The sequence below is a fragment of the Mesoplodon bidens genome, assembly GCF_964165515.1.
Source record: "Mesoplodon bidens genome assembly, chromosome: 7".
Taxonomy (NCBI): domain Eukaryota; kingdom Metazoa; phylum Chordata; class Mammalia; order Artiodactyla; family Ziphiidae; genus Mesoplodon; species Mesoplodon bidens.
Window position 1 is genome coordinate 13,031,280 of NC_138164.1, and position 141,781 is coordinate 13,173,060.

General features: G+C 54.6%; 1 protein-coding gene across 1 annotated transcript; it reads left to right on the forward strand.

The window, feature by feature from the left end:
* Positions 1-3,752: 3,752 nt before the first annotated feature.
* On the forward strand, positions 3,753-72,253 carry NECTIN1 (nectin cell adhesion molecule 1). The gene is made up of 6 exons (XM_081239646.1): positions 3,753-4,557; positions 55,016-55,366; positions 55,904-56,206; positions 56,632-56,749; positions 58,232-58,383; positions 67,939-72,253. Exons 1-6 carry the CDS (start codon positions 4,479-4,481, stop codon positions 68,484-68,486), a joined length of 1,551 nt encoding a protein of 516 aa, XP_081095772.1. The 5' UTR covers positions 3,753-4,478; the 3' UTR covers positions 68,487-72,253.
* The last annotated feature ends 69,528 nt before the right edge of the window (positions 72,254-141,781 follow it).

The window sequence follows — 141,781 nt, forward strand, 5'->3', positions numbered from 1 at the left end:
CTGGGGAAGTGACACATGTAAACTGAGCCCTGAAGGATAGATAAGTAGCTGGTCAAAAGAAGTAGAAGGGCATTGAGGCAGATGGAACAGCTTCGGTGAAGCCCAAGGAAGCAAGTTTGGTAGCCGGAACCTCCGGAAGGCCCAGCGGCTCCTACTCAAAGCCCTGGAGCAGGCTGAGAAAGGGCTGCAGAAGCAGGCAGCCTCAATGGCCTTACTGAGAACTTGACACTGGCCTCAGAGGCTGGCTGGCCAAGGAAGGCTTCCCAGGCATTGGGACCTAATCATTTGCTTTGGAAGACAATCCATTGCTAAATCAATGGGGTATTGTGTATTGGATCCTGGAACATAAAGTAGACATTAGCAGAAGAAAAAGACATCTGAATAAATTCTGTAGTTGAGTTAATAGTATTATACCAATACTTATTTCTTAGGTTTAACAAAGGTACCATGGTTATGTAAAACATTAATATTAGGGGAAGCTGGATGAAGGACACATGAAAACTCTGTACCATTTTTACATCTCTTCTGTAAGCCCAAAACTATCTCAAAATAAAAAGTTTTAAAAATACATATATCCCTCTGGCACCGTGGCAGAGAGGAGCAAAACTGGAGGCAGGGAGAGAGATTACAGTAATAACGATGACTAACACTTAAACCGTTCTTCCTGTACACCAGGCATTGTTTCAAGTACTTAATGTGTTTAACTCATTCAATCCTTGCAAGTCCATGAGTAAGTATTTTATTCCCCCTCATTTTACACATGAGGAAGGTGAGGACAGAGAGGTTAAGTCAGTGGCCCAAGGACACACAGCTACTGACTGACAGAACTGGAGTTTGAGGATTCAAATCTAGGCAGTCTAGCTCCAGGGTCCTGTGTGCTTGAGCACTACATTGTACTCCCTCCCCTCAGTGTGCACTGGCTCTACTGCAAGGATATTGCAAGGATCAGGCAGAAATCATGAGCGCACGGACTAGGGTGATAACAGTAGAAATGGAGCCATGTCACTAGACTTAAGACATCTATTGGAGGCATACTCGACATTTGCTTTTGAATTGGAATATGATGGTCAAAGAAGAGGGAAGAAGCAAGAATGACTCCTGGGCTTCCTTCCGGCATAAGAGTAGGGACCAGAACTTAGTCTCCTGATGCTTGGTCCTATGTTTCTTCCCGTCACTGAGGGAAACATTCCAGACCTTTCACAATCTAGTTGCACCTACTTGACCCTTTCTCTTATGATGATCTTCAAAATGCAAAACAAGCTGGACCACCTGCTGCTCCCAAACAGGCCCCAACCTCTCCAACTTTCATGTCCTTGTACAAGTGTTTCCCTCCTCTGAAAGTGTCCCCTCCATCTCCCTTGGTCCAAATCTGATCAACACTTCAAGGCCACCTCTTCCAGAAGCCTTCCCTGCTCTCCACAATGAGAAGCACTCAGTCTCTCCTCTGGACGCCAGTATTTTGTTGGCTCTCTTTGGCAGCAAACAACTTCCATCCTATAATATAGTTATTTGAGTAAGGTCTCGGCTCTTGCTCACTTTGGTGACCTCAGTACATAGCATAGTAGATGCTCAAAAAGATATTTGTTCAGTGAATCATCTATCTGAGTAAACAAGCTCCATCTTATTTCTCTTTGTCCCTTCCTGGCTCCCTTTTCTGTCTACTGCAACCCACCGCACACGCGCACACGCACACACACACACTCACACGCACACACACAACACATACAAGCTGGCACCCATGTTGGTGCTTTGCGTGTTTCAGGGACTGGTTTAATTCGCCTCCATCTTCTCCACCCAACGCATCCCCAGGCAGCCATGCCAACCCCCAGGCACATTCTCAGTGGAAGCCCATTTAATAGCAGAAGATCAAAGAAGCCTTACCCAAGGGTGGAGAGATGGGAGAACATAAGCGGGGAACTAGCAGGCATTGGTGCATCTGGAATTGCCCCTTCAATCTATCCAGTACAGCTCCTACAAGTAAGTGGTCCTGTCCTGGAGGAGATATTGAGAAGCAGAGTCTGAGCCCACTGCAGTGAACTCAGTCCAGCACTGGTCCTTAAAGTATAGGGCCAGACTGGACTACCACAAACCAAATTGATAAGGCATTCTCCAGGTAAAACCCTCCTGGTGGCTACCTGGTATTCACTGCAGGTCTCTCCTTTCCCCAAGTCTTAGGCTCAGGTACAGCTTAATGCCTCTCTCCTCCAGCACTTGCCTCTGTCTGATAGATAACTCACTCAGCCCCTGTGTGCCTTCCCCACAGAAGCCTTCCCTGATCCCCACCCCGCCCCAGACTGAACTGGACACTTTCTCTGAGACCCATTATATCATGTGTGCACATCTCCGGGACACACCACACACATTAAATGCTTGTTGATAACATCTGTTTCTGTTTGTCTTCCCCCTCTGCCCCCTAACTAGACTGAGTGCGCTTAGGGCAATGACGATGTCTCTGTATCCCCAAGCCTGGTATGGTGTTTGGTACAAAGAAAGCCCAATTACATTTGTTAAATGTAAAAGATGGATGTATGAGTGTGAATGTTTAAGTGAGCGCTTTAGTCTACAGGCTTCAGCAGGAAACCAAGAGACACTCCAGGGCCAGATCCCAAATAGTGGGAAAGCGGTGTCCTCCTTGCCCATCCTCTTTCTGCTCCGCCTACTCGCAGGAACTAGAATTTACGTTTTATCAGGAATGGGCCACTTCCCATCTGCTCCTGCCTGCTGGGCAAAGGGCAGCAATGGGCAAAGGGAGCATTGTCCGGTCAGGCGTCCGGGAAGAACTTGCTTCTCCTTAGTGGGAAACTCTGTCTGTCTCCTCTTGAGGGAGAGGATGGGGTCCAGAGGGAAGGAACAGAGAGCAGGCGCCGGGCTGCCAAGGGTCCAGAGGGCCCAGCCGCCTTGGCAGGAAGCCAACCACACCCGGATGTGGTGGGTGGTGAATGGGATGGGGCGGAGAATCCCTGCCTTGCCGCGGACACTGGATGGGTCCCTTTCGCGGGTATCCTGCAAATCGCTCAAAACAGAGGTTCCGCAAACGGTGCAGAGCAAGATTTCTTGCTCTATTTCGGGAGGGGAGGGGGCTTCAGTGTTTGGAAAAGGAACTCCTGAAGGGAGCGTGTATTAGAAAAGACCAGAAACCTCAGTGGCCCCATCTCACCCACGAATGCCCACCACCGACTTCCCTGGCAGCTTCCGGAGGATACCCCCGCATAGCTGCCTCTCCATTTAGCGTTCAGGTGATGAGAGAAGCAGGAGCTACTGGGTTCTAATCCGAACCCTGCCACTTTCTGCTCATGCCCCTGGGCGAGCCGCCTTGCCCTTCTTTGGGCCTTTGTCTCCTCGTCTGTAAAGTGGGGCCAGGGTTGGAGGAGAGGGCCTGGAGAAGACCTTTCGCCTCGGACACTGCTGGATCCTGGGTTCTCCGTACTGCACGCCCGCTCCTCCACAGCCCCGCCTCCACCCCGTCCTAACTCCGCCCCCACCGAGCGGCTTCTCCCCTGACGCCGGCCGCTAGGGGTCACTGCCGCCCTTTGTCAGCGACGGAGGAGGGCGGCTAGCCCTTCGGCCCTCTCCCCGGCGGAAAGGCGACCGAAGGGGCATCTCCCGAGCAGTGGGCCCGAGCGCGACCCCACGGCCCTTGCTAGGGATCCGCCTCTGCCTGGGACCGGAAGGTGTGCGCGGCGGGGCGGAGGCCGGGGCCGAGCGCGGGCCGCGCGTGGGAGCCAGGAGGGGGTTAACGCTAACCCCTCCCCCTCGGGCTGACATCACGGGGAGAGCGGCTGAGAGGCTGGAGCTCGGCGAGTGAGAGAAAGAGAGGGAGAGGAGCGAGCGCGGCTCGACTCGGTGCCCGGGCAGCTCCACATTGTTGCGGATCGCCGGGACCCGGCAGAGCGAGCAGCTGCGGCGCTGCGGGGACGCGGCGCCCCGGGTCGCTCTCCTCGCCTGGAGCCGCACCGCCCGATCGGCTGGGCCGCCGAGCCGCGCGCCCTCCGCCTGGGCCCCGAGCCCACCGCGCCGCCCGCCCGCCGCCCTCGCTCGTCCCGCCGCCCTCGGAGGACGGCCGCCCATGGACGCCTTCAAGTTGGAGCCGAGCGGGAGGGTGTGAGCGCGCCGGGGGCCGGGAGCCCGCGCCGGGCAGCCGGGCGCGCCGGGGGTGGGTCCCTCTCCCCAGCCCGGCTCTGCGTGGAAGAAGAGGGCGGGGACCGGCGCGGGGAGGAGAGCGGAGGAGGAGAAGGGGGCATGACTCGTGCAACTTGCGGCGGGCATCTGCCGAGCCTCTGAGCCGGCGGCCGCCCGGGGCCCGGATTGCGTCCGCGCCGATCCCACCCAGCCCACCCCTCCCCGGCCGACGGCTGAGGTTGACCTGGATCTTCAGAGCGCCCGCCGGCCTGCAGGGATCGCCTTCGTCTTCCGGGCTGCTTTCTGGAGCGCGAGGAGCGCTCTCCTCGCGGCCCCTCTCGCCGGACCCCCGGACCCCGATGGCTCGGATGGGGCTTGCGGGCGCCGCTGGACGCTGGTGGGGACTCGCTCTCGGCTTGACCGCCTTCTTCCTCCCAGGTAAGCGCGTTCCGCCTCTGCCTTCCCCCCCCCACACACACACACCACACACATACCCCCATCCAGTGCCTCCCCCGGGGCTGGGAGCTGGATGGCAGGCACGTCTGGGTTGTAGGGAGTGAAAGGAGCCAGAAAAGTTGGGTCACGGCTTAGGTAAGGGGGTACCGGGTGGCACGGCGGAGAAAGAGAGGTTGAGCAGCCGAACAGCCTGCCCTGCAGGGAAGCAGTAGGATGCACGTCTCTGTGTAGCAAGAAAGCACTTTCTCCGCGCAGTTTTTCACACAAAAATAATAATATGTAATAACGTTCTATTTATTTAATAATCGGCTCCGGAAGCCGTTTGCAAACACTTCATGTTACATAAATGCAAAATAATCACCGTAATCACCGTCTCGGGGTACGAGACAACAGCCCCAGGGGGAGGGCGTCAGTCTCGGATCTGGTGGGCTGCAGGGCTTGGCGGATAGCAGGGGGGCTTCGTTTCTTCTACCAGCCCCTTTGCCAGATGGTTTCGGGCGCTGCCGCACCGCGTCGCCCCACCACCGACGCGGAGGGCCCGCTCCTGCGGCAGGGCTCACCTGCGGCTCCTTTACCCGGAGGGTGAGGCCCCGGCGGCGCGAGATCGCAACCTCCCCGCCTTGCGCAGGGCTGGGCTTCGCCTCGGAACTGCAATCGCAGTTTGGGGGGCTCTCCCCGCAGGAGGCACCGCGGGCTTCTTGCCAGCCAGGTAGCTGCATGACCCACTTTTCCGAGGGTGCCCCGCGTGTCCTTCCTTGAGATGCTGGCGGCCGAGGGGTTAACGCGACGCCCGACCCCGGGGGTGGCCCGCGGTGGCCCCTCTGACGGATGGGGTGGGGGCGGAGGCTGGGACTGGCCCGGGCGTTTTGTGCTGGGGAATGAACTGGAAAATGCGTTTAGGAGGCAAATCCGACCGAGTCCCCTCGCCTGGATTTAACCCTTTGTGTCCCTGGGGAAGCTGCCTGGCTCCCACGGTGGCTCGGGACACCGCGCGCCAGTCGGGGCTGGCGGGTGGAGTGGGGGAGGGGTTTGGGGGAGTTCCTCCAGCCTTCGTGAAGGAAACCTGAGACTACCTCCCGCACTAGCTAGATGGGGGGCTTGGGGAGGAGGCTGGGCAGGGTGGGGGCTTGGCTGGAGCACGTGGCCCCGGCCTTAGGTGGCAAAATAGGGGGTCGAAGTACAGAGAGACCGGCTCCGCGTGGGGCGAGAATGTTGGGTCTCGGCTGTGCCGGCCGCTCCGCGGAGGAGGTACGTGCGATGTTGCAGACTCGGAGGGCTGTCTGTTATCTGCGGGCCAGCCACGTTGTGTGTTTTGCGGGGCTGGCCTGCACTTCTGGAAGGGAGGAACCTGGCCGCATTCACTTTTGTACCCCGTCCACCACCAGCTCACTGCCAGGGCTCCGAAAATGCCTCGGAGTGGCCGATGGCGGAGAAAGTGGTTTGTGAAAGCCCGCACCACGGTGCCCCCGGCCCTGCAGCCTGGGGGGCGCTGCCCTGCTAGGTGTGCGGGGTGAGGGTAAGTTCCTGGGCACACAGGTGTCACTGCCCGTTTCAAAGAGGCATGGTTGAGTCCCTCCTCGAAGCAGGGTGGTGGTGAGAATGAGAGGTCTTCATCTTTCCCTGGACCTCCTGGGAAGCCAGCAGGAGATGCTAGAAGCTCAGGCTCTAGCACTTGTCCGACACCGGGGTTTGGGCTTCTGGGAACCCTTCAATCCCATATTGCCCACACCCAGAACCCAGCAAAAGGACAGCTTTCCTGAGGCCTGTGTGGACCAGCATACTAGGGGTTAACCTAATCCTGGGTCAGACAAAGAGCGGGAAGGTTTGGGGAGGGGAAGTTCACTCCCCCCCCCATTCTCCCCTCCTTTTGTTACTCTCTTCCCCAGCTGTGTGGTGCTGTGCTTGGTAGTTCGTTCCTTCTTTGGGGGCTGGAGGCCTGCCCTGCTTCCTCCCACTCAGGAAGTGGGGGCAGGGAGGTGACACTGTCACCTGGCTCAAGTGTAGACACTCCTCCCCACCAAAAATCCAGATTGAGGGGGTGGGACGCAGAGAAGGAACCACACAGCTCAGACAGGCAGTTAATAAGCCTCCTTGATTGATCGTAATTGTCCTGGCTGGGTAGCGTCAGTCAGCGGGGCAGCCAGAGTTCCCCGACCCGCCAGCCTCCTCTACCCGGTGCCTGTGGCCCTGGTGCCTCTGTGAAGGGAGGGAGGTGGATGTGGTAGTGCCCACATGACACTTGGACAGAGGCTGGTGGGCCCAGAAGTCACCCTCCCACACCCCATTTACCAGCACCCTCAGGCACCCTTCTGATTGCCCGCTGTGCTTCTCTCTGGGGACTTGGCAGCCTGATGCTCCTTTCTGGGTTCTCCTAGGCTATGGCAGGGGGCGTGGAGGGTGGGGGAGGGGAGCCCCCCCAGGCTGTGTGTGGTGGCCCACGGACTTCAAAACACTCCAAATCCGGCTATTGATGTGTAAGCACAGAAGTATGTTTTCAACAACACAGACTTTACCAGGCAGGGTGGTGAAGCCCCACAAGCCTCTGAGATGAATCTGTTCACTCAGAGGACAGGGCCAGTGGGGCACGGGGGCTGCATCCCAGAGGGACAGGAGGAGCCCGGGAGAGGAGGCAGAGAACCTGTCTTAGAAGCAGGTGCGCTGAGCTGGTGTCCCACCTACACCACACCCTCCCTAATTGGCTTCCCCAAACCTTTTGTCTGGAAAGAGAACACACGCCCCAGGTGTCGAGCGCACACCCTCGGAAGACCTGTTGGGCCGCAGCACCCCCTTCTCTGCAGCCTGTGCAGAGCTCGCTGTCATGGTGGCGTCCTTCGAAACCTGGGGTGTCAGGACTGTTGGGTCATTCTCCTCTCTCCCCATTGCTCACAGACAGTGGTGTGCTCTGGCTTGCTGGGCAGGACGTTATGGCAAAAGCAATCCTGCTGGCCTGGGGTTTTCAGCGCGGGTAAGCAGGCATCCCAGTGCCCATTTGGGAGGCAGTGCTGTGGAATGTCTCAGACTCAGCTTCAAGGCCGAATAGTCAAGGTTGGAAGGGAGGAGGAGATATGGCAGAGCCTGGGCCCAGCACCCTGGGCTGAGTGGTCTAGAAAGTATGTCTGAGCCTGACTCTCTGTGTTTATGGGACAGGCCGCCCCTCGTCGCCTGATACTGGCCTAGACTCTGATATCCATTCCCTTCTCGGCTGCTCAGCTTTGCACAATGAATCCACCTCGATGGCCTGACCCGGGACCCAGTTGTACACTGCCAGGATGGTCTCCAGCCAGAACCCTAGTGCTGACGGATGAGCGAGTGGGCCAGGCTGGGGAGGGTGGGGGGCAGGGGGGCAGCCCCAGTTACTGTGCCTATGATGCTGCCATTGTTTAGCAGCTGACTAATGTTCATTGTTCAGCACAAACAGAAAATACCCAAGGGAGGTGTGAATATACCTTCAATTTTCCTGATTGTGTCTTTCCTGGTTAACCTGGTAAAGTGAATGGCTCCTACCTGCTGGGGGAGACAGTGAGGGTGTCTGTATAGTCACCTGTTTTGCTGATTTTTTTTTTTTTTTTTTTAACTTTGAATGTTAGCCAGTGGGCCAGGCTAGAATGGACATTAGCCAGCTACGGGACTTAGGCTATAACATTTTTGACAATCTGCATATGGCCTCACCTTCGGTATAGAGTGGGTGCACACACACGTGTGCAAGACTGTGTGTGCATGTGTTGGGCATCTACAATTTACTGTGCACATGCAGACCCATGGGGACTAGGACAAGGAGGTGTGTGCGCTGGGATCTGTGGGTCACCATGGTGCAGGGGCCATCAATATACATCAAATGTATATTCACATGCAATTGATTTCTTATGGCTCTCCAACTAGGATTTTGTGAGTGGCTGTGAGCCTTGGTAACACCTGTGTTTATGTCAGAGTGTCAGTGAGGGTGACTTTGGAGGAGACCTAGGATTTGCCCTTAGCCAGCTCCTTCCAAGATGCGCTGCCATTTCCTTTGGGGTTGGGAAGCCTGGACACTGCCTTATTTTTCTGCTCCGCCCTTGGCCTTAGACTGGCCTCTGCATCCTCACAGGGAGATGCTCACCTGGAGAGACTTTTCCGCTGCTTCTCAGGATTCCTGAACGGCTGGGAGGGGCCACAAGAAATAGAGTTTCAGCTACTATTTTGGCATCTTTGCTTCCTGCGTGAATATTTGGGGAAAAGGACCAGCTGGAGAAAGGTGATGTACTCTGGGCATTTAAAAAGGAGCTCTCGAGTCGTGGGCTGTGAAGAGCCCTGCTGAACCATATGTGTGCCCAGACTGGCAACATACATGTACCTGGAAGCATCCCAGTTCACTCAGCAGAAAGCAGGAGCCCCCTTGTTGAAAAGACAAGTGGGGATGAGGGGCAAGGAGTGGGGAAGAGGGCAGTCCCGGGATCCCAGGACCCTGTGCCCGAGTCCAGCTGGCAAATGTTTCTGCCCCATGATGCCCGCCCCTCTCCATAGAGACCAGGTCCGCAGAGCCAGCAGCAGATGTGCTGGCTGGGGAAGGAGGTAACTTAAGATCTGAGCAGGGATCACCTTGCACAGGGAAAGCCCTGAGCTGGAGATAACACCCCTTAGTCCGGTTAACCCTTTAAGCTCTGGATTCTCTTGTGCTGTTTGGAACTGGGAAATGGGGAGAGGGAAAAGATAGGAGAAAACACATCAAACGTAATATCTGAACACTGACAAGGAGAGATGAACTCAGTGCAACAGGAGAGACAAGAAGGACACAAAGAAAGTCTTCCTGACAGCAGACTGTTGGCTCTTCAGGGCAATGGATAATCCCAAGGTTTATTCTGGGGTAGGGGAGGGGCAGTGCTTATGTATTCTCAGGAACTCGTGGGATCTGTGCCTTTCACAGTCTTCTGGGGCAGAGTAGCCGTGGTCCCAGGCCCCGGTCAACAGGGAGCTGCAGATAGCTCAGTTCCTCTTCCCGCAACCTGGAGATCACCCCATCTTGGCCACCCAGCAGAGTGAGAGAGCAAAGCAAGGCCAGCTGGACTGGATTTGAATCCCATCTCCACCAATTGCCAGCTGAGTGGACTTGGTTAAGTTGCTTTGTAGGCCTCAGTTTTCCCGTCTGTAAAATGGGTTTCTTCTAATACAGCTTTCAAAGGAGGTTTGTGAAGATTAGATCGACAGTAATGTATGGAAAGCGCTTAGTGCATTACCAGGCATGTGATAAATGTTCAGTAGTGGTAGCTGCTTTTATTCCCTACACCTTTCCTCTGAGTGGTCCTGGCCCCCACTGTGTCTGCCAGCTGGGCAGTGCCAACTTCACAATCCCTTAAGAAAGAACCACTCAGCTGCCTGCCCACTGCTGGCCTCTCTTCCCCACCTGGAAATGATGGCAAAGGCTGCAGCAGCCCTGGGGGACTCAGGTGGCCTGGTTGGCTGCAGGCACCTACCTGAGCCCAGCCCTGGTCATCATGTATGGCACGAGCAGCAGGTGCTGTGCACCTTTGTTCTGCAGCCTGTCACCGAGCGCTCTCCCCTGCACCTGCCTCACTCCCTGGCTGGGGCCCAGCTGGGCACCATGGCCCGTCTGGAGTGCTGGCTAGGGCAGCAGCCTGAGGCTGGCATGGAGGGCCTGGGACTCAGCCCCTGCAAACTTCCACACTTGGGAGAAGGGTGGGCCACAGGACCCTTTCCCAGCAGTCCACGGTACCGGCACTTCAGGCGAGATGGTACAGTCCGAGAGGTAGAGAATCTGTCCTGGGGTCATGCCCTTCTCACTGGCAGAAAGTCCTTTTGGTTTCTCCAGCTGAAGGCTCAGTCCTTTCACCAATAATAATAAAGATGTTTGTGACAGTCTTTTCAGTTCATAGTTTCAGCTGATCCTCTCAGTGAGCCCATGTGAAGGGTATCAGTAGTTCTCCCATTTTACAGATGAGAAAAGTGAGGTGTAGGTTTAGTACCTTGCTGACCATTTCATGCCAGTGTAGCCAAATTAGATTTCAGGTCTTTTGACTCCAAATTCAGTAGATGAGGAAGATGAGATGGGCTGGGCTGGACAGATGCAGAAGAGGATGAGCCAGGCCACGAGAGAATGTGTCCGGTGAGGCGGTCATTCACTTTGCCAGCAACCACCAGCTTACACTCTCCCCCACAACAAGCAGAGCACGGCGGCTCCCTGGAGAAGTGAGGGATAAGTTAAGGATATAGGTTGGAGGGTGGCCCAGCTGGAGCTGACCACAGAGCCCAGGTTGGCACAGAGTACAAGATGTCCAACAACAGAACAGCTTGGGGGAGGGGGCGTGTCAAGGGGACCATGTCCTTTCAGATGCTAGAGCACCACTCCCAGGGATCTGACCTGAGACGTGGGCACGGCCCCTGAGGTGTGAGCACAGAGCCTCCGGGCACAGGCAGGCACACAGCCAGCGTGTGGGCCTGGCCCAGGGCAGAGCGGTGCTCAGACAGCATTGTGGACTTAACTGGAACAGCGGAGGGGGGCGCGGGGATTTGGTAGGCAGAGTCGATTCCCTCTCCTAGGCTATCCCCCACCCCTCTCTGGTCCACGCAGACCCCAGTTTCATTCCCAGTTTATGAGGAGTCTCATTACCAAGCCACAGACAATAAAACCCGCCTAGCCACTCTGGCCCGGATCTCATTAGAGGACATTAGTTCCGCTGGCTTGGTGGCTCCGTTGGGACACAGCTGCAGGCGTGGCCCAGGCAGCAAAACAGGCCAATGGCCATGGGCACAAGCATGTCCCGTTGGGAGTTCGAGTTTGATCTGTGGGCCTAAGCAGGGTCCTCCTTCCCCACCCGCACCCGCACATTCCTGGAATGCATGTTCCCCAAAGCTGGAAACATGGAGTCCCTCCTGCCCACTTGGACCCTCAGTTCTGCTCCCCACCTTAAGGAGGCAAGGACACAGCTCCCTCCAGGGCTACGCACAGGAGTCCGCCTTCTCTGAGAAGCTCAGCAGATCATTGTCATTCCATAGAAGAGGGCACAGGGGACAGCACGCCCACCGCCACACACAGATCTGAGAGACACGTCCTAGCAGCAGAGGTAGAGTCTGGAGCCTTCCACACGGCCTTGGCCTGAATCTTAGCCCATCTTTCTGTCCAAAAGGTGGGGGTAGAACCTGGAGACCCCATGTGAGAAGCATTTTTCATTCCCTATAGATGCAGTTTCACCAGCTGGCAGCCTCCACAGGGGCTTCCTGGCCCCTCTCCTCTCCCCAAGGTGGAGTGACTTGCCCACAGTCGCTGTGATGGAGCCCTGGTTCCATCTTGGGGTTCTGCCCACCAAAGACGGGATTATTTCTTTCTTAGCAGATTCTGGTGTCTGTTGATAGGCAGCCCGTCTGCCTGTGCCCTCCCCCTCTGCTTTATCTTTCTTCCCCCGCAGACCAGCCAGTCACCACCGTACCACCAGGGCTCAGTGGATGTAGCCATGAAAAACAAGACAAGGGCAAAGAAAACCTTGCCCCTTCTTGGAGCCTCGGTCTTGTAGAAGAAAGAGAGTGCCAGGCCGGAGTAATTGGTTCTTAGCGCACACGGGCTCACTTGGTGTGCTCCACGCGGGGGTCACACAGGCCAGCCCACACTTCAGCACGTGAGAGCCCACCAAATCAGTCAGCGGAGGTGGGAGCGCCAAGCTGTTTGGGAAGACATCGGCAAGTCAGCCCTGCTCTGGAGAAACGGGGGCTGGAGATCTATGCCAGCCCCAGATGTTCCCCTGTAAGGCCCTGCAGCTTGTCTGGAATTCGAGCCCCAAGTGGGATTGGTGGGCTGACTCCGTGGGCTCCATTCCCTGACCCCTGAGCAGCGCCCCAGGTATCCCCTCTGTCACTCCTAGTCTCTCCTGGGCAAATGCTGTCAGCCGCTGGGACAAAGGAAGTAGACGAGGTGCCTCAGAGCCGAGCCAGCCTTGCCGCCACTTGACCCACTTGACGTGGATCCCACTGCAGGAGGGGCTGGTAGCAGTGTCCTCATTCGGGGACTCCTGCAGCAGCCCCTGGCTCGCCTCCATCCCCAACTCCTGGCTCTGGCTCCAAACTGCCTACACTGCTTCTTGGATGAATATACCTAAAGCGCTCCTGAGAAGGATACTCACAAGCCCAGAAGCATTTGATGGCTGCCCCCTCCCTGGCTCAGCTCCCACCACCCCTCCCTGCATGGCAGGCCCAGCCAGCCACACACCCCATGCTTTCCCACCTCAGTGCCTTTGCACGTGCCGTTCCCCCCAAATCGCCCTTATTTCCCATATCCAAAAACTGAGGTTGAGAGCTACTTTTATCATGAAGCCCCCAGCTGGAGATAACCTGTCTCACTCAAAGCCCCCACCTCCCATTCCCAGCACCTCACCCATGCCACCCATGGCAATAACCACTGTGCATCTTGCTATAGTTATTTGGGCCTGGGATTTATCTTCATAAGACTGAGAGCTCCAAAAGGACAGGGTCCATTGTTGACAGAGCTTGGAATCCGTAGGGCCTTGCACAGGGTTGGCCACACCACAGGCTGATAGCAGTGTAGTAGGTGGATACATCATTGCATAGTACATGCTAAGTGGATATGTCGTTGCTTGTTTGGACAGTCATGATGATAACAATAACAGCAAACTGTTATCAAGAGTTTTTAGACACTCAGACACTGTTGTAAACATCTTACATGTAATAACTTATTCGGTCTTCATAACAATACCTCCTTCTTGTGGAGGATCCTTCCCCCACCGTCTTTAACATATGAACAAAGGAGACCTGAGCAGAGGTTAGGTAACTCGCCTCTGGTCACATAGCTAGTAAGTGGCGGAGGCAGGATTCAGATCCAGGGAATCAGGTCCAGTGTCCATGATCCTACCACTTGGCTAAGCTGCCTCTCTTCTGGGTGATGGAAGAAGACAGCTTACTAAGCCTGGAGTAACACAGGACCTTGCCTCAAGAATGCACATCCCCCCTGCATAGCATCTTATAGCCTACCCTCCTGCTCCCTTTGACGGTGCAGGAATGACCTGGGGCCTCCCTGGAGCATTGGGGGGTTATTAGTCCTTAGCATCAGGGAGTTTCAGTAGTTGTTACTACTTATCCTTTGGATACCTTACAAGTACTAAAAGTACAGTTGTTACATTCCTGGTATATCCTGCCACCATCACCGTTGTGTCTTGGGAGTATTAATGTGCCTGTGCTACAGGGAAATGTCTTGACATTATTGCTCTTTCATCCCCTGAGCCTTTGAGCATCACTGATGCCGTTTGGGGGCCTCCCACCATGTTTCACTGTGGGACTAGAGGCAGGTATAATAGCTCCTCTCAGAGAATCTGCCTGGAACTGCCCCCAGAAGGTGTTCCCAGGCTGGCCCCAGATCCTGGGTGGGTCCACAGCTCAGCAAACTGATCCTATGCCAGGGCCTGTCCTAAGCTTCTGGAAGGTTCCCGTCCCTCTTGCCCTCACCCAGAGATCCCAAAAGATGGCAAGGGAGGTGGCCCCTACCTGGGGAGAGGGGCAGGGAGAGGATTTAGGGTGTTCACATGTGCCAGCTGCTTTGATCTCCTGGGATGAACGGGCCTGGTGCTTCCTGTACCACAGGCAGGTTCAAGACAGAGAGCCACAGACCGAGGCATTGGCCGCCTTGCAGCTGAGGTATCGAACTGTCCCAAGAGGGAGGATCGTGGGAGCAGAAAGATCAAAACCCTTTCCCAGTGTTGTGGTCAAGGACCAAGAGTGGACTCCAGATGGCCCACGTGTGATTGTCCTCTCGAGGGTCACCTGGGGCCAGTGTTCCTCCAGCACTCCCTGACCCTGCAGATTACCACGTGTGCTCAGGCCTCACAAACTCCCTTGCTTAATTAGGAAGGTAACTCAGCTGCAGAACAGTCATCTGATATGTTTCGACGCCAAAGAGAAATTCCTCTTAGACCCTCTGCTGTTCTAGATTATCCATGCTCCGTTAGTTTGAATTACGGTGCGACTTCTGTGGCCCAGACACAGGCCAGAGCTATGCGATCGGTTCCTGGAGCTGGAATCCTCCCGGCACCCGGGAAGTACTTGGAAGCATAGGAGGAAGGAGGGCTTAAGACCCATCTGACCTCCATGCAAACCTAAGGATTGCCTTGTCAGCACAAAGGAGCCAACTCTGCCCAGAGCCTGCCTGCCCCAGGGCCTGCGATGCCCATGGGTGCTTTTGAGTCAAGCCACTTTCGTGCCCTCTGGGCCAGGCCTCCTTTGAGGGTTTTAAGTCAATGGCAGAAGCCTCTACAGCGGCTCCTGGGTAAAACTTGGAGCAGAGGCAGGGACGGGCTTCTCCTTGAGTATGAATAAGATCCGGAGTGGAGCAGCCACACTGCACTGGATAATTTTATGATGATTGCCCACCTCCCCCATCCCCAAACCATCCTGATCTCATTGGCCTAGATTGCTGCATATCTCAGAATGATGGATGGGCTGCCTCTCCCTTCCCAGGCAGGGTGGCCGGCCCTGCTACCGAGACACCTCCTCCCCAGCCCCTTCCCAGATTTATTCCCTGTGTTTACAGGGCCCAGAGAGTAATCAGTGTCCTGGGCCGGCTGCGCACTCTGATTATCTCCGCTCAGTTGATGGATGAACCTTTGGGGAACTTAGATGACAACCCCCTGCCCCTGCTCCCCTGTGCCCGCCCCTGCCTGGGCCTCAGCACCCTTCCCAACCTTCGACGCCTCCCAGGAGTCAGATAATGGGCCTCTGGGCTGGAACCGAAGGAGGGGGTAGTCGTGGAGGAGGAGAGGGACAGTCTTTGGCCCCCACCTCTCAGCACTGCTGTGGGGTAACTGGAAAGGGTCTCTGTGGCTCCCCCTTCCCTCCAGGGAGCCTGGGACAGCGGGCAGACAGTGCCACCAGCTAGCTTCTCTGCAAGTCACCCCCCCCGCACACACACACACACAGCCCAGCTCTGCTCAGAAGCCCCCTTGCCAGGAAACAGCTCCATTATCCTCTCCCATCTCCCATCACTCCATTACTCCTACCCCCTCGGCACTTGTGTACACAGTTTACACTGTAATGATAATTTGTGCTGGTTTATGTGTTTCTTTACAAATGTTTTTATGTCCTCTGTGTGTGTATGAGAGAGGTTTATGGTTTGTGTGTGTATGTGTGTGCCCACACGTGAGGTCACGTGCTCTGTGTGTGTGTGTCTGCTCCTGATCAGACTCTGATTGCCATCTTCTCCCCCACGGAGGCGGGGGGCTCTCACCCAGCTCCCTGTGGGGAGGGTAGAGTCTGGATCCTGGGGGGTGAGGGGAAGAGTAGGGAGAGGTAGGCAATCAAAAATGATGGCTGTCGAGGCAGGGTCTGCACTGTCCCCCAGCCACCAGTTAGAGAATGCAGAAGGTCAATCTTGGATAACTGTTTTGTCTATAGGATCACAAACAACTGGTGTGACTATATTTTTCCCAGCAAATTGACTGAACCCACTGGTTGTTTTGGAGCCAAGCGGTCTCTGCCTTTTATTACTTACATGTGGCCGTGTATATATCTATGTCTTGTCTTCTCCAGACTTGAGTTCCCGTCACTGGAAAATGGGGATGTGATACTGGGAGGTTTAGAAGTGGTAAAGAATGCATGTGGCCACGTGGTGTGATTAGCACGGTGCCTGGTACAGAGCGAGTCTTCACACCACTTGGCTATTAGCTACTGCCTGCCTAGAGACCCCGGGTCTAGAGGAAGGTCACTTCCCAGGGGCTGGGAAGCCAGGCCCAGGAGCCCTCCCAGCAGTTCATGACCCGCTGGGTGGGGTATCCCTCAGCAGGGCTCCTGTGACCTCTCCATGGTGATCAACTCAGGAAGAGTCAGGCACTCAGGCCCCTGGGCTCCTGGAAAACCACACCCTGCCCAGATGGTCACCTGGAAAGGTGCCTGGTGACCCTTGGAACCATCCTGTGCTCCCTTCTTGAAGGGTAGTTAGAAGCAAGAGTTACGCGCCCTCGACCAAGGTACCCCAGGTGCAGGAGTCCGGCTGCCCCCAGAGCCCGATGCCAGCACTTATGGGACTCCCACTGCCCTGGGTGTGTGGTGGGAGAGGGGTGGCAGGCCCATTCCTGCACCCACTCAACCCCGTGTGCACTGATGCCTCTAGTACAGCATGGGACAGCACCAGCCCTCTGACCTCACACACAGCAGGTGACACCTCAGAGTGCCACCTCTGCATGCCTGTAGGACAGTGGCCTGGCTGGGAGACGGAGAGGAGGAGCTGGGGCCTCACGATCCTGGGGGGTGTCACTCTCCCTAAACCCTCCCTGCTGGGACATGGAGGGGCGGGGGTGACTAGGCAGGGGCTGCGTGCTCCTTCATCCGTAAAGGCGGGTTATCCATCTGAGCCCACCTGTCCCCTCCCAGCCCCAGGTCTGGGAAGAGCCTCCCAGCTGGGCCCTCAGCTGAGGATACCTCCTGCCCTGCAGGTGAAGGTGGGGAGAAGAGTAAGTCACAGAACCCTAGAGTCTCAGGGTTGGAAGGGGAGTCAAATAATGTAACATCCATTCACTTCTTAAAACCCCCCAACCACATCCCTACCTGTTGGTTGATCATGCAGCTTCAGCATGAATACCTGCAGTGATGGTACCCTACATGGAAGCCCATACAGCTCTGACTGCCCCAAATTCTTCCTTGTACTGAGCTGAAGTCTGTATCCCTGAAGCCCCCACCACTTAGTCCTGTTTCTACCCCCTTGGAATCCTGTAGAACACATCTGATTCTGCACATGGGGGTCCTCCAGGCATTTAAAGATGGCCTCTGGCACCTGGAGTCTTCTCTCCCATGAGCTCAGCCAGCCAAGTCTGATACCCCCTCCGTCTCAGATGCTTTCCTGGGAACCAAGTTGTCTAGATCCCCGGTAACAGGTGTGATGCTCCAAACGCCGGCGAACTGGCCCAGGGATTTCAGCCTAGGCGTCCTCAGCTGCAACCACTGTCCCAGGGGCCAGGAGGAGGGAGTGGGTTAGCTGCCTTCACCCTTCCCCACCTCCACCTCACCCCTTCCCAACCCCTGTTTTCCTTTGGATTAACAATAAATTGCAGTGAAAGATCCGTTTATCTCCAGTGGGAATTAAGGAATTAAGCTGGTGAGGGGCCTGAGAGAGGGAGCATATTGCAGAGATTCAGGACATAGAGAGGACAGTGGGGAGGGCGGGGGACCCTCTGCCTGCAGCCACCTCACTGTGAGGCGCTGGGAGCAGCCCCCTAGTTCTCCCAGCAGCCTGTGCCCTAATTGGCATGGGTGGGGACCGGTTGGAATGGGTGTGGTCACCGGTGGGAGGCGGTGCCCACAGGGATCCCTGGGGGGGGGGTCTCCTGGCAGCCTCTCCTGTCGCCCGTTGGTGCCTCACGCCATGGTGCAGCGGCTCTGTGGCACGTCACAGCACTGGGAGAGCGAGCCACGGCATGTGGTGGGGTGAGGCACCTCACCATCTGACCTTGTGATACACAGACTGTGATACAGATTCTGCAGCCTCATGTCCATCCCCCCCGCCCCGGACCACCACCGCCGCAGGCAGTTTATCAGTACCGTCCAGGCACTAAAAGCGCGTCCCCTCCCCGCCCCAGAAGACCCTTGCCGTCTTCTTAGCCGTGGATTCCCATGGCCATTGGTGAAATGAGTCTTTGGCCCCTGGAGAGTCTGGCCTTCTCTTTATCCTGAGGGTAAACCAGAAGCCTCCTTCCTGAACCCGAGAGGAGGTTAGACAGGCTCCGCCCCCCAACACGTCTCCACCCTCCTGAGCCCCAGCACCCCGCCCCCAAAACCCAGGAGGCGTGGCTTGGAGCCCCTTATGCCCTGTCCCGCAGGCTCGCTGCTCCTTGCCAACTCCCCACCCCACCCCGCCTTAGACGGTGGTCCTTTTGCCAAACCTGCCAAACCCTGAGGCTGAGCAGGGAGAGATAAGGAGCTGAGCTGTGCTCAGAGGGAGGAGGCGGCGAGGGGAGCAGTGAAGAGGGGATGGCTCCTCCCTTGGCCGCCTCTGGCTCACCCAGACACGCCTCCAAATAATATTTTCTATCGCTGTCATCCCTCTGTCTCCTGACACCCCACCAGGGTGGGGAGAAGGGGTCGATATTCAACGGTAGCAGCCACCGGGAAGGGCGGAGCAAGATAAAGATCGAGGCGGGGCTGGGGACAGTCTGTGGTGGGTGGGGTGGGGGTGGGGCAGCCTCCAGAGCGGGGCTGGGGAGTTCCAGAGGTGCTCCGGATTCAACACTGGTGTAGGGGTGAAGGCGCCAAGTGGGCCCTCAAGTCCAGGAGTCTAGCTGGTTAATAATTAGTAACTCTGGTTAGTCAATCATTAGTGTTTTCTCCCCAATTTCAGCTCCCCCACCTCCAGCCCTGGAGATCCTTCTAGGCTCTGCCCACCCTCTCTCCCAGCTGCTTTCTGGTCTCTAGAGCCAGCATGGTGTTTAATCTCCAAGAGTAATTAGCGACCTGCAGGCCTGCTCCCACGGGCTCTTTGGATGCACCTAGATATTGCCTGCTGGGAGGGCAGGCCCTTTGACCAGCCCAGAGAGCATCTCAGTACTCACTCTCCTTGGCCCCCATTGACTGACTTGGTCGGGCCCTTTCTGCTGGCCAGATGGGGTCCTGGGGTGATCCTGTGGGTGACTCTTCCCTAATCCTTTAGGTGAGGTCAGTTAGTCTACAGATGTTCTTTGAGCATCTGTTAAGTGCCAGGTACCGTATGTCAAGAAAAAGTACTTTAAGCCATTCAAGTTGACATTAAAGGCTTTATTCAAAGGCTCATGGGGGGGGGGGGTGCGGCACATGTCCTTGAGGTTTGGCCTTTGGGTGGCATTTTTCATCTGTAACTACTGGAACACTTCCCATTGGCAGTTGTCCTGGTTGTCATGCCTTTTCCTGGCTCCTTGGTGCAATCCCATCCTGGTGGCTATCAGAACAGTTCTTTCTAGAACTGTTTTTGTAAGCCGTGTGGTCAGGGGACGGGGAGGTGGCAAAGGAAGGGCAGAAAAGGGAAAAGGGAAAGGAGACAAGGGCTGAAGCGAGGGCCCTGGGAGCCTCTCCTGCCTGTTTCAGTCCTTGGCAAGAGCTGGGGCTGAGCCCAGTTGTGATGTACCGTCTGAAAACAGGTGTCCTCCCGCTCTGGGCTCTGGGATGGCACACAGATCCGGTCTAGGGAATTACTCGAGTGATTAAAGTCTGCACAGTGCTGCACTGGGCTGCGAAGGAGACACCTGGGCCCTAACTTGGGGGAGGCTTCCCGCGGGGAAGTGACCTTGATGCTGAGACCTGGAGTCTGAGTAGGAGTGGCTGGGGGAAGCGGCAGAGGAGAATGACCGGGGCAGTCTGAGGGAGGCCAGATGCAGACACACATGAAAGAAGACTAGAGTCTTCTGGAATGTCTTCAGGATGGGGGAGCCGAGAGCTTGTAGCCATGGAGGGGGCTGGGAAGGCCATGTGGAGGATTTTGGCCCTCAGAGAACGATCCTCTCTATCTGCTCTGTCCAGTTTCAGCCTGACCTGCACCCCAGACCAGCTGGTCTGACTGCCAGATGGACAGTCCCGCTTCAGGCCCCATGTACAATCCTCCTCTTCCCAGGACACAGCCCTCGCTGGACTCTCCCCATTTCTGTGCTTGGAACCCCAGTTTTGCATTCAGTGGAGCTCTGACCAATTCTTCTCCATCCTCTGCATCTGATTTGTTGCCAGTTCTTATTGGTCCCATTTCTGTCAGACCCCCACCCCGTGCCAGTCCCGACACCATGACCCTCTGAGCCATCCGGGGGCCTCTCCCCATTCCTGTGTGGCCTGCGCACACTGAGAGCAAGGAGAAGTTGGGGTATGTCATGCTCCTGCTCTGCCTGAAGCCCTCCTGGGCTCCCTGGTGCTGCTGTCTTAAACACAGTCTCCGTGATCGAGGCCAGGGCTCTCACCTCCCCAACTAGCACTGCTGACATCCTGAGCCAAGTAATTCTGTGCACTGTAGGGTGCTTAGCACCCTCCCTGGCCTCTATCAGGTGGATGCCAGTAGCATCCTCCCACCCCACCCCCCACCATGTGACAAGAAAAAATGTCTTTACACATTGCTGAACATCCCCTGGGGGCCAAGTTACCCCCACTTGGGAACCACTGGTCTAGGCTCTTGCTGTAGCCAGAACCTACTTTTCCAAAGATATCTCCCCCTGCCTGACTTGGGCACATTCAAGTTTGCAGCCAGAGTTAACTGCTCCTGGCTCCTGCACTCCTGCCCCTGGGCCTTGGCTTCTGCTGCTGGCTGAGCCCAAAGCCCCAACATGTGAAAATACCTGTGAAATACCTGGTTCCCAAATGGCCCCTTCCCCAGTCTCCTGGTACTACGTTGTCTGGTACTGTCTTTCTTTCTTCCCCTCACCCTAGACGCTGAGGTCTTTGCAGGAGAGGTCTCAGCCTTACAATCTCTGCAGGCTCTAGCTCAGTGCCCTGTACACAGTAGGTGCCCCGTAAATGTACAGTACACCAACGGGAGCTGCTGGCTTGCCCTCCTTCTCAAGCCCAGTAAGCTCTGAGGTTTCCTTCCCACCCCCGCACACCTCCCTGTTTTCCTGGCACTTCGTTTAACCCCATAGCCAAGATGTGAAAACTGCCCTGCTTCCCTCTCTCCTGACGCCTCCCATACTCACGTCGTGTTGTTTGTGGCAAACAAAAGCATCTTTTTGCCATTTAGTCAACATTTACTAAGTATCTACCTCCCATGCCTTGACCCCTAGGGAGCAGGGGGCTCTGTAGTCGCGCATGTGTGAAGGTGTGTGTGGATGTGTGGTTTCCCAGGGTGTGTGTTGGTGCATTGCTAAGTGCAGGTGTTTGTGTCTGACTTAGAACTTGTGCCATCCACGCCAGGGTTTGTTGGGCGTTTGCTCCTCCACTAGCTCCTCCACTGGCCAGGCACCCTGTGCTTGTCCCCTCTACACGCCCTCCCTCACTTTTCATTCCTTTGCTCGCGCTGTCCCCTCTGCTTGGTGAGCCCGATTTCACTGCCCGGTAAAGTCCCGGTCATCCTGCAAGGCCCTTTCTTCTCTAACCCCTCTCCCCAAGTTCATCATTTTCTCCCTGGAACCGTCATGGCACTTGTGAACATTCCTACCATAGCACATGATCACAGTATTAGTTCATGGATTCCGTGTCCTTAAGCCCGGGACGATATCATTCGTGTGTGTGTGTGTGTGTGTGAGTGAGTGTGTGTGTTTATAATCCTTATTTTCAGGCACTTGATAGATTCTTTTTTTTTTTTTTTTTTTGCTGTACGCAGACGTCTCACTGTTGTGGCCTCTCCCGTTGCGGAGCACAGGCTCCGGACGCGCAGGCTCAGCGCCCATGGCTCACGGGCCCAGCCACTCCGCGGCATGTGGGATCTTCCCAGACCGGGACACGATCCCGTGTCACCTGCATGGGCAGGCGGACTCTCAACCACTGCGCCACCAGGGAAGCCCTTGATAGATTCTTAATATATGTTTATTAAGTAAATTGAAGTAAATTGCTTATTTCCCTAAAGCATTTTCTTTGTACTGTTCTAAGAATGTGTCTCTGATTAATGACTTTGCTTAATCATTCTGCACGTGCCCCCATGTGTTTCTGTGCCTGCAACCGTGCACATACGTACACGTCTATATGTATACAGCACTATTTAACGGCACACGTGTGCTTGGTTGGACGTGCATGCGTGCGTGGGTCTCTGTTTCAGTGTTTCTGTAGATTTAAATGTGGCTCCCCCCCAGTGCAGCCCCTCTGCAAGCCCCTCACCTTTGAGAATTGAAGGAGTGAGGGTGAGGGGGACTGGGTAGTGACTCCCCCCAGGCAGCTTTCTCCAGCCACCTGAGATCTTCCTCCCAGAATTTCCTTCTGACCCCAGCCCATGGTCTGTTGGAAGTGACCAGGGGCTTCCTGTCCATCCTGGGGCAGCCTAGGGTAGGCAGGTTAGGTTGGAGGGCAGAGCCTTCTGTGGCCTAGTCACATCATACCCCCTTCCCGATCCATCTCTGCCCTGTTTAATTGGAATTTGTCTAGTGGAGACCATCTGTTCCATTCCGTCCTGTTTCCATGACAACCAAGTGGCTTGAGACTGAGGTTTGTGGTGAGAGAAGTGGCCTGGGGGATGCTGGGAAAAATCAGTGATGTCCTCCCCCTCAGACTAGCTCCGCCTTGCCCTTTCCTTTCTGCCCTGCCCTCACCCCCAAGCTCAGAGCAAAAATAAAGCTATTGCCTGCCAGGGCATGAAGTCCCCCAGCACCCCCTCTCCCAGCTCAGCCCAGCCCTGCTCTCTCCCAGGCTTCTTTGGGTTTCCTATACACGGCTCCCTCCGGCTTCCATTCATAAGCTCTTGCCACCAGCAGACTGGGGAGCTAGCCCTGTCCTTCTACCCACACCTGGGACTAGAAGGGAAATCTGGGGGCACAAAGCCCTGCAGTTTCTGCCTGCACTTTTGAGCCTCAGCCACCCGTGCCTCCAAACCACTTCCTCGCCCCATCCAGGCACCTTAAGATCTCCTTCAGCCAGGGATGACACACATGCACACCCCTCACTTTACAAGCATCAGAACTTTCAACCCACTTTGATGGTTGATGCATTTCCCCTCCCTAGCCAGTGTCCAGGGAACCTCAGTCCCCACAGACCTTCCACATGACAGGACTTTGAGAGTGGGGTCCCTTACTTCCCTCCCAAGTTTGTGAGCGCTCCCTGAGCCGCCTTAGAAACACTCAGGACCCCCTGTACCCAGGGCTCTCCCACCCACCCCACCCCCTGGCCCTAGTGAGCAGGGTGGCCCCGGCAAGTGCGTGGCAGATAGAAGAACTCTGAGCCTGGTGGGTGGTGGGCAGCTCTGCAGCTGGATGGTCCCTGGATTCCCGGGGGCTCAGACAGACTCGGACACACTGGGATGAGTGTGAGGCTTTTTCTCTCCTATTTCTGGACAGGCAGCTCTGTTTTCATAGTGTTATTTTCTGCCCTAATTTCCCCATCTATGGCAAAGCCTCTTCTGTGCCTGCTCTATTACCAGGGGACCTGCCTGTCTTCAAAAATAAGTGGTGTGGCTTGTCAGGTGACCCGTCTGTCGCTCTGGTCCCAGGCATAAGGTGCCACCACACCTCCTGGATGTGGGGCGGGGAGCCTGCCCAGAGGTGGGGGTCCCAGGATCTCCCCAGTGCCCCCCACCCCAGCAGAATCAGTCCGGGGCAGAGGAGGGAAGAAGACCTCAGAACGTCGATGCTCAGAGCAGCTGTGCTGAGCAGGGGACACCCAAATCTGGGGGCTCCGCAACCTTGCAGCGGTCTCCTAGTGGCCGGCCTGCCTGTGTCGGGGTGGGATCTAGCTCCCTGCCACCCATCCTTCTTCATGTGCCTCTTCTTTTATTATTGAGAAATAATTCACCTACCATAAAATTCACCCTCTTCAAGTGGACAACGCAGTGGGGTTTAGTATATTCACAAAGTTGTGCTGCCATCACCACTCCCTCATATGGAACATTTTCGTCACCCCAAAAAGAAACCCTGTACCCATTTGCCATCATTCGCCATTATCCCACCCCCTCCAACTCCTGGCAGACACTGTCTACTTCTGTGTCTCTGGATTTGCCGGTTCTGCACAGTTCATATAAGTGGAATCATACCCGGAGTGGCCTTTTGTGGCTGGTGTCTTTCACTGAGCGTCCCATGTGCCTCTTTCCATGTCACCACCCTGATTCAACAGCACCAGTGGCTCCCAGTTGCCAGCAGGGGGAAGGGGGTGAAGTGCAGACCCTTGTCTGGTACAGAGCCCTCTTTAAACTGGCAGCCAGTTCCCTTTCGTGTCACCTCCGCACCACGCAGCCAGCACGTTAGCCACAGCCAGGCTTTTAAAGACCGTCTTCCCTCTTCCTGTTCCCTCTTCTGCCTCTGAGGGACGCCTGCCTATCCTGCAAGACCCAGCTAAAAATCTCACCTCTTCTGTGCTCCTCCATCACCCTCAGAATCACTCCTCATCTGAACTCCCATGGATCTTGGTTCATCCTTTAAAAAACAAACAAACAAAACACAGCACTTATCACTCAGTAATTATTTGTTTTCATGTGTGGTCCTCTGCTAGACTGAGCTTGCACAGAGAAAGAAAATGTCTTATTCTCTTATTCCTCTACCTTCCTACCTCTTGCCACTTTCACCATCGCCTCTACCCAAATGAACTAGCACTGTGCTTGGCGCACAGTCTGTGTTCAGTAATGCTTCACAGACTCGAAAGAGCCAGTGTCCAAAATACCCTGGAGGAGAGAGCCCCGTGCAGGGGACGGCGAGGGAGGCTTGAGGCTTAGGCCGGTGAGGTGAGCAGGAGCCCCGTTGCCCAGGGAGCTTTATGACAAGGTAAGGGTGGTGGCCTTTACACCTGTGTCTGATGCAAACCTCCCCGTCCTTCAAGGGTCCCTTCAGGATGAATGGACTCTCCCTGACCACCCCAGCCTGCAGGGATATCAGGGGTCCTAGTGTCCTTGCCAGATGGAAACTACTAGAAGGCAAACAATGGATTCTAAAACCCTCTCCCTCTTCACCCAGCCCCATGGGGAAGAATGGAGGGTCCTCTGTGACCCTCTCTCCTCCTATAGACATTGGCCAACTGAGTATAAAAGCGGGATGATAATACCACGTACTTTGGGATTTCCTTGAGGAGTAAATGAGAGGGCCCCACAAATGCTCTGAAAGGGCCGGGAGGGCACTTCTTCTCACATGTGCTATCAGCACAGATTAACTGAGGGAAGGAAGTGGAGGCCCGGGGTCTCTGGCTTGAAGGAATCACTCCTTCTCTTTTCTTGTCTTTTATGTCATTTCCAAGAGATTAGAAACGCTGATGGGGCAATTCCATACTGTTTATTTGAAATAGGCTGGAAAGCAAACAGAATTGTATTTTCCTGGGAGGACGGTGATGAGGGGGACCAATGAAGCCCCCACGCCTACTCTGAGGGCTGGGGATGTGGAAAAAAGAGAGTGGTGCTGGGTTGGGGGCGTCGGGAGGTCCCTCCCTCTTCACAGATACCAGCAGTTCTGGAGCAGTGGGAATCGGGTCCTTCCTGCTGCCGGCGGAGCAGTGAGGGGCTGGTGGCCAGGGTGGGGCAGGACCAAGTGAGGCCGGCAGCCTTCTCCACGGGGAGTCACCGGAGCCACTGGCCCTCCCCACGGTGCGATCCGGTTCCCAAGGAGGGTGCCTGGCAGACCTTCTGCCCTGCAGAAACAAAGCTGCCTAATTGCCTTTTAATCTGGGGATGTCAGTCCGATGGTGTTGGTGCTGAATTGTAAGGGGAGATAATATCTTTCCCTTTGAGTGAAACGTTATTTGATCTCTGTGTGTCAGAGGAAGGCCTGTGCAGCCCAGGGAAGAGGTGGGACGGAAGGAAAGGTGGAAGGAGAGGAGCGAGGGCCTGGCTCCTGGCTGAGCTGAGGCTTTATTTCTCCCCATAACAATCATAAATAAAGGGGAACAAGCATCGTGCTTGTCTTGGCTCAAGGCCATTGTTTGGTGCAGGCTTCCTCCTCACCCCCGCCCCTCCCAACCTCCCTTTCAGGCCCAGGATGGGGAAGACAGATTGTCTGCAGGGAGAGGGAGGGGGCTGCCAGCTGTCTTACCTGGAGAGGTGGGAGAGGTGGGCTCCCAAGACCTGAGTGTCTGCTCCCGCCCTGCTCTACCTCTGGCCTCGGCTCTCCTTCCCCATCTTTGCAGAGGCTGCTGAGATGTCCCAGGTGATTACAAGAGCCTCCTGACCAGTGCCTCTGCCTCCACTCCCCACTGTGTCGGCAGTCTTGTCCAAACCTAACCTGTGCTCCCTGCTTGCTCACACTCCCCAGCGGCTCCCATCTCGCTCAGAGGGGAAGCCTGGGCCCTCCATCACCTGGCCCCTGCACCTCTCCCCTCCAGCCACACCCACCAAACTTACCAGGCACACGCCCACCTCAGGGCCTTTGCACCTGTGCTCCTTCTGCCTGCCATGCCCTTGTCCCAGGCGGCGCTCGCGTCCTCGGTCCTTTCCTCAAATGTCCTTCTCTCAGTGAGGCCTTGTCTGGTGACCCTTGGTCTGAAGTTAAGCAGCCCTCGCACATACCCACACAGACACAACCACACAGTCCCCTTGAAAGTCCTGCTCGCCACACCCTGCTCCAGGAGCTGTCCCTGACCTGTGCATCCCAATCCCTCCGACGGTGCCCCGCTTCCTGCAGGGTTTTATAGCGTCTACAGGTTGTCTCGCCTCATCCTCCTAGCATCCTCGGCAGGTCAGGGTGGGCATCCCTGATTTACACTTGAGGAAGGTTCTGAGAGGTCCAGGACTTGCTGGAGAATTCCACATGTGAGCAGCAGGCTCTTAGCCGGAGCCATGCACATTTTTTCTAGAAGCTTCTGCAGGCCTGAGTGGAAGAATGTCCGAGTCCTCCGCCAGCCTTGGGTCTGTCACCGTGGCCTGGGATGCAGGCTGTCCTGTCCTGGGAGCGGCTCACCACCTGCTGCCCCGTGTCCCAGCTCATCTAGGTCCCCTCCCCGCTCCTCCCCTCACTTCCTGGCGTGCCCACAGGCCCAGCTGATCTTTCAGCCCTTTTTCTGCATCTGTCCACCTGGCTGGAGAGACCCTCCTGGGAGGGGGCAGGGTGGCCTGTCTTTACCCCAGCGAGGAGAGTCAGACCCCCTCTGAGCCCTTGCAACGCTTAGTACTCCAAGTTACAGGTGGAGAGGTGGACACTGGGAGGGCCCGGGAGGACCCCTCCGATGCTTGGGTCGGCTCTCTGCCTCCGGAAGCCCTTCTCTCGCAGCTCTGGGCTTTCTCCATCTCAAGAAACTCTAGGGTAGCCCCTGGAAAGACCCAGAGGGAGAAGGAAGACAGCCCTGCCCTCGGTGCACCAGCAGAAACACAGTGGCAACCAGGGACACCAGCTACGTGGCCTTGGGTGAGGCGCTCCTTCCACCCCAGGTCCACGTCCCTGGTGCTAAGGTGGGGTCCCCAAGCCTGGAGCTGGAGGGGCTCACGGGAGCAGGTTTCTGAAGGAGCTGAGCCCAGTGGGTTGGGAAGAGTGGTGACTGGTCCTGGAGAAGAGGCGTGATGCGGGGGAGTAGATAATCGGGAAGGGCCGAGCACGCGTTCAATTAACCTGGCAGTGAGCTACCTTGCGTCGTATGTGATTGACCCTTTGGGGATCTCACTTGGAGCGTGGAAGTTGGGTGGAGTCACCTTAGCAGTAATGCAGGGTGACAGGAATCACATGTGGAAGTCACACAGGAAGCGGGATTGCTGACGTGGGCCAAGTGTGCTTTCGGGGAAAGAGCACCAGCCTCGGGGTTAGGAGTCCTGCTCAGCCACTTGTCGCTGAGTCACCCTGGGCACTCTCTGGCCCCGGTTTTCGCATCTGTACAGCAAGAGTGTTAGACTAGTTGTCCCTGTGCAGTGCCTGCCGACCCATCCTCGGTGTACAGTGATGTGCGTGGGACCAGTGACTAGACTTCACCACTCGGGAAAGTCCAGGGCGCTCAGAGACCAAGAAGGGCACAGGAGAGTGTGGTGCTGGGACTTGGCAGGGGCCAGCTGGTCCCTGAGCCCTGGGGATGTCCAAATGCCTTTGCTGTCAGCCATCTCTCTGTCCCTTTGGCAGCCAGCGTGAAGGCCCTTCCTGACTACCTTTGGGCCTCAGAGCGGAGCCAGGCAGGACCTGGCCCCCTCTGTCTCTGCCAGGATCGATTCTCAAACCCGCCAGGGTCCCAGGCCCTTTCCACTGGGGTGGGGGATGCTCAGCACCTTGGCCCCTCCAGTCGTGCCAGGCATCAATCAGTTCTCGGTGACTGATCCCTAAGGCCTGCGTGCAGGCCCTGGCAGGGTGCTGGGATCTAGCCTTGAGCAGGTGGGCGCCATCTGTGTTCTCATGGAGCTTATGGTCTAGCAGGGAACAGTGAACAGGTTACTACAGGTGTGGCAGTAACCAAAGAGATGGCCTGGCGGGAGCACACAGCAAGGAGGCTTAACCCGGTCTGGAGGGACCTAAAGGATGAAGGAACACTGGAGAAAGAGGAGAAGGAAAAGGGAAGAGCACACGTGGGGGCCCTGCATCTGCAGAAGGCGTGGTACTCCTGGGTGCTGGTAGGCGTGATGGACAGCAGCACCTTGAGCTAACGTTTACTGCGCCAGGCTCCACTCTCAGTGCTTCGCTTGTAGAAATTCACTTAATCTTCCCAACAACCTATAAGGAGTTTACTGGCATTTTCTCCATTTTTATAGATGAGGAAACAAGTACAATACAGAAAGTGTATAGTCACACAGCTAGCCAGTGGCAGAGCTGGGATTTGAACCCAGGAGCCTGATGCCAGAGCCTCTCTGCTGTCCAACTCGAGAGAACTGGGATCTCCAGCAGACGCCCCTGATGAGGTAGGACCAGGACAGGAGCAAGTGGCAGGGCCAGGCCTGGCCCAGCCAAAATCAAAAGGGAAGACACGCTTTCTTGCAGCACAGAGCTGGCTTGGCAGTATACAGACAGCCTCTTTCCCCAATCTGGGCCTGGCCTGGATGGCATCTGGTGGTGGCTGACCCTCTCCCGGGCTCTGAATCAAAAGGCATGGGGAAATGCACTTGCTTTTCAGTGAAAGGGATCAAGATGAAACAGCAGGAAGAACTTCCCAGCTGTCATGAGCATACGCTATTAAAACAGGCAGCCGAGGGAGGTGGAGGCCCCTCATGGAGAAGGTCAATGTCATGGTTGCTCAGAGCTGCAGAAGAGGGGAGTGGAGGCTGGGGAGGTATGGGATGACCCCTCAGCTCAGCTCCGAAGGTGAGATACAGTCAGACAGATCGCAGGGCACTGTCCCACAGAAAGAGACATCCGCTGTCCCCAAGCTGGTGCCACCCTTTTCCTGGGACCCTGTCTGCCCCAGCCCTGCCATCGGACTTCATTAAATTGCATTTTCCCAGAGCAGAGCAGGCCAATGACAGAAGGAGTCAACGCCAGCTTGCTACAACTGTCGCCCCTGGAGCCGGCAGGCATGGAGGGAGATAATTGGGAGTGGTTTGACAGCTTAATGTCTGGGGTTGGCTTCCCAGAGCAGTGGAGGGGTGGGGCAGGGTGGCCGCAGGCAGCCAGCACGGAGGAGGCAGGGTGACGGGGCTGCGTCCATCCAGATTGACCCCACCCCCAACACCTTTCCCTTCATTTCCTTATCAGCAGCTTGTTGGGCAGGAAAATAAACACGGGGAAGGAAATTAGATCTGGAGAATAAATGAGGCTTTCTTTATTAATTTGTCAGAACTAATTAACATCTCTACCAAATTCATCTCCTCTCCAGCTGCCCCCCTGAGCAGGAGGAAGGGAGGAGTCTGGAAGAGGCCGGATCTGGGCTTCGGGGTCCCATTCTAGGGACTGCAGGCTGAGAGGGACCCCACCAAGTTCTCTTGTCCACTTACCTGGGGTGCTGAGTCCCGTTGTGGGTGACACAGCTCAGGGGTAAAGCCCCAGAAAACCCCAGCACCAGGTCTCAGCTACTTCACCTCTCTGAGCTTCTACCGAGAAACCGAGTCAGGGTCTGCCTCTCCACCAGGGGTGTTGGGAGAATGTGAAGCAGCAAGTATTGATACCTTCAGGGTGCAAACTCAGCTCTTGATGTTACTCTGGGAGATGGAACATAAGTAAACCACTGGAAAGATCTCACAGTACCTTCGTATTCACAAGGTCATTTTGGTTTGACCCTAGCAGTAACCTCAGGAGGTATTAAGAAACAGTCATTGGTGTTCCCATTTCACAGATGACCCAAAGGGAGCACAGAGTGGTCAAGGACCTTATGGAAACCACACAGCAAATCGCTGTAGAGGCAAGACCAGAACTCAGCTGGGCAAATGCTCTGCTCCCCGGCCCGGCCCATCCCACCCCCACCCCTGGGCTCTGCAGAGACCTGACTCATGGCCAGAGTCTCACTTACTAACAGATGCCTCACTTCCTGGGTTTGAGCTCAAGGTCTTCAGCCCAGGAGCCTGCCCGCGCTACCGGGTACTCTTTCAGGCTGGCCCTTGACGTGGGCGAGAGTGCAGATTCGTCGTGCAGAGTGGGTGCCTTCCCTCGCCACCCGCCCCCTTCCCAGAACCGGGCCCAGCCCCGCCATTTTGGAGAATAACCAGCTCTGAGAAACGCCTCTCCACGCCAGGCAGAGGAGAAGCCCTTGAGAACCAGCCACGCCTTGGTTGCAAAATCCAGTCTGTTCTCTTGCCTGCCGTGCTGTGGTAGCATCCTAGAGGTTCCATTCCTACCAACTGGCTGCTCCCGGGGGACCCTGGGAACACGTGGAGGTGAACACTGCCCAGCCGGTAGCATCAGCCCGAGAGCTTATTGCCTTCTGCTTGTGGAGCCGGTTGGGGGCTGCCTGCAGAGCAGAGACTCCCGGACTGGCCAGGCCGGGGGGAACCTGAAGGAAGCGTGGACTGTCCAGCTCCTGTATTTGAAACGAGGAAACTGAGGCCTCAAAAGAGAAAGTCACGTGTTTTGCTGGCTCATGGCACCACCAGGGTCAGCACCTGGGTCTCCTGACTCCCAGCCCCGGCCCTTTCATGAACTAGGTGTTAGCACTTGGCGAATGGCATCACAAGATGAATGTGTTACATCAGGGGCCCTCAGAGCCAAGAACAGGCTGAGGGCTGGTGGCAGCCGGACAGGGCAGCGTCCCTGCTAGGGGAGGGGAGGTGGGACATCTGCCTAGTGGGGCCAGACCACAAGGCCCAGGTCCAGGGGCAAGATAACTACCCCCATGCCCTCTGGACCTCCTGGCAGAGCTCTCAGGAGGGGCCTCACCCCTACAGGGCACACGGCCCTGCTCCATGCCCTCAAATCATGGACCGGTAGTAGCCAGGCACCTCATCGGCAGCAGCACCGTTCTCTTCAGAGCTTGCCTCATTTGCAAATGCCCTCAGCAGACCCACTAGTGCCGGCGGGGTGGGGGTTAGAATTCCCATTGTACCCATGGGGAACGGAGACCGGGAGAGGCTCTGAGTTTCCCCATCTTCGTGGGCCTGAAAAGCAGTGTCCTCGTTCTGGAGGCCTTAGAGAGGAGAGGGTTTTCGTCCATGCTCCTCCGCTCACGGACTGTGGTGGTCCGAGCACCTCTGAGCCACGGTTTCCTCAGCTGTCTCCTAACGCCTGCTCTGGAAGGCAGTGCCCATGCCCAGTGAGTCCACCAGTGTCTTTCAAAAGGCCACACCCCAGGCTCCTGCCGCCGTCCCTCACACGTCTGTGAGCGATGAGGGGACCGGGAGAGAGGTCAGGAAGGAGCCCTCCCCGCCGTCCTGTGACTCCAGCCAGGCCCAGAAGCCCGAGGTGCCAGAGCGCAGGGGTGTGGCAGGCAGCTGGGATGGGGGCCTCTGCTGTCCAGGACTCGGGGCCGGGCCCTGACAGCGCTGGATGTGGCCGGCTGGGGTGGTGGGAGAAGGACCCAGGGAGAGGGTGGAGCTGGCCGACTTGGCGTCAGCTGGCTGGATGTGGGACAGTCCCAGAGTTCCCGCGAGGACACTCAGAACTTCCTTAGAGGCACTGGGAAAGGAGGTCGGGAGAAGCCCCTCCGCCCTCGTCACCCCTCCGGCCCCTCTGGTCCTTCTTTCTTCTGCTTCTTCAGGGCCCACAGTATGAATACAGGGCTGTGCTGGCACCCACCCCGGAGGCCCCTTACCCTCTGCGGGGAGCACACTTCAAGCTCTCCTGGGTCCCCAACCACTTACCATAGGACTCCAGGACCAGGCCACGCACCAGATTGAGGATGCTGATTTGGGGGGAAAACGATTGAGCTGTCTGAGATCTATCATGGAGCTTTGAGGCTGTCCATTCTTCTGCACAGGGCCGCTTCTAGAATCCAGACAAGTGGGGGTAGCCTTAGTCTTTGGGGAGGGTCCGGAGCCTACTTTGGGATGCTAGGAAGGGCCTACTCCAGCCCTGAGGGATGGTCTCAGCTTATTGGCTCTGTCCATGACCCCAAAGGACCTACATACCAGCTGCCACCTCCTGAGCAATTACTCTGTGTCACACTATCCATGAACATACGTTATTTTATTGAATCCTTATAGCCATATAGTGATCAAACATGAAGTCCATTTTACAGATAAGGAAACTTATCTCATGAGCACTCACTGCCAGTGAGTGGAAGAGCTCAGCCCAGGTCTGTCTGTTACCACCCGCGTCCCCTCCCTACCTCTCCCGTTCTCTCCTTTAGAGGAGGACCTGCCTGATCTCCAGCTCTGGCACCTGCTCCAACAGGCCCCAGCACACCACAGGATAGAGTGTGCTTCCACTGCAGTAAGAGGAATTGAGAACAGACTTTAGGAGGGACTTGTCTGTCAATAAAGTGTCTAGAACATTTTAGCAGTTTCCCAGGGAAAATGGTAGGATCTCCTACTATGAAGACCTTGAAAGAAGGGGAAGAGATTTATTCCGTCACCTAGGTAGAGTTTTGGGGGGTAAAGCCTTGTCAGAGGCAGAGGGTAGTATATGACAGCCCCTCTCTCTAACCTCTGGTTGGGCAGTTCAGAGGCTCCACCTCTGGCTGGGCATGACCGCCCTCTGCTGCTGCTACCTGGCCCAGAGGGTCAGGTATGGATGTCGCCTTTCTAAGGACATGCTTTCTTGCCCAAGTCCACTTGGAGCCCTCGCCAACTGATGCCTGGGGCGGCATGTGGGGCAAGGCAGGGCCTGGGTAGGTGTGGTGCCCAGCTACCTGTCCGGGCACCAGTTGGCCCTGTGGGGAGAGCTCAGCCACTCCAAAGCCCCAGACTCTGTTCCTTCTCCCTCCCTTGCTCCCAGAACTGGGCTGGGAGGAGACCCAGACTGGGCAGGTCACCGAGGGCTTCAGCCTCTGATGCCCGCCCTGTCCTTTGGGGAAGTCCATCTTATTCACTTGAGCAAATCCGCAGAGAACCTACGAATGTCAGCCAATGAGTTGGGCACTGCCTGCCTAGAAAGCTGAAATCTGGTCTTAGGTTCTAACTGAACAGACAGAAAAACAGAGGGCAGTCTCATTCTGAAAGTGCACAGAAGCCAGACTCACCACTTTTTAGCATTGCAAGTTGGCATATTTCTCAACCACTGGGCCTCGGTTTCCTCCTCTGTAAAGTGGGAACGTCAGTACCTGCTCCAAAAGATGGAAGTGAGAATGAGGTGAGATCCTAAATGGGAAGCACTTCCCAGTGCCTGGAACGTAGGAGTGGTTCGGTCAGTACTGGAGGAAATAAAACAGCTTGCTGTTAGAATTCTGGGAGGTAGGAAGCACAAATACCAGTACTTACTTTTAGGGGTGAGGGAGCCCACACAGGAGGGAGGACTGAGCCTCATATAAAACAGGGACACACACACTCTGTCTAATCACTTTGAAAATGAAAAGTTGCTGGGAAATGCCAACCTGTCTCATGGGAACAGGGCTGGAGCAAAGATGAAGAGACACACAGGGCAGATTGTGTAAACTAAAGTGCATATTTTTAATTACTTGAGTTCACATCTCATAAAAGGAAAAAAACTAAAGCACAAGCCTTGGCCATCCCCCCCTTTCTCTGCCATGAGCCAAGAACCAGTTCCCACCGGCCTGTCTTGGGTTCAAAGCGTCTGCCTGCCCTAGTCCTCACCCCGACCTGCCCACCCCCTACATCCACTGTGGGTGAGAGGGGCCTTCCCCTGAGCAACGGGGGCACTGCCCCTCCCCAGGCCAGCCCCTGCCTGCTGTGGTGGGCAGCACCTAGAGTTGTCAGGCCTGATGGGAGATGGGGAGATGGGGGGGGGCGGTATGGGAGATAGGAGTTAAAGGCAGCTCCCCCCACCTCTGCCTGCCGGGCCTCCTGTTGATGGTAGCTTATTGTCAGGGTGAAATGGCACAGCTAGGTCACTATTATTAGGCCTCGCAGGACTTTTCCCCAGACAATGGAGGCTAGGTGCTGCTTCCTACCTTGCCCTATGTACAGCCAGCAGTCCTACTCCCAGGGCGTGTCTGAGCCTGTAACCTGGGAAGCCAGGGCCTTGGGCCAAAGCCCGCTGAGCCAACTCTGCTTCCTTCCCACCCTGGGAACCCACCCTTTCCCTGGTTCCTGCCAGCCCTGGTCCCCACGTCCTCTGAGGTGGGACAGGCCTCCCAGCCACCTGCCTGTCGCTCTCTGTTCTCCCCTTCGTTCTCCCCGCCCACCCCTGGCCCCCGAGCCCTGACTCACTTCCCACTCTGGGACGTGTCGGGACAGGGCGCCTGGGTTCTGGTCCTCCAGGCTCTGGCTCGGCCCACTCTCAGTGGGGGTGGGGCACGTGGGGAGGATCTGCTTTGACCTGCTTCTTCAAGCTTCCTCCCTCCTCCACCCCCAACCCCGAGGGGACAGGCTGGTGGTGAGCTCCAGAGCACCTCCTGATTCACCCTTAAGGGCCCCAGCCTGGGGCCACTGAGGGCAGTAGGGGAACGGGGTGCCTGGCCATCTTCGCCTTGATCTGGGCCAGCTTGGGTCTCTGAAAACAGGACGTGGGACGCCAGCCTGCCCACCAATGACTCCTATCCAGAGGCCTTCACTCAGCCAGGCGCTGTGTCTACACCATTCCTCTTCCTCATCCCTTTGGGACCAGAAGAGTAAAACAAGCGTCAAGAGACTTGGATTCACTCTCTGCTCTCAGTTAATTTATTATATAGCCTCTAGTAATCACCTCACCCTTCTGGGTCTCAATTTCAACATCTACCACATGGGCGGCACCTTCCTCTGGCTCGTTCCAGGATCCAGGATCATCAGGATAAATGGGGCTGGAAGAGCAGACTGATGGGATTAGCCCTGGCACCTTGGACTGGACTGCAAAGGAAGGGTTGGGGGGGGTCTTCCCACCTCACGCTGGGGCCTGGAATTGGATGCATCTCTCACATATGGGGCTTCTCAGTCTTTCTCTTATAGAGAATCCTTCCTTTTTATACATAATCATGGCATTCTCCAGGGAGTCTTCGATCGTGAGCTTTCTAAGAAGTCTTGATTAAAAGATCTTAATGACTGGAGCAGTCAACAGAGCACCCGTCCCTGAGTCTGTCCTCTGAGATGTGACTCTAGCTGGGCTCGCAGTTCATTGAGCAAACACAGATCGGAGTCCTGCCTTGTGTGGGTACTGGAGCTTCAGAGTAAGAGACAACTCATGCTGGGCACCCGGGGAAAGCTTGTGCTGTGGGCGCTTGAGCACAGAGCTAGTGGCCAGGGGACCTGAGTGTTGAGTTGGGTGGGAGCTTTCTACAGGGGGTGGTGTGGCGGGTGGGGACATGGGAGGGCCCAGAGAAGGAGCTGGGAGTACAAGCAGGGACAGATTGTGAAGGCTGCTAAGCAGCTCAGATTTGCCTTAGATTTCGCCCCAGGCAGTGGAAAGGGGGGGTGGGGAGGGCACTGGTGTGACAAGGTCTGCTTTGTGTTCAAATCCACTTGTGGCTTAGGCAGGCCACTTCACCAGCCTGAGCCTCAGCTTCCCAACATGAACAGGAAGACTTCACTGGGAGGAATTTTGTGAGGGGGAAATGAGATTCTGCGCCTAACAATACCTCTTAGATAGTGAGCACTTACTAAAAGTTCGCTGTTTTTAGTGTAATCGGTACCAGGATTCCAGATTAGAAATGGTGGAGGCCTAAATTCCCAGTTGAGCTGCAGTAAGGATCAGGAGGTCAAGGGCTGTATTCTAGAAATTCAGAGGAAGGAGAATCAAATGGATATTATGAGGCGACTGATGTGATGGGGCCCTGGGATGGACAGGGGTGGTGAGGGAGCAGCTGGAGAGAAGAGTTCAGTGCGGAGCTGCCCAGTTGGCAGGTGCATGCTGGGGGCCCTCAGCGTGGAGGCATCATCAAGGCCTTAGGGGCACGTGGACCCACCTAGAGTTGACCAAACAGCCAGAGCCAGGCAGCCGGTCCTCTCCCCTCCCTTCATCTCATGCTCCTTGCTCCAGTCTCCTCCCTCCCCAGAACAGTACAAAATCTCTAGGTCACCATGAGGTTCCAGGGATAAATGTCTTCATCACTTCAGGATGAGGTGGCTGGTGAGTGTGAACCAAGCAAGAAAGATACAGGAGATGCCTTAAGAGACGCCCATCCAGCCCTTTCCATACAGACCAGAGGGGAGAGAGAATCGCAGCTAGAGGAGGTGTAGAGGTCCGTAGCCTTCCACTGCCGGCCCCCCTCTCTTTCTGTCTACACCTGACTGCCTCCCGGCTTGATGGACTATTTGCTTATCTAATGACCCGGAGACAGGGCCTTTGTAACCACAACAAGAGAAACAGCCACAGTATATTGCTATGGGCCGGTGTCTGGCTGATAACCGTCCCCAGGTACTCTCACAACCCCTATCACAGTATTGAGCCCAGGTGGCTAAAGTCACACCTTCCCACTGCTCTTCTTCCAGGGTCCAGCTTTGCCAGCTCCTCCTTTCCCCATCCCCACCGACTTCTTGGCAACTTTGGATGAGTTGCTTTTCTCCGCAACTCTGTTTCCTCCCCTGTCAGTGGTAGCTTAGGCCAGATGGTCCCCATCTAAGGGAATGCACCCCAGCTGAAGGACTCTCAGCCTGGTCCTTCCTCCCTGGGTCTGTGTGGTCTGTCCCTTTGACTCTCCTATCTATTTATACACAGAATTCACCCACAACATTTCAGTTTTCCAATAGCATCATTAATTACCCCAGTAATTAAACCCAATTAGCAGTTGTAGGGGCCTTTCTGAGTGAGGAACCATTAGCCAGGGTGAAAATGCATGGGAAGGAGAGAGAAAGAAAACCCACCCTTTCCCAGCATTAAAAATGAAAGCCCGAGACAGCACTGCAAAGCAGAGGGCCCCAATTAAAGCTGGGGCCTCACTCATTAAGCTAATTTGACATGCCATCCCACCCAGCAGCCTCTGATGGGAAGCCCGCTGGTGGAGCTGGCTGGGAGAGGTGTCCAAGCTTCCTGCTCACCTTGTGGGCTGAGCTGGGCCCCCAAGTACCCCCTCCAGCCCCCTGCTCAGGGAAGGACATGAAGAGTCTGCCCATTTTTCATTAGCACTGGCTGCCCACTTCCGGGGGCTTCAGGATAGCTAATAACCCAGAGTGGACGGGGCGGAGCTTGTGGGGGGGACGACATGGTGGTGGAAGTGTGGTACAGGCCAGCTGGGAGGAACAGGGATGAGAAAGAGAAGGAAAAGAAAAACCCAGCATTTCTGGGGCCTTGGGAAAGGCAGAGGTTGGCAGTCACTCTCCTGTCTGGGCCCGAGGCTGAGGGGACTCCCCGGACCCGGGGATGGCGATGAAGAGTAAGTGAGGTTATTATATATGTCAATGCCTGACACATCACAGGTGCTTAATTGACGGTGGCCAAGCGTTAGCCCTTTGCACGCCTGGTCCTAGCCCCACATCCCCAGAGGCCCTGGGGGAAGATGTGAACACCAGCCTTCACAGGTGGGGGAATCCCAGGGACAGAAAGAGGAAGATCCACAGCCAGAGATCGGACTGGAAGTCAAGTTTCTTAGCTCCTGGACTGGGAGGGAAAGAGAGCAGAGGAAGAATGCTTTTGGAGTGCCCAGAATTATCCCTTTGGCCAGGGCTGCCCTGGGCCCAGCCGGCCCAGTAGTCCCGCTAGGAGTGGGGTTGGGGGGCTCAGCCTCACCCAGAGCCTGGATGAGAGGGGGGATGGTGTCTGCCTTCCCAACGAAGAGCCCTTCCCCGCCCCATCAGCATGGCTGCCAACAGACAAGGGTCCCAGGTATCACGTGCACCCTCACCCACGATTCTGGGGCTCGGTAGGTGTGTGCTGACCACTCATCTCCTCATGAGGTGGGGAGGGGGAGGCCACGGGCAGCCGGTGTTGTGTTGAGGGGCAGAGCCTGTGCAGCCAGGCTGCCGTGTCAAATAGGCTTCACCGACTGTGTGACTTTGGGCAGGTTACTTGACCTCTCTGTTTCCTCATCTCTAAGATAGAGACAATCATGGTACGTAGCTCCCGGAGTTGTTGTGAGGATTAAGTGAGTTAATATCTGTAAACATTCAGACCTCGGCCTGGCACAGACAGGTAATATACATGTGTTAACTGTTCTTACCGTCCACTGGCAGGAGGCTGGCAGGGGCCCGGCAGGGAACATCATCCTTTGGTACTTTCTGTGCTAGGGAGGGAGGGGAGCCTGTGAGACCCCTGGCTTCTGCTGCTAAGGGGATGGGCTCAGTCTTGGGGCAGTTGTGGGTAGCAGGCAACACCCTTCCCAGACTTAGTAGAACATGGGGGTCTGCTCCCCACCACACGCGTATGCATTCCTGCCAGGGGCCACTCCTGGCTTTTGGGGGCCACTCCTGGCAATGTGGTGGGCTGGGCGAGGAGGGCATGGGCATGGGAAGGAGAAGGAGGGCGGGGGAGGGCAGGGAAGCAGGTGGCCGCAGAGGCTGGGCTGCATCCCCGCCGCTGGGTACTGTGCCCTGCTGACTACGTGCTAGCTCTCTCTGCAAGGCAAGACGAGAAGCAGGTCCTGGCATGCCGGGCCCCTACCCAGTGACTCCTGAAACCCTAACAAGTCTGAGCTGGAAGTGGGACTGGGCGAGGTTCCCGATAGATTCACGTTGGGCAGAGGGATGGCGGGGAAGAGAGGGTGGGGAGAATGGGAAAGACCCCCCCAGTCGAAACAGCGGCACTGCCTGTGTCGGGGGAGAGTGGGCAGGGCTGGGGGGAAGTGACCGGGGCTTGGGGTTTTCGCCTCCTGCCTCTTGGGTTCCCTCTCACCCCACCTGCCCTGGCCCGACAGGTTGGGAAGACAGGCTGTGACAACGGCAGGGACGTTCTCCTTTCAGCATTTTGCCAAGAAGAGGGCGATGATTTCAGCGCCGCTGAGAAAGGAAGTGGAGGAGAAATGAGGGGGAGGGAAGATGGCAGCCCCGTGGGGCCAGGCAGGAGGGGTCATTTGACACAGATGCCCTCACTCCATCCTTTCCCAGGCCAAAGAGGTGGATGTGGTTAGGCCCGTTTAGCAGGTGAAACAGGCTGGGCTTCGGGGGAAGTGTGGGACGTGATCATGGGTCCCACTGCTAGTGATTGCTGATGCTGAAATCACAGCAGGACAAACTGGGTAGCGTGTACCCCATCACTACCCCTTTCAGCCTCCTGGGCGCTGGGCAAGGGACAGCCCAGGGACTAGACATGTCTACAAGGTCCTGGGCCATGGGGTGGCGTGGGGAGAGAGCAGGATGAGCCCCCCGTCAGGCAGATCCACCCACAGAGGGAGGCCTTCAAGCTCAGCCAGCCTATCCCTGCAACTTGATGTCAGGACCCTTTGAAGACCCTGCTTTCTCTGGCCACCCCAGTTGGGGATTACTGAGTAGGAAAAAAACTGTGAGCTGTGACTGCCTTCCTTCCGGGGTACCACAGAGCTGAGGCTGAGTTCAGATCTGGAGTGAGTTGAGGTTAGAACCACGTGTAGGACTGTGCTTCATTCTGTGGTTAAAACCAGGAAGAGGTTAGCGGAAGTGTTAGGGTCGTGACCCAGATCTGTGGTCTAGGTTGGCACTGACATGGCGACTTGGCTGGGGCTGGTTTGGGGGTTCATACTGGGGCTTGAGGAGGATGCTATTCTGGGTTGCCGTTGGGGTAACTGTGAGTTGGGGGTGTCACAGCTAAGGGGTGTTAGAGAGGTTGGGGATCCAGCATCTCCTGCTTATGTTTGGAGGAGAAATGGTCATTTTCACTTGAGCCGTGGACTGGGGAGAGAAGCAGGGCTGGGGGTTGCAGCTGAGCCAGAGTGGGTTGAGCATGGGGTTGTGAAAGGGGAGGGTGTTCTGGATGTGACGGAAGGACCATTAAAAGACTCTCTCTTCACTTTTCCCAAAGTTCTGCTCACCTGTTGCATCCCGTGACCCAGGCCACCCCAGGCCTCATTCAAATGCTACCCAGACCTAAGCCTGAATTTCTGAGGCATCAGGAAGTGTCTCCTCTGTGGGGTTTGGGTTCTCCCATCGGCCAAGGAAGGGGGCATAAGGACTGAGGTTCGCCTCCTCCGGTCTACCCCAGCAGGCCCTCGGCCCTGACCTGAGGGACCCTAGCGGCCTGCCTTCCTGGCCCACCTCCAGCCCCCGGCTGGAGACCCTTTAGGGGAGGCCCCTAGGGCAACGCTAGCTGAAGAAGGTCAATCAGAGAGAAACTGTGACCCGAGCATTTGACGGTTCCCTGCTTCCTGCCCTCGCCTCTTGTCTGCACCCTAGACCCTGCCCAGTACGGAGGTTTAATGCTGCCCAGTGTGTGTCAGGTCAAGACTGCTCCCCGCCCGCCTGAAGCCCAGGAGCGGAGCTCATGGGGTGGCAGGGAAGGCTTTGGGGGGATGGAGACAGTCCTGAACTGGGAGATGTGGAGAGGGAGGCTGACCTGCTGACGTCTGGGGCCAGGTTGTGGCAACCCAGACATTCAGGAGGGGCTTCACCAAGGACGGGCTGTTCAGGGAAGGGCCCTTCTGCCGCACCCGAGACGCTTCCCCTGCACCCGAGTCCAGATCCAGAGGAGGCCCCGTCTGCAGGCCCGGGAGCACCCTCTTCCCATCCCCCATCCCCACAGTCAACAGAAAGCGTCCCAGGAGCCAACGCCCAAGGCCTGTGTCTGTCCTTGTACCACCTGTACAGTGAGGGGGCCCAGCAGAGACCCGGCCCCTCCTGCCCTGCCTGGGAATATTATGTCTGAGCTAAGCCTTGGGCTGCAATGTGGCTACAGTATTGCTCATTTGGTCCGGATGGACCCATGTGTCCTGCTCAGAGATGAAATAGCAAGTTTGGTGCCTGCAGCAGCCACCTTCTCCCTCTCAGGCCCCTTCTCCTTCTTAAGCCTCTTCAGAAGCAGGTAGAGGGGAAGAGGTTGTCCTGGGCCCTAATCACTGACCCCCACACCCTGTCCAAGAGTCCAGGGTTGCCCCTGTGCTGTGGCTACAAAGCATCTTCGCAGAGGCCACTGCATTTCGGCACTAGGGACCAGTGAGACCGAGGCCTTCCTGTGGGGCGGGGTCAAGAGCCCGTCTCCCCTCCGAACCCCAGCATCCCTCCTGAGACCCTCACTGCTGCACCAGCAGGGCAAGTCCAGTGTAGTCCTGCCGCCCTGTCATTGTCCTCTGAGCAGCAGGGGCCCCGCCCACACCCTGCAGCCTGGACGATCCCTCCCACTCCAGCCCTAGAGTCCCTCCCGGCAGGAAGAATTCTCACCCTAAAGCCTTGCCCAGGAGGAGCCCCCAGAGGCGGGGTGGGCGGGGGCGACAGGACACAGAGCTCCGAGCCCATGTGGAGGAGGCTGGGGTGTGGACGGAGGTGCTGGGAGCCCAAAATGCCAGCCCAGGGTGAGATGGACACAGGGGCTGCCACGTGTGTGTGTGTGTGTGTGTGTGTGCGTGTGTGTGCGTGTGCGTGTGTGTGTACGCGCGCATGCCCGCGCATCTCCTGAGACCTCGAGGCTGAACAACCTGCACAGCAGCAATCAGGCCACCTGCCTTAAAAGGAAAGACAGGCGAGCCAGGCCGGGGGTGAGAAGAGCAAACGGCAAAACTTAATGACTTTAATATGAAAGAATTTGCCACCAATTAAGCACAAGCACTGCACTAATGCAGAGGACACATGTTGTGGATGTCACTTAAGCAGGAACCAGATGAGGTGACAATCCTTCCGAAAGGGTAACGGTTTACCAGCCGAAGGAAGATGCTGCCGACCTCATTTCTGCTCTTAGAAACACAGCCCTCTTGTCTTTGTGGCCTCCTGGCACTGAGTGTCTCCCTGTCTGCGCCTCTGTCCCCGGCTCCCCCTCCCCCGTGCTATTCTGTCCTCTGAGGACTGCACGCCACTCTGTCACCCATGTTCTGACAGCAAACAGCAGTCAGGTGCAAACTCCCTAGGCCTCCTGTTCTCTCCACCTGTTCCCCCCAAACACGCACCTCCTCCTACCGGGTCGGGAGCAGGCTCTCCAGACAGGAGCCTGCAGCTCCTCCGCCCCAAGAGAGAGATCAGGACACTTCCCCTCCGGAGTGCCCCCAACCCTCTTCCCCACTCCCCTCCTCACCCAGCTGACTCACCTCTGCCCTGCGCACCCATCCCACACTCCAACACCCCTGCCTGAGCTTCATGCCCTTTCCTCTAGGCCAGTGGTCTTAACTTGTCTCCCGGGGAACACTTGGCAATGTCTAGAGATGTTTCTGGCTGTCACACCTGAGGGAGGCTGCTACCGCGTGGAGCGGGTAGAGGCCAGCGATGCTGCTAAATGCCCCACGGTGCACAGAACGGCCCCCACAACGAGGGGTTATCAGGCCCCAAGTGTCAGCCGTGCTGAGGTCGAGGGCCCCTGCTCTGGGAGAGTGGCCTTATCACAACAGGGACTTGCTCAAGATCCCATGGCGGGTTGGTAGAGCTGGGATGGAAACCAGCTTACCTGACTCCTAGGTAGCTCCTTTCCCCAAGACTATAATAGTGACAATAATACAACAACTTGTGTAGCATAACTGTGCCAAGCACCGTGCTAAGAAGTGATGTGAATTATTTAATTTTCAAATCCACCCCAGGAGACAGTCCTGTAAGTGTTCCCCTTTTATACATGAGAAAACTGAAGCACAGAGAGGTTGATGCAACTTGCTCAGCCACCCAGCGAATAAGGAGCTGATAGAAGCCCGGGTCTATCTGAATCCAAAGTCAGTGCTCGTGGACGAATGAATTACTTACATCCCCCCGCCTGCCACCCTATTCCTCTTAACCCCTTCCCCATCAGTCTCCCACCCCAACCCTGCCCTTTTAGATTGAGCCCTCCCTGAAGCTGGCACCATATACCCACCTGACTAGTCGCCTTCCCTTCCCTGTACAGGCCCAGCCCCCTGCCACTGGGGAAGGCAGCTGCCTGGGCGTCTGGAGCTGGGCACTGGGGTAGTCCGACAGGCCCCTCCTGCTAAGAGGCAGATCAAGAGACCTCCACTTCTAAACAGGTGGTGACCATCGGCATGGAACCCACAGGGCTGGGACAATGCATCTGTCACCCCTGAGCCTTGAGAGGCTTGGGGAATTCTCCCTGTTTTCTCGGCAGCTCCCAGCCTCTCCCACCCCACACTAGCCTTCCGAGGAGGCTGCTGCCTACACTCCCCAAAATGTGTCATTAAAAACACACATTTGCTGAGGGGAATCCGGGCTGCCATGTGTCTGCTGCGAGATATATTGTCTGCTGCAGCCGGGGTGGAGACGGCCGGCATTGGCCACAGAGAGGGGACCTGTCTGAATCCTGGCCTGTGAGCCAGGTGGTTCCAGGTCTTTGAAGCCTCAAAAGCCTGACCAGGTCGGGAGAAATCCAGGCTGTGTAGTGAGGGGCGTGGAGCTGGAGAGCGTGCAGGCTTTGCAGGGCTGAGACCTCAGGAGCAGGGCCTCAGGGCCACAGCTCGCTTGGGTGAGAAGAATATTTTTCACCTTATGGTCTGGAGTGAGGAAGGAAGTGGGGCCGGGTGCTAGGAACTGGGGCAGAGGCCAGAGGAGAGAATCGGGAGGTGGCAAGTGGGAAGCAAGCGGAGGATATGGGGTTGGGGGGCAGACAAGAGGTCAGGCAGACCTCCACCCTTTGGGGGTGTAGCTCCCTGGTTTCCATCAGGAAGGAGGAGATTCAGGCCCTGACCTGCTTCCCTTCCGTGCAGATGTGAGGCCTCACCTTCTGTCTGTCCTCCGGCCCTACCTGGCCACACCATGCTGTGTCCTGCTGTACAGGCCCCCCTCCTCGGCTAATGTGCAATTTCCAGGAAGCTGCAGTTGGACCTGAGAAATGGCTAACCCTGGCCTGGCACCCCAGCTGGCTCACAGCCTTCTCCAACCACTTGAGGCCCCCTTATGCTTACTAGATGCCAGGCACTGGGCTGAAGTCCTGATCTTTCCGCTCAGTAGGGGAAATGCTATGACAGGTGTATGCTGAGGTCCTGGGACCCTCGGGGTGTAGGAACACCTCACTCATGGGGGAAGGGGGAAAAGGCTCCCCAAAAGCCAAGGCTAAGGTCATTCAGGAAGCAGGAAGCGGTGTGGGCAGGTAGCAGGGTGTGTGGGGACTTTTGTCTTTTTTGCTTGTTTGTTTTGTTTTTAATTATTATTATTATTTTATTTTTTTTTTTTTGGCTGCGTTGGGTCTTTGTTTCTGTGCGAGGGCTTTCTCTAGTTGTGACGAGCGGGGGCCCCTCTTCATCGCGGTGCGTGGGCCTCTCACTGTCCCGGCCTCTCTTGTTGCGGAGCACAGGCTCCAGACACACAGGCTCAGTAGTTGTGGCTCACGGGCCTAGTTGCTCCGCGGCATGTGGGATCCTCCCAGACCAGGGCCCGAACCCGTGTCCCCTGCATTGGCAGGCAGATTCTCAACGACTGCGTCACCAGGGAAGCCCCGGGGTATGTGTTTTTAACGGAAGGAAGAATGTGGCAGGGAACTGGTGGTCTTGTCCCATGTGGCGGGAGAGAGAGAGCAGGCAGGGGAGAGGCAGCTGGAGTCTCGGATGCCCAAGATGAGGTCCAGAGCCCAAAAGGACTTTGGACTTGATCCTGAGGGCTGTAGGAAGCCATGGAAGGATTTTAAATCGAGAATGATTTGTATTTTAGAGAGCAGAAAATGGATTAGAGGGGGAAGCCTGGAGGCAGGTATGTATCCTTGGCATTATAGTACAGTAGACTGGGCGAGAGATGATGGGGGCCTGCACCAGGGGCAAGGCTTGGGGAGAAGGAGAAGAAGGGCACAGGGCGGCAGGGATGAGATGGTAGGTACTGGGTTCAAAGGAAAGGGGTTGGGATTTACTTCACTGGGGGTTCCCAGCCCAGGAGTGTTGAGAAAATAAGGAAGTGAGCCTCTGCTGGAGGTGCGGGTGGGTAGGAAAGGGGCTGAGCTGGAGGGAGGGGACTTAGGAGGAGTCTGGATTGGGGCCCGTGGGGATGGAGAACAAAGGTGGGTTCAAAAGCATTTAGGAGCTGGCACCAGCCGCGCTTGGTGATTACGTGGCCGCGGAAGAGCCCTGTGTGCCCCGGCTCTGCCGTCGTGCAGCCTGGATTTCCCTGGCATTCCACTTAATCTGGGAGGTCTTCTTGGAGGAGATGGGCAGTATACAGAGGAAGAGCACCCGCTTGGTCGAGAAGTTCCAGAGGCTGATCCAGGGACGGTGCAGGGCAGGGGCAGAGAGAGAGCTGGACAGGTGACGTCCACAGTGGAGTCCTCCAGGGACGTGGGGTCCTCCAGGGACGTGGGGTCCTCCAGGGACATGGGGTCCTCCAGGGACGTGGGGTCCAACACTCTCGTTTTACAGAAAAGGAAACTAAGGTCAGAGAAGCAAACTGCCCTACCTAAGGCCATACAGAAAAAAGTGACCAAGTAGTGGGGGCCAGAGCCCGCCTCTCCCAGTTTCCAGTAAGTACCCTCCCTTCCCACCATCCGGCCAGAGGCAAGGTGACAGGTACGGGATGAGCAGTACAGAGAGGGCCGAGAGGTGGAGCCTGAAGGCTAGGGTCAGAGCCGAGAGAGGCTCCCTGTTTCTGGGATGTCAGGAGTGGGATCAGGAGCTGCCCAAGACCGTGAAAACAGGCTTGGAGGAGAGCCGTCCAGGTGTCCCTGGCCACTTGCTCTTCAGTGGGAGAAGGCAAAACCCAGCTCCCTGATTCATCCGCAACCCCCAGCCTATCCTCCTAGGGTTCAGGGAGAGACGGGACCAGAGCAGGCCCCACCGCCACCGCTCCCCGGGGGCTTCCGCACTGCCAGAGAGCAGGGCCCGCCCAGCCCGTCTGGAAGATCCCGGGCTTCCACTCTGGCTCCTTCTGGGGCTTTTCCCAGGCTGCCACGCCCCCTCCTCTCCCATGCACTGTGCTCACCCGCCCCAGGCGCCGGGCGCCAGCCCCACAGCCCATCATTAACCAGCTCCATGTGGGGAGTTGAGGAGGGTGTGCATCAGCCAAGAGGAAAACATTGGCAGTTTCTGTGACCCCAAATGAGGGGTGGAGACGCCTGGGTTCGGAGAGTAGCAATTAGCCCCTGGCTGTGGGATCATGGGATGTTATCACCTCTGCTGGTAAGGTGGATGTGGAGGGGATGCAAGGCTCCAGGACACCTGGGGCCGTCCCAGTAGGCGCTGCTCCCAGAGAGAATCCCACCAGGCAAAGCCCCTGCGCTGCAGGAGGCAGGGGGAGCCTCCTCCTCCAGTGGCACCGGGCCGGGCTGCTCGGCCTAGACTCGGCCCTCACGCCTTCTTGCCATGTCCAGACCCAGTGAGGGGGGGCTAGGGGTGCAGGGACGAGAGCTGGGCCAGCTGCCACTTCTCTGTTTCCTCACCAAGCCCTCTGCTCTGGCTCACCCCGGACCCCATCCTGGATGTAGAGGAGAGGCTGGAGGCTGGAGATGCAGCCTGGGCACTTGGGGAGCTCCAGAACTAATAGGGAAACATGCCCAGGGCATAGATACAAGACAGGACAAGTTCAAAGGACTTCAGTGAGAGCCCTGCTCATGTGGGTTCTTGCGCGCAGAACGATTGGGTCCAGGCGACACTGATTGGGAAAATCTTCCCAGAGGAGGGGACCCTAGGGAGGGGATTCCTTCCGAATCTCACCCTCTACCTCACTAGCCCCTCCCCCATGAGGTTAGGCCGTGACACCAGAAAGTGAGGAGCTAGGCAGCCCTGGGAGTTGACATTTGGAGAAGTCGCCTCACTGGCAGGAGGGGACCTATAACCTTTAGGTCACTGTGCTGACTCAGCAGGGTTTCGTCTGGAGGCTCCCCCCACTCCAATGGGTGAGTCATTCCCACTTACCACTTAGCTGTTTTCTCACCGGATGTCCTGTTCCTTTCTACCAGTTCCAGGGCAGGGAGCAGGGGATCATCCCTGGAAGGCCCTAGAGATGGATCCCAAAGGATGCCGATTTCAGAGAGGCCCCTTCTGCAGGGCCCAGTGCCTCCCGCCCAGGCCAGGCCTGCCACTTCTGCCCACCCAACTGAGGGCACCCGGGCAGAGTCTCAGGAAAGGAATGGGGCACCGAAGAAGAGGGAGCCTGTGCCAGAAATCTCTGAATCCCCCAGCCCCGGCCCTCCCCTTCACACACCACCCGGGCCCAGTCCCAGCCTGCTCGGCTAAGGAGAGAGGGGTCTGAGGTTTCAAAGGTGGGGACAAACTGGTCGAGGTGGGTACGGGGAGGAGAGCAGCCCCCGCTCTGGGCCACACCCCGCTGCGTGGGAACCCATGGCCCCAGCCTTGGATTAGCTCAATGGCAGGCAGGGCAGGCGGGCAGGGCCCTGGGGAGCAGGTTTGTCGGCCACAGCTGAGGAGCCTTTGTGTTTTGTTGCTGAGCTGGGGCTTTTGCAGGTCTGTGACGTCTCGGGGGCCGGCCTGATGCCTGCCTTGTTGGCTCAGCGCTTCTGAGAAGCCACGGAGGCAGCCCAAACTGCCCGACCCCAGCGCCAGTGGGGAAACTGAGGCACGTATGCACAGGTCCCCGGGACCTGGGTCCCAGACCCTGGAGCTCATAGGGTGGCCAGGGAGAAAATAGGCAGGGCACGAGGTCAGGAAAAGAAACAGACTCATTCTTTGGTATCCTTAGGATGCAGGAACCCCTCTGCTGGGACCTCCTTGGTGGTCCAGTGGTAAAGAATCTGCCTTCCAATGCAGGGGATGCTAAGATCCCACATGCCATGGGACAACTAAGCCTGCATGCCACAACTACTGAGCTCACGTGCCTCAACTAGAGAGCCCACGTGCCGCAAACTACAGAGCCCACACACTCTGGAGCTCACACGCTACAACTAGAGAGAAGCCTGCATGCCGCAATGAAGAGCCCAAGCGAAGATCCTGCGTGCCACAACTAAGACCAGACACAGACAAAAATAATTAATTAATTAATTAATTAATTAATTAGAATAGCATTTAAAAAAAGAATAAGAAAACTGGAGAGAAAAAAAAAAAGAACCCCTCTGCCAAGGACACAGGTCCCAGTGTATCTCTTCACCCTCACTCCCCACCGCCCTGGCTTTTTCCTGCTCTGTACATAGCAGCCTCCTGCAGGTGCCCTCCACCTGGGCTCCCAAAAGTCCCTGTTTCTGACCTTGCACCTGACACGTAGTCACTGGACTCCAGTGGGGGCTCCATCCCTGGCCCCCAGCCCCTTGACCCCCCTGCCCGCCAAGCCCAGCGCAGGTAGCCCGCAGGCACTGTGGATGCAGTATTTTAACTGGTATTTTTGTGCCATTTCTCCAAAGGAGCAATGGAGGCACTGAGATTACACAGGAGGGACACCACCCAGAATGAGGCCCTGGAGCGTTAGATTGAGAATCTGAGTCTATTTGTTTATTTATTTATTTATTTATTTATTTATTTATTTATTTATTTATTTTTGGCTGTGTTGGGTCTTTGTTGCTGTGTGCGGGCTTTCTCTAGTTGTAGCGAGTGGGGGCCACTCTTCGTTGCGGTGCGCGGGCTTCTCACTGTTGTGGCTTCTCTTGTTGCAGAGCACGGGCTCCAGGCACACAGGCTTCAGTAGTTGTGGCACATGGGCTCAGTAGTTGTGGCTCGCGGGCTTTAGAGCTAAGGCTCAGTAGTTGTGGCGCACGGGCTTAATTGCTCCGCGGCATGTGGGATCTTCCCGGACCAGGGCTCGAACCTGTGTCCCCTGCATTGGCAGGCAGACTCTTAACCACTGTGCCACCAGGGAAGCCCCCGTGAGTCTATTTTTATGGCAGGTTAGGAAGAGCACTGGGCTGAGTCCTGCTGTTCTGTGTTCCTGAGCAAGAGACCCTTGTCTCCTCCTTTGTAAAATGATGAGTTGCATGGTCCATTGAGCTCCACTGTGCTACCATTTTGGTGGTCCTGGTTCCCACATCTGGGACAGCCTCTGCTTCTCATGTAAGAGGGAGTCTGTGGGGAAGAAGAGATGATACCTTCTGTGGACCAGCCCTAGCTGCTTGGGGAACCAGAGAGAGTCTGTAGAGTACTCTCCAAGCCCTGGACCCTGCCAGCATCAGCCGTGACATGATCAGCTCAACCCAATGTCAAACCCGCTCCTTCCCTCTCCCACAGGGACTTGTAGTCTATTTGGAGACAGGAGGATATAGTAGAAAACATGCTAAACACACATGCCAGGAAACAAAAAAGGGTACAGATTCATGTTATATGCAGTTGGGCAATGAATAGAGGTGTCAGCTAAGTAGGAGGAGTCCAGAAGGACTTCCTGGAAGAGGGGGACTAGAAGCACACAGTACAGTGCCTAGTACTGGATAGGTGCTCGATAAATATTTGTTGAATGAAGTGCCGGGAAGGGAGGCCTCCTGCTTCATGAATGAGAAATGATGATGATGATGATGGTGACTGTGATGATGGTGATGGTGATGATGGTGATGTTGATGGTGGTGATGATGATGATAGCAACTAACACTTACTGAGCATTTAATTTTGTGCTCAGTGCTGTCCTCGAGTTTCACATTTACTCATTTAATCATTACAACAACTTTTATTATAGGTATTATTATAATCCCCATGTTACAGATGTGCATCCTCAGTGCAAACTGAGACACAGAGAGGTGAAGTCATCTGCCCAAATTTTCACAGCTCGTAGGTGACAGAGGGGGCATGCAAACCCACGCTGTCTGGCTCTTCACAACCCACCATACTGCCTGATGGGGATGGTGACCTTCTCTTCAGAGGGTGGGAGGAGCTTGGGCAAGGTAGGGGAGACATAAGCATCAGTTTTCGGGCTGTCAGGGCTGGAGTGCTTGGTGGAGAGGCATGGACCAGCCGAGGAGAGGGACTGTGTGGTCTCCAAGGGGACTCCCCTGCAGTGCACCCCTTCTCTCAGGCCTTCCAGAGAAGGCTTACAACCCACCTCATCCTGCACAGAGGAGGGCCCTTCTCCTGGGTCCCCACCCTCAACTAGCCCTTTCTCACTTTTCGGTGGTGCCTGCAGCAGTCTGACCCTGGCTGTCAGAGTCACTGGGGTAGAGTGTGCCCCGCTCTCTGAAAGCCTCCCAATCTGCCCAATCTAAACAATGAGGGACATACTCCCCTCACCCCCGCATCCCCCAACCAAGACACGTGGATTGGGTTCCGGGTCCCTAAGCCTAAAGTGGGGGGAAAGGTAAGGGAGGGTCTTCAGCCCTTACCAGTCTTCCCAGCACCCCCCCGCCAGTTCCACAACTCTAGGATCCCCACCCTCAGTGACCCCAAACCCCATACTCCACGCGTTCCCTTATGCCTACCCGCCAGGGTCCCCTCACCGGCCCTGCTAACAGCAGCAGTTCTAGGTGCTTTCACCAAACGCATTTTTACTGCAGACATTTTGCCACATAACTAATTGGCCACGAGGCAGTTTTGCCATGAAAGAGAAAATATCTGGTTGACGACAGTTTGGTTTCAACTAGTTGAGATGCACTAGTGTTTCTTCCAGTTAGTGACGTCACTGATGGCTTCATCAAGATGACGGTTTTCCCCAAGAGTTGGTTTTGTATTTTGAAACACACTACGTTGGAGGAGAAAGAGGCCAAGGGCCTCAAAGGCACAGAGTTGAGCCTACATTTCCCATAGAACGTTTTGGAAAGTCTATCAATGGACATAAGACAATGTGCTGAGAACACACAGCAGTGCAGAGGCTTTCCCAGCGCAACACAAAGTTCAGTTACAAACATGCACCCTAGTGTTTGGAAACTGATACCTCTCTTAATGAAGGAAGCCATTTTAGCAGAAAAGAAAAAGTTCGATATCAAATGAGGAGACGAATCAACAAATGTATAAAATAATATGAACGAAAGACTTGGAAGACAAGTGCTTACTGCTTAGACAAGTACAACCCACAAAAGAAAATCAGTTGTTTGCACGGTATTGCCATGCATCTACACACATTTTATTTATTTGTTTGTTTATTTATTATTTTGGGCTGCACTGGGTCTTCATTGCTGTGCGCAGGCTTTCTCTGGTTGCAGTGAGCTGGGGCTACTCTCCGTCGCAGTGTGTGGGCTTCTCACTGCGGTGGCTTCTCTTGTTGCAGAGCACAAGCTCTAGGCGCACGGGCTTCAGTAGTTGCAGCACACAGGCTCAGTAGTTGCGGCACACGGGCCCTAGGGCACACGGGCTTTAGTAGTTGTGGCGCGTGGGCTCAGTAGTTGTGGCACACGGGCTAAGTTGCCCCGCGGCATGTGGGATCTTCCTGGACCAGGGATCAAACCCACGTCTCCAGCATCGGCAGGCAGATTCTTAAGCACTGCACCACCAGGGAAGGCCCTACACACATTTTAAATTCAAATATTTTGTATTTTGCAGTAAGGTCTTTTTAATTTTGTTACTCATTTCTCCTGTTTCATTATGGCCTTTTTAATGTCCCTCATTTATATTTTATTATTTTATCTTTTTTGGCAAAATTGCCTTACGGACAATTAGTTATGTGGCAAGAAATGTGGCAAAGTCATCTGCGGCAAAGATGCTTACAGTGGAAATAGCAGACAAGGCTAACAGTAAGCTGTAGGCAGAGAGGCCCGTGTCAGGATGCACCTGCCTGCTCCTTAGAGGTCCTCCCGCCCGCCTGCCCGCTCATCACGGGGGCAGAGGGGCAGGAGCCCAGGGAACCCACTTAGTACGCAGTGAGCGGGCACCCAGGCCCCTTCCTCGCTGCCCCGCCTGCCATGGGGTTGCTTCTGGGAGAGTCACACAGGAGAGGAGACAAGCAGCCTCAACCCCCAAACAGACGTGGGATGGGGAGGGCCACCTCAGCCTGGTGAGACGCTGGTGGGTGAGAGGGGGCTTCTGGGGCACCTGAGCCCCTTGCAGAAGCCTCTCCTCCCCACGCCCAGGCCGCAGTCAGCCGTCTCCCCTCCTGGCTCACAGCTCTGCAGAGTGAGGTCACTGCTGAGGACGCGGCGAATGAATGTCAGCCTGTGCTCCAGGCACTGAACCCTGCCTGTCTCTACATCCCCAGCGGGTGAAAGGAGATGGGTTGGCGGCGGGCTTGGTGGGCTGTGTCCCACTGTAGGCCCCACTGTGCCCTGGTACCAATCCCAAGGTGGATCCTGGTGCCCACACCCTTACCCACCCCCCCACCGTGGCCCGAGCCTTCCCAACTGGCTTTTCCTGTTCTCGGCTTTGTGTGGTGAAAGTTCCCCAATCATACCCACATTTTCTCAGCTGCTGGGCAGCCTCCAGCCGGCTTGGTGAGTAGAGGCTGGGGCGTGTGGGAGGGAGCACCCATTTACCCTGCTGGAAGGGCTAGGGCTTAGCTGCTTGCCAACTGGCCAGTCAGCAGGAGTACTGGGCTTACTGGCCCACTGACCTCACTGTGGGACTGTGTCTGGGGTGAGGCCACAGCTGGGCTGGGCTGCAGTTCAGGGAATCAGACTGGCCAGAAGGGACCACTGACATCGTGGAGTCCCGCCTGCTCCCTTACAGGGGAGGAAAAGAGGGCTCGGGAAGGGGAAGTGACCTGCCAAGGTGCCAAGACGAGCTCAAGATGGAGCCGGGCTAGAAGCCAGCCCTCCTGACGCCCTGCTGGGTGTCTCCTGCATGGTTCTCCCACCAGCCCACAGTGTTCTCTGCCGGGGCCATGTCAGAACCCCCCAGACCGGCCAAGGGGACGGCTGGAGGGGTGGGGTGGTGGTACCCCAGGCGGACCTTGAAGGGCTGTGTGGACGTGAGCGGGCATAGCGAAGGGGACCGTTAGGGAAGCTTTCAGAGCGTGGCGAGGGCCTAGCTTGGAGGGCCAAAGATATACTTCTTCAGCAGGCCTGTCTTGAGTGCCTACTGTGTGCCAAGCACAGGGGATACCGCAGTGCCTGGAGAGACCTGGCCTGTACCTTCTTGAGGGGAGGCGTGAGGGCCAGCATACTTCACTGACCATGGTCTCGGGACCCTCCAGAAGAGTGTGGCCTGCTCACACCTCCACCACGCAGAGGCAAGCATAAGCCCTGAGTTCCCAGTCTGGAGCAGCAGACTCCCTTAGTGGGGGGGCGCGTTTAGGCCATCCCTCGGGCTCTGGGTCAGTCCAGGGCCTGACACTGATGTTATTGATGGCAAGTAACTGAGTGAAATAAGAATGGAAGGACGGCTGATGACAGAGCTCAGGGGCGAGCCCACTGGAGTGAAGGACTGAGCCAAGTTCAGAGTTAAGGAAAAGCTCAAACAGAAACCACTTGAGATGGAATAAAGCAAAATCGGTAGGGGGACTAGAGGGAATTTATTCATTCATTCGATGCCACTGATCACTCCCTCCCTCTTGCAAATCTCTCCTCTCACGGCTTCCAGTGCCATTTGTCTGGCCACAAATACTGACTGAGCACCTACTGTGTGCTGGATAATGGGCTAGGCGCTGGGGCTACAGGGATGGAAAAGACACAGACGCTGCTCTGGAGGAGCTCACCGTCTGGCAGAGGAGAAGCCAGAGGTGTGAACAACCACATCCCCAGGCAGAAAAGAGCCGTAATAGGGTTGGGAGGATCAGGGAAGCTTCCCAAAGGAGGCGGCCTGAGTGGGATATCCATCCATAGGTGGAAAAGGGGCAGGGCCTTCCAGGGAACCAGAGGAACAGGCGCCTAGACATGTAGCATCTACGGCTCTGTGCTCCTTGGAGGCTGGGACTGAATCGCTCATTGACGTGACTCTAGGGCTGATAATAGACTCAGAAATTGATACATAAATGGGAAGAGGGAGAAGGAAACAGAAATCTGGCACGTTCTGAGGAGGGGTCCAGCCTGACCTGGTTGGAAGGCCTCATGTATGGAGAGACGTGGACAGAAAGGCAGGACCCAGGTGATGAGGACGTCAGATGCCAAGTTAAGACATCCAGACTTGATTGTGAAGGCAAGTTAGAGCCAGAGAGGCTGAGCCTTGTGCAGCTGCCTTGCTGCGTAAGAGGGGCCAAGCCAGTGCACCGCAGGGCCCGGGCCCTCAGCCCTTCCTGAGGGAGAAGACAGTGGAGGTGGCCATAAGGATGGCCACTGTGGGCCCCGGTGCTCTCCCAGCACTTCCTCATCCGTCATACCATTTGGTTCTCCTAGCAACCTGTGAGCTAGAGAGGACTGGATTATCCGCCCCATTTATCAGACGAGGGAACCGAGGCCCAGGAAGGTGAAGCAGCTGGTGGTTCCTCTGCTGAGCCCCTGCTCAAAAAGCAGCACATTCAACCCTCATCAAAAATAAGGGTGTGGACGGATATTTACTGCCATGGAGCAACACTGATGATATATCACTAAGTGAAAAGACAGTTTATGGAACAGATTACGGTATGGTTCTGATTTTGTTTAAAAAAAAAAAAAACAGATGGTTACCTGGATATATAGAGAAGGATGTAAAAGAGAACACTTCCTATCAGATGATCAGTGATATGTCTGAGTCGTGGGACCATGGGTTGTTGTCATTTTCCTCTCAGAATTTTAAGTATTGCCCACAACAGTGTTTCTATAACAAGCAATTATTATTTTAGAGTCAGAATTTTTAAAATAATGACTACTGGAAAATAGAAGACCAGCGCACAGGGAGTTGGGGCGGGGGCTGTGGCTGTCCCTGACCGCCCTCTGCCATCTCCCTCGACCAGGCGCCCACACCCAGGTGGTCCAGGTGAACGACTCCATGTACGGTTTCATCGGCACGGACGTGGTGCTGCACTGCAGCTTCGCCAACCCGCTGCCCGGCGTGAAGATCACCCAGGTCACGTGGCAGAAGGCCACCAATGGCTCCAAGCAGAACGTGGCCATCTACAACCCGGCCATGGGCGTCTCGGTGCTGGCCCCCTACCGCGAGCGCGTGGAGTTCCTACGGCCCTCCTTCACAGATGGCACCATTCGCCTCTCCCGCCTGGAGCTGGAGGATGAGGGCGTCTACATCTGCGAGTTTGCCACCTTCCCTGCCGGCAATCGAGAGAGCCAGCTCAATCTCACTGTGATGGGTAAGCTGACCTGACCACTCCTCTCTGCTTGGGTGGGGCCTGTGGCCTGGGGGCTTGGCCATCTTCAGTGACCCCAGATGCTCTCCTTGGGTCGGCATGCTCCCATGCTCTGGACGTGGCACTTCTGGTCCCTTCGAACCAGGCTGTCTCAGTTCACTAGGGATGGGGGCTGGGCCTTCGCTCTGGACAGAGCTGAGGATCAGTATTCAGGTTGGAGCCCCACCGTGGGGCACTTTCCAGGTGGCCAGGAAGCAGGCAGACGCCATGGTAAGGGAGAGAGCCTCTTGAGCACAGCAGGACTCCAAGAAGACTTCCACTTGACAAAAGGGGATACAAAGACTAGAGCAGGAAGGCTGTGGGTTAGACCCGAAGAGGTCCCTGTGAGAAGTGCTGGGAGGGGCTTTGGTGAAGCATAGCTGAGAGGCATGGATGGCCAGGGTGACCTGAAGCAAGCCTGGCAGGTACCTGCCCTCCTGGCCTGTGTGTCCTTGATGAGGCAACAGAGCCAGACTCACGGCTCTCTCTGGTTCCCCGCAGCCAAACCCACCAACTGGATAGAGGGCACCCAGGCAGTGCTTCGAGCCAGGAAGGGGCAGGATGACAAGGTCCTGGTGGCCACCTGCACCTCGGCCAATGGGAAGCCTCCCAGTGTGGTGTCCTGGGAAACGCGGCTGAAGGGTGAGGCGGAGTACCAGGAGATCCGGAACCCCAACGGCACGGTGACCGTCATCAGCCGCTACCGCCTGGTGCCCAGCCGGGAAGCCCACCAGCAGTCCCTGGCCTGCATCGTCAACTACCACATGGACCGCTTCCGGGAAAGCCTCACCCTCGATGTGCAGTGTGAGCGGGGCGGAGTGTCGGAGGGCTGGGTCTCCCAGGGTGGGGCAGGCGCCGCGGTCCCCTCACACCACCCCCGCCCTCGCCAGCCCTCCCTCCTTTGCTTCTCACCTCTCATCACTCTCCCCACCCCTCCTTCCCTCACCCCCTTATCCTTCCTCTTTTCCTTCCTCCTCCCTCTCTCTTTCTGGGGGTGCTTTGTCCTCCCCTCCTCTTCCCCCTTTGCCCACCCTCTCTTTCCCCCTTCCTCGTTCCCCTGCTACTTCTGCTGCGAGGGTCCGTGACCTCCACCCTCCCTGTCATTCTCCCCCCTCTTCCTGCTGTTTCCATGTCACTTCCCCTTCCATCCCTTCCCCATCAGAGCCTCCCTCACCCAAGTTCTGCTCTCCTGACCTCACCCTTTTCAAACATCACCTCTTGTCCCACAGACGAGCCCGAGGTGACCATCGAGGGGTTTGATGGGAACTGGTACCTGCAGCGGATGGATGTGAAGCTCAAGTGCAAAGCTGATGCCAACCCCCCAGCCACCGAGTACCACTGGACCACGTAAGTGCTGCGGGGCTGGCTGGTCGCTTTGCCAGGAACCTTGCTGGTCACAGGGAGGCCCACCCACCCCACCTCCAGAAACCTTGGGCAGAGAGGAAATGAAGGTCTAGGCTCAGGTTGCTCGGTGAGAAGGGGAGAAGGGCCATGAGAGACACACACACACACACACACACACACACATACACCCCCTTGTTTGACAGCATCAGGGTCTGTGGGACAAACCATTCTGCCAGGGGGGCTTCCCTCGTGATCTGCCTTCCTTCTGCTCCCTAATAAAGAATGTTGTGGTGATTCAGTTTGAGTCACTCCCACCCCAGCCCCCACTATTTATTTTTATCGAGGTGTCCCCAGGGAAGCTGGCTTTCTGGAGCATCCCAGATCTTTCTTTGTTCCTTTTCCTTCTCTCCAGCACCCCCAGGTTCTCAGGGAAGAGGCAGCCGTCAGCCCAGGATGCCTGCGTTCATAGTGTGCTCGTCCCAAGGCCCATCCTCCCATTCTTGGCTTCGTGGTCTTTGGGCCTGGACCTCAAACGGTCTAGTCTCACCACCCCGCCAACAGCCAGCTCTGATGGCCTGAGCCAAGGCTCCTCCCAGAGAAGAGCTGGATGGAACACACAGAAAGCAGAAAGACAGGGGCGTGGGGAAGCTAAGAAGCAGGTTGACATGGGTGGCCAGAATACGGCTGTCCAGATCGTGTCTACATTCTTTTTCTAGTGAGTAGAAGGCACTGACATACCTTAGCTGTTTGTTACCATCCACTTCCTGGAACCAGAAGTAGTTCTGAAGGTGCGAGTGGGCAGGGCCTGCTTGCCAATTTCAGCTCCGGGTCCAACAGAATAACAGTTTTGTGGCATGGAGGATCAGGAGGAAGGAAAAGGTCTCCTGTGTTCAGGAACCTTCTAGGACTCTCCCCCTGTGAAAAAGACCTGTGACATGCCCAGCAAGAAAATGAGATGGTGAAATGGAACATAATTCCTAAACATGGGTCACATCTCATTACCTGAGTAGCTTGTTAAAATTCTAGGCCAAGACCCCAGTGGTGCAGCTTTAGTAGATTTGGGGTGAGGACCCCAGACTGTTAACCAGCTACCCAGGAAACCGAGGACCAACTACCAGGAACCAGTGTGGTGGAAAGAGCACTGTGCCAAGAGTCCAAAGCTCTGGCTAGAACTCCAACTGTCACTTTCTAGCTATGTTTCCTTGACCTTGAACCTTGTTTCTCTACTGTTAAGTGGAACCAGTATCTCCCTGTCCTGTCTGCATGTCAGTGCTGTGATGAGCAAATGTGAAACACTGAATGATACAAAACTGCCAAATGCAAGAGATGATTGTTGTTTTTTATTGTTTTTACCCCTTCCGAGACAGATGCTGCCTATTAACTCAGCCAAAGGGCTGATGGTGTTGAAGTCAGGTGGGTGACACAGGGGCAGCTTCTTGGGGCTGGAGGGTCATAACCCTCTGCCTTGTCTCCCAATCCCTGCAGGCTGAATGGCTCCCTCCCCAAGGGTGTGGAGGCCCAGAACAGAACTCTCTTCTTCAGGGGACCTATCAACTACAGCCTGGCAGGAACCTACGTCTGTGAGGCCACCAACCCCATCGGCACCCGCTCAGGCCAGGTGGAGGTCAATATCACAGGTAGGAAGCTGCAGCCTTCCCTGCCACTCCCCGCCTCTCTGCGCCCACTGCCTCTTCCACTGCCAGCATCTGCCACCTATGGGCTGTGTCACTGTAGGAAATTTGCGTCTCCTCTCCCTGCTTCTCTGGTTCTCCCTTGAGCTCTGGCCATTGGTCTTGCTTTGCTTTTCTATTTCCTCTGTGAAGGTTCTGTGTGAGACAGGGTGACCCCCCCACCTCCAGTCAGAGAGGGGCAGGAGGGATGCTCCAGGAGGGAGGAAGGAAGCGCTGTTTACAGCAATGTTGTTTTGGGGGTGGGCGTGGTTAGAGCCTGCCCATGGGTCGCTGACAACACACCTGTGATGCTGCCTTGGTGGGGTAGGCTTGAGGAAGGAGCTCATCTCCTCCGAGCTTTGCTCCTGCAGTTCAGGAAACCTGTGTGGGCTGGAGGGCGAGGCTTACCTCAAGCAAAGATACAGAGGGAAAGCCAGGATAGAGCCCAAAGCCATGGTGGTTTGTGTGCCCTGCAACTGAATTGCTATTTTCCCTGCATTTTTCTCTCTCAGGGCAGATGGGAGGGAGACTCAGCCTCCTGACCTCTTAGAGCAAAGGGAACACAGGGGCTGGGATGTTCTGGGGGAGACATCACATGGAACGTGAAAGGAGCATGGGCTTCCGTGTCAGACAGCTGGACAAGCCCTCATCTGTAAAACGGGCACAATATGACATGCCTTGAAGGCTTGTTGTCAGAATTTATATAACGTAGGCCAAGTACCTAGCACAGACCAGTGTGTCAATAAATGGCTCATGTTCTATGGTTACTATCTTGTCTCTGTCATTATCATTATTAATGGAAAAATCAAAACAAGCCAATAGAGGGGTAAACTACCATCACAACTTTGCAACCAGGGTGTCTTTAACCCTGTATCTGAGCTAGTTCCAAGGTGAGAAAGTGACAGAAAGACCCTCCTAGGACAGGAAGTGACATCATGCTGCTACTGAGCTGAACAGGAAGTGACCTCAGGGAGATGTTGAGCTAGGTTCAAGGATATTGGAAGTTGGGCAGTGGTTCCTGGCTCCAGGCACAGAGCTTGGGCAAGTCCTGAGGATTCATTAGCTCTGAGGCTGTTTCTCATAAGTGGGAGACCTCACCTGTGGGTACATTCAAGGCACAGCTGCTGATAAAACAGCCCAAAGCTGTCCAAGGGCTGCACCTATCTGTCCTCGGGGCTGTTCTGTCACCTCTGTCACCAGAGTTGGGAGGAGAGTGGGGTCACTTGTCACTTGCTCTTTTCTTCAACTCCCTACTCTTGGCTCTCGGACTGGTTAAGGTGGTAGAAATGTCAGAGGGAACACACAGTTTTTCAAGGCATGAGCCCGCTTTGTCCCCCTTTGCCTGGCAAAGCGATAGAGCTATTATTTTCTACTTAACACCCCCCCCCCAAAAAAAAAGAAGTGTCAGAGGTGGAGCCTGGGGAAAGCTGAGACAGCCCCTCCCCCCCTCTAGGGTCTGGGGGTTCCCACAAGTTGGCAAGGATGGTAAGGCCACTGTCACACACTTCTCACCCCCTGGAGAAAGTCTGAGCAAAGCTCGATAAGAGCCTCCTAGGCGCCTGAGCTCTGGCCGCGTGGCACAGGAGGGTGAACCATGTCATAAGGGAGCATGACCACCTGAGGGGATGCAGGTCATGTGAGCATAGACTTGGCCTGAATGTGTTCACATACTGGCTCTTCCTGGCTGTGTGGCCTTCACCCCTCTGAGCCTCAGCTTCCTAGTCTATAATACAGAGATCATCATACTTATCTCAGGCTTCTTTTGATCACGCCAAATCCGTATACCACGGCCTAGCACACAGCGTGGACTTCGTGCATGGGAATACCTTCACCCAGCAGTGGAGCACCAACGCCACCACTGCATCCCCCTCCACCACTCAGGCTCTCTGGGGAAACTGCTGATTGGGAAATCAGGGGCGGAGGCCAAGAAACCCGGGAGCAATGACCTCCCATTGATCCTACTGCCCGGCATGAGCGGACCGGCCAGAGGCCCACTAAGCTTACGGGGCTAAGTGGTACTGCCCTACCCCACAGGCAGGGCCGGGACAGGAAAGTCAGGGCCTCCCTTCCCCCAAAGCCCAGGAGAATGCAGGTCCACCGTGAGTGCAGGACTGCTCATCAGGCGGACACAGCAGGTCCAGGAGCAGGGAGGAAGGAAAGGGAGCAACTTCCCAGGCCCAGGCTGGGAAAAGAGAGGGAAGGAAGGAAGGGAAACCAGCGTGGAGGTGAGCCACCTCCTTGGGCGTGTTTGCTCCAGTGGTGCCCTCAGTGGGATCTGTGGTCAGGCCTAGGTGGCCTTGGGGGGAAGGTGGGCCGGGGCCGCCCATGGCTCCAGCTGGAAGAGGCATGCGGTGTGTCCTCGCGTGCTCCCCAAATACAGAGCGGGATGGGGGTGGTCACCAAAGCCACACACATGGGTGGTGAGAAGGGCCTTGTGTAAGGGCACTCTGTCGTTGACAGCCCAGTTAGGCAGGAGCCAGGGAAGTGTGATGCTCCCTGAATCACTGATGGGCCCAGGAGCTGTTTCACTGGCCGTCCCGAGGGAAAGTCTCTCAGCCCCCTTAGGAAGACTCAGCCAGGCGGCCTGAGCCTTTTCAGAGCTGTTCGCTCTGTTCGCTCTCGTACTCATGGGCAATTTCCGCGCAGCCACCGACCCCACCAGCCTTCCTCCCGCATCGGCTGGTCTCCGGGGGGCACGGCCATGCCCTGTGCTCCAAGCCCCGCTGGTCTGGAGGGAATGCATGAACGAGATGGATAAGTGGAAATTTAATTTTTCATTCTGGCCATCGTACAGGTAATAGCTTTGCCCTGGGCGCATCTGGTGAGGGAAATGAAGAGCAGGGCAGAGGAAGGCGTGCAGCAGGGTGCGTGCCAGAGACACACGTGTGTGCAGGGCACGCGTGCACAGGGCCACTGCACCACCTGCACAGACACACTTTGGCACAGGCTTCTTGGGATCGCAGATCCCAGAGGAGGTGGCCTTTGAGTTGTTCCTCCAAGGATGAGTGGTGGGTGAGCGGCGATGGAGGAAGTGTGTGGGAGGAGAATGGCTGGGGCCGAGGGGGCGGGAACTTCCTCTCTCTTGGCCGCGGGCGGCCTCCGAAAGCAGCAGCGTGGCAAGGAGGGTGGTTGAGACTGAGCGCCTGGGAGGCTGTGTGGATGGCACCTGGGGGACCAGTAAGGGGCTGTATATACAATGAGTGTTTTTCTAGAGGGAAACGACGGGTCCAGGCTATGGCCGTGCGACTGACAGCAGAAGAGACAAACCCACCGGAATTTGCAGATACACTTCACGGGGCCCGGGCCCGCAGAGAAGCCCATTTCCCAGGGGCGGTTTCATGGGGTTGGCCCCTAGTCACAAAACAGACCTGTGAGCTGCCCTCCGTCCTCCCCCTGGGGGCAACGCTGAGGGCGGGGAGGGCTGCGAGGGTATGGCCTTGACCAGACTAAAGAGGCCAGAGAAGGCAGCATCTGCCCCTGGGATGGGTTTGTCCGGAGAAGAGTGTCCAGGGCACTCCCAGGAGCCGGGCAGGAAGGCCAACCGGGGTGCAGGGTGTCCCCGGTTTCCATTTCCAGCGCTGAGCCGGCTCAGCCATCGGGGGTGAAGGCAACAGGGTCTGCGCTTTAGGCCGGGAGTCCTTCAGACCAAGGGTTGGTGGGGCTTGGAGGTCCATCTGGAAGGGAGGGCTGTGTGAGCCTGCGAGCGTGCGTGCCCGGGAGTGAGTGTGGGCGTGTGCCTCTGAGCGTGTCAACGTGCACAGGCAAGCAGGCGAGCGATGTCTGCGTGCTGAGTGTGCAGAAGGGGCCCGCAGCTGTGCTGTGGGCAAATGTGGCCGCCTCCGGGCCGCCCGAGGAGCCTGTGGGGAGGCAGCTGCGTCCACACCCCTGGGAGGATTCAGTTCCCCTCCACCGCGATGAGGCCCTGCCCGCTGGTCTGCGCAGTGCACGGCTGCTGCAGCTGCAGGAGCCGGAGAAGGGCTTCCCAGAGCTTGACCTCAGGCCTTCCCCCTTCCCTGGGCCCGCAGCACTGCACACTGGGAGGTGTAGTTCTCACAGCTTCCCGGCCTAGGCTTCTGGTGCCAGAGCACTGCCTGCCTGCCTGCGGAAGCAGCAGGCGTTAGTTTGTGACGCCCGAACATTCTCTTTGACCCCAAACCTCCTCTGGATCCTAGAGCCAGACTAAACCCTAACCCTCACTCCACCTCCGATCCATCCAAAGCCCCCGTACTAGCCCACCCACCTCAGTCAGGAGACCCCCGACCCCAAAGGAATGCGGAGCCTCCACTGCCCCAGGGTCCCAGCCAGCCTGCCATCCCCGAGGGGAGGCTGCAAGCCTTCAGCAATGGGGCTGGGCTGCCCGCTTCGTAAGAGGAAGTGAGGGGAGCCGGCTGGTCCCCCACCAGGAAGCGCAGATGACCCCACGGCCCAGCTCTTCTCTCCCACCAGCTGCGGCCTTTGAGGCTCTGCTACTGGCACAAAGACAGGAGCTACTGGCTGAATGTGACAGCTGGAGGGGTGGAAGGGGAGGGCGCTCCGTTCCACACCAGACAGCCACCTCTGCTTACAAATGAGTTAGGTCCCCACGTGCACTCCTCCTGCACCCTCACTTGGCATCTCCATACAAGTCTGTGTTGCTGGAAGGTCATCTTAACCGGTCTTCTGCCTCTAGGCAGGCTGGCCCTAAAGTAGACAAAATAACCAGGGTTCCCTTTGGTCCCAAAAATCTCCAGGGAAGAGTAAACATACTTAGGACTCAGGTGGGGAAAAGGTAAACAGAAGGCCCTAGAGAGGAAAGAGACCCAGAGGCTCACCTCTGAGACATGGCCTTGCCTTTGTAGAATTCATTCACCAAATGTTCTTGAACTCTGGCCACGTGCCAGGCCGTCTAGGTGGCGGGGGGTACGTCAATGAGCCAAAGTCCCTGTCCCCGTGGAGCTTACGCTTTAGCACAGGAGGACAGACAACAAATAACAGATAAAATACGTTTGAAAAATTATGTGGTCATTTTGAAGGTGATAAGGAAAAAAGAAAAGCAAGGTGAGGGGTTCACAGTGCTGGGGGTGGGAGTTCGTGAGCTGTGATTTTCGATAAGGTAGTCAGGGGAGGCCTTGGTGAGAAGGTGACCTCCATGAGAAGTTGGAGCCAAGCCCCGAAGGCGTTGAGGCAGTGAGCATGGGACACTGGGGGGGAGGAGCTTTCCAGGGCGCAGAGCCGCCAGTGCAAAGGCCCTGAGGAAGCTGGGAGTGGAGCGAGCTGAGAGGAAAGCAAGAGATGAAGGCAGAGGCACAGATCATGTAGAGCATTTTCAGCTCTCAGATTTAGCAGGATCTTTGTGGCTGCCATGTTGAGAATAGCCTGTACAGGAAAGGAGTGGGATTGGGGAAGCCAGTTAGGCAGCTATTGCAGCAATCCAGGGGAGAGAGGACAGTGGCTGGGATCAGGGTAGTAGTGATGGAGATGGTGAGAAGAGGTCAGGTTCGAGATTTACTTTGAATTCGAATTTACAAACTAGTTGGGACAACAGCCACTCTCGTGAAACAGGCAATACGGTAAACTCTACCATACTGTGATTAGTGGGGCCCAAAAAATTCAGTCTTGTCAAGTGAAATGTAGGAGGGATTTACTTCTCCTTGGGTCTCTGTTGCTACAGAAAGCATAAAAGTAAATATAGTTGAACTAATGATGTACACAACTGGAACACACTGAATTGAGTCCGTCCCAAATTATCATGACACTGCCACTTCCTCAACCCCTCTCCCTGTTCCTGCAGAAGAAAAGAACTTTAGCCACTTGAACACTGGCAGGAGGACCAGAGCCAATCATGGTAGGTCCTAATTTGCATTTACTGCAGGTTGTTCTATCAGGCCTTACTGTAATATGTCAGTATATGATTAACGAAATGGAGTAAGCTATTGTTTATACCAGAATAAAAGCTGCAGACCACTGGTATGTAAACATTCTAAAGAGAAAGAGAAGTGTGAGCTGGAGAAGAGAAGGCTGCACAAAGAAGGAGCCGAAGCACTGAAATAGGCAGAAGGAGACGAGGAAGGGCATTCCTGGCAGGGGAAACAGCATGAGCAAAGGTCTGCAGTAAAGAACCTACTTGGGGGCTTCCCTGGGGGCGCAGTGGTTGAGAATCCGCCTGCCAATGCAGGGGACACGGGTTCAAGCCCTGGTCTGGGAAGATCCAACGTCCCGCAGAGCAACTGGGCCCGTGAGCCACAACTACTGAGCTTGCACGTCTGGAGCCTGTGCTCCGCAACAAGAGAGGCCGCGATAGTGAGAGGCCCGCGCACCGCGATGAAGAGTGGCCCCCGCTCGCCACAACTAGAGAAAGCCCTCGCACAGAAACGAAGACCCAACACAGCCAAAAATAAATAAGTAAATAAATAAATTTAAAAAAAAGAGTCTACTTGGACGGCAAGAACGGTGAGTTGGCCAGACCCAAGATCAAGCTGCGTGATGGAAGCTTTGAAGACCAGACTGACGTGGTCCAACAGGCAATGGGGAAGTCATTGCTAGTCTTTTGAGAAAGGGAGTGGTAGTGTCTACACAGTGAAAATTAACCTGGTGGCTGTGGATGGAGTGACTAAAGGTGGGGCAGAGACCAAATGAAGGTGGGAGATTCACGGATCTACTATAAAAGTAAAACCTGGTGTCAAGTGAGAAGCTATTGAATAGGAAAAGTCAACAAGATTTGGTGGCAGATTTTGACCCAAGAGATGGAGAAGGAAGAGTCAAAGATAAATAAGATTCTAAACTGGAAGAGCAGACAAATGGTGGTGGAGCTGTGGTGTTGAGTGGAGTGGGTCTGGAGGGAAGACGGTGAAACATGGTGGGAGGGATGGGCCTTGAGTGGGTGGAGAGAATTCCAAGTGAGGTTGTGCCAGATAGAAGAGTGTTCAAAGTGTGTCCCCAGATACTTCTCCTGTGAATGGTCCTTGAGTCAGGAGGGTGGGGTTTGTGTTCCAGTAGGCTGGGAAACACTGTGTCTTCCTCTTACAGCTCACAGCGTGCATGAGAAGATGAAAGGGCTCTGATGCTTTGTCTCCACCGACGTTTCCCAAAGCGTTTGACCCCAGTATTTTTGCCAGCCCTCTGAGCCAATGGCTTGAGGTTCCATGGCCACAGCTTGGGAACTGCGGTCCCAGAGGCCTTTGGAGATAAAGCCCCAGAGCTGGGGGAGAGCTAGCTACCCGAGATGGTTTGGAGAGCCAGCAGGGTCAAGGTAACTCATGACACTGAGGCCAGGTCTGTCCCTAGGACAGAAAGCAGAGGGTAAGGTCCAAAGATGGAGACCCCAGCCAGGCGGCTGGAGCAGAGAGAAGGCCCAGCAGTGCAGTCTGTGGACAGAAGGCTCCAAAAAGAAAGCTGAGGGTCACGGACTCCTTGTATTTATTGGAAGGCAAAGGAAACGTCAGAGAGGAAGGGCAGGTTCCTCCACCTGACGCCTTTCTTATTCTGCTGGCCTCTCCAAGTCTTAGTCATCCTTCAAGGCTTGGCCTAAGTCTTCTCTCCTCCAAGAAGCCTTTTCAAACTCCAGGCCACAGGACTTTGCTGCACTGCACTCCTGAAGCCCTTATCAGCCAGCGCCCTTGATGTCCACATGCTGCTTTGCCTAAGAGTGTCATTTGGTTCCTCAGCTGGGCTGTGAGTTCCTTGTATCCTGTGACTAGCGAAATAGATGCTCGGTACATGTTTGCTGAGTGGATGGGTGGGTGGGTGGATGGAGCGGTGAGGAGGCAGGTGGCAAGAGGAGAGAGCACGCAGGTACGGGGTAAGAACTGAAGAGGGAGCCAGCAGGTTGAAAGTACAGAGGCGGCTACGTTCCTGCCAGCTGCCTCTTGGGCATTTCTTGTGGCAACATCTCCCACCTCGCGGGGAGCAAGTGTGCAGCCCTTTTCAGGGCGGTAAACAGATGGGACCTGGTGAACCAGGAGAAGACGCTTGAGGTTCAGGAAGACTGTTCTGGAAGTGGGCAGTGAGGACAAATATTCAATAAATATTTATTGGGCAGCCACTCGGTGACCTGCACTGAGTACACAGTGGTGACAAGTGGGAAGCTGAGTCCCCAGTGGTTGTGCTTCTCTCTGCCAACTCCCGCCCATGGAGAGGCCCGAGCAGGAGCCTCTGGGTGGTCCCAGCTCAGCCATGCGATGCAGGCAAATCGCCTCCCTTCTTCGGCCCCCGCGTTTTCATTAGCCCTTCCAGCCCGAACTCGTGGAAGGCCCCTCCTCTTCTCTTCTAGAATCCTTGCCCTGCTCCCGCTGCAGACAGCACCCCACAGGTTCACACACCAGACCGGCTCCACCTCTGGGAGGAGGGACTGGTCTCATAGGAGGAACAGGATTCCCACGGAGTGAGTGAGGCTGAATCGGGGAGTGAGCTGGCAGAAACAGATTCCCAAAGGCCAGAACATATGCCCAGATTGACCGCCTCTCTTGGCCTGAAGAGAGGAGGGCTGAGAGCAGCCGAGGTCAGCCCTCCAGGCCTGCCCTGGACCTGCCCACCGGCTCCTCCTGTCCAGGGCCAGCCGTGGTCTCCGGTGCCACCCTGTGGTGGTGCTGGGAACCGCCTCCCTCAGCCTCACCTGGGGACCCCTTGGGCCTCTGGCCCGGCCCCACTGGCAGACAGACACCCGCCCAGCCTTCTCTCCCCGCCCACCCACTTCCTTTCTCTTTTCACCTTTTCTGCCTCCTTGTTTCTGCTGTGTCCTCAGTGTGTACATATTTGTACACACGCGTTCATCACATCAGCACGTGTGTGGGCCGGTCGTGGCAACAAGGGTGTATGCCGGCACGCGTGCTCGCTTGTGTATACTTGTCATCTTTGCTACTCACGTACTCTCACACTCCCTTTCTGCACAGCCATGCTGAGCGTCTTATGCTCATAGCCCAACTTGGCTGCACCCTGGCCCCCACCCTGCCCTGCAGGGCCAGACTGCAGCCAAGAACCACAGCCCGGGCGTCTGGCACTCACAGGGCATCTACGGGGCCAGCACCTTGGAGCAGATGAAATCAGGCGTGGGGCACCCGGTCTGCTCCAGGCTCCGAGTCTCAGAAGCCAATGTGTGGTGCTGGGGCGCAGTGACATTTGCACAGGCTTTCGGTGCAAGAGAATCAACGATGCGTCATTGGCTGATGGCCTCGGACAAGTTATTTGACCTCTCTAAGCCCTGTCTCTTCATGTGCTGGAGGGAAATTAATAGCATACTTACTTCACGGGGTGTCATGGCGGTGACTGGCGTCTGCTGGACCCAGGGTCATGGGTGGGCTGGCTCCACATCCAAGGAGAAAGTCAGCATGGGGGCTCTGGGGCTACAAGGCTGTCTCTGCCTCTCCCTGGCCCCAGCTACCCACGCTGCAGCGTGTTGGGCTCCTGGATGGGTGGGGTGCTGGGGGGGCCTTTGGAACTGGAGCTGGCCTTGGGCCCACTTCCTGGCTTTCCCTCCCCTGCCACCCCTGCTGACTCCCCAGGAACAGACACTGACACTGTCCCCCTCCATCTCTCTTCCTCACCCAGAGTTCCCCTACACCCCGTCTCCTCCCGAACACGGGCGGCGCGCCGGGCCAGTGCCCACAGCCATCATTGGGGGCGTGGTGGGGAGCATCCTGCTGGTGCTCATTGTGGTCGGCGGGATCGTGCTGGCCCTGCGCCGGCGCCGTCACACCTTCAAGGGTGACTACAGCACCAAGAAGCACGTGTACGGCAATGGCTACAGCAAGGCCGGCATCCCCCAGCACCACCCGCCCATGGCCCAGAACCTGCAGTACCCTGAGGACTCGGACGACGAGAAGAAAGCCGGCCCCCTGGGCGGCAGCAGCTACGAGGAGGAAGAGGAGGAGGACGGCGGAGGGGGCGAGCGCAAGGTGGGCGGCCCTCACCCCAAATACGACGAGGACGCCAAGCGGCCCTACTTCACGGTGGATGAGGCGGAGGCCCGTCAGGACGGCTGCTACGGGGACCGGACTCTGGGCTACCAGTACGACCCTGAGCAGCTGGACTTGGCGGAAAACATGGTTTCTCAGAACGACGGGTCTTTCATTTCCAAGAAGGAGTGGTACGTGTAGCCCCGTCTGCAGAGCCCCTGCCCCAAGCCCACACCCGCACGCCCCCTGCCCGCCCCCCACCGTCCACTGCCCCAGGAGCTCGGCAGAGACTCACCCAGCTGCTCGGGGTACCTGGGAGCCCAGGGCACGTGACCTGGCTTTGTTTTGACTTCCTCCCTGCTCCCCCATGGTGTGTGTTCACTGTGGCTTTGGTGTTGCTGGTACCTTTCCTCCCCTGACCCCACCTGCCTCCCTCCGCAGGGAGCCCTAGTCCCGTCTTGTGTACCTAGATGTCCCTCCGGGGTTTGGGGAGCCAGCCCTCCCCTGCCCCCAACACTGGAATTTGTCCGTGTCCTCTCTCTGCGGGTGGAGGGCCGAAGGGGCTCCAAGAGGAGAAGCCCCCTGCCACCAACCCCAGATGCTGCTCCTTTTTCCCTGGAAGAGGGAACCCGGCACCCCCTCCCCCATCCCACCATGAGCTGACCAGCTGGAGTTCGGACCCCCGGTCTAGGCAGCCATTGCGCCCAAGGGGTAGGGGAGGGGGGGTGGCTTTTCCGAAGCACCCAGGGCTGTCTTTGTTTGTTAAGTGAATCAAGCTGAGGTCTCCACCTGAGGCCTTGGGCAGTGTATTTTCCTGGCAAGGTTAGTTTTACAGTTTTTTTCCTCATTGGCCTCCAGGGAGTTAAGGTGGCCCAGCTCTGGTGTGTCCCTCCTCTTTACCCCAGTCTGCTCCCCACATAGCAGGACTCCAGGTAGACTCTGGCCCACACTTCCATACACTTCTACCAACACATACGCACACTTCATACACACACACACACACACACACACACACGCCACTCGTGTCTACCCCTGTGCTCCCCCAGGGGTCACATGCCTTACCCAGGCTGGACACTGCCCAAGGCCCGCCTCTCTGCTCCACCTCTCCGCCTTCCTTCAAGCTGAGGATGGGGGCAGCCTTCAGAAGCGTCCAGGGAGAGCTGAGACTAGGCCCTTCGGTGCCTCCACCCTAGCATCTCAGGCTGGCTCTGAACTGCTCCTTATGGAAGTTTCTTGAACTTCTCCCTATCTATCAAGTGCTACCAACTCTTGGTTTTCTTGGGGAGTCAGAGCTGGGATCCCAGAAGGGAATTAGATCCAGGAGCTACGGGTGAAGGAGGATCAGTGCAGAGGGCACCGGAGAAGGAAGCCCGCACAATAGGAGCTCTGCAAACATAGGCTGATAAGACTCTGCAGAGCGCAGGTAGCTCCTGGCCCACAAAGGCCAATGTACCTGCTCCGGGCCTGCCAGAAAGTGCGAGGGGAACGGGGAGCCGGAGATCCTGAGTCTGAAGCTCCCGCTCGCCACCCTCCCCGTCCTGCTTCAGCTATCCCTGGTCTCCATTCTGGATGAGGTGGGGAACCCTGGAGAAGCTTTCCCTTTGAGTTGTGGATTCCCTTCATGAATGGGGCTCTGGGTTCCTGTCAGTCACCCGAGACGGATGGTCTTCCCCAGGATACCATGGAGGAAGGCCCCTCCCAGCCCCTTCTTTGCCCCCCCAGCCCCAAGTGCCTCAGTTCCTCCATTTGCCTACCCCATCCCCCCAGCACTCTAGATGGGAAAGACCCTGGGATGGGAGAGGCAGGTTCATACCTGCCCATGAGGATTCCAGTGAACTCAGCCCAGGGTGCAGGGGCTCTGTGGGATGGCAAGTGTTGGGGGGGAGGAAGGCAGACCACTCTGTGCCCCACGGGCACCAGCCTACCCTGCCATAGGCTTCCCAAGGGAGCCCCCAGCCTCCCGCCCTACTCCTCCCCTCCCTGGTGCTGCTATGGAACCCCCAGCCAGCTCCATCTCTGCCCTGGCAACCCTGGACCCAGTGGGCCAGCTGGGTCATGCTCCTCCCCCAGCCCCCACTGCCCTAGCCCCAGCCCAGACCACCCAGTAGCCACGTAGCAGAAGTCTGAAGCCATGCCAGCCCTGGGGCAGTACTCCCCTCTCTTGGCATTGGGAGTACTGGATGGGGTGGAGTTGGGAGAAACTTCTGGGGTCTTTCTAGCCACAGGGCAGAGGGGGTGGAGGAGCTGGGCTGCATCTCCCAGCAGTATTAGTGTCCCCCCCACCCAGGGCAGAGGACCTTTTCCATGTTATATCACTTCCCCATCCCACCTCACACCACCCTGGCCCCTCTGCTTGGTCCCATTGCCCCCAGGCAGGAGGAAATCCCAGGGGCCTGCCTGATAGAGGCATTCTCTGTCCCCTTGAAATCACAAGACTGAAAGGACTCTTCCTCTTGTGTCTCCCTTATCTGCACTGCCACCCCTCTTCCTCCTTATATGATGGACTTAGGAGGCCCCCAGGCCTAGCCAAAGCACTGAGTCCCCCTTAAGGCACCTCCAAGCCCTCCCCTCCAGCAAAGCACAAATTGTGGGGTCCATGCCAGATGTGTGGGCCACGTAGAAGGCTCCTGCCTTGGCAGGGACCCATCAGCAGCACGCCCAGCAGGGCAGCTGCTACCCGGGGCCAAGAGTCGGCACGAGGCCGGGGTTGGCACTTGGGCCTGGGGTGACAGGGTTTTCTGTGCCCCAAGTTTGTGGGGCGGTGGGCACTACTGCTGGGCCCATAGCCACAGCCGCTGGCACAGGGGAGGTCTGGCCCAGCAGAGAGACGAGGACGTCTTGCTTCTCCATGCCCCCAACATGAGCTGAGCTTCTGCCTTTGCTGGAAATGAAATAAACTTGGTCTGCATTGTGCCAAGGCCTCCCCACTTGTCATCCTGCCTCTTGTTGCCCTCCCCGTCCTTGCCCGCCCCCCCACTCCACCAATACCCCTCTTTCCTTAAGATTTTGATATTGTTCTAATGTGTAACAACCCTCTGAGTCCCCTTGGATCAGAAGTATCTGAAGAGCAGCAGCGTGGAATCAGGGAACACAGGCACGCACGTGCAGCCGCGTCAGGCCTGGCCCGTGCGTGCACGGGGGCGCACACCCCCCGACAGACCCAAGCACAGGTGCCCCAGCCCCACAGACATGCCAAGGGGCTGGGCTGGTCCTGCTGAAAACCCTTCAGGAAAAACTGATTTCCCAGCGCTCGGGCCATAAGAGAGACTCACGGGGGCCCTGTTTCCCAGGCATGTGCCCCCATGCCAACCCCCTCCCATGTGCCCGAGTCACTGGTGCAATAATTTTTCTGCCGTCCTCCAAGCAGAGGAATCGGGGATCGTGTCAGGTGGTGTGGGCAGCTCACGTGGGAGGAGGGGAGAGCTGCCAGGCCTCCCGGGGGCCAGACGGAGACCTTCTAGGCCTGACTGCCACCGGGAACCCTCAGGTGGGCCCCACCAGGCCCCAGGCCCACGGGGAGACGTGCCCAGGCCCCTGTGCCGTGGCCCAGGCGGCGAGGGCTTCTGGGACCTCGCTGCTGCCGCCCGATTGTGAGGCCAGAGGAGCCTCTGCCCCGCCGGTGCTGCTGCTTCTCTGACTCCTGCTGTGAGGAATGGGATTCTTGGCCGGAAACAAACAAACAAAAAAAATGGTTTTCTTTTTTTGTATAAATGGAAACAAAATCCAGGAGAAGCTGCCCCCTCCCCTCCCCCCGGAGTGTGATGCACAACCTTTGCTTCAATTTCTTAGTCACTGTTTTCGTCTTTGGTCCCAGGGACGGCCCAGCAGATTCTCCTGGTTCTAACCCAGGGGGTGTTTGCATCACCCCCTTTTACTTGTATAAAAAAAAAATGATGGGTTGAAAAATGTACTGAGGAAAAAAAAATGTACTTTTTTATAAATAAAGTCTTTAAAACAACCCCGGTTGCTTCGTGTCCCTCGGGAGCTGGGCCCTTCCCCACGGACCTGGGGGCAGGACAGGGTACAGCGGGGATGAGCCAGCGCCCTAGTGCAAGGAAGGCAGCCTCCACCCCGGGCCCCGTTCCCATGGCTCTGGAACACTGACTCAGACCCCGCAGGAGCCCCCTGCCCAGGCCAAAGGAGCCCCAACCCGCCCTCTCGCTGGAGCCCCAAGGGCAAACGTGAGGGTCCTGCCTGAGTCCTCAGCACAGCTCCCGGGCTGCCACTGATCCGCCTTCCACACAAGTGGCACCACCGTGGACAGCAGCATCGGGAGGGGTTGGCCGCTCAGACACAAACAGGGAGCCCTTCAACATGCGGCCTGAGAGTCTGGGGACCAATGGTGCAGAGGGAGGGCCCTGTGCTGGCTAGAGTCCCCGGCCCTCCTGCCCCAGAGCTCCTACTCAGGCCCCTCCAATTCCCCTCCTCACACCCCCCACCCCCCCACTGTCCCGTTCCTTCCTGCCAAGTCCCCTTCTGTGGCGGTTTGGAGAAGAAAACCAGCAATGTCACACCTGTCATGTTAGACAGATCCCTGGGGACAGGGCAGAGACAGGAGCTTTATCCTCTCATCTTTTTGGAGGATACTGCCGACTGCATCCCCTGCAAGCTCTCAGAGACCCCGCCCCACCGCCCAGGGGGCTGGTTGGAAGGAAGGTCTCCTAGTTCCTTGGATACCTCGCCCCTCCCCACTCTAGCACCATCTGCTTCCCATCTCCTGGGCTGGAATGCAGGACAAATCGATCCAGGGGTGGCAGTGGCAGGGGCTTCAGTGACTGCCCCCTCCCAGCCATCCCCAGCAGCATCTCCTTTCACTGAAATCCACACCATACACCCCTGAGAAAAGGGGATGGGGACGCTGGAAGCCTAGGTGGCTGCCCAGCAGCAAGCCCTCCCGCCCATCTGGGGCAAGACCACGCCCTCCATACATAGGACTGGGGCGGAGCATGAGAAGCCAGCAGCTGTTGGCAGCTGGCTGGGTCCCTCACTGGAAGGTCAAACCCAGCACCTTAGACTGTGTTTGGATGTCGAGTGAGATGCAAATTGGTTGTTTAAGTGGTCACTTCCTCAGTTCTCCAGGCTGTCCGTTTAAGTTAATTTTTAATTTGCACAGGCAATAAATGCTTAATTACATTATTAATATATTGGAAGAGAGCGATGGACAGAATGTCCTAATTGGCATTTAACTAGAGCGTTCCGGCAAATTAGCCAAGACTTTCTCCAGCAGCCGAAGGAGGGCAAGCCAATTAGTCCCAGGCACAGCCTCTCCAGGCTGGAGAAGCCAGACCCAGCCCCATCCCCCCAAGATACCAGGAGGCCGGGACACACGTAGCTTTCTAGTTGAGCTAGGCTTTGGAAGAACCTTCTGCTAGTTAGGCTACTTCTGCCCAAACGTCAGCCCTTGCCCCTGTGCTCCAGCCACACCCTCAGCAGAGCAGAGGACCAAACGCTGGATGGCTTGGAGACAGGATCCACCTGAGAGGCCAAGGTCCCCCTGGGGTGTGCCCACCATTGCCTTACCTCGACTGTGGGCCCAGAACTGAGATAGCTGGGCAGCCAAAGCTCCTCTCTGGATACCCAGGAGTCCTCTCTCCCATCCTCCTTACCTTACCCTCTGCAGATGGTTAAGGGAATGAACTTGATGAATTGAGGGATTCATTTATCCACTCATGCATTCCTTCATTTGGCCACCCTGGGCCAGGCACTGTGCGACCCTGTGATAGTCCCACCCAGGGTCCCTGGTCTCAAAGAATTCGGAGCCTCCAGGGTCCTAAACCCCAAAACGGTACCATGCTGGCCATGGACTGAAGCAGAGCTGTGTGTAAAGTGCCATGGTAGCACAGAACGGGAATGACTAATTTTGTCTGGGAAGGTCTGAAAGGCTTGATAGAAGAGATGAATTTTCCCCTGGGCCTTGAAGGACGTGTAGAAGTTCCCCAGACCAAAGGTGTGTTAAGAGTATTCCAGGACGACTTGGAATTTAGCATCTTATATTAATTCTTCTAATAAAAGAGATCATTCTAGTCCAACACACTCATTCAGCACGTGGAGAACTGGAGCCTAGGAAGAAAACTAAGGTTTGGTAACCAGACCATCAGAAAGCATGTGCTAAACATGCTCAAGGACAAGGCCATGTCCTGAGAGCAGTAGGAGGAGGAGGAATCCAGGGGAAGGGGTGGCACCAGCCTGACTCCCTTGGGGGTATACTAGATGTGACCCAAGGCTCAGTCCCCCACCCCCGCCCCCGGCCCCAGAATAGGACAAACACCCATGGGGTGTAAACTGGGCTTTTGGGAGCCGCACTTGGTGTTGAGTGGAGCCATCGGTCAGACAGGGGCCATGGGGAAGACTTCCTGGAAAAGGCGGTGTGATTCTGGTCCCAGTGCTGATGTAGTTTTTTCCCACACCACCGAGCAATCAACTCAATTCTAACAGTATTTACCTGGAGGTAGCATCCGATCTCACAGTTAAGGGCTCAGTCGCACAAGACCTCTCCCACTTCAGCTGCTAATCACGAGTCCAGGTTGTTACTTGTGCTTCTGACTGGCTGGCTATAAATCAGAGGTCCCCACGACCCCCTCCCTGCGTTCGATTAATTTACTAGAGCAGCTCGTAGAACTTAGGAAACCGGTTTACTCGCTAGATTACTGGTTTAGTGTAAAAGGATCCCACTCAGGAACAGTTAAATGGAAGAGATGCAGAGGGCGAGGTATATGGGAAGGGACGTGGGGCTTCCATGCCCTCTCAGGGAACTAGCCTCTCCCAGCACCAACCTGGAAGCTCTCCAAACCTGTCCTTCCGGGTTTTATGGAGGCTTCCTCACATAGGCGTGATCCATTAAATTATTGGCCATTAGTGACTGAACTCAATTTCCAGCCCCTCTCCCCTCCGCAGAGGTCAGGGGTGGGGTGGAAAGTTCCAAACTTGGTTCATTCACCTGGCACCCAACCCCCATCTTTAGGTGCTTTCCAAAAGCCAGCTCATTAAGATAAACTCAGGCGTGGTTGAAAGGGATATCCTAAGAATGACAAGACACCTCTCTCACTCTTATTCCTTAGGAAATTCCAAGGGCTTTAGGATTTGTGCCAGGAACAAGACGAAGGCCAAATGTACACTTCCTGTTAGAAGTCATAATATCACAGGTGGTACCTGCAATGGTTTTGAGGAATGAGAGGCACATAGGTTGGTGGGAAAATGGAAGAGGAAAGGGCTCTGTGAAAGCTGGAGGGGAGCAGCAGCCAGACCTGCTCCTAGACTCCCTCTGCCCTCTCCCCACAGCCAGACACTTCTGGGGAGCAATGCTTGGGCTCCAGCTTGGTACTGGCGTATAGGGCCCCCAAACCCTATTTTCTGCCTTGGTTTACAGGCCAGACGGCAGAGCCAGGCCGAATCCCAGTCCCCAACCCCAGCATCAACTTCCAGATGAGAAGCTGGAAGCATTGCCCACTTCCCTCCCTCCTCTCTGCCAGCCATGCCTTCCCTAGCTGGAGGGCACCCTTGCTTCACGGCCTTGGGCCACATCTAAGCTGGCCCTTCTGGCCCTGCTGCACCCAAACTCATCCTGAGCTAGGAAAGGTATAGGAATGGCCTTGCTTGGCTCAAGAACCAGCCCCAGGGCATCATCAACACACACCGCAGGCTCCATTGAGCCAGGGAAATAAACCCTGGACACACAACCCAAATCACCTGGGGATTTAAAAAATCAAATATCCAGGCCCCACCCCCAGGCCAATAGGGTCAGAGCTGTAGGGTTGGGACCCAGACAGCTATATTTTCAACAAGCTACCCAGGAGGTTCCAGTGAACAGCCAGAGTCAGAGCCCCCGGGGTGGAGGCTGAGGCCATCCAAGGTGTCAATCATGAGGAAGAGGCACGTCATGAGATGGGAAACAGGGACTGAGGGGTGGGTAGTCAGGTGATTCGGTGAGTTAATGCACATAAGAGTTTGGGTGCCAAATATGCCCTGTATTGTCACCACCATCAGTCATCTTCATCATCGCCATCCTCATCCCCCCTGAGACGGGATCCTGGATGACAGTGACTGCAATGGAGGCCAGTCCCTGGAGGCAAGTAGGGGGCCAGGATGGAACCGCGCTTGTAACACTAATGAAGCAGGTTTTCTGGGTTTAGAGCATTCCTGAGCGCTTGGCCTCTGGGCACCTGTCAGAGGGAAAGTGGGATCCTGAGTTAAAAGCTCAGGCAGGCAGTCTCGCAGGCCCGCCCCAAATGGGGATGTTGCTCCATAGTGAGACCACCTTAGAAGAAGCAAATGGGGTTTATGAAGGACAGCGATAGTCCCCTTAGAGTCCAGTTAGGAAGAGGAGGGGGGACCCTCGGAGAGAGACAGAGAGGGAAGGTGGCACACCCGGGCCCCGTATGCCCTTTCCTCCTTGCCCAAGGACTAGCCAGAGGGCCCCTCCAGAGCCTTCTCTGAGGAAGGTATTCCACTCCACAGGGAGCAAAGACCTTTGGGGGAATAACTGACTCACAGACCGGCAGGCTGGGGTGCCCTCAGCCTGAACTCCTCCCACCCACTGTCCCCTCAGTTAGTGGCCAGCTCACCTCCATGGGACCCTCAGCCTCGAGAGAGCCTCCATGGATGAGAAAAGAGTCAGCAAGTGATAGAACCACACAAGCTGCCTTCTTACCAGGCTGTAAGCCCCTGGAGGGCTGGGATCCCATCTTATTCATCCTCAGCACCCAGCCCAGGGTGGACAGTGTAGGTGGTCAATAAAGATTGAACCAAACTGAACTCATCCAAGTGAGAGTCAAGAGATCTTGCAGGTGGTATGGCCCAACCTCCCCAAGGCAGGGCTGTCCTCCAAGCATCCCAGGTGCCTCTGGAGAGGGACACCGCACTACCTCTAGAGCTAAGCCCTAGCATCAAAGGGCAATTTCCCTATTCAGACAAAATTGCCCTCCCCTAAGTTTCACACATTGGTCTAGGTATTTCCCTGAGAAGCTACATGATCTGGCCTTCCTAGGACGGTCCTTCAGGTATTTGGAGATGATTACTCCTGGCCCAACCTCTTTTTCATATGATTCTCCCTCTGCTCTAGTCATCAGGCCACTTACCAACACATCTGTTACGAACCTGGACTTAGGAGTCCGGCAAACCTGGGTTCAAGCCTTGGCGGAGTTGACTTGATGTGAGTTGACTCACATCAAAAATCCCCGTTATCTTTGGACTTTGGGGGGTCATAATGTATCTCTGGAGGTTCACTGATTGTAACAAATGCACAACTTTGGTGAGAGATTCTGGTAGTGGTGGCTGTGAATATTTGGGGGCAGGGGGGTATATGGGAATCTCTGTGTCTTTCAATTTTGCTGTGAACCTAAAACAGCTCTAAGAAAAAAAAAGTCTTTAAAAAAAAAATCCCATTACTCCAGCTATTCCTGAAAAAAACCCATTACCAGCTCCCTCCCATTCTGAGGGCCAGGGAATACATGCTGTTTCCAGGAACTGATGGGACCAGCAGGCAATGGGGGTGGAGGGGTGGGAGACTATCTGCATGTCTTCCCTGAACCTGGTGTACTGTCTCTTACTCTGTGGCACGGCCAACACAGCTGACCTCGTGGTGATGGTATGGAACACAGAGGGGCTCAGTCGTGGTGGTTAAATTTCTGGATGCATGGGTGGATGGATGGGTGGATGAATAAACCTTTGAGTCTTTTTCACGTGTGCTGCCTCTGAGCAGATCTCTCTCAACTGCACTTGGGCTGCCTATTTTTCTCCTAAATGCGGCGCTTTTCATGTATCTCTGCTCTGTTTTATCTTAATGACAAAGTCAGCATTTCAGCCTGTTGGGATCCTTTCAGATGCTGGTTCTATCATCAGTTGAGTTCACACTCGACATCTATTGAAAACCTGGTAAAAGGAAAGAGGCAGGGCCTTAGGGTCCATTGATCTCGATTCAATCCCTAGTCCTACCACTTGTCCGCTGTGTGAACCTTAGGCAAGTTGCTTGCTTTCCCTCAGCTTTATTTCTCAATCCATGTGAACAGACTGCTGGGATGAATAAAGATAGTTATAGAGAGAGAAAGTTAGTTGTAAAGCAGTTAACAGTGACACCTACCGCAGAGGGCTGCTGTGGGGATTAAAGGAGAATCATCCCTTTATAAAGTACTTAACACAATGCCTGGAACAGAGTAAGTGCTCGGTTAAGCTAGGATAATATTAGCTCTTACTATTATTTTCACCACTGTGCAACTGCCCTTAGCAGCAGCAAATTGCAGCATGGAAACAGAACCTGTCATAGAAACCACATCAGGCGCTAGGACTCTTGCCAAGTCCAAGTAGAATCCCAGCTCTGTGGCTTCCTGGCTGTGGGGTGACCACCCCCTTAGTTCCTTTCTCCCTGATTTGCATCATCCCACGCAAAGACCCACCAGTTAGTGGGAGGGACATAGGTATCGAGGGGCTGCGATGTGTCCCTCAAGGGCATGGCCTTGGTGGGGATTCCCATGCTAGGCCACTGCCGGGGGGTGGGGGACTGGGGCCAGCTGTGGGAACATGAGGCCACAGTTACTCCAGAGCAAAGGCTTCCAGCATGCCCTCCAAAGTTTCATCTTCAGGAATGCCCCAGTGCCTCCTGAGGTGGGAGGCAAGAGGCTGGGTCTCAACTTTCCATTGTTTTACTTTCCAGGATTCTGTGTCAGGTTTTAACCCTTTGTTATTTTTAACTTAAAAGAAAATTGCATTGCGCTTCCCTGGTGGCGCAGTGGTTGAGAGTCCGCCTGCCGATGCAGGGGACACGGGTTCGTGACCCGGTCCGGGAAGATCCCACATGCCGCGGGGCGGCTGGGCCCATGAGCCATGGCCGCTGAGCCTGCGCGTCCGGAGCCTGTGCTCCGCAACGGGAGAGGCCACAGCAGTGAGAGGCCCGCGTACCGCAAAAAAAAAAAAAAGGAAAATTGTATTGAGGACTACAAACAGTAAAGTGTCAAATCTTAAGGGAACAGCTCCATATTTTTATAACCATGTTATATATATACACCCACGTCATCAGCCCCAGATCAAGTCACGGAGGCTCGCTCAAGCTCCCTCTCAGGCAAACACCCCCATTCTGGAACTTCACATAAATGGAATCATGCAAAGTGCGCACTTACTTGTGTGTCTGGCTTCTTTCACCCAATACGATGTCTATGAGATGTATCTGTGCTTCTCCTCGCTGTGTAATATTCTATCGTGTGAATTTGCCACAATGTAGTCCTCTATTCTGTCACTAGTGAATATGTATGTGGTTTCCAGTTTGGGGCAATTATGAATAAAGTTGCTGCAAACAGTCTTGTATGTAACTTTGGAGCACTTAACACTCATTTCTGTTTAGAACGGAATTAGGATTGATAGATACAGCCAAACAGTTTTCCAGTTTATGCCCCAGTGTAAGAGGGTTCTGATGCCTCCACTTCCTTGCCCACACTTGGTATCATCTATCCTTCTAGGTTTAGCCATCTGGCAAGGGCATAGGGGTATCTCGTGATTTAATTTGCATTTCCCTGATGACTAAGGATGTCAACACTTGCATATGACTATCAGAGATTTGGAGTTCTGAAAGGGTCCTAGACTTAACAAAATGTTTTTTTGAAAATCCATTGTCATGCATTCCCTGGAGGATGGGTTAGTGTCCAGCCAGCCACTCTGTGGTCTTCTGGGGACAGGTCCCTGTTCTAGGTACCTAGGAGGCCCTGGGGAGGCGGGGACAGGACAGGTAGAGCCAGAGGAGGAGGGAGGATGGTGTGTGCTCTGGAAGAGTCCCGGAGTAGCAGGAAGGAAGGGCCAGCCATCGGCAATCGGGAATTCTGACGCAAGACACAAAGCAATGCCCTATGGCTGAAATGAGCTGTCGAAGTGTCACGATGATGACACTGGGTGGAATTAGCTGGGAAACCTTCATCTGCTCCCCACGATCGATTCCTAAGCAATGCAGTTTTCCTGGAGTTTCACCAAAAAAAGGGCAGGGGATGGTGAGCTACATCCAGATGGGCTTTTCGCTGCTGATGATAATGGGTTGGCAGGGAAGTGCGAGTGGTCAGGGCTGGACCGAAGGCAGGAGGCAAGGTAATGTGCTGGAAAGATGCCTGGACTGGGAATCGGGAGGCTGAGCTCTGCTTCCTCTCTGCCACGTCTCACCCAGTGACTCTGAGCAAAACCCTTCGCCTCTCTGATTTCATGACTTTCTACGTGTGGAACAAAGAACCGGGGAGATGGGAGCTTGGTGGCCTCTTCTGGGCTACCCCTGGAGACAAAGCAGGGCTGGGGTGACAGGTCCCCCGCAGCCCTGACAGTGATGAATCACCACGCCCCTTTCCATTGCCTCCATCTACTGTAGTTATCCTGAGGCCAGGTGCCTGGGGTGACAGTGAGCTGAGGAGTCTGGCTTGCTGCAGCGGGGGGGGGGGGGGGTGGCGGGTATAGGGGAGGGTGGGCAGCAGCCCCCTCACTGGTGAGAACACCCCACGCCACCCTCCTCTGCAGAGAAGTGACGGATCTGCTCTGCTCCAAGCCTTTACAAGGGCTGAGCAGAGAAGCGGTCCCCACTGGGAAAACCACAGTGGGAGTGGGCTCCCCATGTCTCCTCTGACAGCTTACTTAGGGGGTGCCAGCTGCTATGTGTCTCCAGGGTTTTCCTCCGGAGTTCACCTTAGAAAGACTTGGGGTTTCGATCAATGAAAAGTGTAGGTCCCTTACATGCAGCTCTTTCAGGAGACATCACAGGCTCACAAGGGAACTGGGGCCCAAAGCTGGTTGGTACTGGCCTTCCCGCAGGCTCTGGGTGAAAACAGCACACAGGACCCCCCTGATTGGGAAGACTCACCCTCCAACACCTGCTGCCTCCTTCTGGGTGTTTTCTGCCATGACCTCCCAGCGATCATCCTCTCCCTTCCTGAGCCTGGGTCCTGGGGTGCCCCGCCCTTCGCCCTATCCTTTTGCCCCTACGGCACAACACGTGCAGGTCCCAAGCGAGACATCTATCTACGTATTTTAGAATTACAGACCATTAGAACCAGGGCAACCTCAAAGATCATTTGCCCCAACCCACAAATGGGGAAATCGAGTCCCAGAAGGCTAACAACAGTAAGAATTCCTTACATTTGTATAACATTTGGAAATTACACAGTGAATCAAGAGCTTTTACTGATAGCTAAGACCTAGAATATCACTCACTAAGTGTCAGGCACTGTTCAAATTACTCTATGATATTAAATCCTTACCTCAGACTGAGAATTACTATTACCATCATTACCAGAGAAATGAAGAGAGCTGTCCAAAGTCACAGAGTTTGCTGGTGGGGAGCTGGGCTTCGAACCCAGGCAGTCTGGCCTCAGAGGCCATGCTCTAACCATTGTACAACCCTGCCCACTGCCTGCAGCCCTCTTAAAGGGAAGAGTCATGTCCTGACAACAGAGTGGGAGAAGAGCCAGGAGAGGGGGCCACACGAGCCTAACTCCTGGGGGGATCCTGGGCCTGACACAAGTTTCAGTACACAACGCAGCAAGTATCCCAGGAGGGGATTGACTGAGCTTGTGGGAACCACATTTTGTATCAGATGGAATCATCAGGGGCAGGCGGGGCTCATAGGAAAAGCTTCCTGGAAGAGATGGTATCAGAGATGACTTTGGAAAACGAAAGGGATCTGGAGACGATGTAGAATACCCAGCGCGGGGAGGACCTCCAGGTACATGTTTGCATCAGGAATCAACTAGACTAGACCAGGCGCTTTGGGGAGCCGGAGGGCACTCGGCACCCCAGGATCCTCACAGCCAGCTGAGGAAGTCAGCAAGGAACCCCATTTAGCTGATGATTAACCCGGGGCTCAGGGATGTTAAGTGTCTGGCCCAAAGGCACACAGGTGGTGGGTGGTAGACTCGTAACTTGGACCCAGGCCTTCTGACTCCAAGCCAAGTGCTCTTTGCCCCCTACTGAACCTCCCACTGAAAAGAAACAAAATGCCACCATGGTCACAGTTTTACACCAGCTTATAACTTATGAAATGTGTGGAACACACACAGGCCCCTTTGAGGTAGTACTCCGGAATCCCGAAGCACAGCCTAGGCGCACGCAAACATGGGTGGGTGAGCCCAGTTTGGGAGTCATACAGACCTAGGTTCAGTCACCAAATCTGTCTCTTATTAGCTTGGTGATTTGGGGCAAGTGGGGTAAAATAGAGACAATAAGGCCTACTTCACGGGCTGCAGTGAGGGGCAGGTGTTAGGATGCACATGGCCTGTGCACAGGCAATACCATCCCACACCTCCCCTACCCAGACCCCCACCCCCAATCCAAGTCTGACCTCTTCCAGTGTTTTTCCCAAGAAGGACCCAGAGTCCAGGTGTCCCCTGTTTCTCTTCTTGAGATTGTTTTCCCCTCAGCTTGAGAGGGGTGAACAAATTTAATCAAATCTCTCGGGCTTGCCATGGTGCCACTCAGAGAACTTGCCAGAACTAAGCTGCTCCTTTCCTCCTCACCTCCCCAGAAGTGTCCAGATCCTGAAGTCCTCCAGATTTCCTGCGTCTTCCGAACCCCTGGCCCCCAGCGACCCCAGGGCATTGGAGCTCACCCCCCACCAAGCCCAACGCACCCCCTCTAAGAACCAGAGCTCGTCCTGTGCGCGGTGCATTCCCCACCTTGGCAAGGCCCAGAGAAGCATCATTGAATTTCACAGCATTTTAACATAGAATTTCCATATCTAAATCTCCTCATTTCGAGTACTACTCTCAATATACACTAGATTTGGGAGATTTGCCACACGGAGAGGTTACAAGGAGAGGGGTGCTGCAGAGGACCCCTGCCCAGGATGGACAGACAGCTCAAACATCAACACCCATGACTCGCAGGGAGACAGATATAGCCCCTCAGCTTCTGGCTCTTTGCTTCCAGAATCCTAGCCTTTTCAGGTCCCCTTCCCCACCCAGCCCCTCCCAGAAGCCTCAAGAGCCCCCAGTTTATCTGGCTCATGTGTCCCTGTAGAGATGTTTCCACTCTCCCTGCTGAGGCCCCATTAACTCCAGAATCACCTCCAGCCACCTCCTAAGTACCCTGCAAATGTGGTCCAACCCTGGAGCAAGGGGCAGGTAGGTGGGATGGGCGTCCACGAGAGACTGAGTCAGGAAAGAACCACGGGCGCCCTGAGGGCGGAGCAGCTTTGCCCTGATGGCTCAACATGTGGATCCCAGCAAGTGTGGCCACCACCTCCCTGTGACTTTGGGAAAATCCACTTCTCTCTTGTCCCTCAGTTTTCTCGTCTGCAAAACAGGGATGTTAATCCTTGCTCTGCCTAATTCCTAGGATTACACCAAAGGCTCGAGAACCCCAGTGAAAGCCCTTTTGTACACCGTGAAGTTCTATGCGGAAGTGAAGGACCATCATTACGTAGTGAGCTGTCAAGGTCATTCCCCACCAAGGAAGCATCAAGGCCCTGCTAGAACACCTCCAGTGACAGACCTCACTTCCTCCCAGGGCTTTCTGCCCAAGCTTTCTGCCAGCAGCACTGACCTTCAGAGATTTCTAGTGGGTCTGTGGCTAGATGGTAAATTACCTTAGGAGAAGAAGTAGGTCCTCCATGAACTTGGCCACCCCTGTATGTTTTTATTTCCTATTCTTCTTATTTTCCTAGTAACACTCCTTTTGGAAATGGCTTATCTTGTCCCAGATAAAATAAAATGGAAGAAGTTTATCCTCATAGGCAGTGACTGTTGTAGCAGGAAGTTTAGGCAGTGGGTGAGGGGGGGGGTGTGGGGACCATTATGGGTCCATAATGAGACCCATGGGACCCCTCCCCAAAAGCCAGAGCCTGTTCAGAGGGGGAGCAGCGGGGGAAGAGCCTGAAAGAGCTGGAGATGCAGCCCCTTCCCCGGCCATCCCTCAAACCGTGCAGGGGACGTCCTGGGCTTTGTGGGTGGTGAGGGTCCCCCTGGGCACTCACCAAGACTGGGACGAGTGATGGGTGCCCAAAACAGGGAGCAGGGGCTTGGGCGATAGGCTGTCTCCGAGACCCCGGGCAGCGTGCATGTCGGACTGGGGGAGGGGCAGTCAGTCTGCTGTCCCCTCCTCCCACCCACCACTGGCACCCTGAACCAGCTCCAGACCGTGCCCTGTGGCTGAGCCTGCTCTGGACTCCACAGTCTATCGTAGCCTTCAGTCCAACCCCCAGACCACGCCTAGGAATCGTCTCAGCTGCCCTGGACCTCACATCTTTCTGCTCCGCGCACAGAGCTGATACCATCACGCCACAGTGGGGCAGGGTCAGACGTGACTGCTTTAACGCTGTCACTCATGACGTCTCATCCCAACCCCAGGGAGGCAGGCCGCGGCTGTAAGAGCTCCAACCAGGCTAGAAGAGAGAGGAGACTCCCGCAGGGCCACCCTGACCCCCTGGTCTCTCCCCCTCCGCAAGGGACAGTGGAGGCTCCAACAGTGCAGGAAGTCGCTGTGCAGTGCCCAGCAGCTGAGAGTGGGAGGGGGGCTGGGGAGCCTGCCTGAGACGTCAGGTGACACCGACCCCAGCCCAGTGAGGTCTGGTTTCTGTGAGGACAGAGCCCAGGGCCCCTTGCTCTGCCCAGGCTTCCTACAGCTGGGTGCTGGACCGTGGCTCCCCAGGGCAGCAGTGAGGGATAATGAAGGAACACCTGCTGGGGCTGGAAGAATCTGGAGCTCACCAGAGGTGGTCAGTTCCTCCCCCACAATCCAGGCAAAGGAGGGAACCAACACTGTGCTTCAAAGTCGGAGTCGCCGAGAACACCACTGATGTTAGAACACTACTATTGCTGCTGCTACAATTCATAGAGGCCGTTCTACCCCAGGAGCTCCGTGTGCGTTATCTCACTTATTTCTGCCATTTCTCTACTTTACAGAGGAGAAAACTGAGGCTCAGAACAGCTAAGGTCACAGCACTAGAAACACTGGAGCATCCAGGCCATTATTTTCCCCGCTGCTCTGTGTGCCTTCTCAGACTTGGTCCTCCTTCCCCCTTCAAAGCAGCCCTTTGTGAGAGAGGGAGGAAGGAGTTAGGAGCTGACAGGTGAGGGGAGAGGGCACCCAGGGGGGCGGGAGGGAGTGCCCAGCCCAGCCCACAGGGTGCATGACAGACAAATGGCTTCCCTGTGCCCCCTCGCCCTCCCCAGATCACTGGGCAATAGGCTCACTCATCTTCCTCCCTCTGAGAGGGCTGGGGCTCAGGGTCCTGCCTGGCAGGGTCCCCAGTGGGGAGATAGTCCCTCTCCCCCCAGGAATGTGCGTGAAATCCCAGTAACTCTCTCCAGCTGGCCCCAACTTTGCAGAGGGCTCTGGGAGCAAACCCTGTGGTGGGGGGCGGGCTTCTGGGAAAGTTAGCCTCCCTCGTGTTCTTTTTCCCCCTAATGACAACTCAAGGTGTGAAGGGCTGGGTGGGAGGGGCTGGGACCCTGGTGACACTGGGGAGAGCATTCCAGATGGCGGGAATGCTGTGTGCAGAGCGGGAAGTGACTGCCCTCAGCCCTCCCCAAGGAGTGTCACAGTCTCTCTCTGTCACACACACGCACATGTACATATACACATACACCCACATACACACGTATACACCCATACACATATACACCCATACACATATACACACATAGATTCACACACACATACACTCACACACACTTGGATGTCGTAAGGCCCGCACAGGCCTAGACAAGTTGGCTTTGCAGATCGTGACAGCAAGGGACTAGGGAAAGCTGAGGGCAGGGATGAGAGCGGGCCACAGGCAAGATTAGAGGAGGGGTCCCAGCCCGAGCTGCCTGGGAGTTGCCCAAGGAGCAGACACGTCCCCTGCCCTCCTTGAACCAATGCTTATCAAGCACTGAGTGGCACAGGCACTGTGCTGAGGGCTCCAACATGCACAACCTCATTTACAGCTGACAACAACCCTGTTGTGATTCCCATTTTACAGGTGAGGATACTGAGGCTCAGAGAATTTGAGTGACTTGCCCAAGATTCTACAGCTAAGTAAGTGGCAAACTCAAGAAGGAGCTGGCCTGTCTTCCCCCGCAGATGAACAGGGAGAAGATCCTCATCAAGGCCGCTCGGAGCTCTGCACTGAGGACCCGGACACCTGGGTTCCTATCTCACTTCCATCATCAGTGAGATGTGTGACCTTGAGCATTTTATTAAATTTTTCTGAGCCTTCAGTTAGCCATCTGTCAACAGAGGCAATGGGGTGGGGGCATCAAATGAGGTAATTTAAGTAAAAGCACATGGAATACATGTATGGTATCATATATATGATAGTAAGCTAAGGTGGCCACAGGTGTAATCTGGCCCAGCATGCTAGCTTAGGGAAGAAGCCAGGACTCCAGGGAGGGGAGAAGCACCAACATCACCACCACCATCCTCATCATCACCAGCACCACCAGCATCATCACCACCATCAACATCATCATCACCAACATCATCACCACTGTCAATATGTATTTATGGAGCAGCTAACAAACAAAAATAGCAGCCATTTATTACATATTGACTATGTGCCAGGCACAGTGGTAAACACTTTCCATAATTCATGTGTGCTCCAGACAGATGACATGGAAGTCAGAGGTGAGGGAGAAACGAGGGCGGGGCTGCGGAGCCCAGAGCCCCCCGTCTCCATCCGGAGGGGCCGGAGAAGGTGATTGCAAACTGACCTCCACCTGAGTGCAGAACCAGAGAAAATTCTGCGGCCAAAGGCTTTCTGCACTAATACTAACCCACCAGGGCAGATGCAAAGCCGAAGGGCAACCCAGCCCAGGGCAGGGGGAATGAGCAGGAGCCCACCTCAGGCAAGAAGGAGGCAGGGTCTCCCAGCAGCTCCTAAGGTCAGCCCCTTCGGCCTGTAGCCCAAGGCAAGGAGAAGGCAGAGGCCTGGCTGAGTCTGAGTCGTGCTGGCCAGGTAGTCGTGCTGGTTGCATCGGGCTGAGGAAAGCGCTCTGTGACTCACTCAGTTCCAGGCCTCTGAGTGGGCTCCCTCACCACCTGGGTCACAAGAAAGCACATGAAAGGGTGCTCTTCTGTATGGACTGAGCAGGGGAGGAGAGGGATGTATCCCCTCCTGGGCAAGGAGAGAGGATATTCCTACAATCCCCCAGTGTGATGGTGCAGCAGCCGCCCCACTTGGAGTCATGGGAAGAAAGCATTGAAATGAGAGAGAGACAGGGAGACGGGGAGCTGGAGCAAGCTGAACACAAGGACTCGAGTCCTGGCTGCCCACCTCTGGCCAGCAGGAAGGAGCCACTCCCGCACCCCTGGGCTGGAGAAACGGCCAGAGGGGCTCTGACCCGGTGGGTGGGCGGGCCCTTGGCAGTGAAGTCAGCCCCACCCCCAGCCAATCCTACCTACCAGCATCCGCGCCAAGTCCAGACACCCAGCTTCCTCTGAGCTCCTGGTTCCCCAGAAACGCCTCTTTGGCCTGTGCCACAGAAGGCAAGCAGACGGCGGACCGACCCGGGACAGCTTCGTGGGCAGGAGGGCCAAGTGCTCCCCAAGGAGCCCTGGAAGTTCAGCCCACAGGAGAGCCTGGGTCAGTCCAGCTCCTGAGAAAGCAGCATCTCTGTCCCCAGGCAGGGACAGCAGGAGAGAGGGGTTACATTACCTATGGATAAAACCTAACCTCTGAGCCGGGTCCACTCCCTACATACCTCTCCCCAGATCCATGCCCTGTCTATCCTCTTTTGAAACCAATTTCCTAGACATAGCCAATGCTTGGAATTTCCCTTATACACCCCACATCTCACACACATGTCCCTGCAACACTCCTTATCCTGCCTACAATGTTCTCCATTTATTCTCCTGGAGAACTCTTATTATGCTTTCAAAACCCTGTTCAGAAGGCCCCTCATCTGTGAAGCCAAGAACTCCCAAAACTAATCACTCTCTTCTCTACACCTGTCCTGGACCTTGGACAGACTTCTCTTGAGGTAGGAATCATAAAATAGAGTGTTTATTTGTATACATGTCAGATTTCCCCATTCGCCAGGGGGTAGAACCCCCAGCAGCTGGCACAGTGCGTGGCAAATGGAAGGTGCTGGGATGTGTTTATGGAACTGAGAGGGGGGCAACAGGTAGGCAAGTGAACAGGCTGTGAAGCAGGATGTCTGGGTCCGCTTTCCATCACTGAACAAAGGCTGGCACTCAGGACCAACGAGGTATGGCTGAGAAGGCGGGTGGTAGGGAGAAGCAGACTGAGACTGTTGGACCCTTGTGTGGGACCTAAAGCTCCTCCCACCCCCACCATGGGGTCTCAGGGCAGCGGGCTTGTCTGGTTCCAGGAAGAGCCAAGAAGCTCCTGACTGTCACTGGCCTGCAGCCCCCTTGACAAAACCCAGGTCTGTGTTTACTTCCCAACTGGGGATTTCAGTTTCTCAGTCTGAGGGGCACAAAAACCAGGCAGGCTGTCCCCAAGTGACAGGTGAGAGCACTGAGGCATAGGGGATATCACCGGTGTGACCCCAGAGACAGGTAAGAAGGAGTTGGTTGGGGGCCATCCTTGAAGCCTGAGCCAGGACAGATGCAGACTCTGCATCTGGGATGCAAAGCAACCAGCCCCTGCTGACAGAGTAGGGAAAAAAGGGGCTTCAGCTGTGAAGTTCCTGGCTGTGGGACTCCAGACAGCTAACTTAACCTCTCTGAGCCTTTTTAGTAGAATAAAGCCAATGTGACCAACCTCAGCCCAGCACCCAGCCTGGCTCACAGGAGATGCTCCCAGGAGGCCCCTTGCCCCCCTCTCCCTCACACCCTGATTCCCACCTCTCCCAGGCCCTATGCTCCAGCCCTGGCCAGCCCTGGCTGCCTGCAGGTGACTGGTCCTGCCCTAAAGCCTGTGGATCTGGGGCTAGGGGAACGGATTTGTCCCGGTGTAACCAGAGAGTGTCTGGGGGCTCAGTTCCAGGGCTCCAGCTGGGGTCAGTGCCAGGCCCCCACCTCACAGCTGTCAAGGGGAGGAGGCCCGGAGACAAAGCAACTGGGAGTGAGGGGATAGGCAGGGCTGTGTCTGGTAAGGGAGAGGGGGTGGCAGTTCCATGCACGTGAGGGACCAGGACTGCTAAGAAGACCCCATGGCCTGATTGGGGAATGTTACGCAGATGCAGGTTCCAGGGCCGCTCAGCCACTGACAAGCTGGGTGACCTTGGGCGAAGCGCTTAACCTCTCCGAACCTCATTTTGCTCACTGGGAAAAGCATTATCTAATTTTGCAGGCTTGATGTGAGGATCTAACCCCAAATCAGCCAAGGCGCCGGGCAGTGCCTGACATGTTGGAGACTTCAGACTGATTCTCCTCTTTGCCTTCCCCTTTTCTCTTCCCCATCTCTCATTTTCCCTCCACTAGTATTTCTTCCACCAGGGTGGGGCCCTCTGTGTGGAGCAGGTAGGGCCCAGGGACTCCAAGGGAATTTGCTCTTATAATTTGAGAGGGACATGGAGAGAGGGCAATTTGAGGGAACAAAATCAGAGTTATCCACTCTGGCCCTGGCACCTTTGAGTCCCTGCCCGCAGCATCCCACCCTTTTTGGCCCTTGATTTCTTTAATGACCACGTTAGTGCCTTTACAAACTCATTTGCGTATATTATTGTTTGCACCGTAAGCATGCTATAGGGCCCCTTAGAAGGACGGCTGCTTCCCTGTCTTGCTGAAGTGGCCCCAGAGTCACTGAGGGGGTGATGGGTGAGAGAGCGTGGCAGAGGGCACCTGGAAGCAGGGAGCTGAGGGCCAGGGCTGACATGAAGCTGTCTCTCCCCGCCGCCTGGATCCCACACAGGGCCGGCCCACCCAGCTGAGCTGGCTATGGCAGGAGAAAAACGTGAACTTCATGAGCCAGGCAGGGTATGTGCACTTATGCATCTCTGCTGCTCAGGGTCAGAATAGTGCCTTGGAATACAGTAGGTCCTCAATAAATGCTTGCTAAACCAAAGGAAAGGCAGAGTCAGAGGCTGCAGGAGTGGAAGCATGAAGGCTTGAGGATAAAGAAGAGGGACCAGGGGCTTCCCTGGTGGCGCAATCATTGAGAGTCCGCCTGCCGATGCAGGGGACACGAGTTCGTGCCCCGGTCCGGGAAGATTCCACGTGCCGCGGAGCGGCTGGGCCTGTGAGCCATGGCCGCTGAGCCTGCGCGTCTGGAGCCTGTGCTCCACAACGGGAGAGGCCACAACAGTGAGAGGCCTGCGTACAGCAAAAAAAAAAAAAAAAAAAGAGGGACCAGGAAGGAGATGATGGTGAGTGCTAAGAAGCTAAGGTTTAGAGAAAAGAGGACGAGGTTTGTTTAATTGATTGCAGTATCCCAGCCCAAGAGGTCTGTGAAAGGAGAGGAGAGATGGGGGAGGCTAAGGGTCCATGGAGGAGTCTGAGGTTCCTAAGTCCCTGTGATACACACACGCAGACACTGCCCTCCCAGCGGGACCATAGCCCACCAGCTGTGGATGGATAGATGCTGGGCCCAGAGCCTTTGCAGAGTCCTCCTTCCAGCCATGGTCAGGAGCCCGGCCAGAGGGGCTGCAGATTCAAAGGGAGCCAATCTGTTACGGAGGACTCTGCCAGACACCCCCTTTCTCAGGGCATTAGAATGGAGCAGAGAGACAGAGACAGAGAGAGGCAGGTGCTTGTCAATCCCACTTTAGGAAATTGACTCCATGATGTTTATTGCAAACTGCAATTTAGCATCTCTATTCAGGCGTTCTCCTGTTTAATTACGTATAATACCGTGTGGGGAGGAAGGAGGGAAGGGAGTGCATATGATTTTCTCCTCAGTCCTTTCCTCCCTGGGTGTTGGGAAGGTCAGAGGTGAGAAATGGAGCCCAGCAGAGGGAGGAAGGGAAAGGCCTGGTGCCATCCACGGCTTCCTATTCCAAGCCTGGGCCGGCAGGGCTGGCCCGAAAGCAGCACGTGCCCCTGGCCACAGATTCAGTTCCAACAGCTCTGGTGCTCTTGTCTTCAGGGACCTCCCCCAGTGGCTGCCCCTCAGGATGAGAAATCATTCGACAAAACTTCACAACTTCCCAGGCCCTTTTCTTGCCAAGGCCCAGAGAGACTGGGTGACTTGCCCAGGTCATCAGAGAGCAAGCTGAGAGGGGCTGCCACCTACCCCAGCCCCACTTCCCACCCATGGAGCCAGGGCTCCCAGGGCAACGGCCAGGCGGGTCCAGACAGCGGGCGGGAGGCTTAGTCCCCTCCCCTTAGACTCCGGCCCTATGGGTTTTTCAGCTTCTCAGGCACTGGACAGACTAGGTTTCCCCCAAGGATCCGCATTCATCCTCAAGCTCCCATCTTCCCCTCTCCAGATCCTCACACTTTCCCCAGAGCTGGGAGGGCAAAGCACCAATTAGTTCATTTGCCTGTTTGATTGGGTAGGAAGGGAAAGGAAATCAAACCCCTCAATAGAGATCTTCCCTGCAGGGCCAGAGATGGAATGAGGGCGTGGGGACCCCCACCCCTGAGCACCCCTGAGCCTGGCCTGTGTTCCCCAGCCCCCATTCCCACCTCTATGCCCCAGATCCGAAGATCAGAGCAGAGGCTGGGATTACAGGGCCCTGGGGAGCCAGCATATGAGGTCTGTCCTGCCCTAACTGGGACAGCCACCCCAGAACTGGAGCATGATGGGAGAGGGGAGCTGCAGGTGAAGGGGTTAGGGCAGGACACAGCCTCAGCCTCTGATTCTTACTTTTTGCCCGCCTCTCTGACTCCAGAAGTTTTCTTTCTCTCCCTCTTCTCTCTCTGTCTCCCTCTGTCCTACTCTCTCATTCTCTGCCTTGGTCTCTTGGTTCCAGAAAAGCCCCGCCCCCAGGAGGGCCCAGGAAGTATGGCCAGGTTCCTGGGGTGCACCGTGGCCGTGGTCCTCATCCTCGGTGTGGCTCTTACCGTCTTCTTTCTGTATCACCGGCAGCAGAAGAGCAGGCTGGAGGTGGACGGGGGCGGGTGAGTGCGAGCCAGCCCATCCTCTGTCCCCCCAAACTTACCCCACCCCACCCGCTGCCCACCTCCATGGGCTCCTGCTGAAGCATCCGGACTTGTAAGGGGCTCAGGGCTACCCCGCCCCACAAGGCCCTGTCTCCTCCTCCTGCCACCTGAGAGATGGGAGGGGGACCCTAACCCTCCTGCAGTAGAGCTGAAGCCTTCAGAGAGTTCACCGCGCGCAGGCACCTCCCAACGTTTATGCTGGCTTCCGAAGATGCATTTTATCCTCTCAGCAACTCTGAGAAGTACGTGTGCGATTATAATCCACGGTTTATGGTGAGGAAACTGAGGCATAGAGGTGAAATGCCTCACACAAGCTCACCTTCTCCCAGCTGGACCAGGGTGAGCTGAGTGGCACACTCGCCTCTGACACCAAGTTCAGTGAGGCACAAAAAACCTCCATCATCATGAGAAATAATACTCTAATGCAATATTTTTAAAAATCCAAATGAATGCCCAAAATACACAATGAACAAAATATCAACACTTTAAATAAAGACAGGATCAGTAATACTGATTTTTCTTTTTGCCTCAGGCTCTGATATGGCTCGGCATGGCCCTATCACTTACCTTGTCTTTACTTAAAATGTTGATATTTTGTTCATCATGGATTTTTGCATTCATTTTGGTTTGTTAAATATTGCATTAAAACATTCTTTATCGCCATGGTTGAGACTTACAGCGCCCCCATAGGCTTTGCACCTGAGGCCTCAGTCCCCCCGCCTTGGTCCTGGCCCCGCTGAGGGCCCATGTGGATTTCCCACTGTCCTTCAAGCTAGGACACCTGACTTACTTGGCTCCTGGGCCCAGGCTGGAGGGAGGGACAGGCGGGGAAGATGGGAGATGCTCTCTTAGCCTCTATCCCACTATGCTCCCAAGCTCTGGCCACTCAGGAGGCCACCTGGGCCTCCTGAGCCCGAGCCCATCCTTGCGAGGGGGCCTCCGGGACCAGTAACTGTCAGGTGGCCTGACTGGGGCAGAGACCCCCATGTGAGCCTCATTCTGTTCCCCCAGGACTACCCTGCCCTTCGCCCAGAAGCTGGAGCCTTCTCCCAACAGGCAGAGCCACCTTGCACCTGAGGACATCCAGGTGGGTCTGGGTCACTCGAGTGAGGGAGGGGGTCAAAAAAAAATGGGAGATGGGCTCAGGGCGGGGGCCCAACCTGAAGGCAGAGCCCTCGCAGCTCCATGAACTCCTGGACAGTCTCCAGCGCACCACTAGCCCTGGACAGTTCCAACAAGGCCAGCTCCAGACTAGAGACCGTGGTCGGGGCTTTCCCCTCCTCTACCCTGAGAAATAACAAACTAGGACCCTTCCTACCCAGCCCCCCCCCCCACTGAGGGGAACCTCTTTCTCCACCTCTCAGATCATTCATTTAAAAATAACCATTGATGCGTGGCCCCAGGCTGGTCAGAGAGAGCCTGCAAAGCCAACGGCTCAGGCTGCCCTGTGCCTCCCAGATGCCGCCAAAGCGGTGAATGCAGGATGGGGGCGCCTGGGAACCTAGGAGGGGAATCCATGTCCCTCCAGGAGGGCCGCCTGGAGCAGGCCAGTGCAAGAGTCCGTGCAGCCGCTCAGCCCCTTCTCTTCCAGATCCTTCGTCTGGAGCCTGGGAAGCAGCATCCACAGCAGGAAGAGGAAGAACTGCAGAAGCTGCCCGCCCAGCCCCCCTACTATGATCTGGGGGCCTCCCCTCTCTACTGCCCCTTGGTAAGGACCGCTGAACCTTGAGGATGCTGCCCCCAACCCAGCTCCACCCACCCTGGCCACAAGCCCAGCTGCCTGAGAGAGAAGGGGACAGAGGAGGCTGAGGAGACTGGGCAGGGAGGGCACAGGACCGCCCCCCCAGGAGGGCACCACCGCAGGCACCGTGACGACCAGGGCAGGAGGGTGGGGTTTCCAGCGAGGGCAGAGCCCCAACCTGATGCGCAGCTCTCCCTCCCCCAGCCCCGCCCCCTGGCTCGGTAGCCTGCACCCCAGTCCCTGGACCTGCCAACGACCACCAGAAAGCCAGCCCCAGCCCCTCCTCACGGTCCCACTCCCAGCCGTTTGGAGGGCCAGCGTCCACTTGAATGGCTGCCACCTCTGCCCAGAGCCCACTCCTTTCAGCAGACTTGGGGCCAGGGCAGTACCCATACAGTGCCAGCCCAGAGACCCAGGCCAGACCGCCTGGGCCCAAAGATAGCACTTCTCTCCTGGCACCAGGGGGAGAGCCAGGTCATGGTCTCCACAGCTTAGCCATCCTCCCTCTCGGTTGGAGGTGCCAAAGTGAGCCCATCTTGAGATGCCAAATCCTGCCCCCAGGGAGGTAGCATTCCTATCCCAGGGTGCCAAGCCCAGAGGACCAACCCAGCCCCCCCTTATGACTCTATGCAAGTGGTAAGAAGACTACCAGCCGTTTGTAATTCCTCAGTCAACCTCGAGGCTGGGAAGTGAGTTAGAACTCACAGTGGACACAAAGTCCATTCCTCAGACAGCGGCTGGACAACCCCTTCCCCTGTGCGGGTGCCCACATCCCCGTGTCCCCGGCTGTACTGCCTGGCCCTGCCAGTTCCAGCAAAGGGAGTCTAGTGACAGTTCTGAGCATGGACTGCGTGCCAGACCCTTTGCTGAGACTTTTCAAGCACGACTCTGTTTAGCCCTCACAGCAATCAGTGTGATAAATCCTATTATTGCCCCCATTTTATAGATGAGGAAACTGAGGCTCAGTGAAGTGAAGAGGTTTGCCCAAGATCATCCAGCAAGTAATTGTGGAAAGCATCATTCAAACCCCTGGTCCTCTGGCTCCCAAGTCCAGGCCCTACCACACAGCAGTCAGGGTGATGGCCAGACCTGTGGGGAGTTTACCTGGAGAGGCTTGAAGAGCCTCAGAGCGGGCGCCATCTCGTGCAGAGCCCTGCAAGGCCCCAGGCTTCCTGCGCACAGCAGAACGCCCAGCTCTGCTGCCTGGCTGCCCCTCAGCTCTAGGGGCCTTGAGAGCCGCAAGGCAGCCCTGAGAGCTTGGGTTTAGAGTCCTGAGTGGGAGATCGGGTGTCACTTTGGGCCACACAACCAGCACCTGGCAGGGTGGGATCTCCCACCTGGAGAGCCTCATCTGACCCACCCTGCCTCAGGACAGTGAGAAAGCACATCATTCCCAGGCCTGAAAGTGGGTAAGGTAGGAGGGAGTGCGGAGACCCCAATGTTTCCAGAAAAGAGAAAGTCATTCCCCCTCAGGATTCTCCAAACCAGACTTCCCCTGGCTCAGCTCAGCCCCGAGTTAGGAGTCAGTAACCTTGTCAGAGCCCTGGGCGAAAGGAGAAAGCCGGGGAGAGGAGCAAAAAACAGGAAAGGGCAGGCAGGGGGCCTGAGGCCTGGGGGAGAGGGAAGATGATGGAAGGGAGTGATTTGGAAAGTCATGGAAGACTCCAGCGGGATCTCCTGAGGAGTGGGCCCCGGCTCGGCATAAAAATCGCTGTGATGTAATGGGACAGCTGCAGCTGGCCCTAACCCCCTCTAACGACTTCTCGGCCCTGCTGTCTGACAGCTGCCCTCTCAGCCTGGCACGCACAGCCCTCCCGGGGGGCACGGCAGGAACCAGGCCAAGCCTGGCAGCTCCAGCTCCAGGACAGCCCCCACCCACCACCACCATGACCCCTCCTCCCCCTCTTCTCTTTCATACAAGCCCCAGACCCAGCACATGGCTCTGACCGTGTCCCTTCCCCGATAGCCTTGCCTCCCCAGGTTCTGCCATATTGGATTGACAGAAACCCCAAACGAGTTGAAGACATTCAAGACACAAGATGACTACTTGGGACGAAGAGCAGAGTGAGCTAGTGTCCACCCACCTCGCCACGGGCAGGAGGGGCTAGGTGATGGGCACGCTCTGTGTCCTGAACCCGGAGGCCTGGACAACAAGCTGGGATTAGGGCATCAAGGTGGATGAACGCTTGTGAGAATGGCCTGTGGGGTGGTGTACGGAGGTCAACTCCAGCATCCTGGCGAGGCGCTGGTGTTGTTGCCTGGAGAAGTGCGATTCCTTTGGGCTTACAGAGCAATTACTGGGCCAGGAGAGGATTTATCCCCAGCACTCGGCTTTGTTGGCAGTGCAGCTTGTATACAGGTCACATCATTGACGTTGTCATCAATTCTCCTTCCCAACAAGTAGAGAGAGGGAGGCAGGCAGAGAGCAAGCACCATTCACTGAGTCAGGGCTCCAGGGGGGAGGCTGCAGGGGTCTGGGGGGCCAGCAACTCGAGGCTCGTCCAAGCCCAGTGGCCACAGCCTGGGTGGCCCAGGCCCCATGCTTCCCACACACTCCAGGGCACTGAGCAAGGCGTGACCCTCCCCTCAATTTCTGTCGAGGTTTCTGGGCTAAGAGTCCACTCGGGTGGCAGGTACCATTTGAAGAGCTGGCTGGCTCAGGACTAGATCCCAGGGAGGACTTCCAGAGGCTCCAAAGTAGATGTCTCGAAGAGGTGGGAGGAAGAAGCACTGCCTCAACTTTAAGGAGAGGGGCTTCCATCTCCTCAGTCTTGTGAGGATGGACAGCCCAGGCTAGAAGCAGAAGACCGGATGCAACGACATTTGGAGGAATGGAGCTCTGGAGCATTTTGTGTTGGTTCAGGTCCCCCAAGAAGGAGACGCCATGATGGAATCAGACACACAGAGTCATTGGAGGGGGACACCGGTGAAGGATCAAGGAGGGAGGAGAAGTAGACGGGGAGAGGGGAAAGGAAGGAAGGTTGAGTAGGAAGAATCTCGAACGGCCACACACTCTACAAAAGCTCTGGGCAGGCCACAGAGAGCCCTCGAGCCACCGCTGCCATTAGAGGAGCCCCGTGTCCCGCAGGGATGAACCCCACAAGGTCCCACCACATTCGGTCATTGGTGGGAGCAGCCTGGGGAAGTGTGGGTGCAGCACAAACGCTGAGGTGGATCCAGAGGGGTGGCAGCTCGCTACCCACAGCAGAAATCTAAGTCGTGTGTGTCCACGGCTGCCACGGGTCACCCTGGCACCCCAGGGATCTCCACCTCCATGATTCGGGGGCCTCTCTTCCTGAGGGTGTAGCCCCTATTGATCCAGTAGATCTCAGGACCACAACTGTGCACAGCCTCTCCTTCCCCAAACCGTTCTAAATTCCCCTCGCTCAGCTGTCACCTGCCTTCATTCCTGAGGCGTCTGAGCCCTTGATAATGACACCCTTCGCAGGCCAGGGCTGTTGCATGTGTCCGTTCACGGCTAAAGCAGAAGAGGCCCGAGTTGTCACCCGTGCCTGTCACATAGCCCCCTCCCCGCCTCACGTGTAACAGCAGCCTGACCTCCTCCTGCCGGTCAGGGCCAGTTACACCTGCCAAGATGTGACCCCTTGCCTGCTGGCCTGGAACACGAGGAGTCCAAGTGTGCCCAGCAGAGCCCAGAGGGGCAGGGATGGGAAGCACACAGTCCCCACACTGGGTCACTGAGAGTGATGTGAGTGGGGTCACACCTGTTTTCATCCCTTGTATTCTTCCTGTTCGGGCCACAGCGCCATGTAGAGGCCTTTCAGAGTATTGCCACCGAGCTGGCATTTCAGCTGGCATTGGGAGCTACAGTGGGGCTGTCGCTTGATGGAGCCTGTGGTGGTCGACAGTGATCCTCTAGCATCCTGTGCGGCCAGACTGAGGAATTAAATGGGGATGAGACAGGGACCCCCATCCTGCATCCTTTAGGGCTCTACAACGACACCGATCTCCCTCTGACCTCAGGTACAATATCACTTTTGATTTACTCTCTTGGCTGCAGGGAGCAGTCTCAGAGGTCTCCACTTGGCCCTTGTCCTGCAGACCATGGGCTTATTGTGGTGTCAGCATGTCAATTCCAGTTCTGCACTGGGGAATGCCATATCCCCTAGCAGTGAATTTGCCCTGTTCTCCGCGGTCCTTGCCAGGCTGTTGAATCCCATGTCCTGAGAAAGTCCCCTGCAGGTCAGTGCAGTCTTGCTTATCCCCCCACATCCCACCCAGGAATGCTCGCCTGGCTTCTGCTGGAATGTGCTAGAAGTGTGTGCCACTCCTTGCTCCCTGGGTGTAATCTCTCCTCCCTCATCAGGTCCCGCTGTCCCCAGCTTAGTTATTAGCCTGGCAGCCAGGAACACAGGTAGAGGCAGCTCTCAAGGGGGGCACCTCTCGCCTTGCAGGGCAAGCCTGGAATGCTGTTAGCTCTTGTAGCGGAAGGCTGGGCACCTCCCTGTGCTCTGAAGGACACAGAGCAGGGTGGGGGGCTTCTATCCATGTATCCTCAACACAGTTTCAGAGTTGCAGATTTTTCCAGCCTGAGCTCGCACTTAGCGTAACAAAGCTGGCGTGCTTGAGCATCTCTGGAGCCCTGTGATTCCCACTCTCAAATCCTACATCTGCTCCTCTGCTGTGTCCACTGCTCCACGGCAGGAGGAGATGGGGCCTCTGTGCAAGCTACCTGAGAGGGTCTCTAGCTCTCACATTGACCCTTGAACGGTCAGTGGCCCTCATTTTCTCATGAACCCTCTGTAAGTGCCAACGTCACTAAATAATAACCAGCCGACTCTGCTGCCCCTCCGGCGTCACATCCCGGGCATCTCAAAGCCTGATTCACTGTGCCTGAGAGAGCGTTCCCCTCCACCGTGATGTCCTCCCAGGCCCCCGCTGGTGGAAGCTTCACCGCTGGGCTGCCACACTGTGCCAGGGACTCTCTGGGCCCTACTTTGCACTCAAGGTGGGGCTTCCTTGCTGCCAGGCAGTGAGTGAGCCAGGCCCAAACTTTCCCTTTTGCATCTATTTTCTCAGACCACTCCGGGTACCACTTTTGATCATCCGAGGCCTCCAAGAAGAGACAGCAAGACAAGATTTGATGAACAAGAGCTTCATTGGGGGAAACACCTGTGACAGATAATGGGGCGGGGACAGGAGAAGGAGGGGCAGGCTTCTGACCTCCACACAGGTCGGGCCCTGAGAAAGGAGGGGGGAAGGAAGGAGGGGCCTCAGACTTCAGCTCAGCTCTGGGAAGCTTGCCCCGGGCCAAAGGGGAGTCCTCAGGCCAGCCTCAGAGGAGTCCTGCCCCTCAGGAATGGGTCTCCACTAGGACCGGCCATGATCAGTCACTGGAGGGAGAAGCCAGGGGACATGAGGCCTCTGCAAATGCCATGGTGGATCCAGCCAGGCGGCAGCTGGGTTATTGTTCAGCCACGCTCCCCACGGCAGATCTGAGCGTTGCGTTTCCACGGCTGCTCCAACGACAAAGCAGGGAGTATGGGAACTCCAGGGCAGGAATGACCTTGGGATGGAATTGATGGTTGAGTTTGCCAGGGGCCAACTCAGGGTGAGACTTCTACCAGTTCCCCAGACTTATACCAAGAGGTATATATCTCACCTTCTGGGGTGAGATGAGGGCAGAGCCTGAGAAAGGGACACGCCTGGCCTACAGGGTGCTGACTCCCTGACCTGTCGCCGAAGTTTCCCCCAGTCCAAGCAGGAGTCTCAGGGCACTCCTCCCTTGCCTCTTTGAGATGGATTCTGTTAAGACAGAAGGCAAAGTGCCAGGGCTTCCAGGGCAGCCCCACCTGCCCTGGAGAGCTCCCCTCCACCCATCTGCATGAGATGGTCCCAAACCACCTTTGCCATCACCCCATAATCTCCCAGGCCTCTGTGGGGATCAGAGCCAAGTCTGCTCCATACAGATGGCCCTCAGTTGGGAAGGACCCACGTAGAGAAGTTACTGGGCCCACTGCTAGTGGTCTCTCAGCAGACAGCCTCAGTGGGAATCCCACTGAGGGGTCCCTGCCTGAGTCTGGCAGCCCCAGGACACCCCCGGCCTCACATCCCCCTGAAGCACCTGTCCACAGGCATCCTCATGATGATGGGAAGGTCGAGAGGTGGGGTCCGTTCATCCTGCCACACCTTGGGTGTGTGGAACGAGGACAGGGTTAGTGCATCCGTCCCCAGCCTCCACAGGATGGTCTTCACACCATCCCAGAGTGCCAGCCACCCTCCCACCCACCTTAGGGGAGTGCTGACTTGTGGTGTCCACGCTCCGCCTGCCTCCAGGGCCCCGCGGGGACAAAGGGAGTCAGGGGCTTTCGCCCTCAGCAGCTCCTACTCACATGCCGCCCTGCTTGCCTTGAGCCCACGTTCCCAGCCCTGGGCCACCCTCACCGGCGCTCCAATTCATGGCTTGGGAGCCAGACCTCCCATCTGTTCAGCCCCCTTCCCCTTCCTTCTACCTCTGGCCTCTTGTACCTCCAACCTCCTCCCCCGGACCCCTTCCTCCTGGAAAAGAGGTGTTTCCTCCACCCTCACCTCCAGGCAGGCTCTGGAAGCACAGGGGGCTGAGGAAGGAGAGGCATCAGGGCGTGACGTTCACTTCTGAGGAGTCAGGAGCTGATTGCTCTAATCTTAGCCCAGCCACGTGTTCCCGACGGCAGTCACTGATGGGCACCAGACAGGCGCTGCTGAAACCAGGACACTTGACCTTCCTGCCATGCAGGCAGCCCCGCCAAGAGGCAGAGAGTGGGCACCAGCCTGGGTCACAGGAGCCTGCCTCGCATGACGTGGAGCCCTCCTCCCTGCCCTCCGACCTGGGGAGAGCCCTCTCTCCCTCGGCCCCTGCTCTGTGGACAGGTCCCTCCGTCTGCCTGCCTAAATGTCGGCAGTGAGCTGAGGAGAAGCTTGTGAGGAACGGTCCAGGGCTGAGAGCTGGAAGCTCCTCAGAGATCATGGATCATTTTGCCAAAGGGGAAACCGAGGCCCCGTGAGGGAGAGGGGACAGGCACAGCCATAGCAGGGGCCGTCAGTAGAGCTAATGCCCATGCGAGGCCGGGAGGGTCTCTGCCCTTTCAACTTCATGGCAGCCCCTGCCCTCTGAACCCTCTTATCTAGTAATTTCCAAATCAAGTTAAGAGTCAAGTAGTACACAGCCACCGAAGAGCTCAGGGTGGAAGTTGGAGCTCTGGGTTCTAACAACAGTGATTCATGTAATGAATTATTTTATTCCCCCGTTTTACAGATGAAAAACAAGGCTCAGGTGGGTTGAATAATCTGACCAGCCACAGCAAGTGGTCCCGCTACAATTCAAAGCCAGGTCTTCTGACTCCAAGTTTGACTTTATGCCACCACTGCTCTGCCAGCTACTTCCATGTGACCTTGGAAGGTCACATCACTTCCCCTCTCTTGGCCTTGCTCTCTTCCCTCTGGACAATGAGAAGGGTGGCCCAACTAGTCTCTGGGAGGCAAGTGCAGTGGGGCCAGGAGCGGGACCCACCCTCCTCTGCCCATCCCCACATCAGTCCAAGGGGACACAGCGTAGTGGAGCATACAAATGCTTGTGGTGATTGATTGTTTCTCTGGTTCTCTCTCCTTCCCTCCCTCCATACTGTACAATCCTCCCTGGTTCCCTTTTCTCTTCACGCACCCACCTCACTCCCGCACCTCCCCATCTCATCCCAACTCCTGGCTCTGGGGCGCTTCATCTGGTCCTTACTCCCCTCCCCCACCCCTCCTGCCATCTCTCCCTTCTGCCTCATTCCTAGGGCTCTGGTCCAAAGAACACTGACATCCACTATGCAGAGCTGGACACATCCGCCCTGGAACTCATGCCAGGGCCACGGAGCACCATGCTAGGGTCTGAAGAGGTTGTGGAATATGCCACCATCCAGCTGAACCCACCCTAGCACATGACCCCTAGCGGCCCACCCTGCCTCTGGACCACAGGTACACTCTGCCCACTACACTTCCCAGCAGTGCAAATGCCCAGCTGCACAGAGGCCTGGAGTGATGCAGAGCTGGGGGCTCCAGCAATGGATAAAGGGGAGTGTGGGGGGAGCCAGACAGGTGCAGGAGAAGGAACGTGGACCAGGAGCCCAGAGGTCTGGAATGTAGTCCCCTTTTGCCGCCAATGTACTGTGTTACCTTCATTTCCCCTTTTGGAACCTCAGTTTCTCCACCTGTGAAACAGAGAGGTTGGAAATAATCTGTAGGGCTCCTTCCTGCTCCAGCGGCCCCCATTTATCCTTCTATGGGTCCAATGGGCACACACCTCTCCCAGAAGTGGCCTCATTCCCTGCAACACTGACGCCCCTTAGCCGTCATGGGCACCTGGGTGCCACATTTTATTTTCTTACCATGGCTCAAGGCTGCACACCCACATTTCCTCCTGACCTTGACCTCTCGGCTCAGCTGAACGGTTTGAGGCAAAGTGCCTATCCCCTGAGGGGCTCCCAGCAAAGTGACCACCCAGGGCCCCTGAGCTGAAAAGGGACCAGCTGGGCTCTGCAGGGTGTGGTGAGCAGGCCTCTCTCTGCAGCATGGATCCTGAGTCACTTAGAGGCCACAGGGTTGAGAACTCAGATATTGACCTGGGGAGATGGTGAGGTCAGAGGCGTTTCGGCAAACACGTGAGCCTTCTTGAGGGATTAAAGTAAGCTGAAGGCCCCTCAAACTGAGAAAGTAGAATCATAGGGCTGGAGACTTGGGTCAGAGGGTCCACACACACACCCCAGCTACAGATGAGGAAAGCTGACCTCGGGGCCCCGTAGTTGAGATGGTTGGGGGATGAGCAGGGTGGAAGAGCATAAAGAGAGGGGCAGGATGGAGAAGGGAAGGATCAGCCAGGAGAGACACGGCAGTGCTGAGTGTGAGAAAAGTCCCACAAGACCTGCGAGAGCTGGCATGGGGGGAGGACCCAGGAGGAAGTTGCTGGCGGCCCCTGCAGACCGTTCCCCACCGACTAGGAGCCAGTTGGGTCCTGGGACCCAGGAAGGGCCAGGACTCTGCTCCTACCCCATGCCACCCATCTCCACCCCGCTGCCTCTCAAGCTCTGTGTTCCTGCAACACCTCATCCCCCAGCCGCCTCTGCAGGTCAATTTCCTTGAGCCTCAAACCCCCCCACAGTGGGTATGGAGGAGTGAAGACCCAAAGGGATGCAGGGACCTCACCCAGGCCCCTGCACAGCCACCGTTGGAGAACCTGCCCCTGGGATCGGCTGTCTCCCTACTCTGACAGGTCCTCCCCGTCGCCAAGGAAAGGGTGCTGCGGGCTGGCGTGAGGAAGGGGCTGGGAGCCAGGCGGGGCTTCTGGCCTCCCCCCCACCCCGCCCTCACTAACCAAGGGAAGCAGCTCAGCTAGTGCAGAGCCTTCTTGTGAGGTCTGGGCCCCTGGGAGGGCCCCCACCACCGCCCGGGAGGAGGGCATGAGGCTTGCAGTGAGGGAGACAGGCAGGGGGAGGCAGAAGAAAGCCATTAATCCCATAAATCCTAATTTGGAAGCCCTCCCGGCCCCTCTGAAGTACAGGGAGTTGGGGTGGGTGTAATCCTGGGCGCGGCTGGCGGAAACCCAGGAAAGGGACGGGTTCTGCTGCCTTTCCCCTCCCCCACTGCCCACCCCACCCCACCCACATTCCGACCGTCAGCAGAGCTAAGGGTGCCACATCCTGGGCCTCGGGGAGGCCCTCTGTTTGGGTCCAGGATCTGAAAGGTGCTAGACCAGCGTGCCCAGGACAGGGGAGAAGCTGTGACGAATTGACAGCTTCCAGGGAGGCTGGGCAGTGGGGGGGGGGGGGGGCGGGAGCACAGAGCTAGGGCCAGGGTCGGGGCGCGCAGGGGGCTCCGAGCTGGTGGCTTGGTGGAGCGGAAGGAGGCCGCCAGCCGGGAATTAGCTGGCCCCCCGCCCCGGCCCCCTCCTACCACGTGTTCTCACTTCCCCTCCCGGCTGGAGGAAGGAAGATGTCAGACGGGAACAGGTGCACGGGCCGCGGGCAGAAACGCCCCCCCCCCAACCTCTCCCCACCCCCTTGCCTGGGCGCAGGCCTGAGCCATAAAGCCCAGGGAGATCCAGGATGGGCGCTCCTCCCCTCCCCCTCACCCCATCCCTTGGGCCATCTGATGCCATCGATGAGGCCTTGGCCAGAAACTTCTTGAAACCTCCAGACCATTAGACACCAACAACTGGCGAACCAGTCTGAGAGAGAGGTGCCTCCCCTGGAAGGAGACGGAGGATGGCAGGTGAGGGACCAGTGGGCCCTGTGGCACAGGCTCACCCCATAGCCCAGATTCCCGGGCAGAAGAGGCTGGAAGCTGGGGCCCTGGGATCCGCCTCTGCCCCCAGGCCACCCTCTCCCACGCCTCCTTCCTGCCCCAAGCAGCCCACTCGGCCCTGTCTCCTTTCTCCGCCCCAGGACTGGCCAGTCCCTCTGTCTGCCCGCAGCATTTCCTGTCCCCCAGTCCCTCTTCCCCGCCGGCCTCTCACTCTCCCTTTCACCAGCTGCCTCACCCCCTTTCTCGGTTCACATCTGTTTCTCTCTCATGTCTCTTCACGGCCCCCCACGCCCTCCCTCCTCTCTCTCCCACCCCGGCTGCCTCTGCCCTTTCATCTCGCCCTTCCCTGGGCCCTCCCCACTGAAGTTGCCAGTTCCAGAGGCCGTAACTTCAAAAGGAGATCAAAGCTGGGCTCCCCCATCAAAGACCAGACTCTCCAGGACCGCACCCCCACCCCATAGACTGTAACTCTCCCTGACAGGCCAAAGTCCTGCATCCCAGCACCCCGGGAAGCACATTCTCAGCCACAGCCTGGTTCTGGAAAGGCCATTGTGTTTGATGGAAAGCTCCCAGCACTTGGGATTCAAACAACAAGCTGAAAAACTATAACAGCCAACCGCTTACTGGCTGTGTGACCTTGGGCGAGTCACTGAACCTCTCTGACACATAGCCACATTACGTGTTAAACGGGACTACAATCTACTTTATAGGATTGTTGAGTGGATTAAAGGAGAGAATGCAGGTGAAATATCTAATATCTAGATGCCTGTCTTACAGCTGGTGGTCAGTAAATTGATGCTTTTTTTTTTTTTTTTTTTTGCGGTACGTGGGCCTCTCATTGCTGTGGCCACTCCCGTTGCGGAGCACAGGCTCCGGACGCGCAGGCTCAGCGGCCATGGCTCACGGGCCCAGCCGCTCCGCGGCATGTGGGATCCTCCCGGACAGGGGCACGAACCCATGTCCCCTGCATCAGCAGGCGGACTCTCAACCACTGCGCCACCAGGGAAGCCCAGTTGATGCTCTTAATACTACTGCTACTACAATAGTACTCCCAGGGCTGGAAGTGTGTAGAGACCAGGGCAGAGGTGTCCAGGGAGTAAGGCCTACTGCTGCCCTGTAGGACAGGAGTCCTAACACCCCCAAGGGGTCACTCGGCACACAGGCTCCACCTGAACCCAGACCTCTGGGCCTCATCCTCACCAGGATGCAGTGGCCACTTGAAAGTCCCCCTCCCATCACCCCCACCAGACACTCAGCTCTATCTCCAGACTGGGCTCTCCTGCCCTGGCGGCCGCTTCTCGCCAAGCCTCTGGCCCAAGTCCTCACCCTCAGCTTCGGCCCGGCCCCACATCCCTCAAGGGGATGATGGCGTCTACATGGGGTGGGAGGTGGAGCTGGAAGGCCGAGGCTGCATTTATGAAACTTTTCTTGGCTCCAAACATCAAGGAACTTCGGGAAGACGTGACTTGAGTAAGTCCCTAAACCTCCCGAAGCTTGTTTTCTCATTTGTAAAATAAGGGGTTAGCGGCCTCAAATCCTCCTTTGGCAGCAGGCGCTGCATGCATTATAATTTTAACGAACCGAGGAAGTAGAACTCAAGGCCCTCTGAGGCCCCCTCCGGACGGGAGACACGGCACAGATCTTCAGTCTGCACCGCTTCCCACAGCCAACAGCCCTGAGCTCTCAGCTCACCGGAGCCTCCACTGGTCCTGCTTTTCCAGGGAGTGACTGAGGCTCCGGAGGTGACGGGACCTGCCCCCAGGCCACACGGCCAGCCCTGGCCTCTCTCAGGCCCCCATCCCCACACCATCTGATGGGAATTATTCTTCTCAGGTTGTAAATGCGCACATGGGGGCTCAGAGCCTAGGTACACAGGCCGGGCTCAATGTTGCTGGCCTGCCCCACCCGCTGGGACCCACTGGACCCTCCCTTGGCTGTCCGCCCCCCATCCAACAAAGCCCATCCCTGACTCCCTAGTCCCAGGGCTTCAAATAGCAGCACCCCACCCTCCAGATCACCTGCTCCCCACCACCACCGAACACACTGTGAGGAAAGCAACCTGCTCCTACCTGCTTCCTGGCTCAGTGCCCCCCACACACCCCAGGGCCCCCATAGGACTGTCCGCACTGATGCCTCCATCAGCTCTGTATCTAAGCTCTCCGGTACACAGCCACCAGCCTCGGACTTGGATGTCAGTGTAATCTTATTTTTCATTTTAATTTAAACAGACACACACGGCTAGGGTCTGCCATACTGGACGGCACAGACAGAGGTGCCACCAAAATGCCTGGCCTCTGCCCCTCTCCTCCGCAGGCGCATTCGGCAGTGGAGACTTTTGAAGTGTGTCTGTGGAATGTTTGCAGTGGCGAGGTGGACAAGGGAAGTTCCTGCCCCCGGGCTCCCCACACCAGACCAGCCTCCTCAGTTGAGCCCTGAGTGGCCATGGCCCAGATGCGGCCAGGCACGGGGCACGGTGGGAGGTGGAAGGTGGAGTGACGCCCGGAGGGGAAATGACCACCTTACCCGCTACCCCCAGACACACCCCACCCCAGCAAATCCCTGCAGGGGGTGTGCAGCCTGAGCAACCTCCCAGGCCCTGGTTGCTCTTTCCTCCCCTTCCTGAGGATGGCCTTTTCTCCCAGGACCCCTCGCAATCTCACGTGTTCTTCCTCCCCTCTAGGCCTGGAGGAGGTGGGAGGCCCAGGCTCACCCATGGAAGGGGCTTGGGAGCCGAATGGCCAAAGTCTTTTTTTTTAATTTTTATAAATTTATTTATTTAGTTTTGGCAGCGTTGGGTCTTTGTTGCTGTGCGCGGGCTTTCTCAAGTGGCGGCGAGCGGGGGCCACTCTTCGTTACGGTGTGCGGGCTTCTCACTGCGGTGGCTTCTCTTGTTGCGGAGCACGGGCTCTAGGCACGCGGGCTTCAGTAGTTGTGGCACGTGGGCTCAGTAGTTGTGGATCGCGGGCTCTAGAGCGCAGGCTCAGTAGTTGTGGCGCACGGGCTTAGTTGCTCCGTGGCATGTGGGATCTTCCCAGACCAGGGCTCGAACCCGTGTCCCCTGCATTGGCAGGTGGACTCTTAACCACTGTGCCACCAGGGAAGCCCGGCCCAAGTCTTATGTCCAACCTCTTGGGAGGCCAGGAGTTGTGCAGGCCGGGCAGGCCAGGGAGAAGAGGGCCGGGGAGCCTCCCCCAGAGCCGGCCAGGCTCCTCCACTCATTGGCCTCAGCTGTCTTCAGAGGGCGGAATGGAAGCTGCTGCCTGGGCCCCTCCCGCCCAGTCAGACCCTAGGAAAGTGGGCTGGTGGGGCAGAGCTCCCCCTGCTGGGCAGCCCTGGAAGCGTGCCCCTGCCCCCAGGCCACTGCAGCCAGGGAGTCCTCAGCCCCAAGGTGAGCTCCCCCAGGGAAGCCACTGGAGGACTTCAGGTGGGAGTGGGAACAGGATGGAGTGACCGGGGACCCCGAGACATACTGGCCAGGGCTCAGGGTCCCGGGGAGCCAAGTGAAGATCAGTTCAGGATCCCAGTCACCCCATTGCTACTCACTTCTCGCCCCAGAGAGAACCCCCTTCTCCTCCTTCCCCCCCCACCTCCATTCCTCTAAACCCTCCTCTGCAGCACGGGGAGGTCAGCCCTGGACAGACCTGAGTTCAGGCCCCGCTCTGCCACTTACTTGCGCGTGGCCATGGGTGAACAGGGAGAATAACGACCCCCTCCCACATTGCGGGGAGGAGGGGATGGACTGGGAGGTGCCCAGTGGGCGGCAGACCCCGTTATCACCAGTTCTTTTCCCTGCCCTCCCTCTTCCCCTCCTGTCTTTCCCTGGAGCTCCAGGATGAGACCTGCCGGGCCCCTGGTCCTCCAGAGCTACCCTTTCCTCTGGGAAGACTGCTACCTGGAGCTGGCCACCTACCTGACCACTTCCCCAAGCCTCTTTTCACTGACCTCCCTAGGCTCTGTACCTGCCTCTAATGGCCTTCCATGTAGAGGACACTGTCCCCTCTCCCATACTCATCCCAGCCCCCAGCTGCTGCTCTGGGCCAGCCCAGGACAGAAGCCTCATCCTGTACGCCAGTCCCCTCCACCCAGACCTACAAACCCTCAGGCTCCACTTCCGTCCGGCACACACGGGACTTTTTTGTGAGTCAACCGTTGGTTGAATGCATGGAATCTGGCTGAGAGTGAGCAGGCTGCCCGAGTGTGTACCTCTCCCCGCCCCCACCACACACTCCCCACCCTCTCTCTGATGCTTCCAGACAGAACCCCAGCCCTGACTACTCTCCACCTCCCACCTCCCTGAAGCCAGGGCCAAGACTGCTTCCTCTCCTCTCCTGCTGGGGAGCTGACCGTTAGGGTCACAGGAAGAGGACAATAGAGCTGACCCCATGAGGCGGCTCCCCCAGGTCTCCAGCACCCCACAAATCACCCCCAAACTCAAATAGCAAGTTCCTTCTTCCCACTCCCCACCAGCTCAGGCATTGTAGGCAGGTCACCAGAAAAGGTCAAGCCACGCACTCTGCTGGCCACTCAGAGCCTGGGATATCTATCGGGCCAAGTCCCCTTGCTCACCATCAGGGGAAGAGATCCAGGAAACCTGGGGGCTCCCAAATTATGAGATCCTCCTCCTGCAGGAGCTACACAGCTTCTGTTCCAACCGGGCTCTCCTCTGACTGGGAAAGAGCCAACCCAGGAGGCCATGGAGAGACTCCCATCTTCCAGCAACCTCCAACCCTCGGGCCTGGAGCAGAGTGCATCTCCAGAGTGTCAAGTGCCATTGATTGAGAAGGCCCTGGGGGTATCTGGGCTGGACCTTATAAAGGTGCCATCTGTCCCTCCTACTCACATCTGCCCACAAGCTAGCAGGCCCTGGAGAGCCGGGAGGGGGCAGCGGGGCCTGGCTGTCCCAGTCCCCAGATCACTGGGCCGGTATGTGGTCATCTCAGAGTCAACCTTCTTCTTGCTCCTGGGCCAAAGAATGCAAGGAGGGGACCAGGCTGGCTCTTGTACACAATCATGGGTGGAGAGCAAGAGCGGGTCACTGCCAAGGCAGCTCAGGAATGTCCCTATCTCCTGGATAGGATAAATCTTTTCTCCCAGAATTCCCAGTTTCATCTAGGCCCCCCATGGGCTGAAGAGGCTTCAGGGGGCCTCCATCTCCCCCACCAAGTCTTCCCTTCTCAAGAGCCCCCTGGGGATCTATTTCTGGGATCAATCAGATTGAGCCCTACCCTGGCAGAGGGTCAGGAAGCTCAGGAGGAGAAAGGTCCAGCAGAAGGCAGCCGAAGTGTGTGTAGCTTGTCTGAGAGGCCTGAGATAACCTTTCTGGCCTTTGACAAGAAAACACTTATGCTATCATTCTACATTTCCAGCCAGCTGCCCAGCCTCTAGCCCTGCCCGCCTTCCCCCCACCCACCCTGACCTCAGTCCTCATCCCCAAACTAGGACTGTGGACCCAGCTATGTTTGCAGAGAAGACCTACCATCCCCCCACCACATACAAACTTGTACAGAGAAGGTCATAACCCCGGGAGCACACTGACCCAGCGTAGGTCTGCTAATTTGAGTTCCATTTCTATAAAGCGGGGTGAGTCAGTATATCATAGTCACTACATCCTGATTTCAGCAAGGCATTTTTCCAAATGTGGACAAGATAGAGAAATATGGGCTACCTGGGACAGCAAGGTAGGTTCAAAATGTCTGTACCTTGGTGCCCGGAGGTTCCAGTGTAGTTTTACAGACTCTCTCTTTTGCTTTGCTTCAGCTCTCGTCATTTCTTTGGGTGAAGAAAGTGTGCTTATTGAAACCTTATGGGTAAAAGAGGTAGAGTTGAAAGGAATTAGGAATATTCTGTATCATGAAATTGGTCATTGAAAAGGTCTGTAAAAGATAAGAGCTTAGATCAATTAGATCGAAACCAAAAAATAAAATTTAACAGAAATGAAAAAAAATTTTAACAGAGACAAATGTAAAGTCCTTTATTTAGGTTCAGAATTCAGTCACATACATTTAGGTTGAGAGAGTCCTGGTTTATTTGCAGTTCATGTAAATTTCATTGACTCTATGTTTAAAATGAGTTAGCAGCTTTTGAGGTTTGCTTAAATTGGTAGATACAACCCAGTGCTGTTTAACATAGCTGTTCAATAACTACACCAATTCCACCATTGTTTGTTTGTTCACTTGCTTGCTTGTTTATTTGTTTTATTTTTACATGTTTTTGCTCTGTGAGCCTCAGTCTTTCCACCCTGCCTTCAACATAGCTTCCCTCATGGTCACAGGATAGCGGCCACAGTTCCAGGCATCACATCTAGGCTCAAATTTCTACTAGAAGAAGAGACCAGCTCTTCTTGTGTCTTTTTAAAAAGGGAGGAAATCTTTACCAGAAGCCCCTAGCAGGCTTCTCCTCCACCTCATTAGCTAGAATTATGTCATGTACCCATGCCCTTGTCAAAATCATTCATTTGGGAAGGGAAATGGGGTGACAGAGAGAAGAGATACAATTAGGTAACCAAAAGTTCCTGCTCTGATGGCAGTGAACTTTCTATCATTAGAGATGCTCAAGACTGAATAAAACCTGCCAGAGATATAAGAGGAGATTCTGGTAGTGGGTCGGAGTTGGATGTGATGACCTTGAGGTCCTTTCCAGTCTAGAAGATGTCAGTCTTCTATAATTCAATAACTATACATGGCTCACAAGTGTACACACTTCCTCAACCAAGGACCATGTCTCTGGTTGAGATCTCATGAAGTAGACTTTGTGACTGAAGACAATCTCCATGCCCTAGGGGTGTCCCTCACTTCACACTGCTCACCCTTCTCTCTCAAAGACCCCCTTCTTTGTCTCCTTCTCTCCATGACCACATCTGGGCACCTCAGAATATCTCAAGAGACTGGAGTAAAGAAACAGACAAAAACAGAACAGGGGCTGATCCCAGCCTTCCGCCCAGGTGCGGGCTCTCAGGGCCCAGCCAGGGAGGGAATTAACACCCACAGTAGCAACACACCTATGGAGCCACTCTTGTGTGTAAGACAAAAGGAACCAAAGGAAAACTGTCCCTTCGATTTCTGACTCAAAGAGCTTGCAGTATAATTGGAGGCAGGAGACAGAATACACTGTGGAACCAAAAAATAATCATTCTATTTTCATACACCACACGTGAAAACCAGCCAGGTTTCTTATATCTAAAGAGAAAAATAGTCAGCTAAGATTAGTACTCAGCGACAGAGGATGGCGACAGACAGTAAATGCTCTGGGAACACAGAGGATGAAGAACAGTGTTATCAAAAATAATAGTAGCCAACGATAAAAACAACAATAGACATTTCCAAATATGGTAAGACCGTCCCTTGCCTAGAGACTGTGACCAGCAGCTGTGCATCCCCACCAGGGAGACTGGGTGCCAGGGAAGATACAGGAGAGGTCCGCACCTGCTCCTGCCGATGTGTGCCCACCTTGCTTCTGATGAGATTTTTGTACCCTTGCCAAATATAAAACAGGACATTATCATGTGTCTGAAAAATAGCAACTCCCAAATTTTGAAGAGTACCCTAGGTGTTGGGCTCAGTGCTAGGAGCTTTAAGTACATTATCTAATTTAATTCTCAATGATCCAAATGCTCTCTTGAAGCCCCTTTAAGGCTCTGAGATTCACCCTTTCCTTTAGTCTTCAGATAAATATGGCTCCCCTCCCCATGCTCTCCAAGATTCCCGAGAATTGGCAGGACCTGGCATTTTCATGATTCCCTCTCATCCTGATGATGTCTTCTTCTCTCTCAGTCCTGTTCTGCCTCAGTTCTGGAGTTCATGCCTTTTTTGTCTTCTTGTTGATCTACAGAAGCGGTGTACTTAACCAGCGGTGGGGTGGGTGCAGGGAGAATCCAGGAAGGAAGGCTTCCTAAAAGAAATGACAGGTGGGGTGGCTCTGCTTTTTCCTTAATTTTCCCCCAAACATTACTAACGTAAGGAGGGACTTAGAACTTTACCGAAAGTTGAGAGTAGCTGGGGAAAATATGGGCGCTTCTCTGAGCCCAGCAAACAGCTGGAAATTTAAAACCCAGACCTGTTCTTGCAAGTTCCACCACCCCCCCCCCAACCAGGCACATCCTCTGAGTCGTCTCTTCAGCCTCTGCCCTCCAGTCCCACTGCTAGACCCTCCGCACACCTGCAACACTTGGGCCCCCTCTTCCCGGATTTCACTCTGCGGGGGTGGGTGAGAGAGCTTTACCTGTCACACTCCAAAGTGTGTCACTTTCCAAAACAAAGATTCCTGTCTCTCTGCCAGCAAGTGGCACCTTCCTCTCGAACACAAACCAGCTAGAGACACACACTCCATTGGCAACAATCTGCGATACAGTGACCACAGTTACGCAGGGAGAAACCGAGCTTAGGGTGGTTATGAAATTGGTCCAAAGTCACAAATGATGGTGATCTCTGGTTTGAACCAGGTCCGTGGGCTCCAGAACCACTCCTTCTAACTCTGGCGGTAATCTTCAAAGAGGCGAGGCTTGAGGGAACCTTGAAGGAAGGGGACGTGCCCGACAGAAAGCAAAAGGCAGGAGGCAGAGCCTGAGACCGGCCGAGCTGAGGGGAGTGAGCAGAGGCGAGCCCGGAGGCAGGGAGCCCGGGCGGAGGCTGGAACAGAAGGAGGCCTCCATGCCAGGCTGGGGGCCACTGGAAAGGAGATAAGGGAGTGGATTGGGAAGCTAATTAGGAGGGGAAAACCTCATGGAAAACTGGATCAAATCAAACAGGACTGAACTTGGAGGGTGAAAGAGAGAATGGCTCCAAGAATCACGCCCAGATTTCTGACGGATGTTCACTGAGGGGGGGACCATGGTGGGAAGGCAGGGAGGGGCGTTTACAATGCGTTCAATCAAGTGCGCTCATGTGGTGATGGAGGTGCCTGTTAGGCATCCACGCAGACATGTTCGTAAGCTGCTCTGCGTACGGGTTTGCTGCTCCTGAGACAAGCCCACACTGGAGAGGCGGTCATGGGCCTACAGATGGTAATAAAAGCCATGGGAGGATGAGCTCAGGCTGGGACAAGGTGTGAGAGAAGAGGCAAGGACCTTGGACAGAACCCCAGGAGCATCCCCAGGAAAGGGAGGGGCCCAGGGAGAAAAACCGGCAAGGAAACCAAGAGAGGAGAGGCCAGGCGGTCAGACGGAGCGGGGAGGACTCATGTCAGGGAATCCAGGGGCACAGGAGGGGCGGTGGGGGCGGGGGGTGGCAGAAGGCAGAGGTCCACGTTGTCCAGTGCTGCTCCAGAAACATCCTGAGAATGACCATTGGATGGATTTAGAAACAGGGTGTGGGGTGTTGGAGTGGGGCGGGGCAGGGGGGACTTCAGAGACCACTGGCGATTCCCTTCAGAGGAATATCACCGGAGAAGTAAAGGAGAGATGAGAACATAAGACAGCAAGATATGGAGGAGAAAGGATAAGATGTTATGAGACGAGACAGGTAGGGGTGAGGGAGAGAGGGTTTGGTTTCGTTTTGCATAAGGAGAGTTGAGCAAGGGTAGATGATGGTGGGAAGGGGCCAGACAGTGGGTGGAGGAGGCTGTAGACAGCAGGAGTGAAGATGCAGTTGGAGACCGACCAGAGACTTCTGAGGCTCGGGGACGGAGGGTCCCACTGGCCTCTCCTAAAGACAGGCTCTGTCAAAAATATCTGACTCCAAGGAGATCCATTAGAGATCTCTGCACGAATCCATGGTCCCAGGAGGGTCATAGGAGGCACAGAGATGCTCCTGATGGAACATCCTAACCCCTTGTGAGGCCTGACTGGCAGAGGAGAGGCAGTGTTCAGGAAATCCAGTTGCAGTTTGGGTCCTTGTGGCCATCGGTGACCAACCCCCCAACCCTGAGCACAGGGGCCCCGGCAAAGCTCTCTCTGCCCACCCCCCAGGGGCTGTGTGCATGGCCCTTGGATCACCCACTTGAGCTGCCCCTGCCGGTCTGCACGGACTTGGGCTTCAGTATCCCTCTGCACTCTGGGGCTTACTGTGTGCCTGGGTGCAGAGTAAGCTGGCTCCTGGCCCCTTGATTCAGAGCAGAGGTGTCCCAGAGACTTGGTGCCCAAGAACTCAAGTCCTTCCTTGAGCCCGTCCTCCTCACAGCCACCTGGGAGATGCCTGCAGACCCAGCTCCTCCAGCCTCCCCTCCATGTCCCCAGACGTGGTTAGTTCACAGGCAACCCCATTCCTCCAGCACAATTACAATGGTGGCTCTTTATTGAGCACACGCTACTCATTTATTCATCCGTTTAATGAATACTTATGGAGCACCCCCGTGTACCCCGCATGTTACAGATTGCTGGGGAGCCAAAGGTGAACAAGGCAGATTCGTCCCTACCCTTGGGCAGCTTGCAGCCCTCTCCCCTAGTGTTTTGCCTGACACTTGGCTTCCTTTATCCTATTTATTCTTATAGCAACCCTGTGAAATAGACATTACTACCTCCATTTTACCAAAAAAAGAGAAACTGAGGCCCATTGTGGTTAAAACTCAGGCAGCTTGTAGTTGAAGAACCTTGATCTACCGCCCTCAGAGGCTCTGTCTCCTGCCAGCACAGCTGATCCCGAGCTTCTCTGCGTTTGGGGGTCTCCCAGTTCCCTACTTTAGAGCGGCTCCTTCCCCTCCTTCCATTTCCTCCCTCCTTCCTTCTCTCCCTTCTCTTGCTCTTTGGAGGAAAGGGTGAGTCCAGAGTCCCAGGTCTAGCTGGCCAACCTGGAGCTAGCAAATTGTTAGTTTCACTGCTCTGGGCCCACATCCCCTCCTCCCTGAAAAGAGCATGATTATCCCGGCCCTACCCCCTCCAGAAGGCGCTGGGAGGACTAAATGGGGTCAGAGATGTGCAAGTGCTTTCCAAGGCACTCACAGGCAGGGGGTTATTCTTATCAAAACCTTCTCTGAGCGGAAGCCCTGGGATCAGCAAATTACTTGTTAAAGTGCATTGCAGTCACTGTATTTCCTGTCCCAGGCTGTTTACACTGCAAGCCCTTCACTAGCTGTGTAATGAAAGGGTTTTCCTCTTCTGGAGGGATTTCAGGTGTCATCTAACAGGGAGCAAAAGGAAGTGGGGGCCTTCCTCACACTTCTGAGATCCCAGCCAAGGAGGGATGAAAGACAAACATGTATCAAGTATTTATTACATGCCAGGCTCTGGGCTAAGCACTTTGTCCACAGAACCTTTGTTTATATTTCTCACAACCCCTTAAGACTAAACACTACTATTTTTACTTTACAGATAAGAAAATTAATTTATCTGAAATTGCAAATCTTTGAAGTGGTGGATTTAGGACTTGGACCTAGACCTGTCTGATTCCCAAACTCAGGCTTTTCCCACTGAGAAAAACCCAATCCTGCCTGAAATCCCTGCTGAAGCCACCTCCTCCAATGCAGCCTCAGCAATGTCACTCTATGACAATCACTGATTTGCCTCCCTGCTTGCCCTGTACCAGACAACCAGCCCTGTAAGGACACAGACTGTGTTAAATTCATCTCCGTAGTCCCAACCATCAACACGGTTTGCCTGGTTCACGGAAGCTGAATGGTTAATGGTCAAAGAATAATTTCTGTCTTAACGATAAAATCATGACTCTCACATACAAATATAAAATCAATCTGTATCAAAAATCTTATTTCACTCATTAATTAATGAGGGAACCCCTGATGTTACAACTCGTTCAAAGGGAAACTCAGAGAACCTCAAATATGTATGTCTTTGTCTCCTCGGGCTGTCATAACAAAATACCACAGGCTGGGTGGCTTAAACAACAGAAATTTATTTCCCATAGGTTGGAGGCTGGAAGTCCAAAATCAGGATGCCAACAGGGTCCTTTCTGGTGAGAGCTTTCTTTCTATCTTGTAGGCGGCTGCCTTCTCATTATGCCCTCAAGTGGCCTTTCCTTGGTATGTGCCTGTGCAGGGAAGGGGGAGAGAGAGTGAGGTCTCTGGTATCTCTTCTTATAAGGACACTAATCCTATAGATCAGAGCCCCACCCTATGACCTCACTTAGCCTTAATTGCTTCCTTAGAGTCTGCATCTCCAAATACAGCCACACTGGAGGTTGGGCTTCAACATATGAATTGGGGGTGGGGCGGGGCGGGAGGGCCACAAACATTCAGTCCATAACAACACGCAAGTAAGGAATGCTGGCATGAATTTACAAATAGATGTAAAATGGGTCTATCCACAGGCAATAACCAATTGCATCCCACTGAGCACAATTCAAGTACATTTTTAAAGACAACAAGCCTTTGCATTATTATCGGTTTTCTACCACTTGAAGAGCTGTAAAATAGCTCAAAGACAATGAAAAGTTGAAAAAAAAACAAGAATATGCTAGTCAGGACACCTAATTATCTTTTTGGTCCATTTCAGCCTTTCACAGTGTTTCCCTGTAGAATGAATCAATAAAAGCAGTTGTCTGGGCTGCCACAGGAATTGTCCACTCCCCCAGCCATCCCCTTATTCTGTCTCTCTTGGATTGCATTTTTGCACATGTCTTTTATCACCCTATTTCCACCAGACAAGGGGTGGTCCCACAGCCTGTCCCCTATAGGCCTTTCAACTGCCAATCAACTCCCACTCACAGTGACACTAACATCCCAGACTCACAAGTACAGCTGCCTGTGGAATATCTCCCTTGTCTAGACTGGAGAAAGTAAGTTGCATCACAATGTACTAAAAGGCAGAGGGCCTCTCACATCAAACAGCCAACATCAAGGGCACAGGTGGGCTGGGGAGATGAAGGTCCTGCAATGCTTGGATTTCCGAGCCACTCACAGTTGCATTGGCCCATGGAAGATCTCCAGAGCCCAGGAAAGAGATGCATTACACAGTCATATAGGAAAGGGGCATCCCCAGGTCACTCAGGCCCCAAGGGCTCCTTTACCAGATGGGCACTTTGAAAAGTTTCAGGTCTTTGCCAGAAACTGCACCTGACAGAGGACTGAGAATGTAAGAAAAGACCAGGGATGGAGAGAAGGCTTCTGCTGGAAAATCAATGGAAAGCAAACCCTGGGATGTCTAAATGCCAAGTGGAGCCCAGCTAGCTCATTGAGAAATTCAGCCTTGACTTCAGATCCTCTGGAAATCCAACCTTTGCTCTGGGAAAACAATTTCTGATTCCTTTCTCTGCCTTCCTTTTACAAAGATCAAGTTCTATCTGCAAAATGGAATTTGTGGTGCAAAGTCCATGGTGTTTATCACTAAAATAGTCCATGCAAACTGGACAAGGTCCACAACAGCAGTTGACAGCCTCACATCTCTAGCCTGGACTAGCAACAGCCTATAACCAGTTTGCTGGTTAGCTCAGGCTGTTAGCTTAGTCAGCTCAGGCTGTTATAATTGTGTACCATAGACTGGGTGGCTTACAAACAACAGAAATTTATTGCTTACTATTCAGGAAGCTAGAAGTCAGAGATCAGGGTACTAGCAGGGTCAGGTTCTGAGGAGACCCTCTTCCAGGTTGCAGACTTCTTATTGTACCTTCAAATAGTGGAAAAGAGAGTGAAAGCACTCCCTTGGGGTCTCCTTTACATAGGCACTAATCCCATTCATGAGGGCTCCATCCTCATGACCTAATTACCTCCCAAAGGCCTAGCCTTCTAACACTATCACATTGGGTGTTAGAATTTCAAATATGGATTCAAGGGGAACACAAACATTCGGTCCATTGCAGTGACCTCCAGTCTCACCCCTCCAGCTCATCTCACACAAACACCAGAGTCACTTTCTAGATATATTTGCCCATATCATTTTCCTGCCTAAAACTTTTTGATGGCTTCCAGTCACCTATAGGATAAGGCCAGTGATGTTCAAGGCACTCCACAGCCCTGCTCGGTTCCCCATCCTCCTCTCTCGTTATCACTTCCTGATCCCCACCTTATGCTCCAGCATCACGAATTCCTAGGAGCTCTCTACTCATCCCAGGGCATTTCTCCAGGCCTTGACTCATGACGTTTCCTCTGCCTGGAATACCCATCTTACATCCTTTCCCTTACCAACTCCTATCCCCCCGGGAGGCTTGGTTCAAACGTCCTCCTTTCCCCTCCTCCTGCTCTCCCGCCCCCTGTCATGAGCTCTCTGCTCCAACAGGCCCTTCACTCCAGCACTCCTGTTAGTGTGTCTGCTCCCCCTTCCACTGGACAATGAGCTCCTTGACAGCTGGAATCATTTCTTGTACGACGTTAAATAGTCTCCCCCCAAAATTCATGCCCACCCGGAACCTGTGAACACAACATTATTTGGAAATAGGGTCTTTGCAGATGCAATTAGCTACGATGAGGTCATACTGGAGTAGGACGGATTCTAAATGCAATGTGACTGGTGTCCTTTTAAGAAGAGGGAAATTTGGCAACAGACACCCAAGAGAATGCCGTGTGAAGACAGAGACAGGCTGGAGTGATGGCTCTACAAACCAAGGGGTACCATGCATTGTCAGAAGCCACCAGAAGTTAGGAGAGAGGCATGGAACAGATTTTTCTCTTGCACCTCAGAGGGAGCATGACCCTGCTGTCACCTGGAGTTTGGGTTCCTAACCTCCAGAACTGTGACAGGGTGCATTTCTATTGTTTGAAGCCACCTAGTCGGTGGTACTTTGTTACTGCGGCCCTAGGGAAATGACAGATTTCTTATTAAGGTCCCTAGCATGGTGTTTGGTTCACCAGTATGTGGTCAGTAAATGTTGAAAGAATTAATGAATGATCCTACAGTACTACTATCTGCCTCACTCCCTGGTCTCAAGGAGCAGCCAAGGGAGGGAAGAGGGACTCAGGGCTAGAGGCTCATTCTGACCAAGGGAGGCAGGCTTAGTCAACACATCCTTATTGAGCACTTACCATGTGCAAAGGCTCTACAAGGTATAGTGAATCAGACAGGGCTCCCATGCTGACAGAAATGACCTAAAACCACAGATAATTCAGCCAGTACCCATGGGTGGATCTGCCTTACAAGGAAGTCTAGGTGATGCTCCCATCAGCGTGGGTGACTGGAGCACAGCAGCTGAAGGAAGTGAAGATGTGGAGTTTGCAGAGGAGAGGCTTTTAAGGGCAGAGACTCCAAATATGAGACCGACGTCATGGATAAGAAAGATGTATTTACTGTGGCTGCAACACCGGATATTTGAAATTCACAGAGAAACAAGTTAAGGGTCAGTCTAAGACAGAATTTTCTAATACAAGGAGAAGGGAACTAACAATGTTGAATGCCTGCTCTGTGCCAAAAAAACAAATCTGGTCTATTCATACAATGGAATATTATTCAGCCATAACGAGGAATGAAGTACTGACACATGGTACAACACAGATGAACCTCGAAAACACGATGCTAAGTGAAAGAAGCCATGCAAAAGGCCACATGTTATATGAGTCCATTTAAATAAAATAGGCAGAATAGGTAAATCTACAGAAATGGAAAGTTGATTAGTGACTGCCTAGGAATAGAGGCGTTGAGGGGGTATAGAGAGTGACTGCCAATGGGTACCAGGTTTCCTTCTTTTTGGGGTGATAAAAATGTTCTAAAATTGTTTGTGGTGACGGCTCAGCAATTCTGCGAAATTACTAAAAATCACTGAATTGTATACTTGAAAATATTGAATTTTATGGTATGTGAATTATGTTTCAGTTTTTAAAAAAATAAGCCATTAAAAACCATTAAGCCATGGTTTTAAGCTGGGAAGTGATATTTTTTGTCTGCAGTTTAGAAAGAAGTTGCTCTGGCCATGGGGTAGAAAACAAAGTGGAAGCAGAGAAGTCCTGACAGTTCTGAGGCTGTTACAGAGTCTTGGTGAGAGATAATGGTGACCCAAACAAAGGAAGTAGCAGTGCAGCTGGCGAGGAACGGTCAGATCCAAGAAGTATTTAGGATGGATGTAGCACGTTTAAACATACAGTCATAACTGAGATTTGCAGAAGTGTGAATTTCTTTATCTCTCTATAACTGAATTCAACTTTGTTCTTGCAGTGGCTTTTAAAATGTCCTCAAAATATTTTGACAGTCATTTCGACAGAAGGTGGAGTCTAATTCCCCTCTCCTTGAACATGGACCAAATTTAGTGACTCACTTCTAACTAATAGAATGTGGCGGAAGCGAGGCTAAATAACTTCCAAAGCAAGATAATAAAAAGATTTCTCTCTCTCTCTCTCTCTCTCTCTCTCTCTCACTGCTCGCTCTGGGGAAAGGCAGCACCATGCCATGAGGACACTAAAGCATCCCTGTGAAGACCCCCACATGGACAGGAATGAACTCTCCCATCACCAGCCAGCACCAACTTGCCAGCTGTGCAAGTGCATCATCTTAGAAGCAGATCCTCAGACCCAGTGAAGCCCTCAGATAACTGCAGCCCTGAGCCTTCGGGTTTTCTAGCTGTGGCCACATAGAGCATAGACGTGCTGTCATTGCTGTGTCTCCACTGAGTCCCTGACCCACTGAAACTTGTGAGAGAGAATAAAAGTGATTGCTGTTCTAAGCCCCTACGTTTTGAGATCATTTGTTATGCAGCAATAAATAACCAATATGGTTCTGAAGCCCAATGTCTACTGAGATCAAAGAAGTTTTAACCTTGCCAAGTGAAGGTAATTGAGTCACTTCCCTTTGAAAACTTAAGTCTCTTTGGGGTCAACACGCAGCAGATTCCAGATTCAAACTCGCTATCAGGGCTTCTGGTTTTCTCTACTCTTGCCTCCTTCCCAGGATGCCTCGTACATGGCAGGGGTTTAATGTAACATCATGGCCCTGAGCAAGGGCTCCCCTGTCCTCCCCTGAGGGGCTAGCTTGTCCTCTGTGGTCCTTGGGCATTGATTTCTGCCTTTGCTGCATCTGCCACTGAAGTGGCTACGGGCCAGGTGACCTGCATGATCTGCCCCCTGGATGAGGCCACTCTATGTAGTTGTACAGAGCTTCGTCCAGGAGGTGTGCCAAGGAGGTGAATGGGAACTGAAATCCCAGGAGGAGGAATTTTGTTTCAGTTTCTGGAATTCATCCTCCCCAAATTGAAACAAGATATTAAAGTTTTAATAGAGGCAAGATCTAACCCAGCTCCTTTTGTGTGTGTGTGTGTGTGGTACGCGGGCCTCTCACTGCTGTGGCCTCTCCCGTTGCGGAGCACAGGCTCCGGATGCTCAGGCCCAGCGGCCACGGCTCACGGGCCCAGCCGCTCCGCGGCATGTGGGATCTTCCAGGACCGGGGCACGAACCCGTGTCCCCTGCATCGGCAGGCGGACTCTCAACCACTGCGCCACCAGGGAAGCCCCCAACCCAGCTATTGCACAACCTTGTCTCACTCACCTCACTGTAATCCCAACCCTTGTTCCAATAAAACTTTATTTATAAAACCAGGCAGCCATGATTGCCAATTTGATTTTTTTTTTAAGTGCTACAGTAAAATAATATTTATCTTGATTATTGGGTTGCTCCCCTCCTGCTAGCCCTGACTTGTCCCACCAGCCCTCCTCTCTCAGATTGGGGGCCACTCTGGATTTCCTCGTTTCCAGCCACAGGCCAGGAACCTAAAGGGTAGCAGGGGAAGGCTGCTGCCAGAGGCAGTATCTCAGGCCTCTCCCTTACGCTCTGCAGCGTCCACCTGCTGCTGGTGCAGGACATTCTGGGAGTTTCAGAGGGGGGCAGGGCACAAATTGCCTTGGGCTTGGCAGACTCCCTGGGTGGTCTCCATCACCCCCTGGAGTTCTGGTCTCTAAGAGAAAACTGAGGGTGGGGAGGACAGAGAAAACGCCCATCAAAACTCCAGCTCTCTCCCCTTTGGGCTCCCCAGCTTCCCAAGGAGGAGCACCTCCACGTGTGGTACAGCAGCTACCCTCAAGCCCCTAATCTGTGGTTACTGTTTTTTCATTCATACATTCATTTAGCCATTTATTTCACAGTCAATCCTCGATCTCAACTATGTGCCAAGCATTTGCTAGATTCTAGAGATACAGAGAAAAATTCCAGTACTCGTGGGTCGAACAAGAGGGACCAACATTTACAATTATTAAGGTCATGCATGTAGGGACTTCCCTGGTGGCGCAGTGGTTAAGAATCTGCCTGCCAGTGCAAGGGACACGGGTTCGAGCCCTGGTCTGGGAAGATCCCACATGCCGCGGAGCAACTAAGCCCGTGCGCCACAACTCCTGAGCGTGAGCTCTAGAGCCCACAAGCCGCAACTACGGAGCCCACGTGCCACAACTACTGAAGCCTGCATGCCTAGAGCCCGTGCTCCGCAACAAGAGAAGCCACGACAATGAGAAGCCCGTGCACTGCAACGAAGAGTAACCCCTGCTCACCGCAACTAGAGGAAGCCTGCGCACAGCACCGAAGACCCAACACAGCCAAAATTTTTTTAAATAATAAATAAATAATTTTTTTAAAAAAAGTCATGCATGTAAAGTGCAAAGTCAATTTATAAGTATGCTCAGGTTTAGTTGTAGCAGGGAGGAGAAAGTGATTACCTCTCCCCAGAAGCCTCAGGACAAGGGAGGTTGGAGCTCCCCAAGCTGACAGAGAACCTGGAGGGGTAGCAGTAGTGGAAATAGAAGTAACAGGGTTGATTTAAAGAGAGAGGCCTGTTATAGGGCATAGTATTAGGCAATTGACATGAGTTCATCTGTCACCTGGGGACAATCGTAATACCCTTTTATGAGGTTGTTAAGAGCATTAAATGAGATACATCAAACACACAGTAAGCGACTGTGTAAGCACAATGTTAACTACTATTAGCCATTCAATCTTCAGTCTAATATGAGAAGCATTGCATGAGAATACAAGCTTAGTTGCATGGATAGATTTTTGAACATGGAGAAGGTTAATTCAATCAACAGTGAAGCATCTACAACATCCCTAGATACTCTGTGGTTAACTTTTAAAAATTCAATGACCAATCCTGAGTTTAAACTAAGCCTTTCTGGAGTTTAAAGCTAAATGGTTTCTCTCTTAAGCTCTAGGTCTTGCCAGTCAAAATCGCTTTGCTCATAGACTATTATTTGTGTCTGAAAAATCCATTCGGCAACTCATTTGATGTCTGTGTTCTAGGCTGTAGGCACCCTCCCCAGAGGCATCGATACCACTGACTCAGTGGGTGCAGGCTACCCAGTGTAGGGAAGCAAAACCTGCCATCCCAAAGTGTCTCTTTGGCCTGTGGATTATTTCAAGCTGAAACAATCAAGGCCCAAAAGACTCAGAAACTCTGTGTCCTATTGTCTCTGCAGGGCCCAACGAACATTTGTTTACCAAACATTTGCTTTTCCATTTCCTTGTGAATTCCCTTCCGCTCCTTTGAAGTCCCAAACCACTACCCTCAACATCCTCTTTTGTCTTTAGCTGAAGACGGTATTTAAAGTGAGGGTTTCAGCCATTTTGGTGAGTCACTCAGTTTTTCTGGGTCTCTCCCATGTATACATGTCATTAAAATTTTGCTTTATTTTCTCCTGTTAATCTGTCTCACGTCAATTTAGTTCTTAGAACAGCCAGAAACCTAGATGGGTAGAGGAAAAAATCTTCCTCCCCACCACAATAGGACACATTGGTCTAATATTTCAAAATCATTATTCAGTCCCTTAGGAAACTGGCAAGATTTAGGGATGAGGCTTGGTTAGATAAGGGGTGAGAGAAGGCTTAGACCCAAGGGGCTTAATTTACAGAAAGGTTTGTCTTTGGGGGGACTTTTTTGTTCCTCCCAGGAGGGAATAAGACATCCTGCTAAACTATTCCACTTTGTGGGAGGTGAGAGAGCATATATAATATTTACTGAGGCACCTACTCTGTGCCAGGCTCTGTTCAAAGGGGTCCCCCCGAGGACTGGGACAGTTCTGCTTCTGTGACTTCCACCTGAGGCACTTCATGGGGATCTCATGGGGGTAGAATTGTCCCGGCTCTTGGGAGGTTAGAGTGAGGTTATCGTGTGATTGGGAATTTAGAAAAGTGAGCCTATACTTCCAACAGGATTCCTAGCATTCGAAACCTGCCCTTTGGACACTGATTCTGCTACTTGTGTTTTCTATTCCTATTTTCTATCTTTCAAATACAGTGAAATTTGAAAATACCAGCCTGTTTTTGGCCATGTTCAGAGAATCAAAGAAAGGATTTAATTTCAGCCTGAGCTGAAGTTAAAAAAGAAAAGCTGTCCCCTCTCTCTTGGGGGAGGTGGAGAGGGGACTGGTCCCCAAGGGGATGTGAGGTCCCAGGGAGGAATCTCAGCTACTGGGGAGGCCTCAGGAGATGGAGAGAGGCTGGGCTCCCGATTCCCCTGGTGTCCCTGTCCCCCCACCCCGAGCGGTTCGGCTGTTGTTCCCTTCCTGCCCTGGGGGATCCATGAGAGCCCCTTCCCTGTGCTCTCAATATCTCCCTTGTCACTTGAGCTAGTCTTAGTCTGAGAGGCTTTCTTTCTGTTACTTGCCTGTCACCATCTTAGCTCAAAGGGGTGATTCTAAGAGTGAGAATTATTCTGGGCTAAGAGAGAACCCCCCCAAAAACAACACTCCCAGAAGCTCCTGATCCTGTCTTCCACACAGCAGTCCACTTAGGCCTTTGTTTGTCCCACAAATATCTATTAAGTGCTTACTGTGTGCCAGGCACCAGGCATAAGAACGGATAAATAAAGACACAGCTCCTGCCTTGAGGAGCTCCCTTCTGACGGGGATGCAGATGGGTAAAAGGGCCGGGTGAGCGTCACAGGGGAAAGCAGCAAGAGCCCCAGTTCTGGAATTCCCTCCTCTGAGGACCAGTTAGGCCCCTTAAAATTAACTCCACCAATTAAAGGCATCGTTAGAAGACAATGCTGCCTGTCTTCCTCTTTATTTTTAATTGCAGGGCCTGGCCTAAAGTCGTCAAACCATTTATAATCAGAGCAGAGCTTGTGAGCAGGAAGCCTGGATTGGGGAAGAGAAGAAGGGGTGGAGAAGACAGGGGCTCCCTGCCCAGCACCCCTCCCCCACCCAGTCCTCTGGGCCCGGCCCCGGGGTCTCTCTGCCCCTCGGACTGTGACCAGCTACTGCCCCACTAATGGACTGGGTGGCTGGGGGGGCACTCTTCCCTCCGGCGCACACCCTGATTATAGTCATTAAGAAGTCACCCTGAGCGATGGGAAGACCAGCGGGTACATCAGTGGCCCAGAAGGCGGGAGGCGGCGGGAGGCGGCGGGAGGCCGAAGCAGGACCAGCTGGGACTGGAGCACAGACGCCTGGAGAAAGAGAAGCGGGTGAGGCTTCTCTCCTGCCCTCACCCTGCAGGGAGTCATCCATCTCACCCATAAAACAGCCCACACTGGCACAGCACAAACTGTGAGAGAGGGCCAGCCCAGTGCACGGGGCTCCAGACCAAGGCGGTGCCCCTCGATCAGCCTCGGGGTACCAGCTCAGCTTCACAGCACCCTGCACCCACGACGAGCAGCAGGGCCGAGTCATGGCACTCTTCCCGTAGGCCAGGGCCAGGGAAACGGCTGGGAGGGAAAAGCCAAAGTAAACCTTCTCCCGAAACACAGAGAGTCCATGAACTTGACTTGGTCGGACCTGGGCTCCCACCTCCACCCTCTGCTCAGATCCAGAGGGACGGGGCCCCTCTTCCCGTCGTTCAGGGAAACTCCAGGCAAACATAGAGGGTGATCTGGGGTGGCCCAGACCCCTGAGTTCCCGGCCCCCCTGTCTACCTACACCAAAGATAGGGAGGCGGGAGACCCATCAGGCTGTGAGCCACCCAGCGCCAAGGCCTCCGTCTCACCAGGCAGGACCCAGGCTCCAAATGCCCCCACCTCCCACCCTCCCCTTTCCAAGGTAGGGACCAGGGGAACCTGGAGCCAGCCAACCTCCTCTCCCTCCATCTCCCACCCAGCCTGCAGTGACAGTGCTACTCTGGACTCAGTCCTACGTTCCTGGAAAGCATCCACGGCTCAGTAATCCCCTGCCCTTTCATGTTCCAGGAAAAGGCTCACTGCAGAGAACCTCACTTCCCCAGATGACTTAGATCAGACTCGAAGATGACTCCCTTGTTCACCTATGACAGTGCCAGAGACCCTGCAAGTGCCCACTCTCTGTCTATGAGAGATGGTAGCCCAACCATCTGTCCCCACTGGCCAGTCTGGAAGAAATGCCCACTAACTTGACCAAACTTCAGTCAGGCTGCTCTCCCCTGAACTTTGACCCACCCCCTGCCTAAGCCCGCGTAGGGCTCAAAACAACCCCTCCTTAACGACCCCTCCCAGGACTCCGCTGACTGCAGGGAAAAGCGTTCCCTGGTCAACTGTCCCTTCAGGCCACCTGCTCGTCCCACCCCAGACCCCAGACACCTGATTTCTTCTAGCCTTGTTTACTTTTCTCTGTTAAAAAAAAAAAAAAAAAAAAGCCCTTTTTGTCTTGTCTTTGAGATGCTGACGTCCTATAGCAATTGTCTTTTTGAATAAAATCTCTTCCTCACCTAAACCCAATTTGTTCTTTATTTGACACCAGCCCAGGAACAAAGACCCTTCCCACTTGAAATCGCCTCTCACAGGCCAGCACCTCAGTGACCTCCACGTGACTTTTGTGCTTTACCAGCTCTGCAGGTCGCCCGGTTAACAGTTAACGGGTGGGAACTCCCCTTTCTCTGCCCCCAACTAGCTTCAGGATTGTCTGGTCAAAGGCTTCCTGGTTAGTAACAAAAGCAAGCATATCTTAGACGTTGATTATGTGCTGACCACTGTGCTAAGTACTTCACAGGCATCTTCTTGACCCTTGTGAGCTGGGCACTATTACTGCCCCCACTTCTCAGATATGGAAATACACGTTCAGAGATGTGTGTAGAAAATAGGGTACAGGAATGAGGACAGAACCATTCAGCCACAGGACAGCAGACTCATGGGTACACCCCACGAGCCTTAAAATATCATCGTTTTCTCCTTGCCTTAGAGATTTAGTTCTGAGAATTAAATAGCTGAATATACACCACGCTTAGAACAGTGTCTGGCACACCATAGGTGCTATATAAATACTAGCTATTGCTATTAGTATTCCTAATATGATGATAATGGTAATGCCGTTTTGTCCAAAGGGTTGGACAGTGCTGGGTTAAGTAACTTGCCCAAAGTCATACAACTAAAATGTATCTACTTCTAATGTGCTATATAATTTACTTCTATATAACCCCACTGCTTACTTATTATGTTCAGTGCTTATTGGCTCCACAACTAGAATGTGAGCTCCACAAGGGCAGAGATCTCTATTTTGTTCGCTGCTATATGTACACCTAATGCTTAAAACTGGGTCCAAAACACAGAGAATGCTCAATAAATATTGTCCAATGAATGAATGAATGAATTCCAAAGCTTGTGCTCCCAATGATTATGCTCTAAGGCAGCCTTCTGATCCTAGACCTACAGCCTCCTTTTAAAGTCAGTCTAAACAATTCCTGATCCAGAAGGTAAAAAGCAAACAGAAAACAAAAAACCAAAACAAACCAAAAAAACACCCAGTCCCCCGTTAATAATTCCTTTACTTAGGTATGAGATTTGTGGGTTTCCAGAAAACTTTCACATGCATCACCTGGTTTTATTATCCATAGATGTTTTTATTATCTCCAGTCTACAGAAGGAGAAAATGGGATGCAGAGAGGGAACCTGACCTATCAGCCAGACCGTCACCCCTGGGTTCCCGGTCCCCGCCCCCGCAAGCCGCCAAGCCGGTGAGCATCCCGGCTTCCTTTCTGCTCTGCTAATTATCCTTTTAACTCGCGCTGGCGTGTTTTTGCGGCGCGATCTGCGGGTTTATTTTTATCTACCTCTCCATAATGGTATCGGGCGGTTACTCAGGGAAGCTCCCGGCTCTGAGCTGCTCCCCAATTTACAATTGCAATTATGATCTCCGACAGAAACACATGCAGCTGGCGTCAATTTTAAGCAATATTTTGATCGTAATAATTAAAAAACTTATGGCATGCACGCATTAGATAAATTAATGTTCTTCCAGGGCTCTGCTGAAAGGCGTGCATGGGAGAAAGGAGTGGAAAAGAAATGGTGCTCCCGATCTCTCAGGGGCAGGGGGAGTCCATCTCCAGCACGGGCTCACTCTCCAGCTGGCCCGGCTCACAAATTAACTTTCACGTTGAGTTTAATATCTGCATGCCCTTCAAGTTGAATGCTACCTGTCCCCGCCCGCCCCCCACCACCACCGACACACACGTGAAATTGACGGTTATTAAGGTATTTGGATATAAACAAGCACATCTTCTTGTCACTGCTAGCCAGGCAGGTGACAGGCAGCTGAAAGGATGTTCGCATCTCTCTCCAGCTGGATGTTCAAGACCCAAATGAGGACAAGACCTGAGGGTTGGGGGCTGGGATGGGAAACGGCAAGGACTTCTGAAGGCCCTCTTTCCCAGAGCCCAACACACAGAGCGCATACAGGCACTGCGTGGATATATACAGACCTGGACGCTTGCACTCATTCATACCCAGGTAACCATACGCGCACACACACACACGCTCCCACACGTCTACCTGCCCCAGACACAGGACTCATAACCACACACACACACCCTCACACCTCCAGCCATATCCACAAATTCACATAATTTACTCACACTTATATACATCTGCCCTCTTACACATGACCCATGATTATCACAAAACACTTCCATCCACATACAAGCTCACATACATGCACACACACAGGCATCCCCGTTCACAAATATACCTGCTCCCAGGCACACAACTCATGACAATAGACATCCTCACACCCCCACCCACAGCATGCACGCAGACATGAACACACACACATCTGAACACATACCTTGATTTACAGGCATCATGTACACGACTATCTGCTCACAGACACACGATTCATAATCACAAACAAGGCCTGCACACAGTCACACAAGGAAACTCATAAACATGCATGCATACATGCACACACATGGATACACACACTCCCTCACACACACGCCCCTCGCACTGCACAGGCAGGGCACCCCTGCCCCAACTTGAAGGCCAGGCTATAAGGCAGCATCGGTAGCTTTTCAACTTTTGAGGGGTCCCCAGGTTGGCTGCTCCCTACAGAGAAAAACAGACAGATGCAAAACTTTTGCACACCAATGCAAGGACCTATATCCTTTCTGAAACCCACCCAGCGTCCCCAGCTTAAGTCCCCTGACGTGAGGGTCCCAGGCCATCCTGTTCTTACCCTCATTAGGGTGAATACAGAACTGGCTGTGGGTAGAGGAGGGGAAGGGGAAGTCCCATTCGTCATCTTTCAGGAACAGTTTACTTTTTAAAAAAATGATGATCCTCACTACTTTTGGTAAATGCAAAAAAAAAATCTGCCTTTTCAGTACTAATAAGATGTTTTAATTTTGAAAAAGTACTGCTCCTGTCCCCTACCTCCGAGGCCTGAAGGCACAGGACCTTCAACACAGCAGAGCTGAGCTTATTTCTAAGTGTCTGAGTCAGATGCTTGGATCCAGATCCTGGCTCCACACCACTCACTGATGAAATGACCTTGGAAAGTGCTTAATTTCAGTGTCTTCAATAGTACCTCCCCTACTTCACGGAGCTGCGCCAGGACCAGATGAGAGGAGGAGCTGAGCGCCGCGCCTGGCACAGAGCGTGAGCCCAGTACCTCTCCTTTGCTGTTGTTTTTGTTTCTAACCTCATCTTGAGGCCCGAGCTCTCTCCCATCTGTACTCGCCACTTCCTTCTCTCTCACCTTGCCTGACTTCTCCTTCTCTGCCTCTCCTGCCCGTTCCCCGGGGATGTTCGGCCCCCTGGATCTTCTTCTCCTGTCCCCTCACACACCTCCTTCAGAGGCAACATCCACTCCCATCACCTACCACGGTGGAAAAACGATGGAATCTGAAGGCAAAAGACGGGAGTTTGGATAGTGTGCCCATGGGGTAAGTCACTTAACCTCTTGGGAGCCTCCGCTTTACCACTGCTAAAACGGGGATAGTGATGCCTGCCTTCCCCATCTCGCAGGGCTGAACAAGGCTGAGTCTGAGAAAGGGCTTTGAGGTTGGGAAGCCCTAGAGACACGTCAGGTGTCACAGTGTGCTTTGTCCCATCACCTGGGAACGCTCCACTAGAACTTCAGTTCCTCCTCTCCCAACCCCCAATGAGTCCTTCTTACTTGCAGGCCAGTCCACAGCACACTTCCAAAACCCATCCTAGATCTCTCCACCGCTCCCTCCTGCGCCAGTATCCCTCCCCATGACTCCACCCTCTCACACCCAGCCTTCATCACCTGGGCTCCTCCCTCCACCCCCTTTCCTCCAGTCACCACGAGTTCTTCTCTTTCAACTTTCAAACTTTCTTTCTTCCTTCCCCTCCTTCCATCTCCACCGCCACCGCTCGAGCCCATCACTGGTTTTCTGCAAAGCCATTGGCTGGTTTCCTGCCTCCAGCTTCTCCTACGGCCCCGTCCTGCTCATGGCAGGGACGTTCACCCTCTTCAGGCACCGGAAGCAATACCCAGTAGCTCCAGCCACACCCCCACAAGGTAACGTCCCTCTGCTTGGCTTTCAGTCTCCCTCACAATCCACCTCATTTTCCACCTGTGAGTCAAGTACCGGTGGGCATTTCACCCAGTTAGAGCAAAGAACCTACTAAACACACCTCCATCATAGCCCCCCTGAGCCTTTGCTCTGGCCACCCCTTCCTCCCTTCCTGCTTCCCCCTGCCCATAGAACTCCCCTCTACACACAATACCCAGCTAAAGGAACCCCCCTCCCAGAACCTTCTATGGCAGCTCCAGCCCTCAGAAATCCCTGGCCTGGGGTTTTTCCTTTAAAACATTTTTATTATGAGAGATTACAGACGTGCAAAAATGTATACTACTGTAACAAAATGCATGCAACCAATTTTTTTTATTTTAGTTTTATGTTCTTTATTTTATCAATGTTATACATGCACGTAGTTTGAAGAGTGATAGAATTCTACCAGGTTTGGTATTAAAAACAAAACAAAACAAAACACAACAATCTCCTGCTTTCTATCCTACCCACCACCCCCAGCCCTGCCCTCCCCCCAGGAGGAGGCAACCAATCTCTAGAGGCAACTACTTTCAATGCTTTTAGCTGATTCTTTTGATATTTACCTCCACATCTTTTTAAAAATGTGCTTAGGGGCTTCCCTGGTGGCGCAGTGGTTGAGAGTCCGCCTGCCGAGGCAGGGGACACGGGTTCGTGCCCCGGTCCGGGAGGATCCCACATGCCGCGGAGCGGCTGGGCCCGTGAGCCATGGCCGCTGAGCCTGCGCGTCCGGAGCCTGTGCTCCGCAACGGGAGAGACCATAACAGTGAGAGGCCCGCGTACCGCAGAAAAAAAAAAAAAAAAAAAAAAAAAAGTGCTTATATTGCTATTTCTTTGTTTTTCCATTTGGTGCATTACCTGGTGACTTTCCACCATGTGGAACGAGGATTTGGCCCTCTTTGCACTCCTGTCACATCGCTCTCACACACATGCGTGTGCACACGTGCACACACACACACACACAATCCTGACAATGTACTTGTATTATATTTCTTACCCACCCACCATCCTGACAATTTACTTGTATTAGAATTTTTGTTAGATCAGTAGTTACAAGATTATGACTATAAAGATGCCATTCTGATGTCTAATCCTTTGTAGGAAGCTTGTAGAATCTTCTCTACTTCCGGTGTTCTGAAATTTTGCCATGTTGTGCCTTGGTGTGGTCTATTTTCCATTATTGGGCACTTCGGGGGGGCTTTTCAGTCTGGAAACTTGTATCAGTCAGGCCTGGTACATCTCTTGATGAGTTAGTTTACGACTTCCTCCCTCCTGTTTTCTCTCTCTGGAAACACTTTGATTCACGTAGAGGACCCCCTGGATGGCTCCCCACATTTTTTTATACTTCCTATTTTCTATCTCTGTCTTTGTTCTACTTTCTGGAAGATTTCCTAGACTTTATCCTCTACTGCTTCTCCTGAATTTTTCATTTCTGCTATCATATTTTTAATTTCCAAGAACTCTTTTTTCATTCTTTTTTATAGCATCCATTTCTTAGTTCAAGCAATTATCTTCACTTATCTCTCTAAGGACATTAATGATAATTTTTCTGAAGTTTTCTTCTTCCTGCACAGTACTTATTTCTGCTAAATTGCTTCTTTCTGTTTGTTTTAGTCCCCGTCTCCTGTCTTACACGTTAGTAACTTTTCTCATATAAGTGATAATCCTTGGTGGTCAGCTGCCATGTAAGAGTAGCGGACCAAATGCTAATTGGAAGCTTTTTGTAGGTGATGGGACTTGTTGACTGTGGGATTCCTGTATGCTGATTAGCTGTTTAGTTGGGGAAACTCTGATGTCTATATCCTCAAGTCTCTCTTCTTGAGCTGGTCAGATTCCCCAGAGGAAACCCTTCCAGTCTCCTGCCCTGAGAGTAGAGGCCTGGCTCCCAGCATTCTGGGGAGGGGGGTGTAAAGGTCTCAGCATCTTATATACATGAGTTCATTTCATCTCCCCTCCTTTATCAGCATGGCATCCATCCTGGCATCCCCAATCTAGAGATCCTCTGTTTACCATGTCCGGGAACAAAACTCAGTTTTCTGCTGGTGTGGGGAAGCTGCACAGATTTGGGGAGGGTCCCAGGGATCCAAATTCTCAATTTTCAATACCTATTGTCACCAGTGCCTGAGACTCTGGAGGGATTTGAGGTGAAAAGTGGATTTTTAGCTTTCCCCTCTTTGGGTTTAGGCTTTAGTTTTTCTGGGTGGGCTAAGTCCACTCATTCATTGCTTTCCAGTCTCCAAACTTCAGCTTCTATTGCCTCCTCTCCCATTCTGTCTATCTTTTGGGTTTCTGACTTTTCAAAAATTCCTTTGTAGCCACTTTAGTAGGTTTTTCAAGAAGAGCGAAATTAACTGTGTGTTCAGTTCACCATCTTTACCTGGAAGTCTCCATCTGCATTTCACCTTTGAACTGAAGGACTTATGCCTTTTAATAAAATCCCCTTACTGTCATTTTCATGGGGTTTGAGGAGAGTATAAACTAATGGATGGTTTCGACTTGCCATCTTTAACTGGAACTGGTTTGTTCTTTATTGAACTTCTTTCTAGATGTAAATGTCTGTCTCCCCACTGTGAGCTTCTTAAGAGATTCCTTTTTTCTTTTTTTTTTTTTATTGCTTTTTTTATTGTTTTGCCTCAAAAAACCAAACAGCAAACAGCACAATGCCTGGATATGATAGGAGCTTCTAAATATTTATGGCTGGACCTGTGCCTTTGTGCTGTCTAATCTAACTTCTCTAGCCTTGACAAATGGGCATTCAGCAAATAAATATTTACCAACTATTTACTCTTTGCCAGGTAATATTCAGGCCCCAGGCATCCAGCAGAGATCACACCTGACTGGGCCTGCTCTTATGAACTTGCATTCAGTTCTGTTAAAATATCTCCAATGCTGTGAGCTCACTGCCTCTCAAGGCAGCCCACCTGTTGCCAGGAAGCTCCAGCTGAAACCTGGTTCCCTGTTACTCTGGCTCAGTGGTCCAGATTCCTCCTGGCAGAGCCTCCCTCTTCTACAGGACAGATTTCCAGTTCACTAAAATCACCAGCCCCTGGCACCCTCCCCGATTCTCTCCCCATCACAGCCATGGCATGGACCCTCTCATGAATAGGAAGGCATGTTCAAATAAAAATATATATATTTAGTATTTGTCCTAGGAATTTCCTGAATGATAGGAGTTGCTATAAAGCAACTATAAATTTCCTGCACACGGGAAAAGCAACAATAACTCACATCTGCACGTCACTCTTCAGACTACCCAGTCCTTTCCCATACCGAAGCTCACTTCATCCTCAAATCAAGAGTTTGTCTCACATCATGCCTAATTTACAGATGAGAAGACGGAGGCTAAATGCAGTTTTGGTGACAGCTACCAAGTGAAAAGGATTCGGGTCTTCCGGCTGCACATCTCTTGAGCTTCTGTCCTCTCATGCTGCCATCCACCTGAGGACAGAGGGGGCTGCAGTGGGTGGGCCGTGAGCAGGGGGCAGCATCCTTCAGTCCCTCTGATCTGCCTTCTGACCCCTGAGCTGCAGCTCCTCCCTCACCCACTCCAACCCACAGGCCCATGTACTTGCCTCTGCCAGTCCAGCTGTGAGGCTCAAACACATGTGCCCTGTTAACCAGCTCCCCTCCCCCACCGAGGGATGGCACTGGGGACTGGCAGGACGGAGCTGCCGGCATCGGGCTGCGGCAACCCACGCCTCCCTCCTTCCCTCCAGCCCTTCCTAGTCTCTGCTTCTGTAATCTGCTCTCCCAAATCTGCTTTCCCAAGAGAGGTCACTTTCAGGCTGATTCAGAAGAGGACCAAGGAGGGACTGAGAAAGCAGCCCTCATGAATCTCTGGGCTTAGCCCAAGTTTAGCCCTTGGGTCCAGCTCAGCAACCTGCATCAGGGGGTGGGAGAGAGAAAGTCCACTTGGGATCCTTGCCCTGATTTGGGCTTGCCCCACTGCCAGAGCCTCGGCAGGGTCACTTCATCTGATGGCAAAGGAAGTGCTTCCTTACTGCTACTTGCAGAGGCTCTGAAACCCCCAAGTGCCATCAAAGTTGGTCTTATTTGACCAGGGAATAAAGCTCGGGGTTAGTTTTTTGTTTGTTTTTTATTAAAGTCTTAGATTACTTAAATGGAAAATCTTCAGAAAAGATGACCCAAGAATTTACACATGATGTCACCTGGTAGCTTATCTTCTAATGCAGGTGTAAATGACTTGTAGAGACACAGTGAGGGAGCAGAGAACATGGGGACATTAAGCCCCTGGAGAGGGTGGGGAAAGGGTGTGGCACAGGAAGGGGAGCTAGGAGTATTGAAGAAAAGTTCTCCTGACGTACTTCGTTGAAGGTTGCCTCAGCATCAGGGCCCAACCTCTTTCTTGTGATGTGTCAGGATGAGATTCGCCACCCTAACTTCCCTGTGATCATGGTATCTTCCCCACCTACATCAAGTTGTAAGCCAAAGAGATATTTTTAAGTGGCTCTTCTCTCTCCAGATTCCTCCAAGCTCCTCCACTTCTCAGCTTTCTCATCCTGGGGTACTTGGATGGCAGTGTCAGAGGAGATCCATCACCATTGCCCTGGAGGAAGCTGGGAAGGGGGCTTGTGTAGGAGCAGTCAGCATCAGCTGGGCTGGGGGCTACAGAGTAGGTGTTTTCTGATTTGAGAAGAAATCAGAGTGAGACCAGACGGAAAAGACATCCGTCTCTTGATTTGTACAGGTAAATTATCCACACTGTGGCTTTATTGGAAGCAAACTACCCACACTCGTGTTGAGAACGTCCTCCATTCTGTTTGTCCTAGGCTTTCAAGAACTCAGAGGGAGCCATGCAACCTCAGAAAGACAGCTCATGGAAAAAGAAAGGCAGGCAGGGCTGGGGAATTGTGTTCCCAGTGGGCTATCCTGGGCATATGCGGGAAGACCCCAGGGCTGATGGGAAGGAAGGTGACATATTTGCAGATGCACCTCCATCAACCAGCCACTTAGTTCCAGCCCTCTGGGGGTCTGAAAAGTCCTGGATCCTTCAGGCATGGGGAGTCTGATCTACATGCCTCTTTGTCGCAAAGAGCCTGGATTAACCAACCTCAACACTCCCCTGAGGAGCGTGAAGAGAAGACAGGACCACTCCACAGCCTAGAAAGTGTGGTTTCCTGGGCCCTTCCAAACCTCAGGGACCAAAAGCCACCCCGGTTGCTCCTGTGGCATCTCCAGAACAACAGAAGACCAGGCTGGATGGAAGAAAGCCGCAGCCCCTGTGTGTCACAGATGAAGAGTTCAAGGACAAGGGTCTTACCCAGGGCACACAAGTGGTTAGCAGAAACCCCAATGTCTGGCTCTAGACCGACCCCTCACGCCCACCCCTCGGGCTCCTTCCAGAACTGCTGCCCGAGCAGGTGGCCTCTCCGGTGCGGGGCCCTGAAGTTGAACCCTGGCCCGGCTCAGGGGTGCCCATGGACACCCCCCACAATCCCTGCACTGAGGGGCCCTCCGTGTGCATTCAAGATAGTCTGGAGGGCTGCTACAGCCGGGTCCCTCCTCCCCCTGGGCTCCCCTTCCTGGGCTGGGCCAGGCTCTGGCCCCTGCTGTGCCCTGGCAGCTGTCTGCCTCTGCCAGAGGTGATTGCCATGTTTGCAGCTCCTTCCCCTGTTTGGAAAGATGTGGAGGCAGGTGAGGCTGGAGAGAAAGCAGTACTGACAGGTTGTGATCAGCCTCTGCTGCAGAGCAGAGTCTCGGAAGGGCGGGCTGGCTGGCCGTGGGGGCTGTGCTTGGCCTCCGCGCCCCACGCCCCGCGCCCGCCCTCCAGGACCCAGTGCAGGTCTCCTCCTCCAGGCCCTGCAGGCTCTCCACAGCCGCCAGACCCCTGCCAAGGTCCCCTGGCCCTCCCTCTACCTCCAACAGACCCCTAAACGAACCCGCACCCCCAGCCAGTAGCCCTCCCGCCCCCTGCCAGTCCTTTCTGATGTCTAACTCAAATCTCTGGCTCTGGCACAACGCCTTGTCTTCAAAAGAAGGAACATTATGCGGTCGTGCTGGTTCCCTTCCCCGCACTTGGAGGGACATCAGTCACGGTGGGATTTTCCTCAGCGCCTGACAAGGCAATTTGTGAAGAGCAAGGCTTTCTCTCTCCCGCAGGATGCTAGGTGGGAACCGAGGAGGTGAGGGGGGGGGTGGTGTTCTAAAGAGATACCCAAATTAAACATCCAATCTGCCATGTCCGGTGTCATTCAACGTTATTCATCTTCTCCCAGGCTCCCCGCTGGGTCGGCTCCCAGAAGCCCGCGGTCGTTAACCGCGCTGTTTATCTGCCTCCACCGCCAAGGAGAACAAATGGACGCCCCGCGGTGCCCCCGCCCCATTGTCATTCAAAGAGCCTGCGGTCCAGCGCTCCGCAGCGCGGGAAAGTACCTCCCAGTCTGCGGGCTGGAGAAGCATTGGGCTGCGTTGCGATGGTCAGCGGGGGGAGGAGACAGTGGCCAGGGGGAAGGGCTTGGGAGTTTCTAGAGACCCCCCCCCCCACCGCGGTTGCAGCCAGACTCAGGAAGACCCCTCCCAAGCAGCCTCATAGCACAGGAAGATCAGCTCCGGGCTTTGTGACCACCTGGAGGGGTGGGAGGGAAACGCAAGAGGGAGGGGATATGGGGATATATGTATACGTATAGCTGATTCACTTTGTTATACAGCAGAAACTAACACACCAGTGTAAAGCAACTATACTCCAATAAAAATGTTTAAAAAAAAGATGTCAAAATAAATAACAAGGAAAATAACTAAGTCAATCGATAAATGAAGCTTATAGAAAAAAAAGAAAGACCCCTCCCAACTCCCACTGTCTACCGCAATGACTCAGCAGGGGGCTGGGGCACCCAGCTGAGGGCTGTGCCTAGTCTTTCTTGAGTTTGCACATTCCAGAACCTGGAAGGGACTCTGTTTTTCCTAGGCCTGCTGAGATGCTTCCTCCAACCACGCAGCTAACTGTGCCCCACACCTGCCAGGCCAAGGAGGAGGAGCTCAGGGGCACACCCCCAAACCCTTGGAAACGGCTGTTTGTTGAATCACGTATTTGCAGTGTTGCTTCTTCCCAAACTCAGGTCCTGAGGCTCCCTGGAGAATGTCCCCACCAGACCAGCAGGAGGCGCTCTGCCCAGGCTTGGACAGATGAAGACATTTCCTAGCGGAAAACCAAAGGTGACCTCAGAAGATCAGGGGGAGAGGGGTAGGAATGGACACCCCAGCAGTCCTGGCTTTCTGCTCCCAAGGGTTCACTGAGATTGGTTGATGGCTACTCCAACCATAATCACCCACAGCTCACCTCCCAGCTCCCACTTTTCCCCAAGTCTAAGGATTAGCCACCCAGGCTCTCTAGAGCTCATCTTGTCCTTCCCCTGCACCCAGACCTACCCTCCTGTAGACAAGCCACCACCAGCTGGAGCAACAGAGAAGGGATGGAGAAGCGAGAGAGAAGAGGGAAGCAGCGTGGGGCTGGGTTTCCTTTGAAATCCTGCTTTGTGCCAAAGTAAAAGAAGGAGCAGGTACAGCATTGGATTCTGGGCTCCCTCACCTGGAATGGTAGCAAAATCTTCACATCTTTTGGCTTTGTATTTTTCATCCTGGCTTCTAGTCTCAGCTCTGACACTGATCTTCTCTGTGAATCTGGATGGCCACACATTCTCTCCCTTCCTCAGTTTCCTGTTTCTAAACGGGAAGTTTGGATACTGATGCCTGAGGGTCCTTCCAGATTCCTTTCTCCTGATCTCCCTCTGGACCCTTGCCTCCTGGTCTGGGACAGCAGTGATCATGGGGGAACAGAGTCCTGGAAATCAGTGACACCAGGGCAGCCCCGGGTACAAATGCCCTGCCACCGTGTCCTTAGAAGTTCACTGATACTTGTCAGACAGCGAGACCTGACTTATGCTTTGGAAAACTGGTCCCAGAAGTTCAGAGCATTCACAATATTCTCCTGGGTGATAGGGCAAGGAGTTGGGGAGCATCTTGCCCCAGGGCATATTTTGATTCCAAGAGGGGTGGTGAGTTGCTTAAGGCTAGAGGTGGCATAGCAGGCCCAGAGGCCAGACAGACTGTCTCCAGACTGGAGCTCTCCCCTCCGATGTTACAGAGCTGCCTATAGGAATGAACGCCTTGTATCCCAAGCCTGAGCCTCTCCAGCTGCTCCTCCAATGCCTCCAACATTTTCTCCCAGTGGCAGCAGGGACCAGTCACTGAGCAGGCCCAGCTGAGTCAATGTTTGCTGGCAGGTAGCGAGAGGAATTATGAACAGGTCCTCATGGATGGAGAGGTCCGACACATAGCTGTGCTAATTCTTCATAAGCTCTGCCTGCCGCCTTTTATATATCAACCTGAAATGTAATTATCTTTATGGCTGGTGGAGTAAATCACCAGTATGTGTCAAAGAGATTTGCTCCTGTGTTTTATTACGTAATATATTAGCTCTACAGTTTTAAGATGTCATTACTTGGCTAATCACATGAAACGTTTTCATGAGCAAACAGTGGTGCTGACGGGAGCTGGGGACAGAAGAGACCTATGGCTAAGTCCTTCTGGTAAATGTCGAGAGAGGCCTCAGGAGGTCGTCTTGCTCAGCCCTCTGTCTCTAGGCTTAGAGAGGTCTAAGCAGGCAGGGGTTCTTCACAATCTGAGAGACTTCAAGAGGTAGGAGAGAGGGAGCAGCAAATGACCCTATGATTTCACTCCTGGGTATGTACCTAACAGAAACAAGTGCCTTTTGGCTTATGTCCACCAAGGGACATGGATAAGAATGTTCAAAGTGACTTTATCCCTAACAGCCAAAAATTGGAAACAACTTAAATATCGTTGTAGGAGAGGGAAAACTTTTCCTCTACCCTTTAGTTCTGTACCTGGGCTCTGCAAATGAAGCTAACAAAATACAGATTAACAGAAGAAGAGGCATACAGATTACACTGGTGTTCTTAGTTATATGTGCCTGAGGCTTCACAGAAAAGAAGTGAAAACCCGAAGAGGTGGTTAAATCCAGCGGCGTATGTACTATTTTAACAAAGGGTAATAAATTGGGAGATGTATCTAGACAAAGGTAAAGGGGGATTTGAGATTCTGGGTGGTAACAAACTGTGGGAAGGTGACCCCAAAATGTATTTATTTTATAGTTGCACTTAAAAGTGGGATGTGTTCAAACTCTTTCTTCTCTTGCTATGATTTTGGTGGCCAAAGGCAGTGTGGTGTAATAGAAATAACACAGGGTCTGCAATGAAACCCACCCGGCTTTGAATCCTAGCTCTACCACTTTTTCATTCTGTCATCTTGGACAGATCACTTAAACTCGCTAAGCCTCTATTTCTACATCTACAAAATGGAAATAATAATGCCTGCTTTGCAGTGGTATCGTGGGAAGTAATGGAAAAAACGAGAGAAACTTACTTGGCACTGAACATGTTCTTTCTTGTATCATTCATGTGATCATTCAGTAAACATTTACTGAACTCCTACAATGTCCCAGGCACTAGGCTACAAGCTGGCACACAGCATTGCCATGATCTAGAGTGAACTAGCTCTCTTTTTGCCTGCTTAGCATCCAGTGGTCCAGCATTCTGATTTCCCTTTTGGCAACCAACCCCATTCCCTCGCAGTTCAAGTGGTTCACCTATAGCTAACCCCCATTCCATCCCCCAGTTCAGGATATCCCATCCTTCTGCCCACAGAACTTGTTTCTGGGATGGGCTCATGGTCCCGACTGGCTCCATTAGAGTCAGCCCTGGGACTTTTCCTGGAACCATTGAGAAAGAGGTGCTTCTTTTCCACCGAGGATGGTTAGCTAGTCAAATGGTGCCCTGTACCTGCTGAGGGTTGTCTTTGCCATTTCACTGGGAAAGAGTGCCTAGGAATAAAGATGACAGAGAACAGAGAGAGGAAGAGGGTAGATTCCTAACAGCCTCATTTAAACACCCAGATCCAGCCACACCAGGACCGAGTTGGGTTTCTGACACTTGGATTAATATACAGTTCTAAAAATGACTAACATTCGATGAGTTTTTACTATATACCAGGCATTGTGCCAGATGATTTACAGGCACCATCTTACTTAATCTTCACAATAATCTTATGAGGTAGGTTGAATAAGTGTCCCCCCCCCGACCTGGCCCACAAAATTTATGTCAACCTGGAACCTCACAATGCGACCTCATTTGGAAGTAGGGTTTTGCAGATATAATTAGTTATGATGTGGTCATACTAGATTTAGGTGAGTCCTAAATCATATAACTGATGTCTTTATAAGAAGAGGAGAAGACATGGGCGGAGGGGGGAGAAAGAGAAGAACATCATGTAAAGATAGAGGCAGAGATTGGAACGATGTAGCTATAAGCCAAGGGACACCAAGGATTGCTGAGAGCACCAGAAATAGGAAGCAGTAAGAAAGGAATTCTTCCCTAGAGTCTTCAGAGGGAGAGTGGCCTTGCCAACGCCTTGGCTTCAGACTTCTAGCTTCCAGAGCTGTCAGAGAATACATTTCTATTGTCTTCAACCACCCAGTTTGTAGTAACTTGTTACAGCAGCCCTGGGAAGCTAATACAGCAGATAATGATCATCACTACTGTTGTAAATGAGAAAACTCAGGCTAAAGAAGTTAAGTAACTTGCCTGAGGCCCTGCAGCTTATTTAACCAGAGGCAGGACTCAACCCCAAGCCGACTCCAGAGTTGTCTCTCTTAATCATTAGATGCTACATAGCAGGCACATGTTTATTTCCTTCTAGGACCATGTTTCATTGTTCTTTGCGTCCAGCATGCCTAGCTTGGTGTCTGCCATTTAGTAGGTGTTCAACAACCATTCATGAGTTAAAATCATGGAGAGCCCTACCGAGAAGGGCATTGAGAGGGCAGAGAGGGATAAGACACAGCCCTCGACCTCCAAGAGTTACCATCTAGACAGGCCATAGAAGGAACATGTGCTCAGGGATGAGTGAGAGCTTAAAAATAAGCCCTGGAGGAGTTCTGAGAAGGGAGAACGCTAAGAGCTGAGCCAGAAGGATGCTTTGTGAAAGAGACTGACTTTGACTGGGGCCCAGAGGAACTTAGGA

Coding starts and splice junctions, on each gene's coding strand:
- NECTIN1 (XM_081239646.1), top strand. CDS start 4,479: ATGGCTCGGATGGGGCTTGCGGGCGCCGCTGGACGCTGGTGGGGACTC. Junction 4,558..55,015: donor GACCGCCTTCTTCCTCCCAG/GTAAGCGCGTTC, acceptor TCCCTCGACCAG/GCGCCCACACCCAGGTGGTC. Junction 56,750..58,231: donor ACCGAGTACCACTGGACCAC/GTAAGTGCTGCG, acceptor CAATCCCTGCAG/GCTGAATGGCTCCCTCCCCA.